We start from the raw sequence: 130,816 nt of genomic DNA on the forward strand, positions 1-130,816 counted from the left end.
GTGGGGGGTGTAGTCCTTCAAGTCCTGCCTCTTTGTCACTTCCCCAAATTCAGAGGTGTACTTGAAGTGTATCACTCACACTCAGATGAGGGAGACTGAGGATCTGCAAACCCTCTGTTCCCCGCTCCTAGAGAGCCCCCTTTCATGGCTCCCTTTCTGTGCTCTTATAAACACACAAAGGAATACTTGTCCTTGTAGTAGAGTTATCTTCACCAGCAATTTTTTCCTTTTCTATGTGTGTTTTTTTCTTATCACTGGTTGCCTTACACTGTGTTGCTTTATATATTGGAGTATTTTTGCAGGCTGGAGGACATCACCTAGAAATCACCTGCTGGTTTGATAGGTGTCTTGAAATACCTATGGAGGTATCCCAGTGTTGTTCACTGCTATTGCTGAAGATAGTTTATTAAATCCTGCATTTCAGCACTGATGAACTGAAGTAATCCACTTACTCGTATTTCCCTTACTTGTAAATTACATCAAGTAAACCTTCACAAGTGATTTCAGACAGCCCATTAAAAAAGTATTCTAGCACAAGAAGGATGTTTGCATGCAAGAAATCATAGAATCATTTAGGTTGGAAAAGACCTCTGAGATCATTGAGTCCACCTGTTAACCCAGCACTGCCGTCTTCACCATGAAACTGTGCCCCCAAGCGCCATACCCGCATGTTTTTTTGAACACTTCCAAGGATGGTGATTCCATCATTTCCCTGGGCAGCTTGTTTCAGTGCCTGACCACCCTTTCAGTAAAGAAATGTTTTCTAATATCAAATCTAAACCTCTCTTGGAGCAAATGAGATTTCATCAAAAGTAACACCTGGTTTAAATATATCATTGCTAACTTCAATATTTTTCCTTGCACTACCTGTTGGAACAATGAATCATGAAATGATGACCTCCTTGATTACTGCTTCACCAAAATAGCAATCACTTAGAAAGCCCAGCAGTTTGATGCATGACCTTCATTGTACCCACTGATACAGCTTATTTCCTGGGCCTCTGATTGCATCCTTGTGCGGATGGCAAGTGAGTAATTATTTGATTGGTATATTCAGAGAATCACACTGCTCTTGTAACATCATAAATTTGATATATTTAGTGACCACATTTTGTTTTTTTTTAACAGTTGTTGATATCTATGAGACATGCTCTTGTATGCCTCTGTGTGTGTATATATATATAATGAGATTTCTGATGTGCTGAGGACATGAAGGTTAAGCTATTACACTACCTGTCCTCATCTTCATAGTCTTATCTGATTGGTCAATTCCAGGTGAACATGACAAAGAGGAAGATGATATCAAATTCTTGTAAGTGCCAAGAACGTGGTAACTGAGGAATATGCTCTCTGTAGAAAAATCTACATGGAATATATCACTCTTACAAATACCTCCACTGCAGCCAGCACAACCAATGGAGTCTGAACTTTTCTTGATCATTAAGGTAAGCCAACCTCAAAGTTCATAGGAAAATAAGTTTTTTCATTGTAGGGATGTATGGGAACATCTGTATAATTAAAAATCTCACATCATAGTTGTCTCATAGTTAGCATTAAGCCAGACATTTGCAAATATATGGTGGACTTCATTCACCTCAATAACAGTAATTAGAGCCACATCTATCACAGAGCATCCTCTACTTATTCCAAATCTAGTACTGCAAACCACAGGCCTGTGCCAGTTCACATAGTTTAAATACCTGGGATGCCCTCAGCAGAAATACTTATTTTAGCTGCACTATGAACTCTTAGAAAAATCCTTCCTGGTATGTTTTTCTCATCGTTCAAAGAGCTTAGATATCCTAACTCCTATCGGCTCTCCTCCCAATCTCCTCAAATCTCCAAATGAAAACTTTCCTTTCTTCTAAAATTCTCTTTTCCCTCACTGATCAGGGAAGAAGCATTATCCATGCTCAGTAGCTAGTTAGCAGGGTGATAAATGACTTGACAGGATAAGCTTTCTCAAGACATGGCATAAATGGAAATAAGCCTTTGTTCTGAGGAAATCCCAATCCCTCCAAAAGGCAGCCTATCATCCACCCCCTGACTGTTCTATAGTCTCACACCATGCACTGTTCTCACACAGCCCAAAGCCTGCAATTTTCGTAGAAAACTAAGTGAATTGAGAAATGTAATAATACATTTGTCTTTCTGATTTAAAAATCCCTGGTTTTACTAGGCCAGCAACAGAAAATACACTGTTCCCCATAAATACATGCAGTGATAACAAACAATATTCTCTCTCTCCTATTTCTTCAAACTCCTGCTTCTCTTGCAAAGGATGTTTTTGGGAAGCTAGAACTGGAGAGTGTACTAAGTACCTTGCATCACTGCAGGTATTTTTTCATGCACTGACACAAGACCTACCAGGTATCAGGAGCTTTGCATGCTGGTTCTTTGCATATCTGTAATACTAATGCTATGAAAGCATCCAGTGATTTACAGTCATGAGTAGCATTCTGTGTATCCTAAAACACTGGTGCCTGCACCTCTGTGTCCTGCTTTGAGTTGAACTTGACTGTATTTTGTACTAGGGAGAATTGTTTCTTTGGTTTTGTTTTGTTTCAGGGCTTAGATTGCTCTGTGAATACAAATATCAGGGTCATTTTGTTCTTTGTTGCACAGAAGTCTTTTGGCACTTGTCTAGATGCAAATATAAACTGCTGATTTGAAAATACCAATACTATATTGCTCAGCTGCTTGGAGATTTCAGGCCACTACGTGGTGTACTTTGTCCTCTGTTAAATTTTTCCTCTCTTGTTAATGGATAGATGTGAAATGTCCTTATTCCGTACTAGCAGAAAGGCTGCGTCAACCAGTATGAGGAGCAGTAAAACATCTGCCTGCACTTCCCTGCCTTCTCCTTCCACTGTTGTGTTCCCCAAGATTTAGGTCAGTGCCCTGCCAGGCTCAGTTCTCTTCTCCTACACTTCAGCCCCCTATGACAGAGCATGTACACTCTGGCACCTTGCCCCAGTCAATTGGCACCTTTCTCTGCAGATCCTGCTGTCAGCCCACTGGCTTTTTAACTTCCTCAGGATGAGAATTTTTTTCCATCCTTGAACCTTGCATAAAATTGGTACTCCCCGTACAGCAGTTTTCATTGTCCAGACATAGCGAGTTTCATGTGGTCCTTTATTCTGCTGCCACTCCAGGAGATGTGTCAGGCGTTGGTACTGCATGTGTGCTGTACAGCTGGGTGACTAGAGCGTTAACAAGACTGTCCCTTTATGGAAATAACTGGAATTAGTTTCTGTGGTTTCTCAAATCATTTGGGTCATCTCTTGTTGTGTTCTGTATAATAAAGACCACAACATTTGTCAATATAAGTCTCATAAAGAGTACATTTCAAATAAACCTATAGCTTAGAATTAGAGATTTAAAATGATGGAGAGTCTCTTATTTAATAAATCCTTCAAATAACTAGTCATGCTGTGTTAAAAAAAAAAAAAAATTCAAAATGCCCGAACAACAAAGCCACTTTATTTTCTGTCTGAATTTGTCTAGTTTCAGCTTTTAGCCATAGCATTTGGTTAGGTTTTTACCTGCCAGCCATGTCTTCTCTCAGTGTATATACACACACAGCAAGCTTAAGTCGCCTCCTCATCATTTCGGATAATATAAGGCACACTTTAAGTCTTCAGCCTGTGTCATGGTGTTGTACCAACCACAGCAGAGCAACATAGCTGATTGTTTATTATTTTATTTAAGCCTGCAAGCAAACAGAGTTGGCTGTGAACTCTCTCCTTAAATTTGGATGGTGATGTGATGAAACCACCGTAGAATTATACAGTCTTTCATTAATTATTTAAAACAAATATGGCATTGACAATTGTTGAAGGCAATATTTTCATCCAGCTGTTTTGCACTGGGCTTGGGTGCTGTATAAACATTATCTGCTTTGATTTACATAAACACTTAGGAAAGCACCACCCTTACCAAGTAGAAAATGCATGTCTTCAGTGGAAATGTTTATATTCTCAGTGATGTAATCACTAGCATGCGTTTGCTCCATAATAATATTTAAAGGTCTGTGGCAGACTGCTGACCCTAATGAAAGTACATTTGAGTGTGCCTGAGGGACAGCCTGCCTGGACATGCTCAGGGGCAGAATAAGCTCCTTCCTCACACAACATGACACCAGACGCTCTTGAGTATTCGGGTGGCCTCTGATTTGCAGATGTGCGAAGGCACAGCCACCAGCTGTGCTTGGAGCTGTGTTTACAGGCTCACTGGAGAGCAAGACGACCGAGAGCAGCTGGGAAGCAGCCTGGGAAATAAAATGCAGACATGCTCTTGCAGGTGGACTGCAGAGCTGAGGTCCCTGGCCCCAAAGCATGAACACCACAACTCCCGTTCTGAGAAAGTTTGTACTTCACTACAAACTCTTTTTAGTTGGAGTAGATGTGCTCCTTGCCCTGAAGTTAAGTGTGTATATTCAACGTGCAGGGATAGTGTGTTCTATGTAGAAGTCAGCTCTGAAAGAAGCTTTTTTCTTAAGTACAGATTTTAAGTAAGATTTTTTTCTCAATATAGTATCTGTGACATAGCTGTGTTGACATAGTTGTGTTGCAGGGCTGGGATGGATCTTTAAATTCCTAGAACAGATAAAACAGCTGGTGAAAGCCTAATGCAAAGAAAATACACGACTTATATACTCTGTGCTTTTTCTTAGCACAGTCTCTATCACCACACAGTTTATGTAGTGTCATGGGTTTCAAAACTGAAAAATAAAATCTAAAAGTCAGTATGTTACTGTTCCCAGTACAGAGTTAATTATCTGTTTGGCAAAATATGTTGTAAGACAACTTTCTGGCAGGTACAGTGACTGTGTGTCTACAATCAGGACTTTGTCCATATAATTCAGGTACACTTCATGTAAAGAAAGAAATATTTGTGGTAAGAGGAGTACAGAACATATACAGCTAAGTACTGTATTAGGGTAGTAACAAGCATCTGGTGATAAAATCCCATGCACTGTCATTACTTTGATTGTTATTTGAATTGGTATTGATTTTATGTTCATTAATTTTAGGTGCCCAAGCTGCAAAACAGAACAAGGCTTGTGTTCAGTAATCCCATCTACAAACAAAGATTCTCTATGGATTTGCCCAATAATGGCCATTTTGAAAATATGGGCATCTCATCTATTCTCTCTCTGTTGCAACATTTGAAGATCCAAGTATCTCAGTCATGAAAACCATCTTTACTTTGTGAAATATGGATTCCTACACAGAGACATTTGCCTTGATTGATCATGTGCCTATGGCACATGTTACTACCAAAGTAAAAATCAAGTATTTCTGGTTTGGGTTAGTATAAATCAGCTTTTCCATATGGCTATAAGCTGCCGAAGGGTAAAATATGTTATAAATTATTTACTTGAATACTTTTGTAGCTAAAAGCCTGTACTTTGCTAATTCTGAAAAGCCATTAGGAAATTTCCAATCATTTCTTGATTTAATGCTAACTGAAAATATCTCATCCTCAGATTAGCACAGTAGGATGTCAAGGGTGAGAACATTTGTCCTGGACATCTGACATGAATCCCCGTTCCTTGTGCGAGACCCGGGTTTCACGGAAAGTACAGTTCCTTTCTTGTTGTCTTCAGAGAAAGTTCCCTTAGCTTTCTTAGCTCACTTCTAGGTGGTTTAAATACAGTAAGTTTTTTGTTTGGACTGAAACCTGCCGATAACCGCTGAAAAAATCTCATTCATCTTTTATATGTTAACATGTTTTACTTACCTAAAAATAAGTCTGTATGAGTTTGACATTTGAAAATTCTAGGATTTGGGAAGGGGGAAGGGAAGCTGTATTTCAAAACCAGAAAAACAGTTCAGGAAATTCCAGTCAGCTCCACTCCTTGGGCCTATGAGTCTACTTTAATTAGCACTTCCAGCTGGCCAGATTGTTGCTAAGAAAGTAGTTCTAGAGAGCTCGATTAGTAATGTCAAAAATGTTGATACCTCAGGCTTTGAGAACAAAACCAGCTTAAATGGAAGACTCCGTTAATTAGATAATGAGACATTCAGGACTAATCCCTTTACTGTGAAACCTGATAATACTTTCATCCACTATTCTGCTTTTACTAAAACATTTACATTCACCAAATTGTATGTTTTTTCCTCATCAGAGTTTACTTCCTTATAGCAGTTGACAAACAAGACATTACAATCTCAACTGGTGTTTAAAAGCCTTGCCGATTCTTTCCTTGAAAGGTTAATTTAAAATAAAGAAAATGGGCCACCTTATTCTCTCTTGGTAGTTCTGTAATAAAAGGTTGATTGTTCAAGCAGCAGCATTCAATTATTCTGTTTCTGATGCTATCTACATGTAAAAAAATCTAGCTAGACTTAGCTGGTCCCTGAAGGCTTTCCAGTTCTAGCCTTCAGTGCAAGGATGCAAAACAAAAAAATTAGAGCCTCACAATTAACATTCAAAATGTCAAGTATTATGTTGTCAAGTTAAAGAATGAAATTTGCTTCCAGGAATATCAGATACAGAAAAGCTTCTGGAGTGTTTACCCGTTTTTTAGTGCAACTCATTCTTTGAGTATGTTTGCTGGAGAAAAATAAGCTAACTGGGGAAGTCAGAGTGGCAGCCAGTGTTCAGAGAAATTGCCCACAAGTGCAGCCCTCCAGTTCTTGTTGAATTAATCATGATGCTAGACCTCTACAACAGACATTGAAAGCGTACAGTATATTAATATAGCTAAAGCAGAAAACAAGTGGTTCCATGTTTTTATTTTATTTTTTTTCTCTTCTACAGGAGCTGGGATCAACATATGTGTGGAGCAAAAGCAATGAAATTTAGTGCTCTGCTTCTGATGGTTGAAAGAAAACCAACACTGACCCTCAAGAGTTTAGGGAGCAAAATAAATAGTTTTAGAATTATGCATGAACATTACGACCACTGAATAACATCCTGGAAACATGGTGAGAATATACATCCAGTGTAAAATAAATCAGCTGTCAAAGGGAAAGCGATGTGAATGGCACAAACAACTTTTAAATTAGTGTTAATTTTGATAGTGGCATGAATTTTAGCCCCACATTTCCTTACTTTTACTTACTGATCTTCTAGGTGGAAAACTGTAAAGGCAGGAATCTCTCTAAGGGGAAAATCAAAGCTATTACAATGGATCCTCACAAACAGGGACATGGCAACAGGGGCATGGCAAAGTAGCTTTGGCATTGGAAAGAACCTTGGCAGTGCTGAACAATCAGATAAAGCACTTTTTACTTGCAAGCCAGTTGAAGCAGGCCTCCAAACAGACCAGTGCACAGGTGTGTTCTGTTCCTTTAAAATATCAACTCTTATTTAATAGGAAGGGATAAAATACAAGCACAAAAAATAAAGAGTGCTGTTACTGTCACAAAAAATATGGTTTTGCCAAAAAGTGTAAAATTCCTTGTTTCATGATTAAGAAGTTGTGCTCAATGGTTTGAGTGTGTGGTTTACTAATGGTCTTTTTTTCCTCACCAAAAAAAACAAAAAACAAAAAACCAAAGAACAAACAAACAAACAAAAAACCCCCCAAAAAACAAAACATAAAAAGATGCTATTTGTATATCTTATTGTGTTGAGTGACAGGCATTGTGTTCTGATGACCTGCAGTTCATGTTTGCAAAACTGCCACGTTTCTTCTGCTATCTTAAATAAAAAAGTCACCTGTTTCTAAAACATTTACATTGAAAGGCTTCACCAAATTGCATATTTTTTTCCTAATCAGAGTTTCTTTCTTTTCCTAGTCACAGTTTAGAGGGCATGAAGGCTCCATAGAGCCTGAGCCAAGATACACATTCCAAGAAGCCCATGGAGCCTGTATTGTGACACACTTACACTGTGTGCGGAGGCACAATAATGCACAAGAACGGTTCCTTTGGGTAATTCATGTTTCCTGTATTTCTGGGAGAAACTCTCACATACTCCTCCTCCTCCATCCCCAGCTGCTTCAATCCCTTGCTGAAAGGTAATACCACAAAATCCAGCCTTTGTTATCCAGTAGGAGAGCAGCAGTAAACAATTCAAGGACAATAGCCACCAGACATATGGAAAACACTTCATTTTTACTGAACGGCCACATGCAAATCCTTTGCTAATTAGAGTTTCTGAACGTTGAAAATAACTATAGCCTGCTTGCTTATTGTTGAAACCCCATGGTTATTGTGGAATGGAAGATCTCTTTAGAAGCTCTTAAAAGATCGAGAAATGTTTGGGTTTGTTTTTTTTTAAAGATGACGCTTCAGACTGGAGTACTGAAAAATACAGGTTAAGGAACAGCTCAACACTGCCGGGTAGTAGGTCAATAATGACTCCATACTTTATATTTCCAGTGACTTTTGCGACTTTTAAAAGTCTTTTGTGTTGTTTCAGTCTCTTGGTTATTAGTCAGACCCCAGCAAAACCCCCTTTCCCAGCTCTGAGAGGGCTGTGTTACCTCCTAGACTCTTGTTCCCTGCCCGCGGCACTTTGCGGTGATTCCTCTCCCGGCGATGGCAGCCGGTGGGGACGGCCACCTGCAGCAGCAGCACGGCTCCTGCCAGCGTTTGCTGCCCGTGGAGCCAGGGCTGACAGCCTGGAGGGACGATGCCGGCCGGCGCAAGGGGCTGGACCCCACAAACCGTGCTCGCCCATGGGGCTGTGGCACAGACAGCGGTGGCTCAGCTTAGCTCCTCGCTGCACTGGGAGCAGATGGGATCCCAAGTGTATAGAAGTCCGGGAGATCAGGAGATGGTTTTGAGACGGGACCTGCTTTGACCCTCGTTCCCTAGCGCTGGGGATGCCTCGTAGCAGCAGCGCCGGGTCCCGCCCCGGGGGCAGCGGCGGGAGAGCTGGGCGGTGTGCGGGGCGGGCGGCCCCGCTCCAGACCCGCCTCCCCGCCCGGGGCCGGCCGCCCAGCACCCTCCTCCTCCTCCCCCGAGCCCAGGCGGGGGCTGCCCGCGGCGCCGGGGCCACACAAAGCGGCGAGCGGCCGAGCCTCCGCGCTGCCTGTCCGGCGACAGCCGCGCCGGCCATGGAGCCGCCCGTGCCGCCTCAGGAGCAGCCGCCGCGCCCGCGCTCGCACACGGTCACCACCACCAGCAGCTCCTTCACCGCCAACCTGTCGGGCAGCTCCAGCACCCTCGCCTACGACAGAGAGTTCCTGCGCACCGTGCCCGGGCTCCTCATGGTGACCGAGATTGTGAGTGAGCCGGGGCGGGGGCGCGGAGGGGCAGGGGAGCCTGGGCCGGGCACTCGGCCGGCGCTGGGGTGAGGGGTTGGGGTGTTTGTCCCCTCAGCGCATCAACCCGGTGCGGCTGCCCACGGTCCGTGCCCGCGGGTGAAGCGCGGGGAGAGGACGAGCCCATGGAGGCAAGATCGGCTGTACAGCTGGGACACCAAAGTCCCGCCTGGAAACTATCGACAGCTGGAAAAGTAGCGCAGGGCACACGCGGTCTGTTCAGCCTCCCGTAGCGTCTGCGGTATCATCACGTCCCGTAGCGGAAAGACGAGTTTTGGCAGACCGGCAACTGAGCTCTGGAGACTTTTCTGTAACCACATTGGTTGTGTATGCTTTGCACTTTATAGCGCACGAATAGTCATGATGTGAGAGTTAATTAAACAACTTATCTTTGTTTCCTAGGTCAATTAAAAAAAACCATTTCCTTACGCTCTTAGTGCTTAGATACACCTGCGCAGAGTGGGAGATGAACTGACGCCTTTTGGGTTTGGTAGTGAATTTGGTTTTTGCAGGTAGTCCATAAGGTGCAAGTGAGCATAGAGAGGGCCAGGCGGTGCTAAATTCGGTCATTTGCCTTAGTGGTAGGTGGTGAAAGGCACAGTGCACAGCTCAGGGATCCCTCTGCGGGCCTGTGTGCCCTCAGTGTGTTGAGCAACAGATACTTAGCATCTCCTCTTAAAAATGTTGTGTTTAATTCCACTCATCTACACTATTAATAATTGAGGGTCTTAAAGAGTTTGCTACCCCAACTGACACCTAAAATCCTATGTCACGTTTTTGTTGTTTTTGAAGTTTCAAGGATTAACTTATCAGATCACATTTGTTTTCAAGGCTTGAAAACATCGTGCTTCACCAGAGCAGTGGAATGGCTGTTGGTTTTGCTGATTTCAAAGTTAAAATAACCGAAGTTAAAATAACCAGGCGAAGCTTCAGGCTGATGTATGATGTAGGACCTCTGGCAGAACAGTGCCATTGGAGAGAGGATGCATCCTGAGATGCCATATTGCTCTGTAGGCCAATAGTGATGAGGCTGTGAAGCCAGAGCCTGCTAGCAGCTGGTACTCTGTGTGCCAGTGTCCTTGGGAATTCTGTCGATCTCTAGTAGACAGGTTATTGTAGGCTTGTTTTGTCTGTTAAATACAGGAGATGCTTCACAGTCAAAGCTGTGGTAGATCTGTGAATAAACAAGTTTTTGAAAGAATAGCTGCTTTCTTTCCCACTCTTTTTCAGTTAGTAATTACAACAGAGTTATGTACCTTTCTTGTACTTTATCTGAAGAGCAATCCCACTGTAGATTGTTAGAGAGGTGCCCAAGGTTTTTCCGGAGCCCTGCTGGAATGTCATATATTCATCCTGGCTGTGAATGCTGGATCAGCTGTGCTCACGTTGAGCTGCATGGCCACAGGGCACGGACATGCTCTTGCTTACTCTTTGTTGGAAGTGTGCCTTCTAGTTGTGTTGACAGGTGATGGTGTGCAGCTTACCTTTCTAAACAGTGATGGTGCTTTTCAGGAGGATTTTGTTTCCTCTCAGCCATTCCTAACTCCTGGAATAATTGTAAAATGTGAAGATGAGCAGGCCAGCTGAAAGAACCTAATGGAAGTCTATAATGTAATTAACTTTTACTGATTTGTGATGGTGTATTTGAGAGAACAAAGTAGGATTCTGATATGAATTTCAAAGTTTTAGAATAGGTAGTGCCTTTAAGGAAATACTTCTAGTTCTTCACTTATTTTAAAGCCACTAGACTAGCTGTTTCTTCTGTGAAACTAAAGGAAAACCTATTAGTGAAGACAATCAGCCTGTTCTGATTGTTGTGCCTTGCCTGCACCGATTGACCCGTCAGGATATTTCTGACCCTCAGTACTGATCCCCTAGCTTATAGCGTGATCCTTCTGCTAAGGATTTGCAAACCTGTAAATAAGACCAGCATGTAATTCAGTCTCAGAAGTTTACAGCCTGGTAGATCTTTTCCAGTCTTAGCACTGAGCTCTAAAGGACAGCTGCTGTGGTAGGAGCATCCCTTTGCTTCTGGTGCCCCTTCTCTGGGACACCTGTGACATGGACAGGGAAAAAGACTTTTTTTAGTAATGTCTGCTGTCAGTGCAGCTACTTATCTGCCAGATCCCACGTCCATGTTAAAGCTGAGCTAGGGGCATTAAACAATGGTGCTAAATGCTCTGAGAGTTTGCACTGTGGGACTGCATAAATATTTGATTATTGCTGCTGTCAGTCAGCAATGTGCATGTAGCAAGAGGGGTACAGTCTGTGTCTCCTGACTCTGAAACTGGAGCTCTCTTCTCTGTGTAGGCAAAGGACAAATCCGTGTTATTCTTTGACCAAAGAGAATGGAAAAGCAGAAAGTTGCCTCATGAATTAAATATTCCAGCCCCTGAAATGAAGGATCTTGATCGGGTTTTGCTCCTGCTTCCCTAATTTGCGTACTGTGAAGATGAGTTAACTGCTGCGTGGATTCCATGTGTGCTGGTCACCAGCCTACATCTGCACTGAGACTATGGTTTAATGCCACAGTAAATTCAGCTGAACAGTTCCTACTAAGAGATTCTTTGTAGTCGTGCAAAGCACTAGTCTGCTATTAACTCAGTCTGCTGTTTCAAATTTGTTCAGAATGAGTTAGCTTTATAAAGACAGGTTTTATGATGGATCAGGTGTTATCTGTCCTTTATGTAGCTGCTTTAGAGCCTGTGTAAATGTGGAATGAGGCTGACTGTGCCTATTCAGCAGTAATAGAATTACATACCCAAACCTGGTTCAGCTTAATTCTGTAATGCCTTTTGGTCTAGCACTGCACACATCTAGCATGAATGAACTCAGAAATGCAGCCTGAAGTGTAGGCTAAATTACCTGGTGCTGACAGATTTCCATTGCCTTCGACCTGCCTCCATGACCAGAGCAGGTGCAAGGTTTCCTGCCACTCTCTTGGAAAGAACTGGGGTTAGTTTATTTCAGTGGAAAGAGCAAAATAGAAAATGCTATTACGTTTCTGAGAGGTCTTTGGAAATTGGCATAAAACATAACTTTTGGTGCATGGAAGGCTGTCCAAAGCACTTATATACAGAAGTGGTGCTTGCTGGACAGGGCAGGGACTTCTGACTCTGGAAACTTGAATTTTCTGGCTTTAGTTGGCCATTGACTACTGCAAGTTAATTTATCTGCATCTCTCTACCTTCTCAGACCGTCTCATCCATTCATAGAATATATGTACTTATCCTGTATGACGCACTGAGATCTGTTGGTGAAAAGTGGTATAGAAGATGTAAGTGGTGTTACAGAAAGTCTTTAAATGAGAAAATGAGATGTCAATTGCCTAGGTTGACACTGAAGTAAAAATACATCATATAAAATAATTGATACTGATTCCTGCAGTGTAGCACCACCAGTCCCCCTGGAGGATTTACAGTTTCAAAATGAGCAAGTATAGCAATTTCTAGAGATATCTTTTGAGTGTTTCTTTTCTGTAAAATGATGGCCCAGAAAAGCTACGTTTATCTTCCTGGGACTTTTATGGCCAAGAAAAATGATGGCTAGTGATACCTTCTCAGAGCTTTAAATCAGCTTCTCAAGTCAAGCATTATGGATCACTTTGGGAAAGTGGAGAGTTTTGTGGTTGCTATGGATGTAGTTATAAAAATATTTACTTTCTAGCAGGATGACATTGATCTCTTCAGATTGGTGCTTCACACCAGTGTATTGCTAGATGGAGTCTCTTGTAAAACTTGCACTACTGATTTTAAGGCTTGTGATGTCTGTTTGACCTTGACAAAAACAAATACTTATATAGCTTGGAAAGGTTTAGAAGGTTATTACTCTGCTGCTTCACATGAGATCTTGTGATGATGTAAATTTTAGTAATTTGTAATTGCAGTTGCATTTCTTTATGCTGTTCTATGCACATATTCTTTGAAATGCCCAGAATAAAATAGATACTTGAAATAGAAGCCTGATAGGAAGTTATTTACTTTATTAGCACCACATAAAATTGCAGTTCAAATATATGTTTCTGGACAATAAAAATAATTGTGATCACTGGTTCATTATTCTTCTTCAAATGTTAGACCTTCGAAGGTTTAATTCATGAAGGAAATATTGTTGACTTTTTTTATTCTAGTAGACTGACGACCCTCAGAATATTAAATAGGTATTGAAAGTTATGTCAGATCTAAGATATTGAGGCTTCCAAAACCAGAACAACTGGAAATGTGCGAGTGTTTGTTCAATAGACTTTTCACCTTTTTCCTGAGAGATGCATCAAACTCATCTACAGATATTCAAGTGTTAAATTAAGTCAGCAATAAAGTCATGAAAATGTTAAGAAAAATAGAAGTAATACAGGGGGGATGATCTACTGTGAGAAAGCTAAAATATAAAAATTGTACTTAAAGCTCTCCTTGCATTTAGCCTTTTCTTTTAGTCTTATGCCCTCTCTGACTGCAGTTTGAAGTTTTATGTATATATACCATCTGCCTCCTGCCCTCTCATTTCTTGGAATAGCTCAGAAGAATAGCTCAGAACCATGGAGGGAGTTCCAAAGAGCCCCTTTCCTCACTTGGGTAGCATCAAGACTTTCTTTTCTTTCAAGAGCAGCAGAGATTTTTTTCTTTTTTCTTATAATGCGATTTTTACTCCAGTCATAGCATGTCTGCTTGCAAGTTACTGAGAGCTCTGAGATACCTCCTGTCATGTTGAACAAATGCTTTGACTAGAGGAGATGTACACAAGCATGATCTTAATATTATTCACTTTGAATTACTGAATGGAAAAAACCAAATCCTGTGGTGACTAGTCAGTCACTTCATGTAGCAGCTTCATGTTCCTATGTATGAATAAGAAAACACACAATATAAAGTCTCAGCTCTCTCCTTTGGTCATGATCAGACAAAACTCCTGCTGAAGTCAGGTTTCAGTTCTGCTTTTCTTAGGTGCTGTTGTTCCACTGCAAACCCATAGCTGTTCTTAGTGTTCTGAATACACATATCTATATGATTTCCATCTTCCTCTAGGATCATACAGTTATTTAAAGTTCTGTTTCCTGTAAGGTCTTTGGTTTCCTGGACAAGATCAGAGTGTTTCCTTGGGAAGAGAGAACTGTTTGGGGGACACAAGAAAACAGAACCTTTTGAACGTGCTCCAAGTGATGATAGAAACAGTGTTAGGGCTGAAGTGGTAGGAGGATGAAAATGCCTCTTAAACTGAATGAAGATATTTTACCAAAGGTCAAAAATGTAAAATATTCTCAATACATCAGAGTGAAGGTACAATACGTATGAAATGTGATTATCTCTTCATGAGAAGAATGCTTTATAGTCTTACTTAAAGTAAGCTTTGTTGTTAGGTGCATAGTGAATATAATATAAATCCTTCCTCCTCCCCACCTCCCAAACTCTGGAATTTCTTTTTTCTCTTGTGCCTGCAAAAGTTCTTATGCACACAAACTTAATTTTAAATAATCTTTTTGGGGCTTCAGTGACCTGTGTCTGTATGATAGTAAAATGTGCAGTCCTCCCATTATTCCTAATGGAATAGGTGGAGCTTCCCAGGTGCTTAGCTTTAGTATGATGCTGTGGCTGGATGTGAGTCATGAGGGTAAATGCTGAGATGACCATCAGGGTCTGAGGACAAAGATCGATGATATAGTTGCAAAGAGACTGTGACTACATTCCTGAAAATTGCCTTTTTCCTGATATGCACAGGAGTCCCGAATCTCTGGGTAATCATACTGTGGGAAGACAGTGGTATTGCAAGATACCTGATGGTGCATTTTGTCCTAAAATGAATTCAGATCCTAGACTTGTCTGTGCCTCTTTTCTTTGTGGTTATTCATTTGTTGTTCAGTTGGGATTTTTTTTCTCCCGTTGTGTTATATTCTTTTTTTTTCTCTTTCTGCACTGTCATTCCTGCTTTCTGTTTGGAATTATTTATTATACACTGTTAAGACTGCACATTAGAGGATCTTGAAGTAGTGTATGCCTGTCTAAAAACCCCTACCTTCTATGCAGTGTATGATAAGAGATGTATTTGTTGGCAGTGGAGTAAGAATGTGAGCGGGCAAAGGACACAGAAAGAAGTTGTCTATGGGTCACACTAGATTCTTGCAAAACCATTAATGCCCCCAGGTTTCTGAGTCCATTAACAAAACGCTGCTTCTACAGCAAAAGCAGATGTGTTTCACTCCCTGCTCTTTGGATGGGAGCACTCCTGTGTACCTGGAGAGCCCCCGATGTGTCTGCTCTGTTCTGTGTGCTGAACCACCTGTGTAGCACCAACAGGCAGGTTGGAGAAGCCGTGCCTCAAAGATTCTTGTTAAAAATTGAATTCTCAAAACCACAGAAAAATTCTCTTGGGGAGTCTGAACCCTTCAGAATGGGCAGTGTGGAGGGAATGATGATGTATTTTTCCTGTTTGTTGGTTGCCTTCTCATTCAGCCTACTGTTCTTTCCTGTTCTCTTCTGGGAATAACAGTGCCATATATTTAGTTTATAATGGTCATGTAGGTAAATATGCATATATATATATACATGCATATATACACATATGTATATATATATATAGGTTTTAGCTTCATTTTATTTTGGATAAAGTACATATTGTATTGTGTGATATTTCTGCACTTTTCCCCCTTTGAATTCCAGAAAAACATGAGAAAGTGTGTCCTTGCAGAGGGAACCTAGCCCTTTTTTTCCTAGGGTCAAACAGCAAATAGCTTTTAGCATACATCAGACTTTTGACAAGGTAGTTCTGTTCCTGTGGCCTGAGTCAGTTCCCCATGGAAGGTGCTGGCACTATTTCACCTGCCTCTGAAAGGAGCAGATCAGGTATAAGGCTCTTAAAACTCCAGTGAAGGAGGGACTGAGTAAGGAAAGAATGAAGTCACTGCTTTCAGTGGCACCTGGGACTGGTCCAAGGGAAGTTTGGTGTTATGCTTATGTTAAATGACCTTAAAGAGGCTGAGCTCTTGATTCTACACGCATTAATACGGTATCCAGGCTTTGCCAGACCTCTTCACTGCACAGGCTTGGATCAGTCCTGGGCGTGACTGCATTTTATTCCAAGCTAGAGCACAATACTGAGTGTTTACACTGACCCTTTTTGCAAGATATGGGTGTGCAGATGACACTGGTGCAACCACAGGTTTGCTGAGAGAAAAATATTCAGAGCAAAACAAAACCAATTTCAACAAATTGGTATTGTTAGAGGCATGCAGTCCACGCAGTTTGTTCTGGGCAGCCACAGTGTTTCTGGTCTGATTTAAGATGTGCTAAAGTCAGATTTTGTAGAACTGAGACAAAGTAAGTAGGTGTGGTAGTTATTACTAAGGTGTCCATCTCTGGATATATCATAATCTAGTTATGAAGAATAAATAAATTGAAAACATCCTAAGTAGGACCCTGGAAAGAGGCCATGTGGGAAAAACAGCCTCTCTAATCATACTCTGGTAATTGCTTCTTGTGTAGCCTAATGTGCACAACTCGAAAGGAAATCTGTCAAGAACCTCTGCTTCATACCCAAAAATAAGAATGGTTTATATCATCAGTTTTAAATGTGGCTGCTGTGTCCAGGCCTGAATTTAAATATATTCAAGGTGACACTGTTTTTGCACAGATCCATTTATTTAGCCTTGAAATTGTGCAGCTGCTGACAGGCTCATCCTTTTTTTTCTTTTTGTCTTATTTTTTCCCGTCTGTCCCTTTAATATATATTTTAGCATATGTTCTCTACACTCAACAATAATGATATTCCAAAGGCTTCAGCTCCTGTGGAAGGTAATAGCTGAATGGGTCACCACAGTTTTGAGACAAGCATGAGGAAGCGTGGGTGAAACTTGAAAACGAAGACAGAGCACTGGCGGACAGGGGAAGAGGTAAAAAAAAAAAGCCTCTAACAAAAGGAAAACCTCTACAATGTATCTTTAAAATGACACTTCAGCTGATAACATCAGCTTTGGTTGTGCCCAGCCAGAGACAGCCACTGACAAGGATCAGGTGAGGAGTAGGTGGGTCTGTGGTGGATGCTTGTTAGTACTGCTGTGGGTTGGAAAGCATAAACAAATGTACAGTTGTCCTTTACAGGCTCAGGACACAACTGTGATACATGCTGGGGAGAGTGGTGCTATAATTCAATTTTTAGTGGGGGAAAAAAAGACCAAAGAAATTACAGCATTTGTGCTGATTTGGTTGTAGTTTAATTTGTAAACTGTGATGCACCTTGCTGTCAGGAACCCCATGTCCTGTTTCAAAGAGCTTGCATGTGTATAAGCACTTAATAAACAATAGAAAAAAACATTATTGTGTTATTAAGAAGCATTGGAAATTTAAAAGCATTAAAATTAGTTTCACCATGGCAGTGTTGGCTTCATACTGAGTTGTGTGCAGGTACTAGAATGCAGTCAAAGCCTGCTTGATTGTGTTATTTTTATCAAGAAACTTCTGTCATGGTCATTGCACAGAAGAGCTTTGCTAGGCGTGACTGGGATATTATGCACACAGCATTGGAGGAAGTCATGTTGTGAGTAAGGAAAGGGATTATTCAAAGGGAGAGGATGGTCTCCTGGCTAATTGCTTCCTTGGAAAATTTGATTTTTATCTTCTGCTTGCACCACAATGTTCCTATGGGATGCTAGACAAGGCAAGTAAGTCCTGCATTTCATTGTATTCACTCTACCCCTTGTTTTCTGAATCCCCAGCTTTGAGTCTGAGTTGCAGAAAAAACAATTATTCTTAGATGTGTCTGAAAGTCAGTAGGAGCTCTGTGTTCTAAAGATGCAAAATGCAGTGCCAGAATAAACACTGTGGGAAAAGAGTTTTCCAGAAATTTGGCAAGACTTAGCTTTTGACCCTAATTTTAGTGAGCTGTCTAAAATTGGGATAGCACACTGTCTCACAGAGATGTGTTCAATAGTTTATTGATTGACTTGTGGGACAATAGAGATAACACAGTGCTTTTTAAGAGCCCAAACAGATGCAAAGGTCTGAGTTGCAGTTCTGCAGGCCATGCAAGTAAACAGGCAGAAAGCAAAGTAGAGGAAGGCATTAGTTCTGAAGGAGGCTTTCCCTTCTGTTGCTGCATGCAGGTGGTGGTGTGGAGAAGGGAAAAGTATATGGTCAGAAAATTATAGACTATACCATAATGTATACTTAACTAAGGATAGAATTAAGATGTGTAAAGAACTCGTTTCTAGAAGTGCTGCATATTTAGCTGCAAGTATTTCAACATGTTTGCTTCTCTCTCGTCCACCCCTCTGCCTCTGTCCCAAGTCCTAATTTTCCATCTCTCTGCTGTGGTGGGTTTGGTTTTTGTTGTCTCCTCGCTTCATTTTTTCAAGCCCTCTTGTCCAGCACCTCAGGGCAACTTGCCAAAGGCCTGCTTTGCATGATTTTCATCTGCTCTTCTTCAGGCTTGATAGAGAAAATCAACATAGAAAATGCAGCTCCTACACTAAGAATTTGGCAAAATTTTGTTTTAAGAGAGGAGGTGTTGAGCAACTCAAAGAATAGGCTCTGCTCAGTATGAGACATCCATCTTTAATGGTTTCGTAAAGCTGTGGGTGGACAAAACTATGAAAAATACCATAGTATTTTAGACCAGTATTAGAAATACTGATAGCAATACAGTGATTTAGGAGGTTGTTGGTGAATATTGTGACTTGTTTAGTTCTTGCATTCATTCAGAAAGCAACTTTTTAAAGCAAAAGGCATAAAACAGGCTGGACAAAGCTGGATTTTTTGAGATCAACCACAATCTTGTGATCTCAGTGAAAGACGAAAAAGGCTGAAAAGCTCTTCAATATAAGAGATTCAGGATGCATGGAAAAGCAAGATCACTGCTGGAATTTCTGGTTGATGCTTCAAAGCCTCTCTATATGTGTAAGCCATATTCATTGGACTGTGCAATACAGTCACAACAGTTACTGTAGATTGCCAGTTGACCTCCAAGCTGAAAATATTTCCCCTTCCCCACACTATTACTAAGATATAGGACAGTACAAATCAATACATTAGTTAGTGTTCTTTTTTTTCTCCTAATGTATGGGAATGAGCTTGGATGCTGAATAAAATTCATATGTGACAGGAAGACAGTTGTCACTGGGAAACTACTATATTTAGTTTTGGAAAACCACTATCCTTATTTTACACTTTTGAGTACATTCTTATATTGCTGGGACTTAACTTTAAAAGGCAGTGTGCTAGAGGAAAGTAATGACCTACTTGAACAGATGGCTTCTCTTGTGGTGTGTTTTCTGATTGAAATACGAGCATCCATGTAAAGATGTATAAAACTAATCTTGAATATATGACACAGACCTGTGGAACTGTAATTTAGTGATGAAACTTGCCATGAGTGAAACTGTGATAAACAGTTTATATGTTACTAGGTACAATTTCATTGTTCCATTTAGTATATTGAAAGGATTTTCTGTTTAACTTGTCAGCAAAAATGGTAGGAGTCCTAGCTAGGAGAATGAGGTTTCCAAGCAATTTTTTCAAACTGGGGGTTTCTTCCTAGACTTTGGCAATCATGAAACGTGACCAGACGCTTGTGCAAAGGAACTTGACATTCTCTTTATGCAGTAACAGACAACTATCTAGCAAATGTTTGCCTGAAGTAAGCAAGTCAAGATAATGTGTTAAAGGTGAGATGGGGTCTCTTGTAAAGTGTTTTACCAGCTCAAGTTAAAATTAAACTGAGCACACGGTGATAAATGAGAAGGAATTCTCTAAGCTTGGTTACATCTAATTTTCGCTTTCTTATTAAGCTGTACAGTGGAATGCTAGTCTTGGGGGGGAAAAAAAGAAAAAACGCAAACCAAACAAAAAAATCCCTCTCCCCCAAAAACCTCCCAAAAAACCCCAACCCACTCTATACCATGAGTGAAGTAATTTTCACTCTAAAAACTGAGCTTCATTTCAAAACACCTCTTCAATTTAGGTTTCAGTTTAAAAAAATTTGAAAAGAATGCTTAATTTTGGCTTGTGTTGGTTGCTGTTTCTGTAGATTACAGATTACATGGACAATGTACACAAGCAAGAAGATGACCCTGGGAACTGGTGCAAATGCAGTCCGGATGAGTTGATGGGAACAAAATCAGATTAAGATCTAATGTACACAAACAATATTGTTATGAAGAGAAGGTTATAATGAATCAGTTATTGATGCTGTTGAAACCTGTTGTGAATTTCCCATTGACTTCAGCCATCCTGACGTATCTGCACACGAAATGAGAAGAACATGAAAGCCAACCTACCGTGAAGTGTGTGTGCTCTAATCAGCGCTGACATTGTTTGTCAGACTCCGAAGGAGCAGCAGCTCCTTTCCGAGAGCCGTTTCCTATGCCCTTGTTAGCGTTTGGTAAAGGGTGGCTCTGGTGTTGTTTCCGTTCAGCGCTGAAGAAAAGGGCATGCCCAGAAACTTTCCCCACTGCTCTCTTCTGCCAGGGCCATGGATTAGTGTTGTGATAAGAGATCACCTCCCTTAAGACCTTTCCAATACCTCTGTCTGGAGCACTCACTGTCAAATTAGATTCAGATTAGGAGGAGCCTAATTAACAACTTTTACCATTTTTGTGTTGACCCGTTGTGCTAAAATGTGGGAAAATAAAAGGCACAGTTAACCCACTTGGTACCAAGATTACCCCAAAAATTCCTAAAAGCCCTGTCGTGCTACCTGTTTCTTGTGCTTGTTTCTTTGGCTTGAACATCTAGCTGATAGATGATGAAAGGGGAAGCTGTTCAGATCCATTGCTTGGACATGTTCTTTTATAACCCAATTGTCTAATTTATATATTTCTTCAAAGTTCCCTATAGTCATGTATGCCACAGTACCAGGAGATACCTTATTTTGTGAGGAAACACTGATAATTTTTTTACATCCACATTGTGAGTCTATTAAATCCTATGTATCAAAACAGCTCAGCATCACAAGTATCAGTCTAAATGTGTTTATTCAATACAACAAATACGTTTGTCCCATAGCTGCCCTGCCTTATCACTGGATTATCAAACAATATATGCCTTTTCCTGTATCAAAGACAAATTGCTATGCGTGCTGTGTTCTTCCTTTTCCCTTTGTGTGAACTAGCAAAGCTCCCAGCTTGTGATGTCTTTCAGTGCCCTGATTCCTTTTTGGTTTCTTGGTTTTATGTGCTAAGACCTGTAATGTTGGCAGTAGGAAATTAAGCTACATGCCTCTGTTTGTGCACATTTCATCATAGTGAGTTGAATTTACAGTGAGTGTGCATGTGGGCATTTTGACATAGCAATAATCCATAGCTTGAAGAAAGGGGTATCTGCAAAGTACTACTTTTTTGGTACTACTTTATATGTATGTATAATTTTTTTAAGTTATTCTAAGATTTCCCTCTTTTTGATTTGAAATTAATAGTAATAATATCAGGCTTTGCAGGGAAGATGTACTAAGTATCTCTGACTGCATACAGACTTTTTGAACAAAAAGCTGCCATGTCATTATACAGGCTTTCCCTTCCCCCTCAGTGGGAAAGCAGGAACTTCTGAGAGGGCAGTAAATAGCTGAAATACTCAAAGAGCACTTGAACAAAAGGCTGGTAACACCTCTTTGTTGTATCTGCACTATTGTCATTCTAGGGAAGAAAATATTGAGCAGAAGAAGGCTGTGATCCCAATCTGAGGAAATAGAAAGGGGAAAAGGTGTGGAAGTTAGCTAAGTAAATATAATTTAGTTGATTGTGTATATTGGGATGCTATAATATAAACAGCACTACAGGAGAAGGCTTGGGTTTTTCAGAAGAACCATTTGGGTGGGAAGGGAAAGCTGTAAGCTTGCATAGTGATATGGAGGCTTTTTATTCAAAAAACTTGTGTGCAGTCCAAGATTTGTTTTTCCCCCAAAGCAAGTGCAGAGCACACCCTCAGTCTGCCTGTAACCCCTCAGTAACTTGGCTGTTGCTACCTTATCTAGAGCTCTCCTCCTCATAACCTTGGCATGTGTGCTGCATCACTTGCTGCTCATAAATCGCAGCTCTGATGCAGACAGCCTTTTACAAAGCCACTGCCTGCATTTTTAGATATTGGTACTTTGAGCTGCCTGCACCGACCCAGCAGCTGACCCAGTCACAGTTCCCCTCAGCTCAAGCTGTGACCTGAGCACAGCAGAGGTGGTTGACTCGTAAACTGGTGGTGGAGTCTGACAAGGATACTGCCCTCCATCTGTCTCCCTTTCTCATCAGCCAATGGTCAATGCTGTGGGAGACTAACAAGGCTGAGAGAAAAGCAAAAATTAATATCCTGGATGCTATTTAGGGATCCAGCTCCCACTACAAGGTTTGCCCAGGATGAGGTAGGAAGCCTGTGGCAGAGAAACAGATTTGGTTCATTCATGTGTCAGGCTGCCAACTTCAAGTGTGAGTTGTGCCAGAGCATCCCTTTTCAGTCAGAGGGACTGAAAAAATAATGCCACTGCTAAAAGTGCATCACATCAAGAGATATGAGTTACTGCAGGCTGTGGTAAGTGCAGTTCCAGGCTGTTCTGAAGGAGACCATCTCCATGTGCTCACCTGCAGTACTTCTACTTCTCCCCAAACATCATGCTTTTCTGGCACGCTTGGCAGATCTGAGATAACCAGGACTTTGTAGAGAACCTAACAGAGACAAGATGGGGAAGACTGATGTTAGCTGGTGCCCAAGGGAAAATGAACATTTGTAGGTAGCTGGACTTGACAGCTGAGACACCCGACCCAACTACAAACCCATCTCAGAGTCCTGTGCCACCACAGCTCTGCCTGGGCTGCTGGGCTCTGTCCCTGGGCTGCTCACCTGTGAGTTACAGCCAGACCCAGTCTTGTCCTCCTTTCTCACAGCTTAGTCTGTGCATGAAACTGTGCCCTGATGTCCTGTTCTGCTCACTCGGCTTCAGTAGTGCAGGGGATGAGTGGGGGTTGGATGGGATGGAGAGCAGGCAGTGCTATCTCAGTCCAGTAGTTTGATGCCATGCTGAGGAGATTTCTCTGAAATTTAGAACCAAGTTCAAGTTCTAGCCAGGGCTTGGGGGTTGTACCACCTTTCAGTCTAACAACATACTTGTCTCCCAGAGGAAACTGCCCTGCTGACAGAGGAGCTGGAAGGAGAATGTGTGGGAAATACATTTACACTAAGAGGTGTAATTGTACTAAACACTTTCAGGCATGTGAGATTCACTAATCCTAGTAATCCCTGTAGTTTGTAGCCGTTCTGACATCTGAGAGCTGTACTGGGAAATCAGATTTAGAGAAGAAATGGAGTCAAAAATTCTTGAAAACCCAAAATATATCAGCTGTATTGTGGGGACAGTGAAGCATGAGTGGATGCGGTGAGAGCAGCAGCTCTTGGCATTTCTGTGTTTATGCACAATACACAAGGCAAGCACAGAAGTTCTGGTTTCAGGCTGATAGCTCATAAATGCAGATAGCTGAAAAGGTCTCCATGCCTTGCTATTCACTGCAGTTCACATTCTAGCCTATGTGATACCACAAACCAGTGGTACCTCAAATACACTGAGCATTAGAGTGCAGTAATTGAGGAGCAGTTTTGTCTGCAGTCACCCTTGCAGGGCAGCAACCTCTGGCACAAAAGCAGAGCAAGCATCTGAGGGACATTAAATCATTTCTGTAAATATCACGTATTTAAATCTGGATAAGCCAATGGATTGAGGGTTTTGGTTTTTTTCCTTGATTGGAGACTTTTTTCTTGCACTAGAAGGCTGTCATTTGTCACCAGTTGTTCTGTTCTTTGTTTATATAAGGCCCATTGAAGCAGTTGGAGAACATTATACCCTGCCTCACACATAGGCATGTATGCTTAATTTATGGCTTTAGTAGTTTGAATTTCAAGTGTCAGGTATCCCACAGACCTTTTTACTTTGTTCTTTTATGCTGCATGCACTGCTTGAGTATTTATTATGGAGAACAGACAGGCTGTGGGAAGTCCTTCAGGCTTGTGGAATTTTTTCTTCAGAACCTTAAAAATAAAGTTATGGACCTGCAGAAAAAGGAGTTTTCTAAAAGCATGGTTGATGTGTAGGGTTGTTTTACTCGTTTGACCAACTAATTTTTTTCAATTTGGCATTTGTATTTTCACTTGCATGTAATTCTTCATCTTAAAGTTGCTTTAGTACCCTAAACATCTCTGCAAAGCATTAAATGTGATGAAATAGTGGTAACAAACCTTAAATAGGCCTCTGTTGAAAACTTAATTCTGGATTTGTTCTTGATTTCTTCAATGTCAACTCTTTCCGCTACTACCACAAAAATAATAGAGAGAAAGATAAAACAGAATTAAAGAACCCAATGTAGCTTGTTACCAGAAGCAATGCTAGTATTTATGATTATCTCTTGTTGGGTTGTGTCTTGTCAAGAATTTTGAATATGGCTCTTAGTTCAAAGTTGTCTTTGATATATTGGTGACAGATGGACATTTTGGAAAAGGACATGGCTTAAAACTGACTTCAGAAAAATTCAGATGAGGAGTGGGGCTGTGGTTTTTCACCAATGAAAGCAGTAGAAATTACAGCAGGTTTTTTTAGAGACAAGATTAATTTTATCATTGCATTGTCTATGCCAAGGTGTCATCTCTTTCCAAAAAGCGTGTTGTAAGTTGAAATCTTTATGCCATTGGCAACATGGCCAAAATGGTCCTTTCTGACAGTGAAGTCTTTGAACGCAAATGCCTCCAGAACAGCATATGCAAGTGTTAAATATTTATAGGCATGCAGTTCTGTGGTGTTATTGCAAAGTGTTCTCAGGAAAGAAAGCAATTTTGCCATAGAAGAAAAAGGATTTTTCACTGAGGTGCTTCTACAACATGTGGATCAGTCTTTGTAAAATCCTTAATCTTTACCTAAAAATGTGAATCATAGTCTTAGGGTTGGATTATTATACCTGAGACTCAATATAGAAGTAGTGAAGAGATACAATAAGCTTCTAAATAGGCAGACAACAATAGATCTGAATGCAGACTTCTTATCTCTTTATCATCTTATTTTCTCCTCTCTTGTTAGGCAAGGGGAATTGTTTCAACTTTTAATGACTAGAAGATTCTGTCTAACAGCAAGAAAAAATTTTGCATTGTACAAAATCAATTTTTGTGGTTTTCAGCTGTGGAAATTAAAAGATACTTTCAATCTAAAGTGTTTTTAAATTTAAAGTTTTTTTGAATGAGCAGTTGAGTGTTTCCTCCTGTTTAAATGGATGAAGAATGCAGCAATAGATTTTTATAGCAGATACTCCCTTTGAATTTTCCATTGCATCGTATCTGGCTTTATGACTTTGTATCTTAAGTATAAGGCAAAATAAAAGTTATTCCCAAAGAAGTAATACGTTTCCTATTTTAATGTAGCAGCTAAGACTTGTGAAACAATGCTCCATGCCCGCTAATTATAGGCATCTCTATTTACATGGCCTAAGAGGAAGATGGAGATGTAAAAATAGCAACAAAGAGCCAGTGACATTATTAATAAAGCAGCTGTATACAGCATTGTTCTCTTGAAGAATGTAGACACCATTTAAACAAAGTGAACTACATAAATAATCAGTCGTAATTCACGAGTAACCATTGTTAGTAATTCTCTTTTAAAAATAGCTCACCTTATTAATGTACAAGTGATGGCAAAATTACTTTTTTTTTGCGGGTGTGTATTTCGCATTCACACACACACCAAATGTTAAAAGTAACTTACAAAATCATTGCCACTTACTGAGAAGCTGGTATTTTTCTACCCTCGGGAACTGTATCCCTTCAGGGAAGGTGGGAAGAAGGAAGATAGTGCTGCAAAACTTCTTTCAAATGAAGAGTTTGTATGTGGATAGAAGAGGCAATATCAAGGTTGAGGAAGACTTTTCATGTATGTGATTTTATTAGATCAAAAAATCAAATAGTTCCTGCCATTATGCTCCGTTAACAAACAGTAGTAGTTGTAGTAGTAAAAAAAAAAAAAAAGAAAAAGTAAAATGAGATTACAGAGAGAGATTACTGCATTTTTTTCCCTGGTTTTTCTGTACAAGGACAATAATTTCCTCACAATGCACTTCCCAAAAGCAAGAAACAAACAGTGTATTCCATGAACACAGCAGGTTAAGCCTGCACATCTAATTTGTGTGTTTTATAAAGGAGAAATAGTATTCAAAACTCAAGGAGTGTACTGTGGTCTTCACCTCCAGAAATATGCCTCTACTACTTGGCTTGAAAGCCTGTGGTCCTTCTCAGGAAAACTCTCATGTGATTGTGAATCAGTCACTGCATTTGTGTAAAGGAAGAGGAATATGTTAAGCTTCTTGTCTGCCCCACCCAAGCTCCTGAGCTGGAAGGGGGCAACCCTATCCCAGAATTAAACTGCAGCTGCACTCTGGAAGCCCTTTCTGTCTTGAGAAGAGATGTGAAATTCATCATCAACTGACATTCTTGGTGAGTGTGAGGAAGCTTCTTCCTTTGTCCAAATCTAAGCTTTATGTGTCAAAACAAGAATTCAAAAAGCCTGCCAATGTGGTTTTTCTTTTTTTTTTATTAATTGCCTCAAAGAAGCACTGCAAGCTCTTTTAAGTCCTTCCACCAAGTAGCTGATGTTCGTGACTAATGTGAGCTCTCCAATCTACATGTAATTTTATAGTATAAAGATCTGAAATATAAATCAGTTAAATCATATGGCACTATATGAGTGTGATGATAGATCTCTTCACAAAACAACTCAGTAAATTGCCCCTGCATCTCATGTGGGTCACATAGGACTTACTTTTATTTCTCTACTGCCTGGATGGGGACAGGACTGTTTAGAGGACTAACTTGAGTGGTAATTCTCAAAGAGATCAGTTACAGCTTCTATTCAGAAGTCCGAAATGTATTAATATTTGAACATTAAATAAAAAATCATTCAGCCTTGTCGTTTCACCAATCTTGATTTATAAGCAGGCTTTTGAAAAGGAAACATTGCTGGAATATGGAATTTAGTCACTACTTTTAAGTCTGAAGGTGTTTGTACTTAAAGTTCTTCCTCTAAAAAGCCATCACCTCTAGAGGCTGCACAAAAACAGCCACTAGGAAGCAAAGAAATACATATCCTGTGCCTTGTGTGTCTCTGTGTGACTATTTTGCTTTGTAATTGTCTGCTTTAAAATTCATACTTGAAGGCGTGGTTAAATGAAAATTTGCTCAGAAAGTAACTGAAAAGGCAGATTATTTTGTATTTGATTCTAATGTGCTATTACTTTATATTCTCCTTTCTCTGCCGCTGAAGGGCAAAATGTAGCAGCGATTCCAGTGAGTAATTCCCAGCTCCATGATACTGCAGTGTTTGCTGTAGCAGTACCACTTCACAGTTTCCTGACAGGGCTGGAAGAAAGCAGTGAATTTGGAATCAACAAGCATTTCTGCACAATATCATGGTGATGTTTCTCTCTAGGAAATTCTAGGTGGTGGGAGAAACCACTGCCACGGGCAGACCTTGCTGAAGTGGAAGGAAAAGGGAGTGGCAGCAGCATTCCTTTCAGTAGCATCCCTCGGGATTGTTAGATAAGAGGCCAGGCAGTCTCCTCTCCTTGTGTTTAGATGCACTTGTCGACCTTTAGAGATTGAGCACTGTGGAGGTCATTGCCTTGCACTGTGACACAGCGTGCCCTTCCAGAGAGGTGAGTAAGTGCTGCTTAGGCCAGGCTGCTTGTCTCCAGTAGTGTTTTGTACCACCCCTCTTTATTGTTACATTACACTGTGGCCCTGATGGAGCCACTGATAGCAGTAACCAGTGTGGTCCCAGTCAGCTGCAGCAGCTCTGAGCTTGCAGGTCTTTCTCCTGGCTGCCCATCTCACTGTATTCTGCATCAAGGTACCTCTTTCAGACTATAGAATGTGATGGGCACAGACAAGGCTGTCTTCTCCTGCCTCTTTGTAGATGAAATGATGGGTAGCACTGTGATACCGAGTTAATGTGTGCATAGTGTACAGTAACCTATATAAATGACTGTGTGCACAGATCCCCAGGCAAAACACAAGACTGAGTTAGAATTCACAGGCATGGATAAGCAGTACTGTGCTCCTGAATGCAGCCCTCAAACTCCAGAGCATTTAATGTGGAAAGTGCCCTGGGACAAGGACCAATCTTTATGCTTTGTACACATTTTAATGGCCTGTTAATGATCAACCTCCACTCTACTGAGAAGATAAATTTCATGATGATATAATTCAAACCAGATTCTTCAGAGTTGCTTGAGATTATTTCTTGTAATTCTACTTTAGAAACAAATGATATATTGATGTGGCATATAATCATGTCATCCTATTAACACTTTTATATCTTCCAGTCCTTGATTGCCAAGGTTTTTTTGCAGGAAATGAAGGCAAGTTAAAACCAGAAGTAATGGTCAGTGGTCTGTTTAGCTCAGTCTCAAATAGTCACTGATACTGAAAACTTGGGGAGGAGTGTGAAAAACAGCATGTACTGCAAACTTTTCTTCTCTGTTATGGTTTTCTAACTTCTAGAAAACTGCACATTTAGGAATTTCCAGTGCTGAAGATTGCTGACTATCCTATCATGTATGTATATAATATATACAGACAGGGCTGACCCTGAATGTGTATGTTTCCTATGGCATTCTGAGACTTGGTTATGTACTGTGGGTTTTTTTTCTTTTTGATTTTGTTTTTAAAGACCATTTCATTCTGTTTGCTTTTCATATTTTTGTGTGATAATTTAGCAGGATGCTTCTTGTGTCGCAAGTCCCAATCTACTCCTCGCTCCCCCTTTCATGCCACCTGACATTCTGCAGACTTCTGTCATATCCTCCCTCAGTCTTCAACAGAAAATTGAATCTTTCTTTTTTCCAGCTTTGACTTTCTTTTCTTGTAGGACCTGTTGTCTGTGCCTTGAATAATCCAACTGAATCATTCTATCAGTGGAAGGGAGGAATGAGCAGAACATACTCAGTGTCTGGGTACACCACTGATTTATAAAGCACTCTGATATTTTCTCTTTGGTAGAAGTTTTTATTACTTTTATTTTTTTCTTAAGAGTTTCTAATCTTCCATTGTAACATTTTTGATGACATGAACAACATTTACAACCTGAACAAACTCTCATTTCTTATTTACTTCTGAATATCCTCTACTCTGCCTCTAGTTATTAATAGAACTTCCTGAGAAACTGTAAGAAATCTGTTGTAGTGATTTCATAATTTTGATGTGGTATGTCTGTGTTTTCCATAAAACATCTCTTGCTTTTTTAATATAAGCTACCTCCTTAAGTTTACTGTGTTACTGGTGTTAGCTCTGGTCTCACACATTCCATGCATATTTCTCAGGTGAAGCAACCTATAATATGCTGCTGGCATGGACAGCACAATTTCCTTACTGACTCCCACCCCTGAGTTACTTTTCTGGGATGCCAGATGCAGTGAGCTGGAGCACAGTATCACAGAAGACTCCTCATGCACGGACTGCAGTAGAGAGGGAGTGTCTTTGTGATTTACACCTTTTTAGTAGGTGGTAGATTACTGAGGTGACATGAAATTGGGTGTGCTGCTGCCCAGGTGCTGTTGTCTTCATGCTTGGGCATTGCCCATTCTGATCAGAAAAAAAAAGTTTCTCTGTTGCACGCCTCCCTCTCTCCACTCTTCCCAATGAGACTTTAGAGTTTCTTGGGCGCTCCTGAGTTCTGTCTCTGCCTCTCAGTGTGACTCCTTTTGGAAGTACAAGCTGATACCCTTATTTACACATGGTGTGGCCAATTCAGTGCATCCTCACTGCTTTGCTGGTTTGGATAATGAGCCTCATGATCTGAGCACCAGGACTGGACTTTCTTTACTGGCTCATACATGAGGAGGTCTGGTCCCCAGTTTTTTAGGCAGAGGTGCTCCTGGACTCTTTCTGGGGAGTTTGGAGTAGGTGTGGGAGGACTTCCCTGCTTTGTGGAGCTGTGGGAAAGGCAGCAGAGGTCTGTCAGCCCTTGAAGGGCTTTGTCTGAAGTCTCACTCCGGAATAGGTGTGTTCCCTATTGAATGAAGTGTCTGCCAGAAGGCTTTGACCCATTTCAGTCCTGGGTCAGGAGGTTTTCTGACATGTCATAGGATTTGGACTAAACTCTGGGGTAAGAGAGAAGACACACTTCGGAACATATTTTGGCACGTGTTGCTTCCAGCAGCTTTCTTTCTTAGGAAATCTATCCTAAACAACAACTCTGGGGGTGAGGGGTGGTTCTCTGAAGCAATGGTCGGTACTGCCACTATTTCAAGCCCATTTAACCTGTAGTGAGGGGTGTGTGCTGGTGCTGCCACAGAGCCAAGAGCATGACAAACATTTTGAAGACTGGTGGGAAGATTCAACACTGAGACTGGTCGCTTGAAAGTCATTAAACAGGTATTCAGACAATTTTTAGAAATTCTGGGAAAGTAGAAGAGACTGAATTTTGGACTTTTATTAGGCAGAAGTGTTTTCAAAGCCAGGAGAGACTTGAGATCTGTAGCTGCTGCTTAAGTTTGATGCTAAGGGTTGTGATCTGCAAATTATAAAATTGGTACGTCCGCTGTGACCACTGTCATGCTTCTGCGAGCACTGTGGATTTTAAATTTTTTTTCAAGTGAGGCAAAGCCCTGAAAAATCTAATGAGGAAGGGACAGTAGTGAGTGGCTGATGTCAGCTCATTGTGATGTTTGGTGTTTAAAAAAAATGTTTGAGACTGGGAAAGAGAAGCAGTGAGGTAAGGCAATGTATTGATTACATTATAGCAGAGTATATTCACATGGCCCTTGAAATTTCAAAGACATTTAAGTGAGGTTCTTATATCTCTAAAAACCATAGCTGAAATAGCTCATCTTTGCATCTTTACTCAGTGTAAATAGAAATATTTTACATTTGAATCTTTCAATTTAAAAACATGCTTATCACCTTTTCTCTGACTGCAACAGAAATAAGATTTTTATATTTTGTATTTTAGTCACACTCAAACTTGGAATTACCCTTGTGAAAGATTTGTATATATATACACATATACACATATTCCCACCTCTTCCCCTATATATATATATGTGTGTCTTGCTTATTTTGAGTGGTCCTTTTCGATTTGCAGGAGTTGCATTGTATGGAAATTGCCGTGATGTTACTGCTGGGCAAAGTGCTCCTTTCCTAAAGAAAAAAGAAGTGATTGTGCTCGCTCTAGTGGCAGAAGGCAGAACTATTTTATGTCACTTCATGGATGATGTATGAAAGCAGAAAAAATCTCATTTAAAGACACTTTTAAGTGCAGTGCAAACATTTACTCCATTTAGCCTGAGCTGGAAAAATATTTTTTTTTTAAATTATTCTGTATCTGTAAATAATCTGCAAATAAATCAGTAAATCTGTAAAATAAAACCAGGTGGAAATAATGCAATTGAATCTGCCTATTCCTATGACTAATTGTCCTGGACATGTTTTACAGGAACAGTAGAGGGAGAATTCTCTTTTTCTAACTCTTTTTTTCTTCTCCTTAAAAACCACACCAGCACCACCATCCTGAAATGTAGCCAAGGGAGAAAAGGATGGAGGTTGAGACATTGACAGGCTGCTCGTCTGCTGCTAAGGTAGCTCCTAACTTGTGATTTAGTGGTGAAATAATGATGTGCAATAATTTTGAACGGTCTCTCTGTCTTCTAGTCATAAATCTCCTTTGCTGGGAGGAGGAGGCACGATGCCTTGCTTTCTCCTTGCTGGATGTTGTCCATGTTTAGGTGTCTTTGCATACAGGAGGCAATTCGTGCTGCAAATGCACAGCTCTTCTCATATCCATCTGCCATCCTTTTCATCTGTGCCAGTGGCAACTCCATGTAAATCCTGCAGTGCTTATGGTTGCAGGAAGCATTTCTTGGATAAAGGATAGAAAAAGCTTCTGGTAAACATGCCAATTGGTTTTTTTTTTTCCCCAATAGATGAGCCTCGGGTTTTTTTTCCTGTCAGTTCTGCTACAATGAGACTTCTTTTATTGTGGACAGGATGTATACCCATTTTTAACTGTGTTACTGAGTTAACCACTCAGGAGAAATGCTGGAGAATTCCGAACCCTGGCATCACTGGAGAGGAGTTGTTACATCGTAGCCTTTTAAAATGCAGGTTGCAAGTAAAAATTTTATTTTGCAGTGTTTAAGCTGCTGTAAAAAGCAAAACTGGATACACAGATTCAAGCTCACATCTTATTGTATACCTGCTGACTTGTGACATGACACAAGATGTGTCTCATGTACTAACAACAAAGCCTTTTTTTTTTAAGTGACTAAATAATCCGATACTTTTGAAGTTCTCAACACTGCAGAAGAATTATGGCATTTATTTAAGGGTTTGAATATGCAATTAAGCATCTAATTTTAAACCTGCACACTCAATAATGTTGGAATTTGCTACCAAGTTACTTCCTTTTTATGGTATCTGCCAACTGCTGAAGTATGCATTAGTGCACTTGACATATTAATGTGTTTTAGTAATGGAGGTACCTGATCAAGCAGCAGCCAAATGACCACAGAATGAATGTCTGAGTTGAAATCAGAATCTGCCATAAACAACAGAAATCTGTTTGCCTTTATATTGCACTGAAATCCCTATTCCCATCTGACTTAAAAAACTGGACCTTGTTGGTGGAGCCCTTATAGTCTTAGGACCCCTCCCATCCATTACCACATGCATTATTTTCTTGTGCCTTCTTGATGCTTTTCCTTCCCCCTTTCTTGGGCTCATTTTTTTTTTCCAGGACAGTAGTATGTTCCTGTAATTGTAATTAATTATATTCTGACTTGCTTATAAATTGAAATAAAATATTTGGCTATTACTAATACACACTAGCCTACCTGGTCCTAATGAGATAGAGGCCTTTCCCTGTCCCTGGGAGGAGCTTTCTCCCTTGCCTTTGAGCTGACTGGAGCAGTGAAGGTGCTGTGCACCGTCTGTGCTTGCTGAATTACTGCAGGCACTACCCAGCTGTTGCTGATCTTGGCTTTCCAGTATTGCTGACCTATCAGTCACTCGCCAGATTCTGTAGGCTGGATGCTCATTGAGATGACATTTGAATCTAGTCCAGTTTTTCCCACAGGGGAGGTGTGATACCAAACCAGTGAGAGAAGTGGTATTCTCAGCTCCTGCAGATACAGGAGCATCACCCAGTTTGCACTGATCTGTTGAACAGCAAACCTGTCATGTAAGGGACAGTCAGAAAATTACGAGGCAGGTGTTTAACACCACAGAAGCAATCTCAGTATTTAATATGCTGAGAATACAGGCTAATCATGGAAGGCTTGTCTAGATGTCTGTATTCCTTTGGCTCCTGAGGTATTTTGCAGATGGTGATGGCCAGTGTGAACTTTAAATCAATTTATTGCGTATGTTTACATATGCAGCGAAACCATTTGCCATATCATTTAACTACACAGAGTGAATTGTTGACCATGAGCTGATCTGACCTTTTCAGATCTAATCAAGAAATCTGAAATATTATTTTAGCCTGTCAGCTCCAGTAATATGCTGTAAGAGTATCTAGATCTAGCTGAAAATGTCAAATGTGCTCTAATATGCAACCCATCAAAGTTACGATGCAGGAACCAGTTAAGAATATAAATCTGTAACATCTGTGGTGCATCTCAATTGCCTGGGTGAGTTGTTCTGCCATTGATACAAACTAACTGAAAACGTGGATTAAAAGTAATTCTTTGGAATACATGTGAGATGTACAGCCACCTAAATATTAAAATGATCTTGAAAGAGAGGTGATAACTCCAGGTTAGAATACTACTGAAAAAAACAGGGCCTCGCATGAATCCTGGTGCTCTAGGGAATGTCTTGTTAGCTTTAGTGTGTGGGAATGTAAGATTAGTGGTCTCATGTAACCTCAGATTTTTTCTTTCTAATTTTAATAATTTGCTGCTTGTGCAGATTTTGCTCTTTCAAATAATAATAATCCATTATATAAGCTGAGGTATCCATATAAATCTTATTGCATTTAGTAGTAAAAATTTTTCATAGGCTTGTGCATTTCATGAATAATCTACTTCTATATTTAAAAGTGTTCCAAAAGCCAACCCTTATAAGCAGGCTATTTAATAATGTTTAATTTCTTTTTCTTACCCTTGAAATTTCTATTCTTGGAATTTTTTAAGATACTCAGATCTAGGATAAATCTTTCTTTAATAATTCTTTATCAAGCACAAGATAATTGTTTATCAGTATAATTTCTGGATGATGAATTTAAATTTGGATTAAAGTGAATGGGTGTAATGAAAAACAACTTTGCATCCTAAGAAAATGGTATTTTGTTAGCTAAACAGTCTATCAAAATTATTTAGCCTTAAAACGCTTGTTACACTAAAATTGAGTTGTTTTTATCTGATTGAGGGCATTTCATGCAATTTGAGGTGCTATTAACTGAATTGCTACTATTAGTAAAATGTTGTTGGAAGTAGAATTGAAATGAACTATGAAGCATTGCTGAACCGATAACTTTGCATTACAAATTGTGTGTTTTAGAGGATCCACTGAATACTATTTGAACTGTTCTTACGAGGCAATGCTGCCCTCCCCTGGTATGCTGCGAAAAGCAGGAATTTTTATCCCCGTCTGAGCCAGTTCTAGAGCTTCCTGTTGAAGAGAAATTGGTGAATTGGTGAAAACGGTGGGGGAAATGCTCTTAAATAGACCATTATATGCTTTCTCTGTTAAGAGAGAAAGAAAACTCCAAACAAACCATAAAACAGACATTTGTGCAGTGCTCTTATGTATGCATGATGCAGCTGTAGATGAATGTACAAGTAATATACATTGAATCTACTGTCAATATACGGTGGAGGGCTGAATTAAGTTTGTGTGACAATTTGGAGGATGAACTAAAAACAAAATAAACAGATGCAAGGTAGTAGGAGGAACAATTACAAGAAACTTTTCTTTAACAGGATAATTTTGTCTTGTAAACATGAATGATAAATCTCTACACAATTACACATTATGTATGTGTTCAGTTCTGCAAAAGAGAAGTGAATGTGGCCATGGCCAGCAGCTTGCATGGGAATAGGATCGGCTCTTGTGCAAATGAAGCTGTAGCAAAGCCATAATATGATGTCAGGGTCTGTTGATTACAAAGATGTCACCACAAGCTCAGGAAGTCCCTTCACTACACAGTCCTGAGAGCTGAGGAGGGTGGTTCAAGGAAATATTACTGTTGCATGGTCTGTTCTTTAATGTATTTTCTCAGATGTCTGCTACTAGCTGCTGCTGGAGATAGAATAATGGGGTAGAAGGTTCTTTAGATTGTCTAGCTGTGGCTGTTATGTGTTAAATGTGTTGCTATTTGCTTTAATTTTGTAATCCTTCCATTTCTCACTGCTAGGCAATTTCACCAGATAGCAGAAACAGATAAGCCTTGTTGCAAGTACAGGAATTTTAGTTCCCACGTCTGAGTCTAAAAGTGTGTGGGGTAGGCTTTGCTGTTTGTTTGTTTGTTTATTTTAAGGTATAAAATATTACTTTCTTTTTATGGTTAAGATTTTTCTAATTGCTGGACAACTTGCAAACACACAACTTTTTTTTCCTGTGGCATATGACTTGACATTTGTTTTGCTTGCTCCTCATTCCTTTTAATGCATTGAGATTACCTAGCAGTGGAGAAAAGTGGAGAGAGTGTTAAAACCTCTGGTTCATGTATTTCTTTGTGTCTTAGATCTGAACAGATTGCCACATCAGGAGGGAGGTTTTTCCTGCAGACTGGTTTGCTTGAGGACTTTGCTTGAGTGTGAGTCATTGTCTACTACTTAGGGTCAAGTCACTTGGGAGATGTTTTAAGAACTGTGGAATATAATGACCTTCCCAATATGACTTGCTCTTCTCCAATTAGAGTTTTATGTTGTAGTGGTGTTGATAGGTTACAACAAGCTTTTACAGTAAGGTCTAGGAATTGTTCTGTGCCTGTGATGCCTGCCAAACCACAGAGCAGGTGTGAACCATTCTGAACTCGACTCCAGCTGCTAAGTTACCTTTGACTGTGGCAGATAGAACCTGAAGATCTCAGTGGTCTTCCACAAGCTGTTGTTTCTAAAGTGACTTTGCTGGCAGCAAAACAGCAGTATTTGCCTTCGTGCACATCAGCAAGTAAGCTACAATAATCAGTCCTTTTGGGAGTGAGCTGTAAAGCCACTGCAAGTACGGCTCCAAAGTAGTTAAAGGTTGAGCTAAATCAACAGATAAGATGCCTTTCCCTTTGTGACACCCTGCGACAGTAAAACCAGTTTTATCTGTTCTTTTTTGTTAGATCGGTGTTTTGCCAGTGCAGCATCCCAATTTATCTCATCGAAAGGTTCATGTGAACAGCAGTGGTGTCGCTCCTTGACCTCAAATGAATGTGTGAGATCTAGAACTGTGTAACAGTTCTCTTTTCTTCTCCCTAACTTTTGCAGGTATTGGGGCTGCTGGTGTGGACCCTGATTGCTGGAACAGAATACTTTCTATATCCAGCCTTCGGCTGGGTGATGTTTGTAGCTGTGTTTTACTGGGTTCTCACCGTCTTCTTTCTGATCATCTACATGACAATGACCTACACCAGGATCCCACAGGTGCCATGGACCATGGTGGTAAATATACCCATTCTTTGTTCTTTCAGGTTTGCTGGGTTTTGAAAAGAATAAAATACTTGTACATTCTACATGTATATTTAACCAACTCTACTTGCACTCTTTCCAGATTTTTCCCTAATTGCTGTGTGGCTGCATACCTTCAGTGTTTAACTTTCATACTACCCAGACACTTTCAAAACGCTTTTTCTATGATGTTTCACCATTTTGTACAGCGGTTGATGTAGTGACTTGACTTTTAATGTGTGTGTGACTGATACTTATGCACAGTGACCTCTTTTTCTCTCTGTAGTGGTTACATCCTATGAAGAATAAGTCTGTTGCTGCCTCTGAGCTAACAGGCCTGGCCATATGGCTTAAACAGCAGAAATCCCTACTGGAATCAACACCATGCATTAGAAGCAGGACTTGGGCTCTTAAAATATGAGTCTTCCTCTGCTAAAGTTAAAGCCTGGATAGTTTAGAGGTAGCAACACTCTGACAATCCAAATTTCTACTGTGAAAATGGTGCTGAAAATTGTATATATGTAAAATATGTACCATGTAATCCTTTGCTTTGAGCTCTAGAGTTAAAGCAAATCAGATAAACAGCTACTGTAATTACAGAAAAATTTCACAGGCACTTAAAATGCAGATCCAGTTTTTATGGTTTGAGCAAACCTGGCCAGCTCTAACTCTCAACAGTATATTTTTACCTTATTTGCATAACAGCCTGGTCTTCGGGGTAGTAGATCCTAACAGTCATTGTCATTTCAGCCAACTGGCTATTTGTGATCCATCTAAGAATCACTATAAATTTTATCTTTGCATTTGGTGGATACAGCGAGATACTCTTCTTTTTATTTTTTTTCCAAACAGCTAAATATTATTGACTAGAATTCTGTTATTTTTATGATGAAATGTATTTGACTTCTGTGGTGCTAACAGCTTGTTATCAGCTATATTGTGTATGTGACTAAAATTGAATACTAGAATACACTTCTCTTTTACTGTTCCCATTTACTGCTGCAATAAATAGCCAGCTATAGCAATTACTAATAAGAACAACCAGGATTATGTTCAGATAGCTTCTCTATTTTCAAGTTTCATAGCCAGCAATTACCATTAAGGCTGTAACACTGCTATAGAAATGTTGGATTATTTCAATTACAGCACTAATGTGTCTGGGTACATTTAAAGGTGTGGGGTTAGTTTTTTTTCCCCCCATTGCATTACATGTAAGTAAAGTACATTCAAAGGGAAAGCATCTTTGTATCCATTTGAATAAAGCTTTGGTCATTGCCCTTCTTTCATCAGTGGAATGATATTATGAGACAACAGCACATAAATGAGTTACCCCTGATCTATGTGGCAGACAAACTGGAATATTTGATTTGTTTCTGTTTCATATAGAGTGTATTTCTTACTCTGAGTTCCAAATACATTATAGATGTATATAAATGTAAGTCCAAAACATAGTCTTCCTTTATATAAAAAGGTCATATAAAGAGAAAATAAATACAAAATAAATAAAAGATACTTGCGTTACAGCTTGTTTTGCCCTAAGGTATTAAAAGAGCTTTTGGGAACAGCCCTTGAATTGGTCCTCTGCTGCTCCTGTATGGCCAAGAGGAACACTGAGCCTCTTTTCAGAGAGGTGCTTCTAAAATCTTTGTTGGAAAGAGCATGACACACACGTTATTGTGTGAGTTTACACCCACCTTTACCCTATTCTCTGAAGAATCCTGAATTTCAATATCTGCCAGTTATTGCTTTGTCTCCTTAGGCGACAGTTAGCTCAAACTGTTCCTATTGTATGCAGTATCCAAAATTACATCTGGACCTCTCTGTCATAAATTCACTTTTTGCAGGTTAAGCACATTACCAAATTGCTTAAGATGCAGTTACTTTTACTGCAAATTAACCCAAAAGATATGCTTCAAAACTGACTCTCCTTCATAGTGCAAGTTTTTTGCTAAAACAATCAATGGAAGCTTTTAAAATCTGGTGAATTTGAATTTAAGAAGCAGATGGTAATTTAGCATGAACCATTTGGTTTGAGTAATATATTGGCAGTAAAGGCCCAATCAGCTTGCACTGCATTCCATCTTCCCCAACAGTGTTATTTCCCAGAGCAGCACTTCTCAGAAATTATGTGCTTTTTTCTTTTCTACATGACAAGATATTGCAGGGATTTGTAGCTTTCTGGGGTAATTGAGTCTTTTTGGAATGGGAAATCTGAAAATAACAACGAATACTCTAGGTAATCAAATCAGGAGTTTCTAAATAAGTGCTTTACAGAAATTCACCTGAACCTGCCAATTGTTGGCATCTCATCCTAAAACTGACACTTTGATATTTTCTTGCTGTAATGCCCAGATAAAACAAGGGATGAGATCTGTGGATACAGATAGTACCTTTTACTAGACAAGCTGATATAGGTGAGATGAACCCCCACTCATTTGTAAGTGTGTGAATCAAACCTCAAGTGCCAGTCCTTGGGCTCCATCTGAGTGCTGAGGCACTGCCCAGCTCAGTTCCCTGTGGAAGGGTAAGAGGATATTTTCCACTGTTCCTTCTGAACTTCTCGAGCTGCAGCTTTTTTTAGATTTTGACAAAGTTGGTGAAAAGTGAATTAAATTGTGGGTAATTGGCATAAATTCCTAGCATCCACTGGGTCACACGGTGTGAATTAGTAAGTTGGAGCTGCACCAGTCTGGCAACATTTAGACAACTAGAGCAACAGAGTTAAAGGTTATATTTGTGTGACACTCTGAGTGCAAAACTCAGAACCTGAAGGGAGTTGATGATGTACAACATGAGGACCAGGCCAATATTGGGTTACCAGTTCCTGCAGTTGTAACTAGATGCAAAGCATGTCACAGGCATTCCACTTAAAAATGGCACCAAATTTGTATGCCTTAGACAAGTAGCAGAGTGGAGTTTGAGGGGATTTTTTTTTTTAATAAGAAGAAACTTCCATGACCAAGTAGTAAGAAAGTTAAGGACAAAGTAATACAATTGTATACTTAAAAAAAACCCCTCATACATTTTTCTCTTTCTTCATCTTAGACATCTGTTCTCTCTTCCTTTTCTGTTCTTTCTCACATGCAAAAACTAAACAAACCTTTTGTTTGCTCTCTGTAGTGTTATGTGAGGTCATTGTTACCTGCTTTGCTTCTTTCTTAGTAATAAATGTAAATACTCTGAGACATTTGCCTCTTGAAAGAGAAAATGCAGCATCTGCCATGGGTCTTGATGACTCATGTAGTCCATTCAGACTGTTCTCCTCCTTGGATTTACCTGTTTCTTTCTCCTCTTAAAAACAGGCAGAAGGGAAAGGTACTGACAGATGGAAGGATACAACTGAGAAAAAAAAAAGTCACTCTCTTTATCTCCTTCAGTAGTGTAGAAAACAAAGTTTTGGTAGCTTTATTAATATTCTCCATATGCCAGGAGTTGTTGATTCCTATCTTTGTGTAGATTAGAAATGTATTCGAAGTGCAGTTTCGTCTCGTTTCTTTTTGTTTGTTTGTTTTTTATCATATAGTGCCATATTCTTACTGCCTAACCCTTAGATTGTGGTAACCAAACTGAATCCTCATTTTCACTTTTGGAAAATCACAGCACACCAGCTTTAAGACTTTTCTGGATTTAGTGTGGTGGAGAGAACAGTTTGTCCAAAATATGGTTCAATGTTTATGGATCTTCAAAGCAGTTAAATTTTAGTCTTACGGACAGAAACGTGGAAGAATGCAAAAATAGTTAAGGATGACGTTTCTAGTGTACACTGCATATGTTCAGTGTATTTCAGAAGAGAGTTTTGTAATGTTGGAAAACAAATACCTGTGCATATTAATGATGTATGTTTGTCTTTTCAACAGGGTCTGTGTTTTAATGGAAGTGCCTTTGTTTTGTATCTCATTGCTGCCATTGTAGATGCATCTTCAGTTACCAAAGATCTGGACAATCACAACTACAACAGCTGGGCAGCTTCTTCAGTGAGTTAATTTCTTGTTTAAATCAGTTCTATGTCCAATAAAGTTGTAGCAAATGAATGCTCATTGGAAGTGTGGGTTGAAGTTGTGTTCTGCATTTGGAAAGGTGTTCTGCATTTTGGAAAGCTGCAGAGTGATACAGGTCACACACAAAAGTTCTAAGTAGCTGCAATATAGTTCATTGTTTTTAGAGGTGACTAGAAATTCCACCAGGAGATGACAGTCACATCAGAAAAGGCAGTGATGTTTTTAAGATCACACTGATTTCCTCCTCCCTTGCCCCCATTTATTACCAGCTCTCTGGCTGAGGTCAGAGCCTGCACCTCAGAGCGGACAAAAGAGATTGTGTGAGCATTGAGTCACCTCAATGTGCTTGGACAACTTGAAAAGCAGTTTAAACTAACTCAGCCAACTTTGCATATTTATGGGTAGGATGCACTCAGCTTTCTGTGGGCTCAGCCATTGTCCACATTACCCACGCAGCACCTTGGGGAAAGCCCTGGAATGCTATTGCTGTTCCACAATGATCTTCGTGTTATGGCTTCAACTTCTGATGGTCTTTGCTTTGAGTTGCAAGGGCAACGTGTGAAAAATTATGTAACATGATGAAACCACTAATTAGTCTGATATTACTATCTTAGGACTTAGATTTAGAAATCCAAAACAGTAAAAGTGGATGAAAAATAACTTAAAAACAAAACTAAAAAGGAACAGAAAAGAGCCTTGTCACCTTTTGAGTTAGGTGAATGCATTCACTAGCAAAGGTAAAGGAGTTGTAAAAGAACTTTTTTCATGTTGTGGCAACAGGAGTCAAATTCAATTGTATACAGGAACTCCACATTATTGAGTGTTCCCACGTCTGCAGTTGTCCTCCTGACTATTCACTAATCCTGTCTGAAGCTTATTTTATATGGCCATGAACACAGGAACTTGAACACCTGCTCTGCTTTTGTCCTGGGAATTGGATCATTAAATCCATGTCATTTCAGTGGTGTTCAGGGTCTTCTCCTCTTGGCAGTTTGTAACTACAGATCTGTTACTCAGCCACTGCAGCTGACAGGAACTTGCTTGCTACTAGATAAGCTTCCATGCTGATTCAGGTTTTATGCAAAATGTGTGAATGTTCAGTGTCTCATGGGAGGTTTGGATTCTCTTCTAATACTTCCTAATAATGTTTATCTAACACAGTGTCTAAATAAACTATTAAATGTGGATTCTTGCTTTCAAAATCCATTAAGGGTTTCATGGATAGAGGGATTTAGCAAATCTTCTATCCCCAACAGTCATTCTGTTAGAAAGATTTTAGATGGAGCTTTTATTTAATAAGAAACAAAATAATTGGAAAAAGAATAATGCTACAGTTTTTTATTGTGCTAAGATTTTACATCATCATCTGCAGTTTTTTGGTGTTACAGATTAAATTTGCATTAGATAATGCTCACCAAGAGCCCTCTGTTGAAAGGCTTATATTTACTGCCTGGATGAATGCTCAGCAGTGCCTACCCATGCCAGTGAAGGCATATAAGCCAGGAACAACTGTAAAATCATAAAATATTTTTAGGCTGGAAAGGACTTCTTGGAGGTCATCTGCTCCCACTCTCTCCACTCCTACAGCAGGGCTAACTGATATCAGGCTACCGGGGCCTTGTCCATTTGAATTTGAGTATTTCCAAATATGGCTATTCCACAATGTCTGTGTGCCTGTTTGATTACTCACAGTGCGATTTTTTTTTTTTTTCATTCCTAATATCTAACTGAAATTTCCTGTCCTGTAACTTGTGTTTGTTCCTTCTTGTCCTATCACTGGTCACCGCTTAGAAAAGTGGTGTTAATCTTATTTGCAACGAGAGCTTTACTTGATTCCATTACTTGCACAAAACATTCTGGTATTGTTGTTAAGACCATGTTGAATATTGTCTGTTTTGAACAACATGCAGTGATTAACAGGACTAGTGCTGAATTGGACTTTATCAGGACAAGTGAAATAAATCTAGCCTGCTATAGAAGGCTTATTCTGTTATCAATTTCTGACAAAGTAGTAATATGACAGTGGTTGCTGTCACTGAGTATTTCACTTTATTCATCAGTAGAGGACCTCTGTAATTAGTAACCTAATCAGCAGTGCTGTTTGAGAACAGGTCTGGGCCTGCATTTGAATCCAAGCTTTCTCTGTAAGCAAACATGCACTGTGAGCCGTGCTGAGGTACAGGTGGGCTGTAGGCAATATCTGGGACACAGCAGCAGGGCAGGAGTGTTAGCTTGAGCTCACATTGTCCCACAGACAATTCCTCAGCCTCTAAAAGTACCAAGTATTTAGACTGCTGGCAGTCCAATCTGTAAGATCCATACTGAGGCAGTATAATGAGGAATTTATTTAAAAAGTTGAAATGTCATGTTTTGTCTGCTCAGGCCCATATTTCTATGCACAGTTTACTTTTACACAGTGTTGGCTGTGATGGCTGCACAAGCACAAGGAAGTGAGAGAATGCCATTTCTGTCAGCTTGCTGTTTTCCTTTTTCCCAAGTCCCATAACTATTTTCTTTTCCTTTGAAATTATGGTGCTCTCAAATGTATTTATTTCCTAACCTATTTTTTTCTCTCTCTCAACAGTTCTTTGCCTTCGTGGTTACCTCCTGCTATGCTGGAAATACGTATTTTAGCTTTATATCCTGGCGATCACGAACTTTGCAGTAAATACTTGGTTAAAGTGAATTCTGTAGTGTAAAGTACCTTGAGGATTATTCACTTTTGATAAAAGCTTGAAAGAGGGGTCAGGTATTTTTGAACATTTCCCTTAGAATTTACACAATATAAACCGAGATCAAATGATTATTTATAATAATGCTGTCTTTAGAGACATTTTAACCTTTGTACTATATAATAAAATTTCATACTGCTTCTTTTAAAATTAACATGGTATTTTTCTAGACATGGTATAGTTGTTTCTACTAGACCTTTAATAAATCTTACTCAATGTGCCACGTTTGTAAATGTAACTTTTTAAATTTTACAAGTATGCTAGTGATACTGAATGCTACCAAAACCAAGATTGATGTTGTATCATTATTATGTATGAAAAGTGGTATTGTGCAGGAAAAACCAACTGAAAGTTTAAAAAATAAATAAATAAATTATCCAACTGTATATGTTTTGTAAACTGGGAGTAGAAGGTTGCTTTTTAAATTTCTTTTTCAGAGTATAAAAAATACTACCAAGAATTCTGATGGTCCTGTCAGTGTGCATATTCTAACAGCTTCTCACATCACGAGGTTGCTTTTGGAACCTGTTACTGTAGGTCTGAAGCATGTTTGTTGTGCCTAGAACACATTATCTTAACAAGTTTCTCAGATCCAACAGGCTCCAAAGCATGAGCCCAGACAACATCCCCTGAGTGCTCGGTGCTTAACCCACTGAGGGAATCACAAATCTCTGGCTAAAGGTAACACTTCTTGTTTCTCAGCAGACTGTGGTGGTTTGGGTTTTCTCCTCCTCACATTAGGCCATTAATCTCTCTTATTAAAATCTGGGCTTCTGAATCCTATTAAATGATATAAAGATTAAATTCACAGAAGAATTGTCAAGACACCAGTGCTACAAGCAAGGAATTTCCTCCCTCCTTTCCTGTCTACTGGCATCATCTGCGACTTGTTAGTTTAACAAATGAAGTTGGTACTCCTATTTAAATGACTTTGAATCCAGCAGAAGTATGACAGAATATGACTTTCAAAACAGATACCTTTGAAAATTACTTTCAAATACAAATTACCTAAGGATTTTTTTTCCAGGAATTACATGGTGAGTGAAAGGTTGTGATTATTTTATGATGTTATTTAAAGTTTTCCTCATTTAAAACTACTGGTGAACCTTTTGTTCTTAGATTATGAAGATTTGGACTCCCTTCTAGTCTTCAGAAGCTTATTTGATTGATAATATATGGTAGTAGAGAAACCTTATTACTTATGAAACCTTATTTCTCCTTGTAACTAAATGGTATGTGTTTACTTACATATGTGCCTTGCAGAAGATTTATCAGCAGATAGCTAATTCCCTGCTCGATCACATGGTTTTATTCTTGATTATCTGTCAGTCATGAGATTTCAGTGTAAGGGAAGCCAAGATATTATTTAGAAGCCTATACTTGTCTGCAAATTGCATTTGGCCTACACGGCATAGGTCAGACTGTCTGCTGCTTGCTAAATTTATCCAGTTGTGAGAAGGAAGAATGGCTACCAACTCTGCATTTTATCTACACAGATAAAATGTGTCATTAAAATCCCATATGCTCTTTTCCATCACTGGGGAAAAAAAAGAATCAAAGGCATTGAAATGATCCAAGTGCCAGCTGATAAAGTGTGACTAGAAATACAGCCAGAATTAAAATTTCATCAGTGATTTCTCATCAGTAAAAAAGCTTCAGTAGTAACAGAAATTCTTTCTCAATTGATATTTGATGTATCTATTTCAACTCCAAAGGACATCACTATGTTTGCAGAAACATTTTAAGGTTTTGTAGTAACTGCAATGGTCTGGTCTAAACTCATAACCCAGACCTCTTTTGTGGACAGAGGTAGTAAAAGGGAGTAGAGCTACGAGGAAGTTCTGTTTCATCAAGTTTACCTAAAATTGTCATGGCAACTGTGTGTTACATGTCAGAGTCAGCCCTTTAATGTAAGATAAAACCAGATAAGGAATTATTCTGGCAAAATATCTGAGCGCTCTCTGAATCCTCAGTGCTGGTCCTCAAGGGAAGATCTGCAGAATGACTTCCAAAGACAAATCTGTGAGCTGAATCCTTATTTCTGAATTTAAAAAAAACACACATACTGGGCAAAAATTTGCTTTGTACTTGGCATTGCTTTCTTTTTCCTTCACAAACCGTAACTTACCTGCCTTGCTCGTTCCTTTCAGAAAGACAATTATCTCACTTCACTCTTTCACATCTCTCTCATTTCTCACCTGTTGCCCAGCCCAGATACCAACTGTCTTATTTTTCAAATGTTTTGAATATCTAATTAAAATTGAAGGAATCAGCACAAGCTGAGCATTCCTTTTGGAATTTGCTCCTCCAATTTCAGGCCTGAAGAAAGGCATAAGCACACAAAAGGTTATCTTCCAGTTCACTAGTCTTAAATATTGATTTATAAACTATGAGTTGATGCATTTGTATATTCTATTATTGATAAAGAAGATAAGCTAGCTGTGGTTATCATATAACAATTAAAACAAGCTTTGTATCTGCTGTAGGTTAATAGTCATGAGATTGAAAGAAGCCTTTAAAGAACAATTGGTAAGTGATGAAGTCATTAGTAAAATTCCTAATACAGATACTTAGAAGAATAAACAAACTGCTAATCAACTCATAAAATGAAGGTATTTGACTTATAAATAACTTGTTTCAGACAAACAGTCTCTGAAAAATCTAAGTCACATACATAAGGGTACTTAAAATTAACTTATGGCCATTAATTTTCATATATTAAGGAGTTGTCAGTACCTTTTTTCATCATCATACACGATGCACTTAACAAGACAAAGTAAATAGCATGAGAACTGTAATAAAAACTTCAAATTCAGTAGAGTTAGATTGACCTTGTCCCAGTGCTTCAGAGAAGACGCCCATATTGCTGGGTAGAAAATATGTCTGTTATTCTACTTGTACTAATTTAAAGTTATTTCTGTTTCACTGGTCTGAACTCACATCAGCAGGGCCCCCGTCATACACGCACTTTCAAAAGAAATAAAGAACTAAAGAAGCTGAACCAGCAGGTAAAACCCCCATATTTCTAAGTAGGAAGTGAAGAAGTTACTGGAACCTTCCTCCACAGGGCTTATAGAAACCTATAGCCATGCATGCTTCTGAGTGGGAACTCAGTAAGGAGGAAAAAAAAAAAAAAAGCAGTTGTTTTAAAGTGGAACTTTTTTTTTTTTTTTTTAAATCAGCAGCTAGCATTTTAATGTTGTGGCAGCAGCCAGTGTTGTAGCTTTGATATCTAATGACATGAGATAAAATGTAGTGGGACAGGTAATGCCTTTTATTGCAACTACAAGCTGGCTTAATAGAAGTCTAGAACTACGTCCTGCTTAATCTAGTAAGGACCATTGCCCACACTGGCAAACACGTTTTGTTCAAGTAAATTGCTTACACTGGGGCCTTATGTGTGTTGGGGGTCATCTGGGTTTACGCGTCTTCCCTCTTAGGACAATTTTAGTAGCTGAAGGAACTTATTAAATACTAAATATGAACAGAATCTGCATCGTAACTGCAGAACGAAGCAGCAGGAGATGGGGTTGCTACTCCAGTGAGTACAAAAGTGGCATATGCCCAGCTCAGAGTCCCACTGTTACCTCACTTGTCAGAAAGCAGAACAAGTTATTTTTAAACCTGAGGAAATATATTAGCTTCCTTTGCTGCGTTTCGTTTGTATCGCTGTATGATTTGCTCCAAACACTGGGCCTGAGACATCTGGACAGTCATTACAGTTTTGCCTGTTGCTGCCCATGTAACGCAAATGGTTTTTATCTTTTAGGAAATCGAGAATCAGAGGACTGGGATGGGGGGTTGGCAAGGATGAATGCCGTGTGTGAAGACGCTGTTTGCAGCTGTACCTCCACAGCAAAGCACCGCAGTCGGTGCCGACACACTCTGAGGCGCTGCGGGGTTTGTCACTGTCCCCGCCAAGCTGCTCCCGCCCCGGCGGCCCGTGCGGAGCTCCCTCCCGCTGGCGTCCCGCTCCCTCTGGAAAGCCTCCCTGGGCCTGTGTCCATGTAACCCAGCTGCGCAGGCCGTCCCGAGCCCCGCTGCCCGCCTGGGTGCGGCGGCGTCTGCCCCGCGGCAGGGAAAGCCCCGCGGGTCCCCCCGGCCTCCCTCGGCCGCCGGGGCCGGGCGGGGGCCGGGCGGGAGCCGGGGCGGGCGGGGAAGCTCCGCGCTCCGCCCGGCCCTGCCAGCCCCGGGGCGCCGCCGCCGCCCGCCCCGCCCCGCCCCGTCCCATCCCATCCCCATCCCTATCCCGTCCCGTTCCCGGTGCCGGGCGAGGGCAGCGCGGACGCAGCCATGTCGCACGAGGCGCGAGTGATCCGCACCGGGGTGAGCAGCGGGGGCCCCGCGGCCCCGCCGCCCGTCACCGTCGCCTCCTCCTCGGCGGGCTCGGACGCGGAGCTCATGGACGGCGGCTATTTCCGCTCCTGCGCCGGCATGCTGAAGGTGGCCCAGATGGTAAGGGGCGAGCGGGGCGGAGGGCGCTGCCGGGGCTGCTGCCGGGGCCCCGGGAGCCCGCGGGAATCGCGCTCATCCCTGCCGGACGGTCCGGGAGAGCCGTCGGGTGGCGCTGGGGCCGCGGCTCCGAGCGGGTTTGGTCCCGCAGCTCTCGCAGCTCCCAACAGGACGGAAAGCCCACGTTCCCCTGCCGTCTGTCGGGGGCTGCCTTTGCCTCTTCCTAAAGCAGCGATGAGCACTTCTGAGCAGGCGGACGTGTGCGGGCCCAAAGCAGCAGTGTTAACTTTTTGCCATTAACAGCGGTGGCCCCGTGATGCGATGGCACATCGTGCTGCGGTGCAGCGCCTCGTTCCGTAGCGTGGGTTAGTTTTTAGGGGACAGCGGGGCCAAGTGGCAGTGCCCACTGCGATGTGGTCCAGGTGGGCACCGCAGCTGAGGCTGCAGCTCCAGATGGCTCCGTGCCCTGTCAGAGACCTCCAGCAGTGACCCAGTGACACAGGGAGGGATGTGGGAAATGTGTGGCTGAAATTCAGAAGCAGTCGATGGTGGAACGCTGCCAGGATTTCAGCTGATGCCTTAAGTCAGTGCATGAAATTCAGCTGCATGCAGATGTGGAGAAGATTAACAGATGGATAAGCTCTTTCTCATTTTTATGGCCCATAACTATCTGTGGAGTGATTTGTCAGCTTAATTACAGTAGTGGCAGTGATAATGCCCAGGAAAGAGCATGAAAGACACCATGTACAGATACTTCCACACGTACGTTTTCATCCTGCAAAAACTTGTGCCTTGACGGCGTTTTATCCTGGAACTGTTGCCTTCATCTTTCGTAAGCTCCCAGTGCCTTTTTTCCCCCTGCCTGTATTTGTCCAGTCATTTTTTTTAAAGTTGTGTAGGTTATTAGCACCCAGATTTCTAAGCTGACGTTTGAAGTTAGGATTCCTTATGTTTTAAGTTACTGAGTAGTAATATAAAATCCTCAAGTTTCTCTTTAAAAGCTGCCCAGATTTTTCCGTTTGTTATTAGCTGTCAACTGCCCTTAGAAATGACCCTCAGTAGCAAGAGGTGAAGTTGACCATGACTGGTCCTGGCTGTCTCCAGCTGCTGAGCATCTGCCCTGTGCTCCTGACACCTTGGAGCTGTCCCTCACGATGAATTCTGTGCAGCAGGAATTCAAAGAGTTGTCTGCTGCTTTCTTCTGGCTTGGGTTGTTCCCAAATCATTGAGTGGAATCTTTGCAGGAGACAAGTGAGCATGTGTCTACGTTACAACTGAACCTGTAGTCCTAAAACAGTAGACTTGTGCTCTGCTGATGAGATGAAAGTCTTTGCTTTCACCGTTGTAGAAAGAACAGTTCCTTTTATGGACTAGAAGTAACTAATCCTCTCTGCCTCCATCCTGCTGTGGTGTCTCTACAGCTCTGAGGTGTGACTCCTAAAGCCACCACAGCATGGTTATTTGTGCTGTAACGTCAGTTTCTGGTGCATGTATTAAGTGAGTGCATTCTTTACATGCTTTACATATTTTCATGTGCTGGATGTAAATCTAACTAATTTTATGTAATGCTTCACATACTTTGCATAAAGTCATATTTTATCAATGCTGTTCAATCTAAAATTCACCCAAATTTAAGCAAGTGGCTTTCTGTGGTGACTTTAACAGATGTTAAAATAATCTAAATTATTTTTCCTTTGCACTCTTTCAGCTTCACCTTCTTATATTTTTCTGCTTTTCATCTTGCCTGTAAACATCAGTAGGAGTTACCTCAGGTATTCAAGGAACTTTGGGCAAATGAACTTCTTGCAGTATCACATATCACAAATATCTTCTCAAATAATTCCATAAGAAAACCAATTGTTTATGTTGTAGCATGTAGAAATAACCATGATACATTAGTTTTAGATTTACTCCTGCATCCAATAAAATAGGGAGACCTAAATATTTTTACAATTCTCTTCTATCTCTTCTCAGACAATATTTATACCCACAGCTCTATTTGAGCATTCAGTTCTCCTAGTACAAAATGTTGGCAGTAACTTCTTTTGGTAAAGATTGCTTTATGCTAAATCTGTAAACATTCCTGCACTGGTGTGGCTGGTGGCTGTAATCTTACTGAGAAGGAGAACCCTTATGCTGGCAAAGGGCAAAGGCAAGGTCATTTGGGTTAGATAGATATTACTAAATTATATACTGGGTCTCTGAGTGGTTGTGGTTGTGAAGAGGAAACGTTAGAAGTTTTGTTCTCTTTCTTCCTCAGTCCTCTTTACCAAGAAATAGAGGATGTGATAGAGAGGAAGAAAAATATTTCATCATTTACTGTAATGCTTAGGGCTGTTTGTTCTGCTTGCAATCTAAAAAACCCCAAAGATTCGATGTATATGTGAGTGTGACATAAATCTAATAGATGACAACAACATAGAAGATAATGTTACAGCTGTTCTGCTGAAAGACAGAAGGACTGAAACTCAGGAATTTTGAAGAGATTGTGCATCCTGAATTGTTGCTAATTTTGAGTATTACCGGTGCTTTCTCTTGAAATTCTGGGTGCTGTGGTGTCTAGCATAGAATGAAATTAAGAAAAAGAAGGTATTTCTTGCCTGTAAGCCTACACAAATTCCTTTACTTTTTTTTTTGCTAGAGAATTTCTTTAACCTTGCAGAATGGTTATGGCTTTGAAAAGACAGTGTATTTTATGCATTGACTTCATGGCCTAGGGAGTAGTCCATAAATATGTTGAAAAATAAAATGGAAGAGAAAACATAGTTATGCAGACTTGTGTAATTTGTGTGGCAATAAGACAATTTGAAAGCTGCTATTCCATGTGGGACTATTACTAACCTTAAATGGCGCTCTTTTCAAAATCCAGTCTGAACTGACACTCTGATTTCAACAGGAAGTTACAAAATATTTCAACATCCAATGTACTCCAGCTTGTTTAACTTGATGTTGTTAATACAGCTTTTGCTTTTGCTTTCCTTTCCTTCTCTTTTTCTTGGTATTTGCTGTTTTGCCAAGATCTCTTAGGGATACATGCGGGATCCTGCTGTGGCCACCTTGATTCTGCAGCAGCAGTGTACTAAGCGTGTGTATCAGTGTGCACAATACACTTAGACCAGAGAAACTGACTTGAATGATTTGAGTTTTAGCCAGCTTCCCAAAACTGACACAGGTGGCACTCTTCAGCATGCGGCATGAGCTGGGCTGGTTTGGTTGAGGCACATTTGCTTTGTGTCCCTGCTTCTACTGCTGGCTTGTTTTATTGTAATCATTTGTGGGAGCTTCTGTGGCTTAGCTTGGCAAGTTCTCAGTGGATGTGTTCTTGAGAGTTTTTTGAGGCATCCTCTGCCATTAATGTCAGTGGTGTGAATGTGCATTTGTGTTGTCACCTGGGTGACTCAAGTGCCAGCGTTGATAGATTGAAACAAGTCCGCTTCCACTGAACTTGTCCTGGAGCCCTCATGTGCTTTTTATATTTTTACAGCTGAAGTCTGGAGGATGCCACCGACACTGTACTGGACGAGGTCCTGCTTTCAGCACAGCCCGTGTTAGACAGGGAGCCTGTGTGGGTGTCCCCTCTCTTTGGCACTGGGTAGGAGTGGTTGTGTCACCTGTCCAGAGTGGCTGGTGCAGAGCTTTGCGGGAGTGTGGCCACACAGACTGAAGAGAGACAAGGGGAGCTGAGAGCTCACATGCAGGAGAGCCATCAAGGCCCAGCACATGCCTGTGCAGGTCTTTCAGGCTTCTCAGACTGTTCTTGGACCACTCCTTTTTCCTGAGAGGTGCAGTGACCCATGGCTCCCTTTGCCTCTCTTTCACCTCCCCCAGGTTGGGCCAAGCTAACTTTGGTCACAGCTCAGACTGAAGGCCATTGTTCCCACAATGACACCACTGTTCCTGTTACAGATCTCTCAGAGTAAGCACAGCCTCAGAACACAGGGTGTTTTAGGCTAAAACCAGTGCTGATTCTGACAGCTCAATATGAGCCATCAGTTTCACAAGACAGAAAACCAAAAAAAAAATCGAAATTACGTTCTCAAGGCTGAAGAAAAGATTTACAAGCAATTGTAATGTAAAAAAGGATAAACTCAATAAAATTGACTTAACAACGTCATTTTAACTTGTTAAAAATGCTAAGGCAATAGCTAAAGCTTTTCTGCAGAGTATCTATTTAACTTCCAAAGTATGCCTTGACAAAAGCAATGACATACTTGACAAGTGAATGGCCAACAAGACAGTCTGTAATTCTGAGCAGCTTTGAAGTGTGCTGAAACCTCTCTGGGTTATTTGTATATTAACATATAGTTGCATAATAATATTCAAGAGAATATTCATTCATCTAACACTGAAGGCTAGAGAATGCTGGTAGTTAGGTTACTGGAGCCAAGTTCCATTTCTCAATGTGCTGTATTGTATCAGACAAATTTACTGGGGAGCTATATTTAGAAGAAGTTAAAATATGAAAAGAAAGAAAAATCTGTTGGTGCAGGAAAACAATTCCTAATAAAAATCATGGATGGAGGAAAAAAAATTCACAAAAGCTAGTGCTGCTTGGAATTATTTGAGAGCTACTCCATCTTTTAACTTGATCTTGAGACTGAAACATCTTTCTGTCCATGGAGGTGATTGAAGTAAAACATCTAATTCTGTGCAGCAGTGTGTCAGTGACATGATTTTGCCTCTGAGGTAATAAAGCTTCTCAGTCAGAAGAGAGGCATTCTGGTGATGTGCAGAGCTGCTAAAATTGTAAGCCTGTCTGTGAGTCCTGTATTAGACTGTGCTTTCTGGGGGATTGAGGAAAATCACCCCAAAAATGTGCAAGATAAACTCCTGGCTAAGCTATGAGACACATTTTCTGAGGAAAAGGTCAGAGCTGTTGTAGCTGCTCATTATTTTTGTTTTTCTGCTGGAAACTGCAGTAAAAGGACCTTGCTGGGCATGCTGAACAAAGAGAAAACAAAAAATTATCTTAGATGGCTCCAAAGTAAGCTGGAGCACTCGAGTAAGGAACGTCCAAGCTTAGTAATTAATCCCAGTAGGACTGGGAGGTCCTGTTATTTCCCCTCTGAGAACACCAAACCTGGCTGCCTCAGTCACTGCTGTTTTTTCCATGCCACTGCTCTGGGTGGCCATTTTTTTCTGGCCAGGTGTTTGCATAAGAGCTGGAAGGAAACACTGTGTTCTCTGCACATTAACCAAGGAATGCTCGCTGGTAGGCTGACACACTTTTATTTGATGAGGTGACGTTTCACAAGCAACACCATTTTAAGGATTTTTCCCCTTCAGTCTTGTCTCCATGGAGCTGTTCTCAGCTGCAGTGGTGCAGGTGTCCACCAGGTTACACAGTACCAGGGAACTAATGGAGCTTTACTTCAGCTCTCTGGTTTTCTTTTCCCATAAGTGTTTTTAGGGAACAGTGCAGCCATAGAGGCTGCTGTGGGCAAGAACAAGTGTCTGGCATGGAAGGGCAGGAAATACATAAGCTTGAAGTGGTTCCATGAGTTTCAAGCCACATCTGAGAATGTAGTCCTTTTGCTTTTTCTCTTGGGCAGGGGAAGGTTTTGTACCATCTGTTTTAATTTCTTTCTACCTCTTTCAGGAAAAGGAAATAAACTTGTAATTTTTCTGATGTCCAAACTGCTCTAGAAAGCTAAAAAAAAATGAACTCCAGTACATTTTGTAAAAAGGCAATTATAGTCATTATTAAACACTAGGATATCTCTGCTCTGAATGTATCAGTGAATGTTCTATTTGTTACTTATTAAAAGAGTCTTTCTGAAAGCTCAAACTTGGAGCCATCTTCCATTGCTTATTTGGTGCATCCATTAGGATTTGTTGCAGTACATTCATTTGTTGCAATGTCTGTGCATGTAGAGGTGATCCTTTCACCTCTGTAGAGGTGATTGAACAGGGGTCAACAAATAGATTTTCTGAAATAAAAAAAAAGATAAATGAAACAGAAATTTACCACATCACCTGAGATGTGTTTAGTATGCCTGAAAGAACAGAGTGAAGTATTGGCAGTGGTTTCCTGGCACATTTGTTTTATGGGAAGTTAAAAATCTTAGGTCAGATGGTGTCTGTGGATAATAAGATGTGGTGAAAAGCGTGGATTCTTACTGCTCTGTGACTTCCTTTTAAGATGTGCAAGAGCAGTGTGTTTGTTCCCTGTCCTCACTTTGTTTGGGGACGGTGTCCCTTTGAACGTCGTCCTCTCCTGCCACAGAGTGACAGAAACCAGTGGATCCCTCGTTTACAAGTCCAGTCTCCATCTGCTCAGAGCCTGTACATGACAAAGAGCATCCTTCACTGCGTTCCAGGACTGCAGGGGCTGGAACAATTTGTTGTGCCTCTCTGTGACCCAGTAGAAGCCATCAGTGAGAGAAGCACACCTGACCCTGAGGCTCTGTACCTGCTGTGCATTGTCCCCCAAAGCCAGACAGTGTTTCCTTCTATGAGTAAGTGTTTCCTCTGCTCCCCTCCCTGGGGAGTCCCTGTGAGGTGTTCACTCACTCCTGTGGCTGAGCTGTCCCCTTTGTGCTATTGTCACGTCATATGTGCTGTGGCCTCGTCCTCCTATTTTGTGGTGATATGTAAAGTATACAGCAGCCAGAAATTGCTGTTTTCTGTACACAGAGTTCAGACTCTCAAATCTGTGAATTCCCTTCACTCACCTGTGAGCTTCCTCTTCTTTGCATAACTGAGATTCTTAAAGGGGTCATTGTGGCTGAGACACCTCCCTGCACTGTGACGATGGCCATTTGATGAATGTAATGGCAAGGACAGATGTGCCTGGCTGGTCAAGGCTAGGTGTCTGCAGCTTTCAAAGCCAAAACAAACTTGGCTGCTGTTCCTGCAACAATAGCAGCAGCTGCAATGCTTAGGGCTTCCTCTTCTGCTCACAGCTTCCCTTAAGGAAAATGGAAGCGTGATGATGACAGAAGTGAGAAGCTGCTTCAGGGGGAATTTTCTTATAATATTTTTGGCAGTTTGTTGGTTGTTTCTTTTTTTCTTAGGAGTACCACTAATGAGTTCAAGACACAAATGCTGACAGCTGGGCAAGAAGTATGCTGTTAATGTGAGATGACCATCAGCAGCTCAGAACTGCAGACTTGGCCTATTTTCTTTGAGTCTGTAATCATGCTCTGCAAGAGCTCTTTTCTTTGTTTGGGAAAAGCACAGTCCCCCCTTGCTGCTTCTCACCTGCTGGCTTGTTGAGCCTTTTGGCAATTGCTTGAGTATCCAACCTCCTAGCAGACACAGGAGTGCTGTCCAAGCCTCCTGGAGAGAGGCCTATCAGTCTCCAGGTGCTCACTGAAAGCTGCAACAGTGCCACGGGGAAATCTCATCTATTCTCATTTTTCCCCCTCTTTCATCTGCCCTTCACTTCTCTGGCACCTTGCTAAGCATCGAGTATTTATACTTAGAAAAGGTGTGCAAAGACCCACCCTGATCCAGCAGCCAGGCTGTGATTATGCCAGTTCATCTGGGGATTGTCATGATATTTTCAGGAGCTCTCACCTGTGTTTTCCTGATGAAAATCACAATATGCCATTACAGCAGACAACATGGACTTCGGTGATGTAAATGAGTCCTCCTCTTATTCAAGGAGACCTTGCTCAAGGCTCCTTTCCATGGCTTAGCAAAGCCCCTGCTGGAGATGATAGGTGAGAACTTCTCAGCTGCTGTCTTTGTGACTGCCAGATGTCAGTGTGGTGATCTCTGAGGCAGGGAGAGATATGGCAGGTGTCAACTGAAGATCTGAATCAGTCAAGCACTAAATGCCTCAGACAGCGAGAAGGGGCTGTGTTGTGAGCAGCATCTGATGAGCAGATTGCTTGCTGAGGGTTGGCAGGCGGAGGCATGAGACATCACTGAGCGGTTCACATGGTATCCCTTGATCTCAGCAACAACTTCCAGGAAGATGAGATTGCTTTTTATTTTTTTCATGCATCTCATTTGATATCTTAACTAGAATGATCATCACCCTGGGGTGCTGGTTTTTGTGTTGTATGTTCCTATCTTAGTTTTAACTGGCTCTGTGCTGCTAGATATGTATTGGATATCCAGAAAATGGTGGAAACTTTGCCTCCTGTAAATACACACAATGTACCCATGGCTTCTAGCAGCCAGCCAGTCTGAACCAGGCTTGCTTGGCCAGCCAACATGGGCTCCTTCTCTGTAGGTGGTATTGCCATGCACGGTTTTGGTGGATCCATTTTTAGACAGCCATGAAATTCATCTGCAAAAGCTCTATAGCTGACAAGTATGGATTAAGCTCTTTCTATCTTGTATATCAATGGCAATATGGGACTTCACTGGCTTTTTAGTGGGCAAGCAATGCAAACAAGCCAAGCAATATATCTGAGAATGGTCCAGAGTGGCAGTCTCAGAGGTACCTGGTTCCTGCAAGCAGTTTATCTTCCCAGCCAACTAGAAGGAAGTATGGCAGGTGAGGTGGGCAGTCTCCTACAGTCGTTCTCCATTTACACAAACCTATTCACACTGTGGACTGTCTTCTCCTGTCATTCTGTCTGACTTTCAGGTTTACCAGATGGAGAGAACGGTTGATGTGGCTCTCCAGGAGGATCTAGATCTCTTGACTTGCAGGAGAGAGAAGTATCAGTCACAGCTTGCTATGCAATTTTTGACTCGGGAGAGATTTGGTTATACTAATTCCCCTCATTTTTGGTTGCTACCACCAGATACTGCAGTTTCTCCTAGGGGAGTGTGGACATTCAAGTCTCTTACAATGTTTTTTACGTCTTGTAGTCTTTTGATATGTGAATTAGAGACTCTCCCTACTATGCAAGGTAGGTAATCTTCTACAGTGGGGTGAACAGGAGCCACGTGCATATATGTTTTTTTGCAGCAATAAGGTAGTATTCTTCTAAATGGGCTCATTTGTGTGTGACACAGTTTCCCCACAAGCACCACAAGTGGGAGGAGGGCAGAGAGCAGAGGCTGAGTGATTGTATCTTTGCATCTACAGAAAAATAACACAGTTATGTAGAGGACGTGTCTCTGCTCTTACCTGAAAGAGCAGGCTCATCCATAATTTGGGGATTATTACTTGGTGAGAGAGACCACGGGAGTGGGTGGCCAGCTAGCTGTTACATGGGAGCTGTTGCCTGCACAGAGAATTAATTCCTTATTAATAAAAGAACAAGCTACAAAGTGCAAGGTTCTGCTGGCTTTGTTCACAGTAGTATTTTCAGTTGTTGCAGGTGTCACCTCTTTGAAAGTTAGAGGGAAAGCAGCTGTGTTTCCCAGAGTTGGAGCCTTGCTAGGGCCTTTGCTGTATTAAACATTCTGTTCCTATCCTTTGCAGACATGCTAGCAATCAGCTGTGCCATTAATAGTGTTTTGCAGTGGATTTTTTGTGTTTAGGAAATTGTTTGTAACTTGCATTATGCCACTTGTGCAATGTTACTCAGTTGCTGCAATACTTCGAGGGTCATGTGTGCAGCTCTTACGTAGATTGAAAAAACTTACTGATTGTGCTTTCACAGTTGGAATGTTTTAAATTTAAGTTGATTTTTAAACAAATTGGAGAGGAGAAGAAGAAGTAAAATTATGAGGTTGTGGGTAATAAGCTTTTCTTTTTTTAACTAATTCACTACCTGCTGATAGTATAGCATATTGTTTGCCATGTAAGTATGAAGTCCTCATCTTTCAGTAAATAACATGCAGGATTGTATGGTGCCTTTCAGTGTGTGCAGGCTGCTGTGGGATTGAGCAGGGAGCTAGTTCAGCTGGCATGGGTGGGATTGAAGTCCTGCATGCAGTGTGATCAGTGGCAGGCAGGATTTAATTGCAGCTAGTCTTTACAAAGAATTGCCTTTTTGATGATCATGGCTAACACCCTGCAACAAGGGCTCTTTAATAATGTCCTGCATATGCTGGTTCTGGGATTACCCCACACCCTTTTCTACCACTGAGGCCTGGGCCTGAGCAGATAGATAACTTCTTATTAATAGATGTAGAACACCACTTGCTTGTACTTAGGATTGTCCTCTTATCTGTGTTGTAGAGGGTCTGAATAAGATTATTTTGCCTTTTCTCACCCTCCCACCATTTTTATCTTCAATAAGTAGCCTGTGGATGGTGGTGCACAAGAGAAGTGACTTATCAGAGGCCAGGCAGCCTCCTTATTTTAGCAAAGCAGCCAGACAAGAAGGAAATCTGCCCAGACGCAGAGGCTGAAAGATGATTGTGCAACCAAAGACTGACTGCTTCACAGAACCATGCACTTGCAGGCAGCTGATTTCATCTGTCATTAATGAAGTTTCAAATGGATTGTGCCTTTTATCTTCTTTTTCTAGTCGGGCTTTACAGCTCACATTTCCAACACTGCCCTGGAAGAAGGAAATCTCGATTATAGCAGCAGTCAACATTGCTGCTTAAATTAGCTGAACCAGTCTTGCATGAACTGCAGTTGTAACCTTGGTCTGTGCTTTGCTCATCTTTCTGATTTGGGAAGCTGTTAAAAAATAATTTTACTCCATCCAGAAATATGTACTTAATAATACGTGGGTGTTGCCTCACTGTGTTGAGGTGTAACATTTGGAAATGCACAGCTGTAGTCAGTGACATTTCTCCGGAGCACAGTTATCCTGATTGGCTCTCGTAGGGATGGAAAATTCCATTTACTATCTTGGCTGGTGTCACAAGTTGGAAACTTTGACTTTTTTTCGTTCAAATACAAAAAGCATTTAGCTCTTATATTTTTTTTTAAAAGGCTGTGATGAAATTGCATGAGGGTCAGTGCTGTCCCTTGCTCCAAATCTGCAGACACAGTTTCTGTACAATTGCTTTCATTAAAACTTGGGTAAGTTTTAAGATAGTGGGAATCAAACAGGTTTTATTAATTTTATGAATAGTTCTCAGGGTCCTCCTCTTTTCAGATTCAGGAGGAAGGACATTAAAGCAATACAAAAGTTCATCAGTCCTCCAGCAAGTACAATGGATGAGAAAGAAAAGCACTTTTAAGTATTACCATCAGGAAACTGGTGAGCCAGAGCTGCTGCCTACAGTGTTTGTTCAGGTGCTACAGGTGTAGCACTATGCTGAATCCTGTCCCCTGACATTTTTCCCCTGAATGGTGCTAATTTTTGGTTAGCTAATTTCAATACATGCCCTGATGCAAGAGAGTGGGCAAGACAGTTAGGAAACATTAAAAGAGGGAATTGGGGTGCATTGTCGTGTATAGAGAGAACTTTGGATGGGAGAGAATGAGAGATACAAAAGGAGAAGAAATATGGACTGTGATGGAGGGAAAGAAGAGGAAAGGGGAATAAGGAGCAGGAAAAAAAGGTAAAGGAAACAGTGGAGACAAGAAGTTTTCTCTTATGGGAGGATATAGTAGAGGAGGAAAGTCAAGAAAAAATGCTCTGAGAAACACAAGGATGTGGTTGTCCATTGCATGGCAAAGTAGTTAAATAAAAAGATAACAGAGCTGGGTGGATCATACATGAGGAAATGTATGTCACGGTATTATGGTAAAACTTTGAGATAAGACTTAGAGTGTTTCTCTGTAACTGGGCACCTTGAGGCAATTTTTCTTCTTATTAACGTTATCTTTCCTCCTGGAGTTAGGTTAGCATTTCACATCTTATTTCTGTATACACAAAGAAAATTATTATCCAGAGCTTAAAGTTACATGGTAAGATAGCAGTTTCAGCCTGGCAATTCAGTACATCATCTTGGGATTTGTAAAAACCATAGTCTGTGTCTTTCTGCAATAAAGTGTTCTAATATTGTTCTTTGTACCACCACAGGAGCTAGACATCCAGATAAGGGGTAGGCCACATGCAGTGAGTTAACCCCAGCCAGCAGCCAAACACCCAGCCAGCCTCTCACTCACTGCCCTCCCCTGCAGGATGGGGAGAAAATAGAAGGAAGGCAAAAAGACCCATGGATCAAGGTAATAACAAGGAAATTACAAGGAAAGCAAAAGCTGCACACACAAGCAAAGCTGTAAATTCTTCCACTACTCCATTCAAGGCCAAGCTGGATAGGTGGTCTAGTTGAAGGTGTGTCTGCCCATGGCAGGGGGTTGGGAATAGATGGTCTTTAAGGTCTCTTCCAGCCCAAAACACCCTGTGAATCTATGATTCTATATGTAATGGTTGCTTGGGAAGAGAAATGCCATAACCTGAAATATTCCCCCTTAAACCTCCTTGTCTTGAGCTTTTATCACTGAGCACAACATCATATGGGCTGGAAAATCCCATTGCTCAGCTGGAGCCAGCTGTCACTGCCAATGTCTTTCCTACTTGTGAGCCTGCTTTGGGATGAGGGGAGGGAGAAGAGGGGCAGAGAGCCTTGTTGCTGTGTGAGCCCAGCTCAGCAGCAGCTGAAACGCTGATATATTATCAACACGTTTTAACCATAGAAAGCCCAGCTCCTGTGAGCTGCTGTGAAGGCAGCTTGTGTCACACCCACACCAGAACATCACCACTGTGCAGAGGCTTGCACAGCCACAGTGGGAAAGGATAAGCTGTGCTCCACAGTCACTGGCAGAGTAGTGATTGTGACTATTGCTGCACAGGGGTGACTGAAAATGTGCAGTACTGAACAATCAGGGATGGTTAAGAGGATGAATAAAGTAATCCTAGCATTAAAGATTAGCAAAGAGTTTATTTGCAATGTCTTGTGTGTGGCGTGCTGTTTGAATCACTGCTCACAGTCGATTATAAGTAAATAAATGACAGACAGGAAATAAATACCAATTTCCATTTTACAGTGAGCTAGGACTCTCATTTTTGTTTATCTTGTGTGCTGAGGTAGCAACTCAAAGCATCTCTCAGAAAGTGAACCTTTTCCTCCTTTTGCTTTGTGGTGTGGCTTTCTCTTTGGATGATTTGCACACCTGCTTGTCTGGTACATCTGTGATCTGTAGATTGTCCATTTGTGCTAAGGGGGAGCAGGGAGGAAAAGGATATGAGTATTTTGGTATGGTTTTTGGGGGATTTTGTCCTGTCTTTTTTTGTTTCTTTGCTTGTTGGGGTATTTTTAGTGAGCATTTTCATTCACTCTGTAAAGAAAAATAAGTCATCTTGCCCTAGACGTTTATTAGCAGTCCTCAATTTTTGCCTTTATTTTACATGTCTGAAGTGTTTTGAAGGTGCAAAACTTCAGCACAATGCATGTGAAGTCTTTATTAGTCCTCATTTGGTGGCTGGAGGAGCTGAAGTGGTGAAATACATGATTTACTGAAGTTCAGACAGAAATGGGGTTACAAAACTGGGGTCAGATTCAAGAGTCAGTGACTTACAGTTCCTCCCTTGTTGTGTCAGTGTTTGCCTGTGGAAATGGGCCTCTCATCTTCAAAACATTAGGCTTTCCTTTAAGAGTAGGTCTTGTCAGTATTGGAGATCATGCAGGATTTATGTTTGTGCAGGTAGCTGTGTCTGGGGAAAATTTAGTTCTCTCCAAATGTTACAGAAGAATTAGGTATTGGCAATAAAGCCAGAGCTTTATTTATGATATACATTATAGCAGGACAGTAGAAAAAGATCATACAAAGCACTTGCACAGAATGATTCCTGGGTTATAAAACTGTTCTGTGGTCAGATAAACTACAATCTTCTACCTTATGAGCAGAAAATGCATTGTGGTGCCAGCTGGCTTGTAGGTACATGCAGAGCAAAACAAGCCCTTTCCTTTGTTACCCCCAGGGCACTAGTGAAGAAAATTGTAATGTCTGGGCTGGTGGGCATGCACTTCTGCCTGCCCCTTCCTTGCAGCAGGTGATTCTCTATTAGAGAGCTTCTTGGAGAAGATCTATTAAGCTTCTTTGAACTTGCTGGCTTGGCCTGGGCTTTTCCATCCGTGCTGGTGCACTCCAGCACCGTGTGTGAGTGGGGGAGAGCCCAGCCCTTTAGTCCTGAGGGGCAGGCAGCTCTTGGGCAGTTTTACTGGTGGCCTCTGTGACGGTGACAGGACTGGAAGCCACAGGAGGACCCAGCCAGCAGAGAGGCTAAAGGTTGTTTGGCTGGCTAGCTCTGGATTTCAGCATCATGCCCAGCCCACTCCCATGTGGACAGGGTGTTTGGAGCCAAGCTTTCTCTGTAACCTAATTGAATTTGAAGGACTACAGCCACCCAAGAGTGAGCACGGAGAGTTAGAGTGGAATTCAAACCATCTGAAATCAGGAGTACAACAGCATCTGGGCCTAATGCCATGGGCCTTTTCTCCAGTATGCATTTGCCTTAGGAGTAATTGGAAGTTGTATCTTCTTCCTAATATAATTGCTTCTTCATACAAAGGGCATGATTCCTCACTTTTTGTTAAGAAGGTGTTGAATTTTCCTGCAGTGGAAGATTAATTTCCTTGAAGTCTTGATACACATTTTCCTTGTTTTTTACTGAGTGTAATAATGACCAGTGGACTTCAGATGCTCATTCTTTGTCAGGGACAAGAAGAAACAAGGAGGAAACCAAGTGAATTTTAAAAAGAAACAGCATTTCCAGGGAACACGTAAAGAAGCATTTTACAGCACAGGGAAGGAGACTGTATCCCTCATGTCCAGTCCTTCCCTATCTTCTCTAGCCTGGGAGGTACAAAGGGAAGTGTGCCTTTCTGAACAGATTGATGTAATATCCATGGGCAGGAAGGAAAATCCAGGGAATTACAGGTTTGTCAGCTTCACCTCAGTCCCTTGGAAGATGATGAAGAAAATCCTCTTAAAAAGCATTTCCAAACATGAAGGACAAGAAGGTGATCAGGAGTAGTCAACATGAATTTGCAAAGGGGAAATGACCAGCCTTACTGCTTTCTGTAATGAGGTGAGTAGCTTGGTGAACAAGGAAAGAGTGATGGATGTGGTTTACCTTGATCTTAGTAAGGTTTTAGTCTTCCCTAACGTCCTCACAGACAAGCTGCCAGGGTATGGATTAGATAATTGGGCAGTGAGATGGATTTAAAACTGAACAACCCAGCCCAGAGGGTTGTGATCAGTGGTACAAGGTCCAGTTGGAGGCCAGTCACTAGTGGTCCATGCTGGCGCTGGCAGTGTTCCACATCTTCATTAATCACCTGGATGATGATACAGAGTGCACTCCTGGAAAGTTTGTAGGTGATGAAAAACCTGGGGAGAGTGGTTCATGTGCCAGGGGTTTGTGCTGCCATGGAGAGGAAGAACCTTGGCAATCTGGACAGAGAAGAGTCTCATCAAGTTCAACCCAGAGAAATGCTAAGTCCTGTATCTGGAGACATGTGAGGGTAAGCCCCTGCACCAGTACAGGCTGGAGGTTGAAAAGCACTTCTCCAGAGAAGACCTTGGGATCCTGGGGGACAACATACTGACCATGAACCACCAATGTGCTTTTGTGGTGATGGTGGCCAACAGCTTCCTGGGGCACTTTAGGAAGAAAACCACATCAAGAAAGAAAAAATTTTGTTTCATTTTGTTGGTAGATCTGAGTTAACTTCAAATCAGAATGGAATTTAGGCTTGGTAAGGTATGTCAGTGCCATTCAAGAGGCAGCATTTTGCACAGTCACATTGCAGAGGATGCAGTCACCTAATCTTCAGCTCCAGGCAGGGAAGAGAATGCAGGTTCTGTAAAAGTGTTTCAGGCTCTGTTATGTCTTTTATGTCTTAAGTGCTGATTGCCTTTAGCTCACATTGACTTGACTGCAAGATAGTTCCATATATATATATCAGTGTCCCTTAATGTGCTTCATGACTCACTCCAAATATCTGTTCCAAAGGAGAGTCAAGAAGTAGATTAGTTTAAACCAATCGACTTCTATGAAACAGAGTAAATATGGAACTTTTTTTAAATCCAGAAATCCCTCCTTGAGGTTGATTGATGCATATCGTCTTTATTTTGCTTCTCAGAAACCAGAAAGCACTTAAATAATAGTGCCCTACCATGTGTCCCTCACCCCTTTTTGTAATGCAGGTCTGGAGCCCAGATGTATATTGTGGAGCACACTGAAATCTTCTGAGACTGACCATCACTTGACTTGTACTTCTGGTCACACTGGCTTGCTGGCTATGGGTTACATCTGTGTTGCTCTGATGACCTATGAAATGCTATATTGAAATGGAAATAGCAGTGCCCTGGATTTTTTTTTGTGCTTCCAGTTTTTATTTTCAGGGTGTATAAACCTGCTCCCCTGAGCACAGATGCATAAAGAACACTCCTAACATTTGATCACTTCAGTGCTTTGCCATTCATTTCTCTCTCTCTCTCTGCCACAAACTGACTTCTGAGATAGATGTTCGCCTGTATCCCAGACAGTTACATATTTATCACTTTATCACTCAGTTCTCTGGAAACCAGAATCCCAGGGGGAAAAAAGGTACAGTCATCACTCTGTATATCATGATAAACCAGTATCTGGTGAAAGAACTTCACAGAACTTCAATACTTGTCAGTTTCAAATAACAAGTGATACTGTGTGGCTCTATTACCTGCATTTGTTAGCCTTCTTTTTTCAACAGATGAGTTTTAAACTCTGACTGTACCTGCACACAATATAGTGTGGCAGATGTGGTACAGTTTTATATAAAGTTGTTGAGAGGGTCCCCTTTGCACCTGTCCTGTGAAACAGAATCATGTGCCTATGAACTGAGGATCCTCTTTAGAAATGGCAGGTAAATCTCATGTTGCAAGATTTATGCTAAGAAAGTAAATACTTGACAGAAATATCGCTTGCCATAAAGTGGTTTCTTCCAATCTATGTGCTGAGGCACATCTAAAATCAAAAAAGGGAGAATCTTTATTAATTGGATTTGGAGTTGTTGTAGTCATGAAGAACTGTTGAAATGGAAAGCATGTTTATTCAAATCCACAGTTCTACCCTGTTGGGTGTTGAGCAGATCCTTCATTGGTACCATGTATCTTCTTATTTCTGAGGATTATGACACCTCAGATGTATTTTCTGTCCTTGGATGACTCACATTCTTCTTTATGCTTCTCAATTTTTATACCTTTTAACTGAAAAGAAAATTACTGCTATGCTTCCATGAAACTGAAAGAACTGGGTTTAGCTTAAACTAAGGTTTTTTTCCAGTGCTTTTTATTATTTTGATGGTTGTTGTATTTCAAGAGTCCAGTCTTCCTTATCCTTTGTACACTGTAGAAAAACCTGCTAAAGTTAATTGTTCATGCATGAAATGAGCCGGTGGGCAGATTTAATATTTCTGTGAATTAAGGCTTCCTTCTTGATCTTTACAGTGTAATTGAAACTAGGAACTGATTTTTGTGAAGACACCTGAGTAAGGGAAACTTCTTCTGCCCTCATGAATGTTGTCCTCATCCCACCTTTATCCAAGAGCAAGACTCAGTGCTTGCTGTGACTTGTTGTTGAGTCTTCCTATAGAATAAAATTTCATTAAATTTAGTTTTAAATTATGGAAATAATAGTTGTGTCTCGCATCACTTAGAGTATTCTCCTAGACTGTAAGGTAAATGATCTCCTTCTGATTGTTCAGGTTATTCAGTGGCTAAGTCAGATGTCTCTGCTTAACTGACATTAAGGTTCAGAGAGGTGGGCATCACTTACAGGGTTAAAAGCAAATCCTTGGACTGCCACAGTAGAAGTAATGGAGCTGGACCAGGTCTGACAACAGCTTAGCCACTTGTATGGGAAAGAACCCAGAGCACTGACTGTTTTCTTTGAAGCCACCTTTTGGAGGTGGTTCACTGTCAAGACATTGATGTGGCTATTTGGATGGAATTTGGTGAAGGTGACAGGTCCTTGTGAAGTTTTTACATACAGACCTTTTGGTTGCCCTTGTACATGCATATATTTAGCCTGTCCACTTGGAAATGACCAGGTGAAACTTGGCTAACACTTAAGGAGAATCTAAGCTATGTTGTTTGGGCGTTGGGTTGTTGTTTTTTTTTCTCTTCTAATCTTAAGGAAATTATTCTGATAATTAATGCAGTTGGTTAGGAATTTGGAAGATGAGTATGCAGGAAAGGATGGTGCAGTCTTGAAGTGCTGGCTTCCTCAGATAGTTTTTTAATGTCTAGGAGAAACACTTAAAATGTGAATCATTACAGCTTCTGGCTGACTTGGGATGAACTAAAAATTACAGTGGCTGAAAGCATGCATTGACTGAGTCTGTAATAAAAAAATATTTTAGTATATTCCCTGTTGATTTATTTTGATCACCCAGGTTAGCCAGGCTGATGGAAGCAGCAAGATTAGTAAAATAAACAAGTAGCTTTGGATTAAAGAAAAAAAGGAAATTGCTTTTGTCTTTAGCAGGCCTACAGCTGAAAGAAGTTGTACAATAATGCTTTATAGCTTTATGTGGCAATGTTAACTTATAAAGGTCTTGGGGATGAGGTGAATTAAATCAGTTCCTCCAAATGTTTATATTATTTACTCTGATACTGCCTTACAGTCTGCTAATACTTCTGCTCTGTAGGTGGCAGAAAAGGAAGAGTAAAACTGTTAACTCCTCTGATTTTGCATGTGAGAAATGTCACTAAGTGAAAGTGAAGGTGCATTGTGTTAATGGACACCTCAATTTTCACAGCTTTCAGTGAACTCCTTCTGAAAGTCTCTGGGGTTCAGATGCTTCAGTCACTGGTGCAGCTCCAGCCATTCAGTTCCATTTCTCTGTTTGAGACCTCTTCTGTCGTACATAGAGACATCTTCCAGTGGAGTTCTTCAGGCTGAAACTGCTGCTTTCCTTCTGTCCATTGCCCCTTTCCCCAGTCCTAATAGTTACTTCAGCTCATTTATCAGCTAATTATAAAACCTTATTATCATGCTTGTTATTTTGTCCTCCATTTTGCTGGGACCATCCCACTTACATTAGATATTTGTCTTCTGTTTCTAAGTGCTATTTTTTTCTGTGCTTAAAATCATCTCCATGACCCTCTGAGCATCATAGTGAAAACCTTGAATGTGCCTTTCTTTTGTTTTACAGATCTCACTGCTGATTGGATTCATTAGCGTAAATAATTCTCCATGGACAGATTACAGTGCATACAGCTTCTTTCAGATTGTCACCATGTGCGACTTGGTTATGATTTTGTTCTTCTACATCATGCACATTTTCAGAGTCTACAGGAAGCTGACTTGTGTTAGCTGGCCACTCGCGGTAAGCCTGGGTTCTTCTCCTCTCCTGGGGATTGATGTCTCACTTTCTCAGTCCATTCCCTTGTGCTGTCTCACAAAAATAGGCTGTCTTTCACTCAATTCTTTTTTGCCTTATATCCAAATCCTTTTGTTGCTTGTATTCTGTTCAGCAGATTCTCTAACCGTAAGATTTCCAGCTGATTTGGATTTGATTCCGCCCTCCTTTACAGAGACATAAATGTAGATTTACTATGTGGAAGGCAATAATTTTATTAAGAGGCAACTGAAAGGAAGCTACTGATCATCAAGCCTTCAGCAGATGGGTCCTAGCTCAGGTCATTTATAGCAACTCAGGGATTGCTAAAGTACCAAATCATAGCATTACAATTCATGTACTACATCCTGTCCCAAAATAAAGTCTGTGAGTTCTATTTAAATCAGATGTGCCTCTTTATGGTATGGTTTTAGGTAACTTAAACAATAGTAAAAAATAGAAGCCTTGGTCTCACTGCCATAGCCTGGCCATTCTTGGGATATCCTGCAGGATGTTCCTGTCTCATTCCCGCATTTCCCATACACATCCATCTCTCATATTCTAGCAGAGAATCAACAGGCAGCACCAAAAATGTGAGACCTGAACTTCCTCAGTAGCTCTGGCTCAGGTCAGCTAACAGAAGAGTTCTGCATGCTAGTGTGGGATGATGGATTTTAACAACCTCTTAGAACATGCCTCCCTTACATATGTTAGTTCCACTGAAGAAGGACCAAAGGAGTAGGGAAAGCCAGCTGAAGAGATAAGAGAAGAATTTTGCAACCCAAGAATTGGTTGGGTGGTGGTTAATGGAAGCTATGTAAGTAATTTACAGATCTAAGATAACAGTTTGTCCATCCATCCACTTATAACCAGAGAGAAAATTTTAGTTTTCTTTTTAGCTGAAGAACATGGTTAGGCTATTTTTTTTTCAAACGTGTGCTGCCACTATCTGTTCCTAAAGGATTTATTTATCTAGAGATAATACAGATGCAGTGATTGAAATAAAGGAGTGAAGTAAACTAATAAATGACAGTTTTGCAGAGCAGCATTTAATGTGTGAATCGCTGTAATAGGACTAAGCTATTTTTGCCTCTGCATGGGCTGCTTTTGAGGTTTTTTTTGCTGTCTGTTTAATTATTCCTCGACATTCCAGAGTTTAAGGCACTGAAATTTGTGGCTGCTCAGCTTCAGAAAACTTCATAGGATGTGATGCTTGAACATTGCTGCTCTGTTACAAAACAAACAACCTCATTTTCAGTCACATTTAAGTATCTTTAAAACAGAAGAGGAAGACATGTGAGAGAGTCTGGGAAACTACAGCTAGCATTTGGATGAGTTTCCTGGCAGGATCTTTACATTGCAATCAGGGGCGTGATTTGCAGCCAGTAAAGCTGAAGTGGTTCAAGAGGTTGTTCATTGCTGGCAGCTTTTAAAGCTTGGAAGTATTTCTCCAGAGGGGCACTCTTCCGGCCCTGCCGGGGGTTGGTTCTCCACCTAATGTGGCCTTTGATGACTGCTGCAGCTTTGCCCATCCCTTGGATTCCTCTAAAGTAGTAGCCTGTGTATACTGCTTTATTTGATGTTTCTAAGGAGGCAATGGCATGTCCCATTTGCTTGCTGCGTCATGGGCTAGTCAGAGAAGCCTCCTTATGCATATAATTTATTCTGGCAAATGCAAGGGTTGAGATTTTGATTACCCGAAACAAGTTTATAAATTAGGAAAGGAACTTGTGGTCTCAGAGCCTACTTTACAGGAAAAATCCTCCTCAGCTCTTTTTAACACCTGAACAGAGTGAAACTGGTATGGTAGGCTGTTCATCTTCTGGGCTTTCCTTGGACAATTTCCTTCTGGGACTATATTCTATCTTCTGGTTTGAGACAGAATCTCTCCTTTGTATTTGCTTGGCTCATGCTGGTAGTGCAATGCAGATAAAGGAAGCAGATATCCACCTGTCCCACCCCACCATACACAAGAAACAACCCACGTTCAGTGTGCAAACACCTGTTCTGCTTGTCATAAGCTTTGTGAGGATTCAAAATCGAAATCCATAGATACCCCCTGCTTGTAACAAGGTAAAATGGACTCCTAGACTGATACTTATCACACCAGAGAAGAGTTTAAATGTGGTGCCTTGGTACTGTCTCAGAAAACCCCATGGCAGTATGTTTTAGTGCAGCTGTGCTTTCCGTGGCTTCCCTCCCTTCCCTGTGGTTTCCAGTCTCAGTTGATACAAGTTTTTAGTAAATGCAGCAGTAGATCCAGTGCTTACTTTTTAGATTATCAAAAGTAGGAGTGCTTGGGTTTCCACTTATGCCATTTCAAATAGGCTGGAGAAATATGTCCTTAATGCTCCTTCCTTCCTCCAGAACCATCTCTTAAAGCAAGGTGCATACTTGACACAATGAAGTAATGTACCATGCTGAATTGAAAGGATTGTATCCATACTCAGTAAGTAAATCCTATTCCAGTAATATTAGTCGGCCCAAACTACTCTTTTTTGAGCAGAAACTGAGGTTTGGTATAAAATCCACTCACAAGGTGAGTTGCTGGGTTTTGGTTTTTGCTTTGTTTTGCTTTGCTTTTTTTTTTTTTCCCTTTTGACTATGTTTTGTCCTCTGGGTTTGAGGGTTTGAGTCATCTCTGCCAACTTATTTTCCTTCTGAGACATATCAAAATGCTTTCCAGATAAGTTTCCCTTCTGATGCATGCTCTACTTATCTTTTCAGGAGTTTCTTCATTACTTAATTGGTACAATTCTGCTTCTCATTGGATCGATTGTAGCAGCAACCAAGAGTTACAATATAACTGGACTTGTGGCTGGAGCGGTAAGACTGTGTTTATTAGGCTTGACATTTTAAAAATTGCACTATATATTAAGTAGGACATTGGAAATCTATCACTTGTACCTCTGTTTTCTTACAGACTTGCCTTACTTGTGCCTTGGTTGGGTGAACGATCTTGTAGCTCATTTCAGTGAATGTTCTGTAACACAGTGCCAACAAAAACATTTTGTTGTAGGATGCTGGACTCACCAAACCAACTAAAGTTGATATTTGTCCTGCCAGAGCGTTGAAACCAAAGGCTTCTGCTTTAACTCATAGGAATTAATGTGTTTAGGTGAAGAATTAAGACAATTAACTTTTGACAAAAGACTGTTGTAGCAGCTGGAACTTACCTAAAGGATTTCAGCCCCTGTTTGGCTTTCAGCGCTTCCTGTTCAAGATAATTTCTCCTGAGCTAAAACCCACTGGGGCTCTGAGCTGACCTCTGGCAGGTGCTCTCTGCCTCTCTTAACTGGAAGGCTTTACAGAGAGAGGCATGACTTCCAAGTGTGGGTGACAGTATTTTTCACAGTAGCAGGACCTGAAATACAACTCCTCCAGAATAAAGAATTACTCTCAGAAACTTAGTCCTGATGATGCAAACAGACTAGCAGACCTACCTGTCTTGTTTATTTGGCAGACAGCAGGGAAAGACTTGTTTGAATGGGGCAGTAAAAGAGCAGCAGAGGTGCTACAAACAGTCTTTTCTTTGTTGCAGAATTCTAGTGAGAAGTTTAGAAGCTGACACTCCAAGTTGCTGTCCATCTTTTTCTCCCTCCTTGTGTATGACTTTCAGTCTATCTTTCAGTTTTGACAAGACATAAGCTGCTATTATACTACAGGAACTTTGGGGTTTTTTAGTCTTTTGGCAGAAAGGAGTAAAAAAACTTGGGGTTTTTTGGGTCTGTTAATCCCATAAAATGTGTAGCTGAATATACAAAAGTGCACATACATGCATGGACTGTGTGTCATCTAATGCTCCATAAATATTTGTGGTTTGTTTGTTTTCTCATCCAGACTTTCGGGTTCCTGGCTACAATACTTTGTGTTATAAGCATGTGGTCATCCTACAAGGTTTCGTGCATCACACAGTCAACAAGTAAGTATCAGGCTTAGTAACTGCCAGAATGCTTCCCAAAATGAATATTTATATTTTCTGGCACAGGGCTGTGTCTACCTGGAAGGATTTATTAATGCCCTGGTTGTTGTGACTCAAAATTACTCAAAAAGCAATAATTCCCAATTTTCTGTCATCACAGATGTTATCACAGCTACTGTCAGCTGTTAACAAATAACTACAAGAGCAAAATAATTTGCTTCTAGCAAATAGTGAACATAGCAACACTTTCTTTTCTCCCTCCCCCACCCCTTACCAAAAGGTTTCCAGTGTGTTGCTTAATAAATGGGATGAATTTTTTTGTGGCAACACAAGTGACACTGTGTTTCTTCTCAAAGACGCATCTGTGTGAATCCATCACCTGTGCAAGACGTCTGCCTTACAAAACAGGATACCAAAGAGGAGCGTCCACTACTGAGGAGAGAGCCGTGGGTATTTTGTTACTAGCCTGGACAAGCTGGTAGCCTTTGGAAGATCTACTTGAATGCCTATGCAAAACAATGTTGTGAACCAAAGTTTATTTGCTCCCCCCACCTTCCCCCACCCAAAGAAGTTTATAATGGAGAACCTGCTTGTTTCAGAGAAAGACAACTTCTGTCTCTCAAGCTGGGCTGTGGCCATTTCCAGCTATTTGCAATAAGTGTATTATAAGGGTCTCATTTGGACAGTCATTTGGTTCTCCTTTCAGAGGGATGGAAAAGTTCCTTCCGATTTCCTCCATCTGTTTACACAAGGGAAAGCCTCCAAATTCCTACCTGATTTTTAACTTCCAAGGATTCTATATTTAACAAAGGAACAGTTACAAACTAATTTGTGCCTGGATAAGCTGACCCAAGCCTTTGTTACCTCTTTCTGTCAGAACTGTGGACTTTTTCTAACGTCAGTTCAGCCAGCATCAAAAATTATGAACTGCAGCATGAAAACATCACTGCCAACACTTCCTCCTAGCCCCAACAGTACGCGATGAAATCGGGGATTTTCTCCATGAGTTTTTAGCAATCAAAGATTATTCTTAAAAAATTCCCTTGCCAAATACAGGAAAATATGTACCCAAGGACATACATTTAATATTTTATGGGGTCTCTTTTTTTCTCCTTTTCATAGTAAGTCCACTTCTATAGAAAATTTCTATGCATTTGCTATAAATTATTTGCTTTGTAATCTAACAATGTTTATGGAAAGCCCATTGTGAATGGAGCAATATGCTTCTTTCTCTCTCTTACATGTGGTTTTGTCACTTCCTCTGCCTCAGCTGGAGTCTGTGCTCCTGGGGATTCTGCCCAGAGCCTGGACAGACAGAACAGTTCCATTTTGTCCAACCTGGTATCATCATGAAATTCTATGTAACTTCAGTGCTGAGACAATGCCTTCTTGGCACCTTTGCCTTTCCTTTGGGAATCTATCTCTGGTGAGCTGGGAATTCTTTGCAAGAAAAAAGGAAGCGGGGGCCTCTCTTCCTCCTTGGTGCTTCTCCTTTCATGCTTAGCTGTGAAACAGAACTTGGTTTATTCTGTCAAGATAACTGCATGATGGTGCAGCAGAAGTTGGTTTTATACAGTTTACCAGGGAAAACAGTCTGGAAAAAAAGCATTTTCTGGCCTGCTATATATTTTTCTATTTGTCTGAAATTCTGTATCAATACTGCTAAGTAATTTAATGGTTCTCTCAAAAAATTCTTTTTGTGCCTCATGGCATGTCAACATATATTGCTATTTGTTGCCACCTTTTTTTTTTCCATCCTAATACATTTGTCTTTACTTAGAATTTATTTTTAACTCTGACAACAGAAAATTGACCAACTGCTAAAGTGTCAAAAATTTTGAGTAAGTAAATGAAAATAACTGATCAGGTAACTTGAAGAGGTAAGAATCCCCCTCCTCATGGTGCACAGTTTCTGTGATTCTTTTTGCTATTCCTTTTCAAAAGTGCCCTATTTAGAGCAACACAGAGCAGGAAACAATTTGAAAGCACAAAATTCTGTATTTACTGGATGAAGGTACATACATTCACTCCAAGATAAAGTGCTTCAACATTAATACAGAAGTTTATTCAAACAAACCATATAACAGGCAGGTATATTGTTACTAATTTCATATTGGCTCTTTCTTATTTTTCTACAACATTCAACTTCTGCCCCCTACCTTCAGATGATGTGTTTTGTGCTTAGTCAAGAATGAGCATTTTTTTTTCTTTTTAACAACCAGAACTGAGTGTGGCTCAAAGGCTCTCTGGCTTAAGAGAAGAAACATTCTTCTCAGCTGGGACTGCATTGTCAGCAGTGTCAGTGATAGCTCAGCCTTCCTTGTGCTGCCAGCACAGGACCAATCAAATGGCCTTATGTGACAAGGGACTTCGTTCTGGGCACTTTAAGTGAAAATACCTGCAGAAGGTAATCACACACACACACCTGTGTGTGTGTGTGTGTGTGTGTATGTGTCAAATTTTTTGCAACAAGGGTGCTTGATCACCAGGACTGACGTTACAGTTTTTGGAAAACAGCGCTCTGAGTTTAATTTGGACTGATATGACAGATGTTTAAGGATACAAGTTCTCCTGTTCCCCTAGAAGAAAAAGACTGTGTTATTTCTCCTTCATGTCCTGAGGTATCACTTCAGATTGACATCAGGAACCTTCCTACAAGCTTTAAGCCCACTTGACAATCCTGTGGCAAGCCAGTGTTCTGCTGCAGACAGTGTGAATGCAGCTGAGACCTCAGTGCTGCAGTGGCAGTGGGGAGAAGCACCTGCTAAGGACTGGGGCTGGAGCCTGAGCTTGCTCTGCAGAAAAGGCTGCTTCCACTTTCTCCTGGAACCATGCCCTATCTCCTGGCACTATACTAGCTTTTTTTTTCAGCCTCTCACGTCACTCTGTCACCTGTCACCATATGGAGAAAAAAAGTCAAGGGGAATTTCATGCAGTCTAACAACCAAAGAATTTCTGAACTATGTTCTGTGATCATCCAAAGAATATGTTTTGCTGTAAGTGCACTTGCTTATACTGGATCAAGATATGTAAATTACCAGTTCCTTTTTGGTTTTTGTGCCTACTGACAGGGCTAAAATATTCCTGCAGCTTTGGCTGTTGTGACAGTGCTGGGTCCATAGACCTACCAGATGCTCCTAATCAGGATGCTCTCAGGCTGGAAGACTGACATCTCTGCTGCCAAAGTTTCTTTGCTTTCCCCAAATCTTCCTTGTGAAGCTTGTCAACCAAGAAAAGCACAGATTTCTGTTATCACCAGCTCCACCGGGGGGTCGTTGAATGACAGCTCCGTCTGGCAGGGAATTCGACACCTCTCTGCTGTACCTCTGCCAGCAAAAGTGTTTTAAGTTTCCTTCAGTGTCAACCTGGTTCTGAAAGCGCCATCTGTCTGCAACTTTGTCAAATACGGGATTCCAGCTGTTTTAGAAATAAACTCTGTTAGCTATTTGGGTGATGTGGAGAATCAGACTGTTGTCCTGGTCATTTTTTTCCTTCCTCTACAACACAGTGGGTTTCTCTCAGGGGAGTATCAGAATACATCCTGTAACTGGAGGACAATAGGTAAGAGCTAAAACCTGTTCCCTGCTGTTGTATTTGGATGTGCTGGTTTCCAGCTATCCCACCCAAAATTTGTCTGTCCTCTTCAGCTACAATATGAGTGTAGTTTATCCTTTGAGCTAACACAGAATTTGGGATTCAGTTTTTACTGAAAAATTATAATGTAAATGTTGGGAGAAGAAAATTGGTAGTACAAACTGTTTCATACTGTGAAAAAAAGCGAAACCTTGTGTTTGAGCTCTGGGTGCTTGAGGTAAGTTAAAGAGTGAATAGTGCTTTTGTAGGTAGAAACCGGGAAAATGAGAAGGGGAAATGAAACATTTTCAAAAAGAGGACGAGTGGCTTCCACGGTGCCGGATGAAGACACTGCAGGTTATGTGACCAGCATAACTTACACAGTTCTGTTGCTGAGAACTGGTTGCACTGTTTGGAAACAGCTCTCTATGTGGGGTTTAAAGGGGGTAGCAGGACACCAGGATAATGATAACTTGTAAGGAAGTGTGTGTATGGGGGTGCAGTGTTGAGTGCTGCTCCATGGAAGAGGACTAGGAACTCACTAGGACAAAAAGGAGCAGGAGAGAAGGAAGATCAGGTGCAAAAATCAGTAGAAAACTTATGAGGGGAGGAACTAATGTGAATGCCGTATGCACTAACAGAAGTGGTGGCAGATACTAACAGTTTGTGGCGGTGATGGTTATTAAAGGGCAGATCTGCCTGGAGTGACAGAGAAGTCTCTTTACTGCTTGCCTGCACTTTATACCCTTTTCTGGGATTTTCCTGTTCTGCTAAAGCTGTGGGGGGATGCACGAGACCTGACCACAGCCTGTGGAATGTGGCATCATGTTGCCATATGCTCTGCCCTGTTTAGTTTAAAATTGCTGTGGGCTCCACTGTGCTTAGAGACAGCCTGGAGCCACATGGTGCTGCTGAGGCTGTGTGCTGGCCAGGAGCCTTGGCCATCCCCACAGCTTGGGCAAAGTATGGACCTGCTTTTAGACTGCCATCAGAAAGCTGAGGAAAGCTGGATTGATGTATCACTGGACGCTGCTGGGCATCCTGGAGGTGCTGCTGGTTGTGAGCCAGGGACAAGTGGGTACCAGAGAAAGGGAGGCCCACATGCTGTTCTTTCTGCCTGCAGAGATTTACACCCAGGTGGCAAGAGACAGCCCTCACCACAAAGCTCTAGGGTGTTCTTAAGCAACCCACCTGTTTGGGCTGTTTCAAGTTTCACACTGGAGCAAGTGCCAGAGCCAGTGCCATGCCCTTGGCTTACCTCTCGCTCCTCTGCAGACACACAGGGCTGCACACTTTGGACGCCATCCTGTTGGGAAAAGGTGGCTCTTGGTTCCAGTCCCAGGGCTCGTTTAATCCTGCTACATGGGAGCAGGTTAGAAAGTGGGATTAGTGCTTGTTATCCTCCTCTCCTGGAGAAGGATAATTACTTTTTTCCAGCACAACGGCAGCTGGAAAACAGGAAAAGAATCATGTCCTTTCTAGAAGTCACTGATTACCCATAGCAGGATACTCCAGAGTTTATTTCTGTTCTGCCTGTCCCTGAGCCCAGTCCATCAGCCTCAGCTGGTCCCCTGGGTCAGCAGGCTGGTTTCTCACAGGCAATATGACAAGTGCACATTGGTGTTTGTTACTAGGGACTGATCAACACACAGCGAGTTCCCACCATCCCAGAACTTGCATTAAAAAAAAAAAAGGCCATATTTCTAATTAACTGATGATTTATCCTCTTGTTATCTCATATCTGCACTGTTCTACTGTGTAAATGACTTGCCGATTTATTAAGGATCAAACAAGCTCTCATCACCTGCCTGAACCAGTCCCCCTGCCTTGGGGCAGTTAGCAAAAAAAAAAAAAAAATCTGTCTGCTTTTTGCCCTTAACCAAACCTCTGCCAGAGCTGTGCTAACAGTGAAGGTGAAGCTGTCTGGCCATGCCCAGAAGCAGCACTTCACAGGTAGGAAGACTGAAAGTTAGTGGGGAAAAAAAAAAAAGGGAAGAAGAAAACAATAATTAAAAGAGTTGCAGCATCACAGGAGTTTCCTGCCTCAGGGATGAGGCGGCTGCCAAGATGAGCTTTCAGTTTTACAGAGAAGCAGAATTTAGATACCAAAATCCTTGGCATTGTTCTGGCTTAGTGCTGTGAAAGCTTGGCTTTAAGATTCCAGTGGCGAATAGTCAAAGGCCCAATCTAACTGTGGCTGCTTGTAATGTGTTGCAGGAGACAGTAGTATGATAGGGAGGGCTCATGGAAAGGCTGTGAGGGACCTTGGCTTTTTGTGTGGTGATGGTGAGGAATGAGGGCAGAGCTAAAAGAGAAAGTGCAGATGAAGGAGCTAAAATCAAGGGGTCACTACAGAGTAGCAGCACTACCTTATCTTTCCTGAGCGAACAGCTCAGAACAGTGCTGTTCCTTGGATTAATATTTTTATGTCGCTTCCTGAGCATAACACCGCCTCCAGCAGCACCTGGTTTTTCCATATTGTTGAACTACAGCATTACAGAAAGGCACATTAGTATTTTCAAAAGCAGTTTTGTCACTGGGATTTACCCTGGCTCTCAGGTGAGACGTGTGTTTGAGTAAAAGTATGTCCTTCAGAGCACTAGCCAGTCATAAAGGCCTGAACGTTTGAAAGAGAAAAAAAGGATTAGAGCATAGATAAATTTGCTTAAATTAAAATTAATTTTTGATAATCCTGACTTGGACTGAGTTGAATTCAGAGTGCCCAAGATAGTATAAATTTCATTTATTGCTCTTCAGATGCTTGCAGACCTAGAACAAGAGCAAGACACAAAGCAACCATTCAAAAGGAATAAACTGCAACCTCTAAAGCCTAAGCCAAAGAGCAGCAGTCCTGGCCTCCTCACGGTGACAAGAAGTGCTGCCTGCAGTGTGATGTAACCCAGGAATGCCCAAGTGTCCTGGTGCCAACACTTGGTGCTGCAAAGCTCCCAGGTTATTCTGCCTGGCCCTGCAATGATTTCAGCTCTGCATGGTGCACAGAGGCACTGTCACATCTGTCACTTCAGAGCCATCCTCCCAGGGGACTTCAGACAGCTGGAGCCATGCAAAGGCAAGCAGGCAACTGTGCAGCAAGCCAAGAACCTGGGAAAGAGGGAATAGCACAGAGGAAAAGGAGCAGGCTGAGTGCTCTGTGCTTTCATGTGTGGGTATATGTAGAAAAAAATCCTGTATGGGGGTGAAGGAAGCACCTGCGTGTTTCTGTGGGCACTGAAGGGGCTCCCAGAAAGACAAGAACACAGCAGCTCTTGAGGCAGAGCTGGCATGTGTGTGAATGACGTGGCAGCTACACAGGGTGGTGGCATTCCTCCCCGAAGAGGGGAGTATCCCCAGGCCACTAATGGAGAGTCATTGCTAAATTAAGTATGTCTGAAGCACTTGTTCTTTTCTTACATGTTTGCACTTGTGTAGGAAGAGCAACACAGACAGGCAATCTCTTAGCACAGGAGGAATTGTAACAAGAAGGAATTGGAATGTGGGGAAGAAAACTCCACAGGCATATAACCCTTTGACATACAAGGTCAGACTAGGAAATTAGAGACAGCACTCATTCTGGACTACTTTTACAGCTCAAAGACAGTAAATATCATTGTCCCAGGAAAAAGCACAGTGTATCTTGGAGACCATTTGCATGGGATTAGCCTTAATAGCCACTCTCCCCTGCACATGTGATGAATGAAGAGAAGGGCAAGAGTGAATCATAGAAGTGAGTCAAAGTGCAGGAGTTACCCTTCCCCTCTGATTCACCCTCTAGATGTGCCTCTTCCTCCATCAGCTACCAGGGCAGCTTGGTCTCTCAGCTGGAACATCTCAGGGTAGTGCTGAGGAGACACTGCTTTTACCTTCCCATGTACTGCTGGGGCAACACTCACCTTTTAATTCTAGCACTTTTATCTCAGCACATAACAGAGGTGGGGCTGTAGCTGGGTGGATGGGAAGGGATCAGGCTAGGGGTTTAATACCATCTCAAAGCCTGTAGCTAGCCAAAAGCAGCCATTTGCAGCTTCCTTCTATTACATCTGCAAGGCAGCTGCGCTCCCCTCCTCCCCCTGCCAGCACACACACAATTACACTAACACAACTTTCCTTTATTATCGTTATTGGGGGTTATATGAGGTGGACTGGTGCTGGGGGCTCTGTACCACCACTAGTATGAATTACAGTTCTGCTGGTGTAACAGCTCCTTTTACATCAGAAGTGCTTTGTCTGTCCAGCATAGTCTGTTATTGCTACTTCTATAAATCACTCTTAACATAAAGCTTAATGATCTGCATCCCCCTTTTCCATGAACCCCTGCCAAACAAGAGCACAATGCTGCAGCTGTAGCTATTAAGCTATATGGTGGCAGCAAAGCACTCCATTAATACCTCATGCTCAGCACTTTGTGATGCATGAGAGCCGAATAATTATGCCCTTGTAACCCTCAAATAAGAGGCACAATTGCCAGAAACAAGCGTTTACAATTAAAAAAAAAAAAAACTGTATCAAGTCAAGGACAACATTGGTTCATTCATAAAACAAGCCTTTCTGAGCAAAAGGACGATGAGGCAGAAACCAGCCTTACATTAACGAGCCAGTTGTTTCTAGAGCTGTATTGTACCCTCTCAGAAAGGCCTCCACAGCCTCTTTATCCCAGCTGTTTTGAGAAACTATCAGGCAGAGATTTAGCCAAAGCCTTTGTTGCTATGAGTTGCACTGACAGGGAGGTTTAGTTGAGGTTTGAGGTACAGGAATGGGAAGCAGGACTTTAGGAATGTGAGTATCAAAACCCAGTGCTCTGAAGCATTTGAAACTGAGCAGGCAGGCAAAGGACACTGAAAATGGATGTTAATGAAAATAGGAGTGATGAGTCTGTGCCCCTTGATGCTCACATCAGGATAGCAGCTCCACACCTTTGGTTAGTAGAGTGCAGAGACGACAGAAAATTAAGTAACTGTCTTTCCTCACCTAGAGCTCAGCATGAGCAGGGATTTCAGAACCGTGTCTGCACTGATATTTCTGGGAGAGGAACAGCTGGTGCAAAGGAAGTAGTTAAAAGGAGGGCTGTAGTGCAGACAGACTTGCATTATTTTGAGCAACGTTGCTTCATTCTCTAAGTAAGGGTAGAGCATATGGTAACAGAAAACTTGTCATCCTTTTTGTCTTACCATGTTATGCTTCCTGTAAGTCCAAGTGAGAACTGAAAAGAGAGCTCTGACACGTACCCCAAGCTTAGCACTGCAGAGTAGTGCCTGCCTCTGTGCAGCACATCTAGCAGTGCATACCTGACTGGGGATTTGCTGTCCCCATCTGGCTGCATATACATCATGCTGCAGAAGAATGTGCTTGTGCTGTCACCTCCTCATGAAGCCTGACTCTCACCTCAGGACTTGCCAACTTCAAAACAGCCGAGTCTGGTTTATTTTCCCACCAATAATTCAGCCAAGAGATAATAGGTCATAAGAAACAAACAAGTGATCAGGGCACGTGGGCTGGTCAAAGCAAGTTTCACTGGGATGCCTGGAGAGGACTGGAATTGCAAGAAGTCCCGTCTGGCATGCTTTACAGCTATGGTTGCCAACATTTCTGTTTATGGGCCTTGATTTTTTCCAAGCATGCACAATTTGCATTTTTGGATAACAAGCTTCCCTCATTTAACTTCTCAAGAGTCCAGGAAATGCACAGGTACGCCTCACTCCATTCCTCTCCCGCCTGTGATCCACAGACCTTTCATTGAAAACCAGAGCATAGTACAGACCACAAAGTTCTCCAAGACTGCAGTGCAGTGTTTTAAGTGCAGGTGTTGTCATGCTGCTGAAGCTCGACTTGAATTTTTAAAAACATTTATTGGCAGGTTACAAAACACAAATAATGCGAGTAAAACCCTTTCAAACTGCTCAGGCAAAGTATCTCCTTGAGACAATACTGATGAGATTATATTGCCAAAAATCCTTCAAGCTACATATTGAGAAATAAGAAAATTAATGGAAAGAATATCCCTAAAACGCATAGTTCAATTTATAGCCAGACTAGCAACAGAGGGACACGGGGGCTTCAATCTCACTGGAAATACAGGTGGGAAGAGGATGGAGTCCTTCAGACCAAAGGATCATCTTTGCCCTCTTGTGGACAACCTTCCCTCCTGCAGCTTCTCGGCAGGTTCCTGTGCAGGCGGCAGCAACAATGCAAAATACATTTCTGCTCTTCCCTGTGCTTCCTTGCACAGGCTAAGAATAGCCATTCCGAATCCAAGGGACAGCCACACCCAAAGCCCAGCCAAGCGGTGACCCTTGCTTGGCTCCTGCAGGACAGCAGCTGTGTGAGAGAGCAGGTGGCTGGATCTGCTCCTCGCTGTACGGAGAAAAGCCATCCCAAAGCAAGGAAACACATCTGTGCCTTGACGGACGGATGGACAGACAGAGTGAGCAGGTGTTGCCTGTGCACTCACAAAGGAAAGCTGCATGCTACGAGCCCATATTTTGCCCTGCTGCACTACATTCTGGTCATTTACAATGAACCAACTTGGATTACACTCCTGAGAAGGGGGTTGTCACGATTATAGCAATAACATGACTTAAACTGTACAGTCATGCTCCAAATTATTAAATCTAGTATTTCTGAGTTATTTTCTTATGGTGTAAAATCCACCACTGACGTACCTTTCTAATACAGCATTTTGCCTTGATTGTTTTCCTGCATCTAGGTAATTTAAAGCATTTGAGACCTTTTTCCCTTTTGATTCCTTATGATTACACTCATCTCTGGCAACTTCATCAAAGAGACAATTTCATCTTTAAAATTATTTCATCTTTTCGTGTTACAAAATAAAGAAAAGCATACTGTGGCATTCCAGTTTCTATGCCAACAATGTGTACAAGATGACCACAGGATAATAAGTAATCTCTAGGACTATGAGACAAAAAAGTGCTCCCCTGTCAAAAAGCAAAACATGCAGGTTTGATTCCTTTTCCTCACCCTCACTGCTGACAATCAGCCAAACGATTTTTTAAAGATCAAGCGACTCTCCCTCAACCGAGGAAGTCAGTGACCTGCATTTTTCTACACCAGAATAAATTATTTGCTCTCAACACATTTGCTAGGTTGTGCTCCTTCCTTTAGCAAGTCTGCTCCTTTATTTTTTTCAGTTCCAGGCAATCAAGACCACGGGAAGCAGCACCTGGATTATGCTCCTCACAGTAATTTATCATATGTAAAGGCTACTGCAAACTACTTTGGCTGGGCCCTGTGGTCAGGAGCAATACTAACCTTATCAGATCTTTTTTCCTGGGAACTTCCAGTGAGAATATGCAGCCAGTTGGACCCTCTTCTCCAAGAACAGGCAAACACAATGCAAGCTCTTTCCTCCAAACCAGGAACAAAGAATGATGTTATTTCCTATGGCTGGCTTTGTGAGAACTGCATAGCAGCACCAAATCATAGCAAAAACAAGAAACATTTATTTACCAAACCTTTATTTTAAAAAATGATTACAAAATATTTTATAAAGTTCCTTAGATCAAGAAAATGTAACACATTAAAAAAGATCACAGGTTTAGAATGATAAAAAATATTTAGGCGTTTAAAAATTATTTAGATGGAAAGTCAAGGCAACACTGGAAACAAAACTATAAAATTATTACTTTATATATAATTAATGTATTATCACCCTGCTTTAATAATAATTAAAAATCACTTAAATTCTTAATGGTATTAAAAGTGATATATAGCTCTGTCCAGCATAAAATTTAATATCCAAAGAGCTGCTTATGTTTACAGCAATAGATTAAAAAAGATATGAATTTCCATCTTAAAGGCACTATCAGCATCTTGATTGGCTGCAATTTTATAGAACCTTTGAAAAATTTACTAAGAATTTCCCCTCTCTGTAGAAAGCTTGGTATTTTATTGCACAAATTTGAACAAGGATCACCAAGACAGCCATTATGCAAAAACATCTTGTGCTGAACTCTGAGAATTGCATGAGATTGCTCACTGCTCTTTCAGGTTGGAAGGTGCAAAGGTAGAACTCACCTGTAACAGACCCTTCCCTGCTCTTCTGAAGCACAGGATACAGACAGTAAGGCACAATTCCTTCCCATACTCAGAACCAAAGGGCACCAGTACCACTGTGATTTTAATGTGGGCTAAACACCAAACACAAAAATTAACATTGACAATCTACACAATGCCCAGTACAGATCTTCAGAGCAGAAGCTCACAGCCAGACAAATCCTCACATATCCTGAAAAATCCTCTCCACCGATTCTCAAGGCACTGCAAAACAGCCTTGGAAGTGGCTGCAGAGCCTTTAAGGCTGCAGAGCCTTAAGCTTGACAGGTTCAGCTGGAAAACACCAAAGCTGAGTGTCCGAGCAGGGCTCCAACACCACTGCCAAGCACTGTGGTGAAGAATGGAGGAGACAGTCCCCAGATAGATGTACTGGGCCAGCTACTTCTTTCCAACAGGCTTTACTACTAGTTATGATGTACAGAGACATTCACTTTGCCAACAGAAGAAATTTGAGGCAGTTGTATCTAACAGCACTTCTGCCAGAGCTCCCATCACTCTCCTGAACAATCCCTAATCCACTTAAGCGAAAATCAACCACCTTAATGGAAGCAATTTAAATAGGTGGTTTAAATAGGGTTGGCTGATTTCATCAGAAGCAGGCTGGGAAACAAGCAAAGGGCTTTGCTGACAGAGCACGAGGGATAAGAGACATCCAGCCATACACACAGAGCTCCTGCAGAACCAGACATTTAATCCAATTCCAAGAGCATTCTCTAGGATCAGTCTAATTAAGAAACAGACATTTAAAGCCAGCACCTGACACTAGAGGCATCAAAGGGGCATGTCAAGACTGCTCAGTCACTGCAGCAAGGAAGCCTCTCCCCCATGTAGACTGGGAGGGCAGAGGAGCTAGGAGTGATAAGGAAAGCTAGGATATAGGAAGCTAATAAAACAGTTAAAAAAATAACCTCACAGAAACAGAAAACAGGGCACACACATGCAAATCTGCTTCTCAACTATTTTAAAACAGAGCAAAAACACCTTATAAGGTGCAAGGATTAACAGCACCATCATGCATGTTAGCCAACAATTGGTTTGGAAGCAACATTTTAGACAACTGCCTTAAACCTATAATCATTATGTGACTTGCTCCTAGTATTTAACTCGTACGTGACAGACTATTGCCAGGTAAACTGCCAAGGCCGGGAGATGACTTTACAAATCCCTTTCTGTATCTCCAGAAACAGACATCAGTAACACATCACTTAGGTGGGGAAAAGCCTATAGAAAAAGCAATCAAAATCCAGACCTCAATTAACTTATCTTCAGGCTGAGAAAAATAACAGGAAAAATTACCTCAAGATAAAAGTCCATTCACGGTGCTGCATTGCTTAATAAATACTTAGTAGCACAGTGTTGCTCTTACACTATATTTACAGCTACCAATTACAGATGAAGATTTAAAGACTACAGACATTTTGGTGTGGAAAAAAATTCAGTAGGACTCTGGGCAATAAAAAGAAACCAAAACAAGACTGTTGGAATGTTACTTATATGGGCACAGTCCCCCAGAATAAGACACTGCAGATCATAGAGGAGATATTTCTCAGTACGGGTATTTTGTATCACCAGTAACACCGCTTGTAAACCAAACATCTCTAATCTACCCAGTTATCAGAGACAGCTACAGCAAGTGCTGACTGAAATTGAGTTTTAGTGCAGACACAAATAAATACAAGACAAAAAAAAAAAAAAAAAAAGAAAAAGCCAGTCCAAAGAGCATTTCTTCTTTACAACACAGAAAATTCTATGAAGTAAAGTATCTCTTCTATGCATAGCTCTAAAACGAAGCTATGGCTTTAACTTGGTGCTTCACACCACCTAGCAAAATTTTACATCCTCCAAGCAAAGTGTAGTGTTAGGCTTAAGACTCAGGCCAAAGAGAGAGAGAACATCACAAACTCACACTCATCAGAAAGTGGCAATGGAAAAAAAAACCCAACTTTGACTTGCTATTACCCTCATTTGTCTTAAAACAGCTTCCTCTTCCTTTCCCAAATACAGGTCAGACAGTTTCTGGAGGGCTTGTTCTCAATGCTGCCACAACATTTTACGGGACGGGAACATGCCAAATTGGGACATCTATGAAATGCAGTTATCACCTGGGAGACACGGCAAATGTCTTAAGCACTCAGACAAGAACTGTTTTTGCATAATCAGCTTTTTCTCATTTGCTGTGGTATTTTGGAACACCTCCTGGCTTACAGTAATTTTCTCTGCTTTTGAAAGCTTTCCTCTTAAGAGAGGCGTAGCAGTCTTGCTTTTACCTCAGACATCAGAAAAATGCTTTTTCAGCACTTCATTTCTTTTACAGCCATCAACATCTGGTCTGACACATCCATCACTTGTCTGATACATGTCCCATCAGTACTGTTCCTTGCAGTCCTACAGACTGTTGCTTGCAAAACAAATCAAGGGGACAAGTGCTTATTTACCTGTTTGCCAACTGAGCTAGTCAGGAGCAAGGAGTCTCAAGCTACTGCCATGTTTATAAACACAGAAAATGGTAAGGTTCAAAACCATTCTGGCAAAACTTAATATTATCTATACATAAACAAGCTGCATATGGTATTAACCTTGCAAGTAATATTTACCAGGGTAGAACCAACGTGCTGTAAGGTTTTTCCCGTTGATATTCAGATTGTTACTTCTGGGGTTGCTTCATGTAAATATTTATTCTTTATCTCACTCCTCTCACTGCTGGCTTTTCAAGTTTCTTCCTGCAACTGTTACAGCTTTCAAAACCACCTGAAAGAAGATTCTGGCATACAAGTCCAAACTCTGACAATCATGGAGTGCAAAACTGTCTCCTTAATATACCATTTACATTACCTTCCCCATAAGCTCCCTACCGTCACTATATCATTAAACTGATCTCCACAGACAGAACTGAGACATAGGAGTAGCAAAAACAACCCAAAACACCTTATTTAAGCATAAATATTCCCATAATATTCCAGTTAAGTATCCCTTTTACATTCAGTTTGACCAGGAAGTACAAAAATAAATTCTGCTGTGCTAATTTATAGCTCACAACAGAAACATCTGGTCCATTTAACCAGGAAATAACTTTAGGTTATAGCTAGGAATTTATGCCTCAGACATTAACCTTTATTAGCCATCTCTGTCAAAATCAAATCAGCACACTGCTGTCCTGAAGTGATTCTGTTTAGACCCAAAGTTTTTTAGTGCCTGTCATCCCAACAGGTGGCAGGACCAGTTTCCTTAGAACATGATGCTCCAGATGCCATTACCTGACCCAAGAATCCATAAAAATTTGTGATGAGCAATGTGTACAAAATCAATTAGAACAAAGAAACAGAAGTGGTTACCTACAGTGCACTGAAAGTTAATTTTAGTTTGCTCCAATTAAAAAAAAAAAAAAAAAGATAAAAAATGAAAATTTCAGGAAGTTAGCTTCATTTATTCAATGGCTGATTTTCTGTGGTCCTCCGAGTGTTACCAGGATTTTCAGAGCGTTCACTGATGAGTTTTTGTTTTCGCTTGAGAAAGAGCTCTATACCAAATTCAGCTACAAATGCAAAAGTTGCAAAAAATCCAAATACCTGTGAAAGTGACAGAAATAGGTGATTTTAAAATGCATAAACAGTAATAGTATCCAACTATTGGATACTATCTAACGTTGTTTGGAAAGATTTGCTGTACCATTTTATATACATTAATAACGTTTATATATTAAGATTAGAGTCCTCCTTAAATCGATAGTTCAATTTAAATTAGACAGATCAGAAATCATAATTCTAGCACATTCATTGCTGAAGTTTTTTTTTACAGTTTTCATTCTTTTAATCAAGTGTGGACCTTCTACTGTGTTCTAATCAACCTTTAATAGTAAAAGTATATTAGTTTCATTGCCAAAATCAGCTATTAAAATAGCATAGCATATAGCAGACTATCTATCCAAGAGAAAGCTGCTGATTAATGAGAGTAAATGAAGAAGAATAGCATCTGCAAGGTGAAGGAAGAGAAGATCTGCAGAGCCTGGGTCAGCAAGGGAGAATGAAATGACATTTTGTGAACATCATTTCATTACTAGTCATGGCAAGATGAGAAATGGGAAAGAGAAGGCAGCTTTTTTCAAATAAGGCAAGAAACATATGCATTATTCTAACTCTACCTAAATTTTACACAACTGGTTTGGCCCAAAGTAATTTGACATTAATAAGTATTAAATCACAGTAGTTTTTACTTTTCCTACACCAGAAAAAAAAGCAAAGGTGAAACTTGATTTATGCTCAAACTACTAGGTCTAAATATATCTACACCATGTAAGATGACTATACCAAAAGTGTGTATCTCTAATAGCTGATGCTGCCCATGGAAGGGAATTATCTTGCTTTCACTTCCAAATAATTTTTTCTCGTTCAAGAATTTGATCTTTTAAACTCATATGTTCACAATTCCAAGCTTACTCAAAAGAAGTACTCAAATGACTAGGGAATTATGACATCTACAGCATCCCAAAAGTCCCTTCAGTGCCTTGCCCTGAGCCTCCTCAGTGTTCCCTGGGAGAAAAATGCCCAGTTGTTCTACTATTTCTGTCATTGAGGAAGCTGCTGCTCTTATTGCAGCAAGTCAGTGTTGTCCACATGTGCTCTGTAAAAGCAAAAGACAGGATTTCTTGATGTCTTTGTGAGGGGGTGACATTATGAAAGGACAATTGAGGAAAAACAGAAATTTCAGAAGTAGGATATCAAAGAACTGGGCAAGCTTCAAGAGATGACAATGTTGAACAGCAGAGATGACAGGAAATAATACAAATTTGAGGCAGCAGGGAAAAGGTGGGGAGCTGCAAGTGCACACAGAGCTTTCCAGTAATCCTGAGGAATGCCAGCTCTTTGGATTTCCTATGGTAAGATTCTGGAAGGTCTGAAATAGCTAATTCCTCCTAAAACATCACAATGCACTGAGTTCTATTCCCTGCCCAGTTTCTTCTCTGCAAATTGAGTGAAGTTTAAAGGGCAGAGAAATTAACATACCAGATAAATACAAAGTAAATCTTGCCATTTTAAGACTTACACATGCAGCACTTTCAACAGCAGAGCCAGAGCACGTTGCAGAAAATACTATTGATGCTAGCAGAAACGAGGCACCTATGACTGGCACAGCCCAAAAATTCTGCAAATATATATTAAAAAATATATGCAATTTAATTGGTTAAATAGGTTACCTAAAAAGAACAAACATCATAACAACAGCTGAATTAAATTGCCTGTGAATTCGTTTTGATTTTTGATGCTAATAGAAGCTTCAGAAAATACATTTTACAACTACATTCCAAATGACATTCAACATTATCAGCTATTTAAACAGCATTATCAGCTATTTAAAGGAGTCTGCCCAGTTTTTGTATTTTTTAAGTATTTAATTTCACCTAACGTTTCTTCACAATCAAATTTAAGCTCAGGACAACCATGGTGGCTTTATTCCTTACGTGAAACATTTGGGAAATTAGAACACTGTACTTAGATGTGCTCATTCAAACCTTTTACTACACTCCCTTATCTGTACCCTCACATAAAGACCCTACTGTTTGCTCTGAAGGCAAATAGGAAGGGACATTTGTGAGATGGAATAATGTTCCTACTAACTCAACAGAGCTACTTTCTTGCACTGCTGGATCTTCTGAAGTATAAAGCCATAAACTGTAATGAGTTACGATTATTGCCAAAAAGGAGGTACTCTACACCCAGTAGGAAAACAGAGAAGGTAAACTGATAAATTGCAAGCATCAGGCTAGCAGTAAACTGTATTCCATATACATACATACACGTGATGGCTATGCTGTAGTATTAGTAGCATTAATGTGGAAAGACTTTTCCACACAAGTCCTAAGATCCTGCAGGTAGCCAACTTTGAAAAAGATGTCAATATAAACTGTCCAAGTTGGCTCATATAAGATAATTTAATCTACCTTTTACATGGAGAAGAAAATGAGATTCATTTTGCATTAGTCTTTTTACTCCACAGCAGACTTTATGCACCTAGAATAAATGGTTTGCTTAAAACCAAAAAGTTTTCTTACCATTTTCTGCACTTTATCTTCCCCCAGTGATTTATATAAATCAGTGCAATACACACACAGAATCAGGAGGCTCAAAAGAAAGGCACTGCAACTTATGAATTCAAAGAAGTAAAGTCCACCACAAAAGCTGCAATCGTCCACAATTTCTTCACAAACAACGGCCACTAAAGAGAAAATCTGCAAACAAATAACATGCTTGAGCTGGATTAAATTTTTAACATCTTCAACAAACAGACATCTCTGATAAGAAGATTAATAAAGCTAGAAGTGACAAAAATTCTCAATCTACAAAGAGTTTAGTGAAGTTCTGCACTATTTTCTTACAGACAGAAATAATTATACAATGACATGGTTCACACTTGGCTGTTAAAGGTGGTTGATAAAAAATACACTCAGGTAAACTGAACACAGAGGCAAACAGAGGCTTCTTGATTAGAAAGACAAGATTCCTGTTTTGTGGTTTTGTGCAACTTCCAGTTAGAAGCAGACGAGGCAGTGTGGAGAACACGTCCTGCAAAAATGCTACTGCTTACTACATGCAGCTGCACTCAGTTCTGAATGTATTTGGGTGCAGGGCAGTGGGGGAAACTGGACAGCACTGACACATTCAGCTATCTCCCTGCAAGTTCACAGCTGATGTTACCTCACTTGATGGAACTTCACAGAAAGTCCACGAACCCGACATTCACATGCTTGTGACCCAGTAATGACGGAAGCTCAACTGTTCTTGTAGGAACCAAAACCTCAGACTATGTTCAAGCTAGGTTGGACAATGTTTAATCTACGCAGAGGTTTATCTTCATCTTCCTGCCACAGTGTCTTTTGAGAAAAGAACGTGACTTAGTTCCTGTACAGTCACCATATCCCTGCTCCTGGATTTTCTACTAGTTTATTGTACCAGAAAGAATATTTCTTTATTCAACTGTTGACTTATTTTGGCGACTTCATGCTAATTTCCTTCACCCCATAAACTTGGCATAGCGTTATAGAGCCCCATAGTAAGGAGTTCACCAAATTAAAACAAAGCCAGGAGTAAGAATCAGACTGGGTCATAAAACTGAGACTGATATGAGAATAACAATCATATTTTTAGTAAGAGTATGTGGGCAATGAAGAGGATGATAATTCTTTGTTTAAAAAAAATCTAAATTTAAGATTCAGAATTGTTCTTGGAAAATAACCACTAGTCTTCAATTTCAGTTTTCTCACAGTAAAAACAAGAACAATTTAGCAATAGGAAGCGTAAATTCCCCTAAGTCAGGTCTCAGAAGAGCACTTCAGAGAATCGTGTTTTGGAAATGCAACAATATAAAGTAAACAGGAGCTCAGAAAGGGGACAAATGGGAGCTGGGTAACTTCAGTATTACTATCAGGCCTCCACATGCTTCCTTTCTCTCCCACAGTGGCTGGCAACACAAACTTCTCAGCAGCCCTTGCACCTAAACCAATAAACTACAATGTCAGTCCAGGAACGTTTTAAACTCTGACTTCCCAGTTTTTATGGTTTGGGTTTTTGTTATTTTTTTCATTTCTAAACATGTGCTTATAGCTGCATCCAATGACTTTCAATTTCACATTTTTCACAGGCTGAGATAGCACTGTACATGAAAATGTCTCTCTTTTTATAAGCACTGGAAACTGAATGCCATCATTTTCACTTGGGCTGAAACAGAACAGAAAGAAAATAAACCTGTCCTTAAAAGAAAGTATATGTCCAGATAACCATAATATGATCCAAATAACTGAAAAAAGCTTCTTCACTGAGTGTACAAACAAGTTGAAAAAATCCCACTCAGTTACAAAAGGTTCAGTGCCAAATAACTGAGATTTAGCAAGTAGAATCCTGTGTGGGACTTGTCCAAGTCAATATTCAATTTCTTTATTAATAAAAGTTGAGTAATAAAATAGAGTACATAAATTTAAAAAGAAGTTGGCTTGAAGAACTTTTGAGTAAGTGCTTTGATTAAGTTAATGTATTTATAAGATGCCAGAGAGCTCTGCTTGGGTTTCTTCTTTCAACTTGCTCTTTGATATCACTATCAGGAAAAATGGGGATTCCTCTGTTGTACTACTGCCACAAAAAAAAAATAGTTTTAAACACCAAAAGCATTGTTGGAAAAGCAGTTGTTTTGAAATTATTTTATTTTGTTATTAGTCCTGTCTGTATGTCTTGTCTGTGCACCAGAATTTAAACATCTTCGTCTGTCTCTTACCAGCAAGAAATTATTCATTGACACTGACATTAGGGTTGGAAGTTCCTAAACAAATGTCAATTTTGTAAAGAAGATTTAACAAGTGAATTGCTACAAAAGAATTTAACAAGCGAATTGCTACAGAAATAAAAATGAACTTGCCAACAAGCCTGTGAAGATGCTCGGCAGTGGGCTTCCCAGTACAAAATCTTCTCCTTCAGATAGGTGCACATATTAATTCCCTATTAAGTCTGCACAATTTGGGCTACTACAGAACATGAACAGCTCAAAAGGAGGTGATTTTTAAGCCTGAATTACAATTTTCCTTTCCAGCTAGGGAATTTTGACTAAAGTTAAATAATAGTTGATGGCAACTTGTCGTGATTTAAGTAATAATTAGTTTCTACCTCAGTCTTGGCACAATACACACTGTGCCATTTACCTTTGTGCAGAATTTGAACCAGTCGTGGACTAACTAAAACACCCCACCTATTAAAAAAACAAAACTAAATAAAACAACAGCATCCTAGAAACCTATGCAATAACATACCTCCCAGCATGCTTTTGGCACTCACATTTGTGACTTTTGGCAGTCACATTTTCCTTGTTTCATTTACTCAAAAGAACTGGCTAAGGTTATAGTGTATGACGTTATTCATCTGAAGAAAAGTATTTCTTAGGTCTAGAAGCCAGTTTTTTGCAGGTGATTTCAGAGTATTTTATAAAAAACCTTTGATCACCTCTACAATGAGCAGAGCTCACTTTCTGATTGCAACACCCTGTTTAGCAGTCCACACAAGCAATTATCAGGGCACAAACCCAGTAACAACCACTACTGTAACACAAGGCCAATATATGTTAATGACCTGGCATTTCCAAAAATCAACACTTTCCCAGAATGGGAACCTTCTTGCTGCAGAGACTGAGGCTTCCATCTTCAGGACTTTCTGGGGCTTGTTTAAAGTGTTTTGACTGAGACCTCAAGACCTGTGCATTTTGACAAAGGTCACAAAAAATGAGGGAAAAATGTTGGAAATTAAGAGGGTGAACAACTATAACTCCATTTTCTTTTTCCTCTCACTGACAAATGGGTGCAGGCCATAAACTGCTACTTATTTAAGAACATGTCAAGCAGCTATTCATCCTGTTTAGGATAATGATTATTCTTCTTTTTTTTCTACTTAGAAAGCACTTTAAATAATTAAACAGTTTAAGGCTTAAGACCCACCATCAATAAATTTGCCTACATAATCACTTATTTTATTTTAATCAATGAACCTGCTTATATAAACATTCTGCTTGTCATGGAACAGAACTCAGCAGATCTTGCTTTAATGATCTCCAGTAGATGAATTAAAAGTTTATGTTCCATTATATTTATTTAAAGCATTCTTGGGTGTGATTTTTTTAAACACTCTTAGAAAACTTGGCAGTGTTACCACTTTATGAATGGTAAAGAGTATTGCATTTCTGGTTGAGGGTTTTGACTGTGTGTGAGATGAAGCTTAAAACCTAAATGTCCTCTTTTCTGCAATGGTGAAGTAATGAGAAAGGGCTGGAAATCACCTACAATTCCCATAAGCATGACACATCTGACTAAAAAGCCACTGTGTTGGCTGCAAAACGCACGCTGACATACATTTGCAGTGAGCTGCCCTTTACCACCATGGGTTTCACTCATTCCCTGCCAGTACATGGAAGTGATGCTCCTCACATCCTTATCAGCAGTCACATCGGTACCTTTTGGAAGAGCCCATCACCAAACAGTGAACAGGACCTTACACCAGGAGCCCAACCACTTGATTCAGGAGTAGCACCATATAATAAAAAAGCCAGCAGAAAATAAGCCTTTTATTTCTTGGTGGGCCCAGGGCTACCTGACATCAAGTGATGTCTCATGCAGTGGGCCACTGTTAGTACAGGTTTCTGGTGCAATTTTTCACAAACCACGGGAGAAATAGGCTCCTTAATTTTAGGATGGACAGCACAGACTGTCAGACTTAGAACGGGCTGCAGGAGCAGCAAGAGAGGAAGGTCTGGAGCTCATGACCCAGCACTGCCTTTCCCAGTTCTACTGCCCTATGGTGAGGTTCAACCAAAGGCTTCTTCCTCCTATTTTCTTCCAGTCCGGGCCCCAGAAGAAAGCCCTAAATGTCCTGTGAGGCTTCCCTCTGATTTAGAGCCAGGGCGGGTGGTGTTTAAGGAGCAGGCAGCTGGACCACGGCGGCTGCAGGACCGAGCCTCGGGCACACGACGCCGGCACCATCCCATGTCCGCACCCACTGCTGCAGCTCGGACGCCAAGAAGGAGCACTCCCACCACTTCCCCACCATAAACCACTTTGAACCTGCATTATAAGGCACCTTTATGCCAGCTTTCCACCTGAGTCTGTACAACTTCAGTCACCCCATATCACGTCCTAAGTCAGGACACCTTCCCGGCGGAGCCAGCCCTTTCCGACCGGCAGAATCCATTCCCTCGAAGCCTGTGCGCGGCCATCTCCCGAGCCTGCGCTGGATCACCCAGGAGTTTAATTTTTAAGCGGCGGGGGACCGTCCTGAAGCCGAAGGTCATCACAACACGCTCGTTTCCATCCCAGAGCGGGGTACCCCCGCCCCGCCGGGCTCAGCCCCGGGATACTCTCGGTCTCTCCCCTCTCCCCGGTCCCGGGCAGTCATCCTGCCAGGGATGCTCCCTCCGCGCCAGGCCCGGCACGTCCCGCACCGCGAGGGGAGGAGGGCACTCACCGCCTGCACCACCTTGACCGGCAGCCGCCATCCCCACAGGCGCCGCAGGGTGAAGCCGAAGGGCCGGCGGCGGGGCGCCTTCACCTCCGGTTCCGTGGTCTTGTTGTAGACGCCGCCGTTCTCCATGGCCGGGCCAGGCCGCCAGCTCTCAGCTGGGAAAAACTGAAAGCAAAAGGGCGGCGGTGGGGCGGGAGCGGGAAGGGCGGGAGGCAGGCCCGGGGTGTGGCGGTTAGCCGGGCCGTTGGTCCCGGCGGGACAAAGGCGCTCCCCCTGGCGGCCGCGGGCGGGAGCGGCCCTGAGGGACGTGAGGGACCGCGGGGCCGCCTCAGGCCCGGTCTGGGCTCAGCTCGCTAACCGGGGCTTGGTAAGTAAGATGTACAAGATTATTCACTTGTCACACGAGATTGCGATATCAGAAAGGGGTTTTAAGGCAAAGCTTTCCCTGCTTACATTCACATAATCAATTAGGTTGGAAAAGCCCTCTGAGATCATCGAGTCCAGCCTGTGACCAAACACCAGCACGTGAACCAGACCATGGCACTGAGTGGCACGTCCAGTGTTGCCTTAAACACCTCCAGGAACAGTGACTCCACCACCTCCCTGGGCAGCCCATTCCAGTGTCTAATTACTCTTTCTGTGAAGAAATTCCTCCTAATATCCAATCTAAACCTCCCCTGGTACCACTTGAGGCTATGTCCTCTTGTCCTGTCATGAGTTGTCTGAGAGAAGATCACGACCCCCACCTGGCTACAACCTCCTCTCAGGCAGTCCTAGAGACCAGTAAGGTCACCCCTGAACCTCCTTTTCTCCAGGCTAAACAACCCCAGCTCCCTTGGCCCCTCCTCACAGGATTCGTGCTCCAGACCCTTCTGCAGCTCTGCTGCCCTTCTCTGGACTCGCTCCAGCACTCCAATGTCCTTCCTGAATGGAGAGCTCAGAACTGGACACAGCACTCGAGGTGTAGCCTCACCACTGCTGAGCTCAGGAGAAGAATCACTGTCTTTGAAGACATTCCTTGTTGTCAATAAGAGAAAAAATTCATATCCCCAAGCCTCTTCTAATATACTTCCACACCTTTGCCCAGATCAGCTTCCAAAAGAAACTGTAGTTTTTGTTGCCTATTAAGAGTAGATTGAACCATTAATATGTAAGCAAAGGTGTGCTGTGTTTGCTTATATACTATTGATGTATTACCCACAGAGCAATTATGGTCCTTCATGGTCAAGTTCAGTTATACTTGTTTAATTTCAAGGAAATGGAAGATTGCAACAGGTTGAAAAAGAGACTTACTTGCTTAATGTTAGCTGTATAGGAGCAGATTCCCTGCTTAGGGAACAGATCAGGCTGTTTGGACACTGCTTCTCTTTGGGAACTGCACAGTGCAGTGGGAGAGTGTGTGCTACAGAGCCCCGTGAGGCTGGGGCTACTTTTAGCTCTGCCAGAACACCCTCTGAACTGGGCAGATGCAGAAGTATGGGCCAGACCAAAGCAGCTGGGCCACGCTCCCTGCTGAGTGTGTACCAGCAGGCCACGTGCCTGACTTCTCCCGGTAAGGAAACACAGTCCAGGGGACTACACAGTGCCCCTAGGCAGGATCATACAGACCTGTCTCTGCCATAAACAATATTTGGCTGCAGGAATTGGCTTGGGAGGTGAAAGAGTAGGACAAGTCCTGTGATTCCCAAGGTGTGGGCGTTTCTGCTAAAACAAATGAGGTATCACCATGGGTGTGCCCTAGCTTCTGCCTGGGATTGGGATAAATTTTACACGGCTCTGTTGGCAGCATCCCAGACTACAGGACTGAGCAGGTAGGTGTAGCCAGGAACATTTGCTGTTACCACTTATAAGTTCCCAGTGTCTTCACTACCTTTTTTCACACTAGTACCCTATAAATTAGATTACATTACAGAGGCTGGCATCTCTCTTCTGAAGAAAATTTCCTTCTCGTTTTCTTTTCTTCCTTGATAATATTTCACAACTGGCTGAATAATTCCAAAGCCACAAAGCATGTGTCTAGGTTATACAGTGGTCTGACAGAGACAGACTTAACTGAGATAGAAGCAGCTGTCAGGTCTTCTAAGGAGCTCAGTAGCATCTAAGGCTATTTTGTAGCCCTTCCCCTTCGAGTCTTTAGAATGCCTTCATGAAGCATTGCTAGATTATGAATACAGATGTTAGTACTGAAGACAACTGTCTTGAGGACAGACTGCTTTTCAAGGAGTCACAGAAACACAAAAGAAGATTAGAAAAGACAAAATAGATGGTGACCTCTTTCCAGTTTCTACTGCCTTTAAGCTGGTTTTCCTGTTCAGGCCCTCTCCAGGAAATACAGATCAATGATGCATGAATGATAAAGGCTGCCTTGCCATTTAAAGTCTAACTTATTGAGGCCAATTTATTTATTTGTTTATAAGAGACTCAGGAAAAGTGAAATGACAGCAAAGCTAGGGACCTGTAAGGTCATGTGACAGAAGGAATGAAAACTGAACAATAGCATAGGAGTTGTTATCTTTAAAATATTTAAAGCACTACATTATGCTGCTCTTCACAGAGATACAGCAGGTTTTCTTCACCTTTTTTATCACACTAACTTTCCAGTACAGTATTTTTCCTTTAAGGAGGGAATTAAAACAACAGTTACTGTAGGTAACAATAGGGTTTAATGCACATAACAGTAACTGGCTGACTGTGATGTGATGGAAATCCCATTCCAGATATACAGCTATTAATTCCTTTTGGTTATGTGCTACACCTGACAGTTTTCCAGAAAAAGAAGTCTTTCTTACCCTGCCACAGCCTCTGCCACAATGGCAGGAACAGAGCTAAAGGCAGGACATGGTGGCAGAGAAGCAACCCCACGGTTAGATGCTGAGCTATGGTAACATCTTCAGTCAGCCAGGCACAGAGAGGGACATCAGAGGAAGCAGATTAGTGGTGAGTGACCTAGTTTTCTCCCTCATTACATCTCCTCCAAGACACCCTCCATAGTGACCAAAAAGCAATACCAATGGAGAAAGCACCCCCGCTAGAGGAGATTGCAGTGTACACAGTATAGCTGTGTGACAGTGTCTGCTTCTTGCCACTACATTGCAATACTTTGAAAACCTGTGAACTGGAGTTCCTTGAAGCAATTGAGTAAATGCCAGCGACTGCAGTAAGGGGCCACAGCTGCATCGCTGTTTTCCTCAAGTGAGCCCCAGTGGCTCTTTGGCACTCTCTATGTGCTGTGTTACAATGTGACACTAAAGCCTGAGTCCCTCACCCTCGGAATTGGCAGCACTGGCCTCACTAATTCATGTTCTCCTTTTCCCATTTTCATAAGTGCAGTTACGGGGTTTTTTGCTTTTCTTGCCAGAAGGCAAGGGAGAAGGAAGTAGAGGAATGGGAAAGCAGCTTGGAAGCCCAAATCACTGAAGGAGACAGACTTAGTTTCATTGGAAGAGTGATGAGGAAGAGGAAGAAGTGTGTGTTACTGCACAATTCAGGGAGCTCCACTGAAGACAGCCTGTCTGAAGCACATCTCTGCTTCATTTTTTGTTCTCACATGGGCATCTCAACATCTTCTGTTCAAGACCATCCCCACGTATTATATGAAGTAAATACAAGATGATTAGCTAGCAAATGAAATATTCCAAGTACTGCAATAATAAGCTCAGAAAAGACTTGAATGTGTTGCATCTGCTAAACTTTCTTTAGCTCTCGAGGCTCTATTTTTTGCTCAGTATTGCAACTGAACTTCACAAAATGTGACACCACACTAAACAGGCTCAAATGTGTGATTTTTAAACAGCTGAAGATGAAGAATTAGCATTTTTAACAGTTATTACCAAGCATCCCTTATGGCATTAGAGATGAAATCCCCACACTTCCCAAATGCAAGCTCAGGCCAACTCTTCTCAGTGGTTTTTTTTGCATGCATCTGCATGGCACAGAGAAGCATTAAGCCATGACGTATTTGACAGGCAACAGTTCTGCTGCTGCAGGTGTCTCACTGCAAACTGTTTGCTCCCCAAGGTGAGACTGCAGCCCAACAGATAGCAATTCTTGCATTTCAGAAGTATCACTAGAAATTTAAGGTTTATATAGTAGCTAGTCCATAAAACCTAAAAGCCATGTGCACATTTCAGAGATTGTAATTTTCACCTGAAAAATATGACCTGCCTGGAAATGAAGTGGACATTTACTCAAAAAATTCAAGCTTAAAATTTGCAGAGCAGCTTTATTTGAACCAGTATACTCAAAATAACTGATGTGGGAACAGGGTAGAGAAGAAGGAAGAGAAGATTTACAAAATTCCCCTGAAACAGTTTTCTTTCAGTCTAATCAGCAACTTGTCTACATTGAACTAGCCCTGAAAGTCTAAAGGAATTTAGTTGATTTATATTGTAGCATTTTTCCAGAGTTCATACTGAAAAGTATTTTTAAAGTATTATTAAAATTGTACCCTGTAGTTCTTGTATTACTTCTTTCCTTTCTGTATCTTATGTGCTAGTCTGAAACTTTGTACCCAACAGCACTAAAGGCACAGAAGAGTGATTGAGAGCAAAATTAATATAATTCCTGTTGTTACTCTTTTAAAAATTGGGGTAATCCCAAACCTAACCCATTCCCAGCCTAGAGCAAGGAAGTATTCTACCCAAATTAGCTTCAGTATTTTTCCCAATTTATTTAGATTCGTGCTTGACTTGATGGTGAAAGAACAGGAGCAGGGTTTACTGGCACTACCCTTTGTGGAAAGGGTCATCTGTCACAGAGACTAGCTTTGCATGATAGTTGTGGTAAATCCCATCTTAATTGTCTAGTGTCTCCGAAACAATAGTTGGGGGAACTACAGCTCAAGAGGACAAAGCAATCAGGAGCCTTGGTCTCATTAGAGGAAAACAAGAAGCCAAAGATATCAGGTTACACAGAAATATTCTCAGATATTTTCCTTTACGGTAAATTTTCCCCCCAAACAGGATGAGCACGCTGCAGATAGGAAGTGACAGCAGCATTAAGAGAATTTGAAGGAGACAAGCAGGCTACTTTAGTCTTTTAGAATTAAAAGGCATGGTAGGTGACAGTCTTTGTGTAAATAAGCATTTGTAAATAGTAATTTAAAAATCAAAACAACCAAAAAACTCCAAAGCTAGGAGGGTTTATGGAAAAACACATTTAGAAGCTTCAAATACACAGAAGTGACGTGTGTTTTAAGAAGTGAAATTATAATGAGTCATTTGTAAGGTTTTCCCCTGTCCCAGCCTCCCCAAATAAGGGCTTAATAGCTATTAATGTGTAGGTATAAAAGCTATTAATGCACTATGTGGCCAATTTTCCAGATTCATAAAGGGTTTTGTGCTTTGACAGATGCTCAAATGAACTAACTTAGAGACTGCAGGAGTTGTCTTTTAAAAATATGGACAGTATCCACTAGTTTAAAGTGTTGCCCTAAAATCCAGTTTCACCTTAATGACACATACTATTGCAGTTGTGTGGGAACGGGTCCTGCTTTCATCATCAGAGAATCCTTTCTCTCAAGCACGTTCCAAATTCAGTTTCAAGTTTACATGAAGTACCTAGACAACTGTTCTGATACTGATGCGTGCAATGCATCCATAAGTAGGTGCCTATTTTTTTTCTTCCCAACAATTTATTCTATACAGCTGCTCATGAGCAGGTAATGCATTTCCCCATGTGTCACCTTTACTGAATTGTTGACATAAGCAAAATTTTAAGGACTGCAGTTAAATTCATAGTTAAGAATATCCACTGAATATCTCAGTCCACAGTTCAATCTTCTATTTTAAACAAGTGTGTTTAACTTGAGGCAGTTAAGTGCACAACAAAATGTATACTGTCCTTAAATAAATTTAGGTTATTTTGAAAATATGGAAGTAACTGAGGTCAAGGGAAGTCATCCTGCCTCTCTACTCAGCCCTAGTGAGGCCACACCTGGAGTGCTGTGTCCAGTTTTGGGCTCCTCAGGACAAAGACATGTAACTCCTGGATCAGAGCCCATGGAGGAGAACAAAAATGATTAAGGGATGGGAGCATGTCACAGGGAAAGGCTGAGGGAGCTGGGCCTGTTCAGCCCCCAGAAGAGATGACTGAGAGGGACCTCATCACTGTCTGCCAGTAGCTAAAGCAGAGGTGCCAATGGAGCCGGGCTCTTCTTGGGGGTGCCCAGCAATAGGGCAAGAGGCAACAGCCAGAAACTGATGCACAGGAAGCTCCACTGGAATGCGAGGAAGAACTTCTTTACTGTGTGGATCACCATGCACTGGAACAGGTTGCCCAGAGAGGTTGTGGAGTGCCCCTCACTGGAGATACTCAAGAACTCTCTGGACACAACAATCCTGTGCCATGTGCTCTGGGATGGCCCTGCTCTGGCCCAGCAGGGAGGCTGGACCAGGTGACCCCACTGTGGTTCCTTCCAACCTGACCCATTCTGTGAATTCGCTAGAACCACTGCAGAATGCAGGAATGGTGGAAGAAGAGTACCACCATGTTCAAAATAGAGATTTCTAACTAATTAGAGAAATTAATATAAGACCGATTTAAAAAAAAAAAAAACTAGAAACCTGAAATCATTGAAGTATCTTGGCAATCATTTGATCAGGATATACCTTTTACATTTTCTAGTCTGAGGCTGTAAGTAGAAAGTAAGCAAATTTCACAGAGGAAAAAAAGATGTTCAGCATTTGTGTACTGAAAGCTTAAGTGAAGTCCTACCCTTGGTCAACTACTACTTAGACAACACACTGCAGCCAGCAGCAGGATCCTTAGTCTAACGAGTGTGCTTTGAAAACATTGCAGCACAAACCACCCAAGTCCAATAAGCTAGTTTCACTCCTAGGAATAAACACTGCAGACTTATCCCCTTCCTTCCAGAAACAATGTTTTAAGGAAGTTTAAATATCTGCTAGTGATGCTATCAACCAAGAGGTAAAAATACAAAAGCATGTTTAAGATATTTTACACTACATCCTTAGATGTAACTGTAAACAAACAAGAACACCATGGCTTCAATGAAAGTTATTTAAATTTGAATGCAGAGAATACTTTATTAACTGATTACAGTTTTGATGACCAATTTTAAACCATAAGTAGTGTGGGAAACATAGTGGGGGACATTAAGGCTGAGCCATATATATATAGACAAATCTGGATACTGATATTCTGTACAATTAACCTCTGCTTTTTTCTTTATACATATTGTCTGCATTTAATCAGAGGAAAAAACAAAAAACAACCCTGGCCACTAATTTAGTCTTATACCTGGAATGAAAATTTGCATGGGTTTTTGAACACAGTGTAAATTTGAGTAGAGATGAGATAGATTTTTTTTTTTTAAACCATATTTCCAAAGAAGTGTTTAAGTATATCTGGAGTTTGTTGCTCTTACAGATTTGTGCAATTATTTTTCTTTTTCAAAAACTAGCAGTAGTTCTCTCACGTAGAGGTTAATCTATTTAAGATAGTATTAAACTTACCTAATGGATTGGGAAATCAATATAAATTAAGTGCCTCTGGTGTGTATCAGTTTTCCTGCTCTAAGCAACCCCTATCACTTGAGTGCACATACTTGCAATTTTACAGAATTACACTGACTTTTCAACAAAACCCAGAAAGAAATTAATTTACTGTTTTTGCCCTGTGAGCAGTGTTCCTACACAATGTGATAACCATTTTCCATCTGTACAGCTCCCTTTTGTAAAGTTGGGCAACACATATAAAAGAAAGACAGACATCAACGGTTTGTGTTCTGAAAGATATTTCAGTTCTTTAGTTCCAGTCACTGAAGGAAGAGGCAGAGGCAAGTTTGAATTATCCCAGAAAACTGAACAATTGGTTTTATTTGGTGTCTTCAAGATGCTTCACCTTCTGTGGGAGATGTAGATGATGTAGGAGATACCATTTCAGGTTTTCGTGAAATTCTGTCCAATTCTGCCTGAACATCTGTTAAAACTGGCTTCTGACCTACAAAATAAATGTGTATCATTCAGTCATGTTTATGAAAAACCTATAGTAACTTCAATTCGTAAATCAGACAAATCCTAGTAACTGTTACTGCACTCATTGGGTGCAAAATTAAGGCATAAGGCCAAAACCCAAAAGAAACTGAAAGGAAACAGCAGAGACAAAGTCATACCCTTCTGTATTTCCAAAGAGTTAAAATATAAAACACAGAAGACTATTAAGACTAACAGTTATGACTACTTGTATACAATTTTCTGTATAACTTTTATTTGAAATAATACTGAACGTAAAAATCAAGGGTTTCACCAAGCCCAGCAAAGTCAGTTTTGTGTACTTGGTCATCCTAAACCTGACACCACTGCTCACACAGACCTGCAGATGGCAAATCCCTTTCTCTCCTCACCCACTTATCTCCTTCCTAACTTGGAATGGCACAAACATTTGTGCAGCCACACTCTAATCTAATTCAAGCTCAAAACATACCATTTCCCCCCACCCTTTTAACTCCTACTCCTCAGTCTAGGAGTAGAGTTTGTATATTCTGTATATAGAACAATATGTTCTATAGCAATGGAGGAGAAAACATGGGAAAAGGCAGTGCAGTATTAGGACTCCAACACTATGACAAGTGTGCACAGCATCTGTAAAAGAATGTTCTGGACACATGTGCAGTTGTAGCAGTGTCCCAGCATCCTTTCTGAAGATGCAAGTTAACAGGAACTATCCATAAAGGTAATTTTGGCCAGATGTACTTTGCTGCTCTTCAAATCATTTAACAAAAGATAATACTGTATTAGAATCAAAGCAGCTAATGTTTCAGCTAATAAACAGAGGAACTTCCCAAAGCTGCTGAGGAAAAAGTATTTCTCAGATCCCAAACTACTCTTAACAGAGAGTTTTCAGATTTGAAGTGTGAGTGCCACAGATATTACTAAATACAAGACACCAAACACTGAGGAAGGCGAAGAGGCCACATCTAAGCTGAATTTATTAGTGCTTATGGTAATTCCTCAAAAACCTAGTCCTTTCTGTTGTTAAACCGGCTAAAACCCTATGCATCACTTCTTGCATAACAGGAAGTTTCTGAAAACTGTTTTGCTCCTTAATTAAATTCTGTCCTTGAAGTTTCTGCCACAGCCCCAAATAGAACACTTTTCTGGAGCGCTGCCTCTGTTTGCCTGGCATCATTCAAACCTGCTACCAGCCACTCCCCACAGGATTTTTCAGTGGGTGCTCTCTGTGCCTCATATTGCATCAGCTGCATTTGTTTGAACAATCTCCATATGGTGTTCAAACTGGCACTGCTGACTTGGCCTACACCACCTTAGGAAGCACTCAAACTTAACTTAGACAACTGAGTTTTGCACTTAGAAAAGGGAAGTGTGCACAGGTGAAAAAAATTCAGGGTTCGTCTACACAAAATGTTAGTGGGAAGTGTGAAGTACCAATGAAACACCAGGATTCTCCCCCAAGTGCAGCATTATTAACAACCTCTGGAGAAGCAGGGAGGGAAGCTGTCTGTGTACACATGCTCTTAAGTAATACAGAAACATTTAAAATTGGAATAATGCCAGTATAGCACTGCATCTAGCTTTAGTACAGTCACTATTAAACATTTCTAGATTAATAATTATTATTAATCACCTCATATATAAACAGCTGTCACAAGAAAACACTTAAATATTTTTACAGGCTGTCACCAAACTCCAAGTGCTCATCACATCAGAGCTAAAACACTAGTGAAAGAAAATTTAAAGCTATTTTAATACTGGCAGTATTGTCAAAAAGAATCAACTTGAAATACAATTCTAACCTATTTAAATAAGCCTAGAAGAGGCTTATGGCATAAACCATTTCATTGGGATGATGGAAACACAGGGAAAAAACAAGGAACTCATGCAGACAAGATTCATGCTTAAACAACTACATGAAGATTTTTTCTTTGCTCCTCTGAAAGCCACAAAAAGGCAATATTAAAGTGCTGTGGAAACAAAATCAAAAAGCCATATAGAATACAAAAGTATATATATAACATTCAGTTAAATATAGTAGTGTTCATACTTCTGATAAACTATTCTAACAGGAACAATCCATCACTCAATTTAGATTGAGTCAATCTTTTGTCATTAATCATACCTGACTTTTTTGCTGATGGTGGTAAGTTGCTGCCAGCACCTCCAGTGCCACCTCCTCCTGGACTGCCACCAACACCACCAGGGCCACCAGGAGAACCAGTTTTCTTGCTCAGGAGACTATTGAAGAAGTTAGCCAGGACTCCTTCAGATGTAGCTCCAGCTACAAGGGGAAAAAGGAAAGAAAAACCACAACACAAAACCAACACAGATTTTCTAAGTAAATAATGATTTAGTGTGTTAATAAATCTAAATAAGCACATTAAAGCAGGCAAGCAATGCAATTATTTTTACTTTTTCCAGTTGCATTTGTGCCCTCATAAGAAAAGGTACCTTTCATATTGGGATCGATTTTTTTTGACCCAGTGGGGATAGGTGTAACACTGGCAACATTCGATGTGACAGATCTATTTGGTGTCCTAGGAGATCCCCCAGGAACTCTTGGTGAGGCATCCTATTGAAAAAAAAACCAACAAAAACCAAAAAACAACAAGCCAACAAACCCAAAGTGTAAGAATAGATTAAATGAAGTATTTTGTTACTTCTCACAGCTCCTAAGCTTTTGTACTTTAAATGTAGTATCTCGTGCAACTGAAATGACACAGGATTAGATTTTGCTGATTGTGTACAAGATTTTTCACTCATAGAATATTGTTAAAACTATTAACTTTAGTGTAACTAAAGCTCAAGAGAAGGTTTTAATTTCATCCCCATGAGAGACCTGAAAACCCATCTGTTACTCAGTAGTGCCTCTGACCATAAGTGCATTCTAACATATGGAAAGGAAAGCTAGGACCTTTAGCCCTTGCTGTCAATACAAGCTGTTGTGGCTCTCTGTGGAATGTCATAATTTTAGAGCACTATGAGTCTTTAAATACTATGTAGTAGTTTAAAACAATTAGATCCAACAATATTTGACAGTGCAGATAAAAGCAACCCTCTAAATATATAAAAGTTAATGATTTTCATGTGATGGTATTTAAAATTTTTGTTACTAACCACTGGCCTTCCTGCAGCAGTAGGTGGTTGTTTCGCCAACTGTGACTGCAAAAAACCAAACATACACATGAAGTGTTAGATATTACATTGAAGAAGAATACAACCCCAAACTTGTATTGGCAATGTTGTTAAATGAAACTCTTGATGCTTGTTTTATAATCAGAAAATTACCTGCTGCTTCATAAGAAACACTTGGTCATCCTCTGCTACAATTTCTTTTTCATGAACAAACTGCAATACAAAAACATTAGCATAAATTTGACTAAAACAAAGAAAAAGGTTGTTTTTTTATCTGCTGGTGAATATGACCAAAGCATTCAATAATGAAGTATCTGTATAAAATACTATGATTGCTGCACATCACATTTTCCATATTTAAGACTGCTGCCTCATGATTGCATTTAGGCCAAGTTAAGTAGAAGTGAAATAGAATTATCGTTAACTCCTTTGACCTCTTAGGCATAAAGCTGTAGAAATATTTGTACAAAGACCCACAAAAGTTCATTTACCTGTTCAGAAAAAAGGAAATAAGTAAATGGCTAAAAGGCACATTCAGGGGTCTCAGGATCAGTAAGAAACATTAATGGATGCACACACTCTGCATCATGCCCATGTCTCTGTTAATTTACAGAGGCCTCACCTCAGTATTACTTTACAGGTAACTATGTCACACAGGACGCTTCACCTGTGCTGCATCACACTGGTGGAGGAACTGGACACAGACATCTCAGAGCCCAGTTCTATCAGTTGCATCAAATCGCAAGCACTCTCCTTCCAAATAAGCTCATCAAAAATTCTGCCCAAGCAAGCACGGCAAATATCAGTATGAAAGTTTATAACCTAGGCCTGAAGTTTATAAGCATGCAAAAGGAGATATTGTACAGTTATATTTTCCTTGGATATCTATTTAACATGTCTTGATATTTTCCCTAAAGATTTCAGAAAGGACATAGTATTAGTTTTCTCCACTAAAATAATTCCCACTTGAAAATAAGATCAGTCATAAAACTGTAGCTTTGTTAGAAAAAAGCCATAGAAATATTTGCCTTCAATAAACTCTAAGTGCATGGGAGTCCAGTGCTACAGGCATTTTGTTCAACAGGCTCATATATGGTTTACAGGTCATTCTGTCAAGGCCTTTTGTTAGATAGTACAAGGGAAAATATGAAAATACACTGAATATATGTAGAAGCTGTTTGCACATGTTTATTTTTGATTTTACACCGTCTCAAGCTTTCTTATTTTAAATACTCTAAAAGAAAGCATTATGAAGTTATAAACAACTCAGAGCAAAATGAAATGTTCTTAAAAAAACAACTCAACCTGAGAAACAGGTAAATCATATTTAGGATTTTTGAATTTTTTCAATATCAAATATGTCTTAAAAGCAAAACAAGTGTATTTGCAGTCTTGAACAACATAACAGTGGCAGAAAAAAGGTGTAAGCTGAAGAGAGACAGAACAAAAACATAGTGATCTTTTTTGTTAATTAAAGAGCAACTTTAAGAACAAAATAAGAACACAACCCCCCTTCCCCCCCCATGGTACATCACACTTTCACTAAACTGGAAGCATAGCCTCAATAAAAGAGAAAAAAACTGACAGGCAAATAAATAGCAAAGCAGTTAAATGTGAAGACATCTCAGTGTACCTTTCTGACTGGTGGTTTTGTTATGATATCTTCAAAATTGTCATCTGCTTTTAGTGTCTGGAAGTTCTCATGCAATATTCCTATCTTCTTGTCATTATCCCAACCTGCAGGACTAGAGAAAGGATTATTTGGCTTAAAATTCTGTTGCTACTTTAGGCTATTCTTGCATGCACTCCTGAACTGCACATAACTGAGAGCCAGGAAAGCTGTCCCAGTGCCCATTCTCCTATGCAAGCTGGTTATTGATCAATACAAGTAGGTAGAGACTGGTTCACCATAACAGAAAAGAGAAAATCTCAGGCTTAACATTTCCCTTTGCAGTAGTGAGTGTTTGTAATCTTCATCCACCTGCACTCACCAAATTCCAACTCATGAGAACATGGAACTTTAAAAAGCATAAACCAAAAAAAGGCTCTAAATGCTGTTTTACAGTAATGCACAGATTCATTTTGTAGTCACACACACACACAATAGTGCAGATAACTTACATAAATACTGCATCTTTTTCCACAACAACAGCTGGAACGTTGAAAGGAAATCCGTACAACTTCTGGACTATATATTTATACACTAAATCAATGTTTTTGTTTTCTTTTACTGAAGTGTAAATAAGTGCTGCCCCATCTGAATAAACAAGTTAAAGAAAACTTAGTTTAGTGGCTAGTAAAAGAAACTAAAATAACCTTTAAACTATCAAAAAACAGCTACTTTGTAGAATTTTGAAAGGGAATACAAAACCAAAGCAAAACAAGTCAAATAACTTCCAACAGTTCATTCTGAAATAAGCTAGTAATTTAAATCAATCTTTCCTTTTTTTATGCATTTGTTTTAGGCCAACTCAGCTACTGATTTTCAAGTAAAGGCTCTTCTCACTTTCAAAGCCCCCCAGTACCAATGGTTTCACTACAATGCCTTTAAAACAGTCTTCTGCTTTTAGTGAACAAAAATTTTCATGCCATATCCTTGTATCTTCTCATTATTCCACTCTGCAATCACTGCAGCACTAACACTAGCAGCTTCAAAAATGCCAAAGATTCTTCCACTTTCCCATCTGGGCTTTTTTAATTACAGGAATGAACTCTTATATTATACAGTGATCTGCTTTTCAAGGAAATGAAGGCAAATAAGTTTACTATATATCAATTACTAAAATACCAAGAGAGTGCTTAGTATTCTAGCGTTGTTCAGTATCAAATTAACACATTTTATGGACGGGATTAATAAAAGAGTAATTTTTACTTCGGGATTATAAAAATACCAAATTCCCTTATTTATTTCCACACGCCTGCAATAAGAAAGTTATATAACGGGGTCTGATTCCTATTCTGTGAAATTCAGAATGGAATTTCAAGTTGAACTTGGCATATGCAATCATGGAGGCTAATCCCTACTATTTTATATTCTTCCACCACACACAAGAGTTACCACATAATTCCATTTTGAAAAATTAGGTCTTGGAAGCACCATTTCAACTGAGGTCTCTGACTCTTGAACTAAATTTTCTATTTGTCACCTGCTGTGCCTCCAATAGCATTTAACCTTCCCTTTACCACAGCACAAATGATGACACAATGTAGGCATGTTACTGGCATATAAAATCTAGATCTCAGCATGTCTCTCTGACTAAACAACACTAGACAGTATTTTATACACTTCTAAAAAAACGAAGTTTAAAAAGAATAATAGCACAGGAACAGCTTCTGTACATTGTCTCTGTACTGATACAGTCAGTGGACCTTGCCTACAGCGATTCACACTTCTTTCCTTCCCTCCTAACCTCATCCTGTGGAATTACTGAACATGGAGGAGACTGCATATTTGGGACAAAATTAGTAACATGCCTTACGTGCATCTCGAGCAAGACCATACTTAAATGAATTATCTTGCTGTTATTTTAAAGAGCTTATCAGCTAAGATGTGCTGGTCTGAGAACTGATTTCCTAAATATGGAAATGGAGGTAATAAGGAAATTCATGGTAAGGAGACATGCTAGAAAATCTTTTAGCTTTGTAAAAAAAACCAAAAAACAAGAAAACAGAAAAGTTTAATTCAATGTTGCCCATTGGGGTAGCTGAAGCAGACTGCAAGCTACAGTAAAAGAGTTGCATCCTTCTTTGGTACAGACACAAATATTCTTTTAAGCTTGTCATAATTAATACAAACACTTGAGTAATTATATCATCTTTATGATGTGTTAAAGGATACATTGTAAGCAAAACCGTCTGATATGTGACTGAATGAAGTCGAAGTGTTCATCTCTGTAGTCATGCTCTTTTTCCAGAACACTGATGGCATCACACTGTCAAAATAAACACAAAATTAATATACTGCTTTCAGTCATCTGCAAATATAGCAGTGCTGCTACACATCCAGATCACAAGGGGAAAGGGAGATGGAGTGGGGTGGGGTAGTGCAGAGGAAAACAAAAACCTGCTAAGATAGTTTAGAAGTAAAACTGAATCTTTTTGGTTTATAATGTATAACTTGACGTACATGTACTGGAGTCAGCACAACTTGAGAGTTCAAGTGACTGGAGCTTTTCATTCACCCTCCCTCCCCACTCCAGTGCACTCCTCACTCAAAATCTCTGTTGTAAACTTACCACTAAATACCACCATTTTTTACCAATTTTTTTTTTTTTTTTTTTTTTTTTACACACTGTGGCATTAAAAGACAGTGTTTTTAATCCAGGTACTAACTAGCTCTTTGCAAAGGGAGGCAAAAGCAAGGAATATGGAAGCAGAAAAAGAAAAAAAGGTGTGGGGTGGAGAAAAGAATAGAAGGAAACTAGCAGGTGGGGAAAAAAAAAAAAAACACTGTTCAAATGAGAGGGTTAGCCTTCCAGCATATGCATCAAAAGGTTTATGCCTTCCCTAGGGGACAGCAGAGGCTGCAGATGCAGTATGCTTAATGCCAATGAGAACTGAGGAGCCAGGGGGAAAAAAAAAACAACAAAACGAGATAAAAAATAGCCACAGAAGAAACACACCATTGTTTTCTTTAATATGGTTACCTATCTAACAGAAATCAAAAGAGATCACATAAACACCCTAAGAACTGAGAAAAGTTAGAAGTGCAGCACTTCACTAACTACAGCTCTCAAAGAAGTTCATCTTCAGAAAAATGTCAGAAATATTATAAAACTTTCACAATTTTCAGAATACAGAGGACTCTGGAAATCAAGGGGAATTCTAATTGCTTATTGTCTAGCTCATTTCTGTGAACAAAACCAGGTCTGAGGTATTTCTCAATGCCTTGAAAACTAGAAAAACTAAAGGAAAACCTAATTCCAAAATAACATTAAATAATGGGTTCCAGAAGATAATCAAGCTTCAATATGAAACACTAAAGAGTTCTCAAGTGAGGTATTCAGAATAACTTAATAACCATGTGCTTCCCACCCCAATCCACAATTGACAGAGTTATTTCAATAAAATATGCAAAAAACCTAAAACGTGAAACAAACCTTTGTACAAACTACTACTACTGGAATGCCTAAGTTACATGTTAGTGTATCTGCACCCAGGGGTAAAATCACACTGTCATCTTTGTCTTCCTGTAATGAAGTATTTCTTCTCTGTGGAGAAGCTGGAAAATCCTCGCCTGGTTCTATATACTCCTGGAAGTCTCTTACCACTGAAAGTAAAAAAAGTTACATTAAAACATCAGCTGCTTTATTATTTCAACAATGATTTCCACTGCCATTGATCTCTAGCACTGTTGATTGTATACTTCCGTATCTTGGTGTTGAAAAAACAGAGCATGCACCTAGTCCTGGCTACTGTTGGCTCTGTGCAGCACAAGGGAGAGCTAGCAAGCCTGAGATCTCCTGGATCAGCAGCCAGAAGAACATGATCAGATAAAACCGCCCATAAGGACGACATGAATTTTTTCTCATCATTGTGAGGCAGTTGCTACTAAGGATTACTGTTTGATGTGCTTCCTAAAGGACATAAGTTTCCTTCCATTCTTCTTGGCAAAGTTAATGAACAGTTTGTCAGAATAAACAGAATTAAGCCTCACACAAACTGCTTAGTTGCTACTGTATATCAGGTTTTACCTACAGACCCTTTGTCCATACTTCACACTCTGTACAGTGACTCAGCAGTAGTACAAACAAAATAATAGAAAACATAAACATCAGTTTAAACTAGCTTTATAATTAGTTAATAGCATATTAAACATTTGGTATGCTTTAAAATTGTCAGGTATTACTTGAAAATGTAGCAAGCAGGGTAAGTTATACTCTTTCTTTTTTTCTAATTCTCTTTGCAAGTCCTTGTCATGTTCTGCTGCACACGCCCAAGCCTCTAATTACAGTCACTTACTATTCCTACAGTCAGCGATGCAATATGAGGCACAAAATGTCTGCAATTTTTCACATCACATGTCCTGCTCCACACAGCAGAAACAAGGCTCTGCCAAACCAAACCACTGCCTACTATTCCATGAGAAGCACATCCTGATTCAGCACCAGAAGTTAGGCAGCAAGGCAGCTCAGCTGCATCATGCACAGTGAACTACCCCAGAATATCTTCACTTCTGTGTTAATCCACTGCTACCTTCACTCAACTGACTGAAGCCCTCTGAGTTCATACCTAGAAAAGCATCTGTGCAATTAACAAAGCAAGACTTATTTCAATGCCCTAGAGGAAAAATTATATTAGGTCAAGATTATTCAATTTTTCAGCAGATCTTGAAGTCCACAATAACAAAAGGCACATGCACAGGTTACCATCTCAAACTGTCAATCCAGGCTCTAATTTAGGGAATGCTCCTAATTCAAGTCTGGTCCAAAGAGCTTCTGAGATTAACTGAATATATCTCAAACCCAGAGTTCTCACCACAATATGCCACTCTACAGTGTCTCTCCTGTATAGTATCCTGTCCTAGGATAATTGCATAAATCCTCCACTGGATTCCTAAGATTCCCAATGTGTCATCATAACATACTAATCTTTATGTAAGTAGAGAAAGCAGTAAAAAGGAGGATTAATTTAGTATATCACAGCTCCAAAGCTGTGGAATACTATCTCAGGTCTTCCTTAGAAACACAATTTCATTAAATACAGATTAATTCAGAGAAGAGGAAGAGCTATTTCAGCCCTTCACACACAGCTGCTATGTATCCCCAAATGCCTTTCTATACCAGTTCTAGTCCTCCACGGTCTGTCTTCAAGTGGAATTAAGCTTCTAGAACTGAAGACAAACACAGCAGCATGCCTCCAGAAAACTACACACACAAATCCTCAGTAGATTTCAGTCCTGGTAGCAAGTTAAATCAGCTCTCAGGAACACTGAGCCTGACACAAGAATCTAGTGGCATCCCATAGCCAAAAGTCAGTCAAACGTTGCCTCCTCGTTTTGGCGGTGTCAAGCTCCTGCCCGCCTAGCAATGCATGAAGTCACTTCACAACAGGATCAAAACAAAAACCAGCTTCCAGTCACATCTGGACTGTGTCCAGGGCCTCTGTTATAACCAATGTTCAGACAACTTATATCTGTAAGAATTAGACCAGATGATAGAAAACCAAAACAGACAAAACTAATTGGGGTAGCATTTTTTTCTTGACTCATTTTATGGCTTACATTTTCTGGATTTTGCAGAGCTTCTCCATCCTGTTCACTCAGTCCGTAAAGAACCAAAACTATCAGCTATACACCTTTGATAGATACTGTATCCACAATTTCAGCCAGCAAAATCCTATCCTGAATGTTAAGAGGGGATGTTTAATACACACACACTAACATCCAAAATCAAACCAACCAAAAAAAAACATCCAAGAGAGCTCAGCTCCTCCCACCTAAACAACTTCTTGTTGAAGATCTGATTCTCAAGGATAGTACTTCCATGGTAAAAGAATCTCTCTCTTAAAGGGACAAACAAAACAACTAATATTCCCCATACCTCATTCCAGAGTATCCACAACTGTCACCTTACATTCCACTTCAACACAGCACAGCTACAGCCTTCATTTCTAAATTAGCATAAGGACTCATTGCTTAAGAATGTATCAGTTAGAGAGCCACTTCAGACTTTAAAAGAAAGTTGAATCATGTAATTTGATCTCAACACTCAGCTTTCTCAAATCTCTTCCTACCCTAAGGGAAATGCAAAGGATTGCTCAAAAGTAATGTGGAGCTATAACGTGAGTTGAGCCAGCCAGTTTAAGAAACCCTGAAAAATCTTTGTGTTCTGTATGTTTAAAACTAAAAAGACAAGACTGACATAGCAATGAACACCTAGCTCTGTTAACATCAATAAAACTCTACAAGTGGAAAGGGGCCAGACATGGCCATGCTGCCATGAATCCTCTCAAAATTTACACTTTTGGTAGGCACAGAACAGGTCCTAGATTCTCTAACTAGCAAACTACAGGAACAGTTAAGAACCTGATGTAGTGATCTGCCTTTAAATAAATAAATGAAAAATTGAATGGTTAGAATTTTTTTTTTTTTGCTTGGTGAATTTTATCTAGAAAAATATATAAAAAGCAAGACTAATTTCAGCTGTGTTCATTCTGGAAGTTTTTTCCCCCCTACATTGTTATTCTGTTAGAAAGAAGTACTACTATTGTTCACATAGCTGCTTGAGACTTATCTGAAACTAGTCTTGCTTGGTAAGTTCTAATTTTAAATAACACTTCCAAAGAATGAAAAAGACTGCAATGGAGAGATTAAATGGTGCAGAAAGCATTAAGCGTATTTAAATGGATTCCCATGTATTTGCAGAATACTCACACTTTTGCTCCATTTCTTTCATTTCTTCAGGAGGAATTTTTAACTTGTCAATATGTTCTCTTACAACACTTGCCCATTTTTGTAAAGAATCCAGTGCAGTCCAAGGTCTAGACATGTCTACTACCAACATAACTAGAGTGTCCTTTAGAGAGCTTGCCTCCATTGCAAATTTAAGAAGACCTTTGTGATACAGGTCACCATCCAAAATCCATACATTACATCTTGTTTGGTCTACAAAAAAAAAAAAAAAAAAGAAAAAGCATTTAATGAGATTTACTTGAAACACACCACTGTATAATGGCTATTGAATGTTCTTTGGACATGTAAAATACAAGGAAGAAAGCAGATGATATTTTCTCAGTCCATTGAACACATATTATGACACAGCAATCTGCAGCTAGTGGGGAGACAAGCTCCTCCTCTTTCAAACCGTGGTGTTTAATGGCTGATAACTGAAGATCTTAAATACATTATCTGAAAGGGAGGATCCAGAGAAAGCAGTCAACATGTCCAAAATTGTTGTTCACCATTTTTTAGTAGGTAAATGTTTTCTTCAACATGCAACTTAGAAGAGAAAAACCAGGTGAACTCGGTCATCTTTTTGCAGCTGTTGGCCTGCTCAGCTCTCAAGGACTCCCCTTTAAAACTCCATCTGGCATGCCTGGATAACTCTTAGAGTATAGAATGTACCCCAGCCACTCAAAAAACCTGAAGAACTGTACGTTTTTAATGATTGAGTTTGACCGTTTAACAGACTGTTACTCTTCCAATTTGCAAAAGCACAATCACCATACAGATAGACCATCCTATTGCTTTTCTTTTCAAAAAATATCACAGTACTACAAACTCACAAACACTTGTGCAGTAAAAGAAGAGACGCTGATTCAAAATTATTTGGCTTAATGTACTTACATTTCCTTTCAGGTAAATTTTTATTGCTTGTTACAGAAGTACTGAGGAAGATATTTAAAGCAAACTCCCAATCTTCTTAAGTCTTGCTCCAAACCATCTTTGAGACCAATACCCAGACATGAATGTCAGGAAAGGCCAACTTCTTCTAGCTCTCCTTCAACATGTTTGGGATTTTTTTTATAGCATAAACAAGAGTTCTCATTTTTCTCCAAAGCTTCCAGTATATCCTTATTCATGTCCCATAACTCCAGGTACTGGGATATTAAACAGGATCTTAAACACTTTTTCCTTTCTAGCTATACCCTCACTCAAGTTTTTGGGTTTTCTTGTTTATTTTTTAAATCTCCTTTAGCATTGTGCACAATTTCCTACCCCTCAGTCGATGGCAGTAGTCTTGCAGATTGTGTGACAAAGGATTCTCTGCAGGTTCAGGACAATACTTGCTACAACAATTGAAATGGAAGATAGAAGCTTGGACATCTACCTTCTCCTCTAGGCCTGAGAAACACACATCTATTAAGAATGTTGCAGCTAAGTCTGCATCTCTGGTCCTTTCTTTTTAGCTGTTTCTTTTGACAGGTTCCTCTCCTCCTCTACCACTTACGTGGTCATTCCTGGTATCTACCGAAGAAATTACACAAACTTCCTTATGATACAAAACACTTCTGGCATAAGCTGGATTCCCACACACTATAAAGACAGAAAATATCCCACTGTCATTTCAAATATCACACTACTGAACCATTGCTTTCAGATTGGTTTAAGGTATTGTTACAAATACAGACTCACCATCTCGGTCTTCATCATGCACATTTAAATACAAGTACTCCATTCCTCTTCCTTTTTTGTACTCCTCTATTCCTTGAATTTTTCCTATTAAGCTAGTTTTACCTGCTCCATCTTCACCTGGAGAGACAGAAGTAAGATACCACTCAGTCTTTAATCACGGTTACATATTAAAAACCTGGGGCAATAAGAGAACCATATCCTAACAGGATAACTAAGCTCATTGGAGTTCTGAAATACAGCAGGTTTTGCCCAAATTATCCATCTGTTCTACGTGTCCCAACTATGCTACCTGAAATAGGATCTTATACTAATCATTAAAAGGATATGCTAAGGAGTAGTTAAACACCTCAAACAATTTCAGTCTTTCAACTACAACCAAAGTAGTAACAAGGTTTTTCTAATGTAGAGTTTAATTCACAGTAAGCTCCTCTGACAGTTCAGAACTCTCTAATTTCAAACAGCACACTGAAGAAGGCAAATCTGTTACCTCAGCTTTTATGAATCTTTTTTTTTAAAGTATTTTCTCTGTTACAGGTCTCAACAAACCTTAAAAAGAAGTGACAAATAGTAAGCCCACTGCCTTACAATACATGTGTGTGTATTTGGATAGCACAGAGACAAGCCTGCAATCCAGACCCATTCACTCTTATTCTCTCCCCTCCAAAGGGAGCTTGGATAACCTCTGAACCTTACAGCATACACACAATGTAAACACCTCAACTACACCCAGAGACCCCTCTAGAAAAACTTAATTTGTAGTCATAGGTCTCAGTGTTGGAAAACTTCATGTGCATTTTTTCCAGTTCAAAGAGTAATCAAGCTGAATTTGGAAACAAAGTAGGGGTTTGCCAGTTTGTTTTTTTCTCTAATTTGTAGAATGATGAGTATGTAACACACTATAAAATTCTTGAAACGCACTCATAACTTATAAAATTCAAGTTAATTCCAGATCCCTAAGCAGCGCTTGATCAATTTTGTGTCAAACAGAACATTTTTCCCCAAGTCCCTCCTCTAGAGGGTAAGTAAACACTTTTAATCACATAACAAAGACACGAGTTCAAGGGCAGTAATTTCCACTGCTAAACATAATGACGTTTTCCCTTTAAAGAGAACTGACTGATCTTATAGATGTCACTACAGCTACATAACTAACTAACATAACACTAACTATAACCACTGTAAAGAATAGATATGATACTTTGATAGACTTTTGAATTTGCTTAACGTATCATCCCCAAGATTGCCACACAAAGTCTTTAATTTAGAGGATAGGTTTATTTTCATATTTCGCTAACACTGGAAAACATAAGACTGCTTACTCTATGGTGCTGTGGGTGCTGTGGGGATTTTACTCAATGCAATGAATGTATTTTAAGTGAAATATATTTTGAGAAAGAGAGAGAAATAAGACCAGAACTGAAGTTTGAAGTCTAGTTAAGTATAGACAAATTAAATGAAAAATGAAGTTGTATCCCTTTAACTTTTCCACAATTTAAGGGTTCATTTGTGAGCTCCTGAATTAAATCAAGATGTACTTGAGCAAACAATTACAGATAGTTTTAAATCACCATTGGAAAGCAGTGCTATTTTCTAGTCATATTTCAAGCTTTTCCTCTTTTAAAAATCTCTCTTAAATAATTCTGATGAAGCGAAGAGTTCAAGCTTCATCACCATAGATGAATAACAATTCCTTCTCTGCCCTCACCTCTGTCTTTATCCAAACTTCTTAAAATTGTCATCTACAAATAACTGAGAAGACTTTAATAGCTGCTGCTCTGACATGTTATGAAGCTGCTTTAACTTCTGCCAACAATCTCTGCATGATTCATTGTGTTATTTTGCCTTTCTGAATTAGCAGCTTCAATTAATGCGTGCCAGCAGAAGGTTCAACAGGTAAGACAAATCAAAATTTTTTATTCCCTTTAATGAGGGGTTGCACTTAAAAGTTTTCTGAGTTTCTCAGAACAGTTATTTCTAGCTAAGCTCTTTTGCATACTAGAGTGATTCACACAGGTGACAATAAAGATTTCAACTTGCTTGAATTTGGGGAACTTTACTGTCTCCTGTGTGTATCTACCAGTTCTAAAAGTAGCTGGAACAAGTCTAAAAAAAATCACCTGAGGTTATAAAAAGTTTTGCACCTGATAAAAGACACACCTAAATAGTCCAAACTAAAACATATAAATGCTAATATCTAGACAACTATTGTTACAAAGTGCTCGTGCTAAGCAATACAGGCAAACTTGAAATACATTTCCCACAAGCCCTTTACTTGTCATGGCTCTATTATGTCATTTCCTCTCCAATCCCGTATTTCCAAATGCCTAAAATAAACTGGAGTTCAATACTGTTAAATTAATACCATATGGCAAAGTAAGAACTGGAATTTTGTTTTCCCCTCTACACTGAAAGAAATTTTACCAGTACAGCACAAGACAAATTGATTTGATGTAAAATTAGCACTTCTGAACACATATGCACACACAGCAGTAATTTTAGCCTTCCATCACAGAACTACTTGAATTTAATCTGTTCTATCAGGAAGCCTGTCTATTCTCTTGTCCTCAGCAAATATTCACCCATTTCAAAACATCAAGATCGGGCAGGTGGATCACTGACACACATAACAGTGCTGAACAAGTTACTGCATGAAGAGAGCAGCACTCATCTTTCACAAGGGAAAGCCAGAATGATGCATCAGTGAAGTCTGAAGTTAGTAATACACAAACCAACTAGTTTACAAACAGGATGATCCACTTGCAATGATTCAAAATAGCTGCCTAGCCAAATGTGCCCTACCCCACAGGAGATCCAGAGTTCTTGACATATTTAAGCCAAATTAGAGTCAGTATTATTTAAAAAGCCGTGAGGAAGTAAAACTAGGACCGTTAATTATGACACAAGGACTTTCTCCTTTTTGCACAGACAACTGATCATAAAGGTGAGGAAAAGATAACTGTCTTGGCCAAGAGAACACTGAATCATAACAGAATAGTTTGGGTTGGAAGTGACCTTCAAAAGTCAGCTAGTCCAACCCGACACTAGTGAAACCCAACATGCTAAAACTTGAGGTTTCATCTACTTCTACTTTCTATGCACAGCACGTTGCATATACTTTTTAAAATCCTAACAACAGCAAATGTATTTGTATCCTTGTTATTATTTTTTCCCAACTTAGACTTCAATAAAAAACATTTGAAAGGTCAACATACTTTGAATATACTGAGTTATGAGAGGAAAGAGCAGCAGCAGATTTTTGCTTTCTAACTACTCTTCAGCAAGAATATCAAAACAGAAAATCTTAAACCAGTGTTTATCTAAAACTCCTAGGTAGTTTTTAGGAATCTCGTTATCAAATTAATCCTAAGTGCTAACTTTTAAAACTTCTCGAAACTCAAACGTTTTATTGTAATGCCTTTACTATTCACAGAATCTTCTCTCCCCCTCAGAGGAGAGGGAAATACATGTGAGAAAATAAAATTCGATTAGCTGTTGGAGGTTTGATTGATAATGCACAACATACTAATATAATTAATATTAATTGCTACCTGGGACATACATAGAAGTATATATGTTTAGAAAAAATGTCAATCACAATACATATATACTCATATATGGCTTTTCAAATTACCAATCTCAACACATTTAATATATTTACCTTTTTTGTTTGTTTCTGGATATTTCTAAAGTATATGAAAAAGTAATGCTGCTTAGTTTCAGACAAACAGAAAATTTCACATTCTCTGGGCTCAAACATCACTGTGTATTAATATTATGGAACATTTTTTTTCAAGTGCTACTGAAGCAAAATAGAAAACAGAGCCTTATGCACCTTCAAGAATAATTACCATCATCCTCCATTTCATTTCAGAATTTTGGAAAATCCTACAGCTTCTTTATTTTTAACTGTGGGATTAATTAAATTAACAACTGACTTCCATACATAAGCTCACAGAGCAAAATATTTCTGACATAGCATTTTTGACATAGCATTTCAAAGTAGAATAAAAATCAGGTAGATTTTGCATCCTTCTCTTGCAAATGACATAAAAAGGCCTCCTTTCCCAGAGTAAGTACTAAAGAATAAAAATTCTCCATTATACCAAATTTCACTCACACATTAATACAACAGGGAGGAAGCAGAAGTGATGTTTCTAGCAAGCGGTGCTATGCACCAAAGCTGAACACAAGTAAAAGAAAAACAACAGATTTAATTTTGCACAAAAGTTGGGCTAGGAAGCAGCTGAAACAAAGCCAAACCAATCTGCTTACACACAGTATTTCACTGTCTTGGTAACAAAATGGCAAGTCTTATACTCAACAAACGCTGATGCATTTTTACCCACACACTGCTACTACTTCATTCCTCTGATGAACTCCAGCCTGGGGTTGCGAAAGCTCCTCTGTCCAAGGTGCTACTCTGTTCACAGAACAGATCTTGAAAACATCCTTCTTGCTGCTGCTCCAAATATATAGGAAACCGTAACAACAGAAACCCTTCCCAGTGTCCTCTCTTCTCACTACTCCAGGCAAAAAGCATGTTTACTGAGCAGGAAATCAAGTATCACTAACTGTTTTGCCACAATACAGAATTTAGCAGAATGCTCCCCCCGAGACAGGAAAGGTGGGCAATGAGGTGAATGAATCTCCTGTGTGTGCAGGCAAAAGGCACTTATTTATGTCCTGCTGCACCAACTGTTCAGCCATAAACTATTACATTTGAGAGGACTTAGGCTCTCTGTTACATAACTTCTTCAAACTTTCAATCAACATTTTCAAATTAAAAATATTTACTACACATGCTATTTCCCCATTTCTTTCAGTTTAGCAAATGAAAACAGAAGTAGAATTTGTCTGGTCCTATAACCAGACATTTCTTATTTGTGACAGAAATCTGTACATGGAAGAGAAATCAATGTGTTATCTCCAGAACAGACATAAGCTTTGACTGTCTGTTTAAATTGTCTCTCCATTGTAAAGTGTCCAGTGTGTTTAAAATATGTCAAGGCAAAGAAGCAAGAAATGAACATTTCTTTTGTATCATCAGTATTGGTAGCCTGCCCCTCTTCAATCCAGGAGTGTGATTTTTTTTAACAGCTCTTTGAAAAACCCTGGATGCCTTACTTGTTTGTAGTCTATAACCCTAGTGGTTCCTTGAAGGAAGTTTTTTGTTTGCATTTTAAACCCAGCAATTAAAATTCAGCTTGATATGGGAATTCTACAGCTCATCTCTAAAAAACATGTTCAAACAAGGCCAAACAAAACTAGAAATAATGGACCCAATTAGCATCTTCTGTGCACCCCACATCCCCAAGCATACTTTTGTGAATCAGCTTTATACTTTTTACAATGCAAAAGACAGCTTCTGAGTAGAAAAATACAGAACATCCAATATCTGTAGAATAAAATATTCAATATTTTCATTAATAGAAAAAAAATCTATCTTGCTTAAATATGATAGAACAAAGCCATCAAGTCTAAATTTGAGTTATTGAATGGGGCTAAGATGTCTTCCCAGAATCCCAGAGCAATCTCTGTTCCACATCACGTGGAATGCCTGAATCCCAACACAGTGGTGTAGAGACATAATGATCTTCCTACTAGAACCAAGCATATGTGCACTACAGCTATTTTCGAGATAAAATACTTGTCACAAGCTAATAACTGCCTTTTCTACAGCTGCATATTAGTGAAAGAGGCTTGTTTACACATTCTACACTAATTGAAGAATGCCTTTTACAGAACAAGACCAAAATAATCAGAGTAAGCCAAATTTAGTTTGCTTTCAGAGAATTAAAAAACAAAATTCATGATGCTGTTGAGAGCCTTCTCTACAATCTCTCAAACCAACATGGAAGTTCACAATAAGTAGGCCATAATAAGCTGACAAATAACTTGTCACTAAATTTTCATTTGCTCATTGAATAAAAATTGTCTCCTTCTCCAAGTTTATTTTACTCTGCCAGATAAGTCTTTTCCCTCACATATGTTTCACTCAGTATATGTGTGGCACTGAAAAATTACAAAACTTTTCTGAGAAGCACCTTAATTGCACTTCAGCCTTTCAGCATGACAGAAAGGAGACTGCAGACAACTCTTGCAGCAAGTCTTTTGCCATGTCCTGCACCACAAGAATATGGCCTGACTGGAAACAGGTACAGCAGTAACAGTGTTACCTCTGCCTGGGGAGACCCACAGCCAAAGAAGGGAAATATTGCAGAGAATTCTATAGTGACTATAAACAGCATCCATTCCTAACTCAGTCCTTCTCCTTTAACATAACAGGAAGTTGTCTAGAGTATCCAGGTTCCCTACCAAAATAGAATAATCCCATATTACTATCCACGAGACACCTTTATTGGTATTCTTCCCACTAACCCTTCCTGGAAAACACAGACGCACAATTCCCTTCACTGTTCTTCACCTTTGGAGCTATTTCTGAGATAGATTCAGTAACCAGCATCACCTCTGACACTGAGGAGACAAACTAAAATAAATGTAATTCAAGAATTTCAGAGCTTTCCATGGTGTTCTAAGTTACTTCTATTACAGAGCATCCTTGTAATTCCGGATTTTTGGAAGGGTATTATAGCAGGAAGGACACAACAAAGAAGAACTACTTAATTCTAAAAAAATGTAGCTACAAAACAAGCAATTAGAATTTTATCTAGGTCAATGCCCCATCAAAACAATTGACACTTTAGAAGCATAACTCTGCTGACCTAAACACAATTTGACTACATTTGCAAGGCTTTCATTGCCTGCAGAAGGTGAATCAGTTGCAAGAAGAGGACAAAAATAAACCCTCTGAGTTAACTTCTGCAGTACTGCGGAATTTAAAATATTTGAGATTAATAATATGCACAGTATGAACAAAACAAGCAATATTTTATCAGTTGCAATGATTAAATGATAATAATGAAGCTGTCAGCTTTTGGAAAAGGAAAAAATAAAAGAAAAACTGATTTTCACAGTGTTGACTACAAATTTAAGTAAGCAGATTTTATCCTCACGAAAATTTGCTGTATTAAAACTTAATTTTCAAGTTCTTTATATTCCACAGGTCCACTAGAAGAAAGCAGCAAGCTAAACCTGCTCTTGAAGATATACTGGGAATGGCTGTTATTGCAGAAAATGGTACACACAGAAAAGTGTGTACACATGTACACACAGAAAAGTGTACCTGTAAATTAGCTGTGGATTGTGCTTCTTTCCAAGCATCCTCACAGCTACTGGAGAGGAGCAGAGCTCCAAGATTCAAACAAACAGACCTAGCCCTGGGAAGCGAGATGCCTGGGGTAAAGAGGAAATGTGGACAAGAGGCAACTGAACTTTTACTGTCCACTAAACTCAAAGCTTTTATCATCAAGTCGAGTAAAATGTATAAAAAACCCAAGCCCACTAGGAGTCAGCAGAAGCATAATTGTGCAATAAAGACACAGAGAGTCAGGCATTGGAGTGTCACTGGATGGTTTGACATAGTCAAAATTGTAGGCAAAGAATATAGTGTGCTTCAGGGACAGAGGAATGTATGAAACACAAAGCCAGATAGAAAACAACTATTCAATTCACTTGCCAGCTGGGAGCCTGTGTTCTGGTGCATCCTGGAATGACTTTGAACATTACTGCTTGAATGCATGCAGCAGGTTATTGGACAAACTATTAGTTCAGGTCTCTGAATCCAAGCCTTCGTACATTCTACAGCACTATGAATTCCATACATAATCTGCAATGATGAGTTGTCAGCTGCTCCCCTCTACTCCACTTGCTAATGGAAGAGAAAGGGAATGAACATGAGAGCTCCCAGTTATAAGCATCAGTTTTCTCATCACAAAAACCATTTCCTGTGATCAACTACCTTTATTACACAAGGGAGCAAAAGACAGTCCAGGAGAAGAAGAAAAGAGAGAAAAAAATGAAGCAAGAGCAACAAAAACCACACTGCTTTGGCTATGTGCAAAGAGTAGCTAGAAACATCAATGAGTGCACTCCACTTCTTTAAGAAAGCACGGACATTTTGCATTTTCTGCTGGTATAGTTTGCTAAATGAGGTAGCTATGGCCACTATGGCAAAACTACCTAGGAATCAGAGCATAAGGGACTTACAGTAAAGTTTAGAAAAGCTTGCACTTTTATTATTTGTTCAAACAAGAACAGATAAGTTTTCAAGCCACATGTGGTGCCAATCAGAGTTTAAAGAAAAACAGTTATTGAAAAAATGTCCGCAAGTGAAGCAACTTTTGGAGAAGTAAAACTGCAAGTCAATTAATTTTGGGCTGATTTTGAGCAAATGATTAGCAACATTATTAGTTAACCTTCACAAAACTATGTGTCATATCTAGAGATTAACATTTGGCATTCCAGTCTCCTTTAGTTAGATAACTCCAACTGCTTTCCAGGTTCTTAAAAATGAGATGTTAACAAAGCTAAAAAAAATACACTGAAATAGCAGAATTAGCATGCCAGACAGAGGTTTCCAGAACAACTAGGCATACAACTATACACACTATCTGAAAAATAAAAATGCTGCAGGCAAATTAGAAAACCTGTCCTAGGAAACAAAAGAGCACAGTGGGTTTTTCCAGTTGGTTTTTCAGGGTGGGGCCATGAGATGTTGGAGGTTTAAGGGATTTTTTTAAAATGCAGTTTGTATTGAAAATAAGTACTCATTTGTTATTATAAATCATATTTCATCTGGCAAGTTTTGACCAATATGACTGTTTATACAGTAAGTATTCACCTGCCACAAACTGACTGAAAACCATCAAGATGCTAGTCAGCTTTACACCTTTTGCTTAAAAGTACTGCAAGTATAAAGAAACTGAAAAGAATCATATCAGAGCATGAATTTCATGCTCTGTATTAGTAACAAAACTTAGTGCAAAACTATCTAAAGGAACAAAGCTTAAACATAGAGGAAATGTTTGATAATAGAGTAACTGTAAACACAGCTCAAGAATCCAAACACATAGAAGTTCACATACTGAATCCATCCAATACGGAATACATAAGACCTCTCCTTTTCCTGTGCCAGTGTGCTTCAGGTGCAGCATCATGACTTTCAAGTGAACAACAAAGATTAGGTATTCTCGTTAAAAACAAGGCCATGGTCCTCACTGGCCAGTCCTCAGATCTGATATTCTTTTTCCTAAATACATGCCAAATTTGGGGCTTTTTTACCCCCTGTTGGATCAAGACCTTCCAGAAAACACAATTTCTAAGCAAGAATTAAAATTTCTTCTATAAATCTGTACATTTAAAAAAAAAAGCATCAGTCAAATAAAGGAAAAAAGCTATTACATTAAGTCATTCCATAAGCTCTACATAAATGGCAAGAAAGAAAATTTATATACAACAAGTTGTATAGCACAAACTAAATGAGCATTTGAAAACAATCTATGATATCCTTTCTAGCTCTGAAGGAAGCAGTCTCCAGCTACTGAGCACTAAGGATTAACTGACTACGAAGAGAGAGGAAAAACAAACAGTATAATCTTCTTGACAAGGATCACAGCTTGAAGAAGAATCTTCCAACTTCAGCAAGGACAATCATCCAATTTAGGTTCAAAGTGTCACATAAAAATCTGTCAATCGTTATGAAATATTTCCTTTGTTTAATATCACTGCAACTTCCAATCTCAATATCCTACTTAATTACATAACATACAAAGCAACAAATTAAAGGGTGGTAAGCCTTGTAAGAGCTTCAGAAGACCATGCCAGCATCCTCACAGTCTTCTCATTCTCAGTCAGTTTTAAGTAACCACTCAGCTTATCAAAACAGGAAAAGAAGGATCACAGTGATTGCTTTAGGATTACAGAGAGAGGAAAAAAAGCCTAACTTGAAGAAACCTCAAGAGAGTACAAGCCACAAGACTACACGGAATCATAGTGTGCACAGAGTCTACAAGAATGTCTTTACTGAATTTTAACCCTGTTTCCAAGTATTAACACGGTTCTTTCTGGGGACAGGGAGGTTGGCAAAAGTAGTGGAAGAAGCAGCTACTTATAAATCCATACACCTGGACTCATTATGTTGCCTACTAGCAATAGTATTTAATAGTCTTTCAGGAAAACAAAACAAAATAACAAAAAACACACCCCACTAATAATAATACTAATAATTATTCATACACATGCACTTGAGAGCATCCATTTCTCTCTCTCCTCCACGAAGCTTTTAATTTTGACGTATCATTTTTCTTCATGAATTGCAGCCGGGTGTCTCATTACCGCCCTATCAAAGTCCCTTTCCGTACCTCTCACCTTGCCGAGGGCCAGGCTGGACTAAGGCCCTGGGTGGAGATCCCGGGGCGGCAGCGCTGCCGCTGGTGCCGCCACGCTGGGTGCGAGTGGGCAGGGCAGGGCAGAGCCCGCACGCCCGTACGGCCCTCCCCGGGCCCTCCCCGCCCTCCGGCCCGCAGGCAGCGCCGTCATTGATGCCGCTCGGGCCACGGAAGCGGTTTTTGTGTCCGCATGACACACCGCAAAGCGCTGGCAAGCGGCACCGCCGGCTGCGGCGAGGGAGGGCTCGGGAGCCGCACGCCCCCCAAGTCAAGGCTCACGGGGGAGAGAGACAATAACAGCTCCCCTTCCAAGGCATCTCCGCCTAGGGAGCCAGGCTGGGGGAAGGACAGTAAGGGGATATGGCGAGGTACCTACGATGAGGGGCGTATCTAAAGCATCTGTGGACAATCCCCAAAATGAAGCAAAGCCACGCAAGGGAGGAAGAGGGAGGGTTAGTTAAGACAGCGCCTTGTCACCCATCAGGCCCCCTTCCCTTGGGGCGCTGAACAAGGGGAGCTCCAGACGCCCAAGAGAGGGCTCAGGAGCCAGCGTGTGTGCGGCGGGGATGGGAAAAGGATCGGGATGCTTTCCTCAGTCAGTGCGCGGAGGGGAAGGCAGAGGGATCAGGATGTTTTCCTCACCCAGCAGGAGGACGTTCTTCCCCGAAGGCAGCTTAGAGCGGGAGCGCGTGGACACCTCGCTGAGGATGCAGGACCTGGCGCGGAGAGACGACAGCGCTTAGGAAGGGTCTCCCGCTTCCTCCCGGTCCCCACCCTCGCCATCTCCCGGGGAAGGGGGGGCTACGGCATGAGAGGCGGGGGGCAGGGCAGGAGCTGCCACTGCCAAGGGGAGGTGCCCCCCCAGCTCAGTGACTAAGAGGCACTGAGCACCAGCGGGGGCGGGGGGATTATCCGGCCCCCTTCCCCTCGCCCCCCTCAGGGCATCGAGGCGCTCCGAGGGCGGCGGCCAGCGCGCCCGGGTCCGCGGGGCGGGGCGGGCACTCACCAGAGGTTCTGCCCATCGTCCTCATCGCCGCCCGCCCGCAGCTCCGCGTTGTTGTTGTTGGCCGTGGCCGTAGAAGCAGCGGAGGAAGCAGAGGAAAAGCTGGCAGCCGAGCCGAGTCCGGAAGAAGAAGAGGAGCCGAAGGAGCCAGCTCTCCCCACCGCCGCCGCCATCTTCGCTGCTGCCTCCTCCTCCCTCCCCTGCCCCGCCGCCTCCCCGGGACGCGGAGCGGGCGGCGGCGCCGCGGTGCCGGCGGGGACCCGGATGTTGGGGGGGCGTGGGCGGGGCCGGGGCGGGGGCAGCGGCGCTCCGGCCTCTCCCCTCGGCCTCTCCCTTCGGCGCAGCAGCGAGCGGCTCTCGGCCCGGCTGCCCTCAGCCCTGCTCCTAGCGCTAGGTTTGCCGCGGGCCGGGGGCTGCGCTGTGCCGCTGGCTCCCCGGGCAGCCCCAGCCCTGCAGGAAGCACCTCGCATCCAAGAGAAGTAAGTGCGGCTCAAGGGCAAGACGTGGCTTTTTGGGAGGACAGGTGGTCATCCTCTCCAAGAGGCCTCGTTACGTGCTCTTCTCTCACGAGTATCGCTTGAGAATTGGGAAAAGATGGGTCATATCATCATCATTTGAACAGCTCGACTAAGGCTAGAAGTCCCAGAAGAAGCAAGCAAGCGTGCCAACCCTCTCTTTATATGTTTCCTAGGTTAACACAAGAATGGCGGTAAATTCTGTAAAAGTTCAGTGGGGGAGTTTTGTCCCTTTAGGGGAATTCAGGGAAAACCTAAGGCAGAGGATGTTTCCTTGTGTCCCCCCTTTTAAACAAAGGATGCAATTTCCCAGAGACTGGGTATACGGAAAGGTATTGGCTGTATTAGTGACTTAGGCGTGCCAGCAATTTGTACTTTTATTTTTCTTGCTTCTGTGTTGATTTTATTTTTCCCGGAAAACACTGATTTTAAGTAGTATTTTGAAACGGGGGGGAAAAAAAAATCTGTTTTTCCTAGCCATGTCTTTCTCTCAGTGGCTTTCTGTTGCTCTGCAATCCAAAATACAGATGTTTCTTTCACGTGTTTGTTGTTTTGGTAGGGATCAGCTGTTGTAATGTGTAGGTCACCATTCGTGAAAATGTATTTCTTTCAGGTATAAAATACATGAAATGACGGTAGCCATATGCTGAATTGGAGGTATCTGCCACAATAAATGCACAGCTATTGATCAGAAGTATTCTGTCATGGACAGAATGTAGGTGCAGAAGACTGGCAAAGTTTTGATGTTGCATTATCCAGTACACAGGGACCACTGAATAGAGGAATGCTGCTGAAAAGCTGCCAAGAAAAAACTTTTTCTTCATGATGCTGCAAGGCCTCCTTATGGCCTGCTGTGAACTGCTGTCTTCACTTGGTATCTCTGGTTTTCATCACTGTTGGGTCAACTACTTAAATCAAAAAAGTACAGAAAAATTGATTACTGAAATGGCTGAATAACAGTGCTAATTTAATGAGCTGAATCAGTTTGTGGAAAGTCTTTGACAATCGGCAGAGCCAATACAAAGGGTGTGGAGCAGAACTGACCAGAGTCAGGGAAGAAGAAGGGTGAAGTTTGAATTTGGAAAGGGTGGGATGGGAATGCCTTTTCAGTGACAGTAAAGAGATCAGCTCAGCTGCAGGTTGACTTCATGTTCTAAGAGAAGGGAGAAAGACACAAAGAACCCCAACAGATTCTGGAACACATTTCCTAGCAGAAACAACTTCTGAGAGTCCAAACTTCAGCTACCTACTTCAATCCAAAGGGATTGAAAGGGATAATATTGTTTTTAATATAATATTAGAAATGGATTGCTGTTTATCCTGGTGTGTGGTTTTTAGATTTTTGTCAAACTTTATTAAAAGGGAGAAAATCACTGAAATTTGATGAATTAGCTTTAAACACCTCACTTACAGAGACACTGAAAGTAAGGAGAGTTTTAAACTACTTCGTGTTGCTTGTTGTTTTAAATTATGTTCCTTATAATATTGTTCATATGTGAACTATATTCAATTTAGATATGTAAATAATATAACCCTAGGACTTTTTTGAAATTAGAACGTAGATGACAGAAGTAATATTTAAATATGTTAAAGTAGCAGAAAATAAAAGGCTACAAGGAAGAATGATAATAAAAGCTTGCTTTTTGTGCTGTCCTAGGAACATATTGATGTTGAGAAAAGATTGTGCAATTTTCCTGTTTTTTCACTGTTACAGAGGTTAATATTGCTGTCTGGAAAAAAAAAATCTGGTAATTATAAAAATACCAAGGATTATTCACAGTGAGAGACCACCTCTTTTCCTTCTCTCCTCCTCCTTCCTCTGGCATCCATTCATTCTGGAGTCTTTTTAAGGTGGCTTTCACTGCCTCATCCTCTTGTCATGGAGGATTTTGCTGTGTACCTGTTAAGGAATCCGTATAGTTAAAATTCCCTGAGGAGTCACTTACCAGATTGTCACACATGAAGTTTTGATGATGGGTTGTGTAATGTGTTTTCTACCTTTGGCAGAAGGCATTTCCCCCCCATTCTGCCTCCTCTCCATTGTATTTCTGTCTCCGGAGCTGCAGAGGAGAAAGTGAAAATGGAAATGCTTGGTCATCGTGCTCTCAGGTTAGGTTACAGAAAAATCAGGATGGAAGCAAAAATGTTGAGAGAATCAAGCCTTCATCAACTGCAGTGTGCTGATAGAGTATCCCAATTAAATTATTCATAGAGTTGGCTGTACAGCATGACAGGAAGAGGAAATTTAGGAAAGCTATAATGAAGCAACCATAGAAAAGCAGGGGTGAAATCAGTCCTTTCCTACCCTGTGAAATAAGTTTGTCTGCCAAAATGATCTTGTGAATGTATAGGAAAAACCCCTCCAGTAGCATTTACCAAAATGTAGCTGTGAACAGGAACAGATGTTAATGATGCCTGGCAAACATTAAAGCCTCATTTTCTCCTACCTCACCCAACCTGTAGCTATTCAGCCAAGGATGTTAAATAGAAGGTCTTCCCTACCTACCATCAAGTTGTAAGTTTGGAAGTTAAAGTGAAGTTTTTGCTTTGATACTATATTATACTCAGTGGCTGTTACACTTGCAGAGGTAGGTATGACTACACAATACAAAGGTAATGAAGAAACAGGTCTGTCAACTATGATGAGAAATAACATTTTTTCAGCTCATGATTGTTACAACGGTTCTAACTGGAAACAGCTCTGCCAACAGCTTAACTACACACACGCACAAGAATAAACTGCAGCAGCATCTCCCTGATGAAATAATGTTATTTCCTAATACAGGCAAGCTCTCCATCCCCTGTGAGCTGCCCTGGGGTGATGCCAAAAGAGCAGACCCTGGGAGGGAGACAGCTGTGCTGTGCTGACCAAGGAGGCACCAACAGGGAAAGACATCTCCTGTGCACAGCTGGCTGGTGATAGTGGGAGTGGAGTCTTGGTTTCTCTCAAATTCTGTGCCTTTTCACTTTCTGGTGTGTTTTGACTATGCTGTATTTGTTTTTAACAGGGGGCCTCCTTGTTGCCTGTCTCTCTTCACATAAAAACTTTTGTCTGAGTTAGCAATGTATGAAATTCAAAAAGTAATGGTCCAGCTTCCCTGTCTACATCTATTGTCAGTGGCCAAATACTATAAAATTGGTTGCAAGTTTAGAAGGTATTTTTTTCATAAGCCTATGGAAATGAATTGTTATAGTTCAATTACATTTAAAAGATCCATTTTGGGTTCTTAGAGAGACTTTTTGCCTTTAAGGCAAAACCAGCTTCTAAGCAATACTGACCTTGTTGTTGAAATCAAAATTACGGAGGTCACTGTGCTCAATACATACTTGTAGTTTGCTGTGGAAAAAGCTTGCCTTTGAAAAGGCAGCAATGGTGAAGCAGAATATATAAAATTTCCAAAAAGATGTTTTGTTGCCTTTGAGTGTAATGTATTCAGAAGTATAAATCTAAGACTTTAAAGGAAAGACAGGGTGATTTGTCATTATTTGCTGATTGGAATTTGAGGGCAGTTAATATTCAGAAAGCATTCATGAAGTTGGTAATGGTTTTTGAAAGTGGCTTTTTTGTAGTATTAACAGCCAGTCATCTGAAACTTGAAAGTGAATTACTGATCTTGTTTACAACATTCAAGTTATTCTGTCAAGAAATGAAGAAAATACTGTATGACTTACCTGAATAGTTGCAATAGCACAATTTGCAAATGGACTACTTCAGCGCAGAATTAATATTTCAATCTGTATGCTGAAATTTGTTAATATAAACTGTGTCAATAAGAATAACAAACCTGTCTCAGGAGCCTTACTCGGATTAATCCTAAGAAATACTAGACTCTGACCAGTTCTGTGATCACATTTCTGTTTTTCATTTGACCAAGTATAAATCTTGTTATTAATCCAGTTATGATTTGTGCTGGTTGGTAATATAAGCTCTGCAGAGTGTGTGGCTATATACCACTTGCTTCTATATTTATTTTCTACATGCTGCGCTGTAAATTTTTAGAAATGGTCAGAAGTAGCTTGCTGTGAAGCAGTATATTATGGTCTGCTGCAAAGGGAGACAAAAACTGTTTTATTTCACATAGGCAATGTTTGACTTCTTGAATCTAAATTTTTTACCAGAGCATCTTAAACATATGTTCAGGTGCATCCTTTACTTGGAATCAGTCGGATTTAAAATGTGCTTTACATGTCTCACTGATGAT

The 130,816-nt window shown here is 40.6% G+C and overlaps 4 protein-coding genes and 1 long non-coding RNA gene across 6 annotated transcripts; 3 read left to right on the plus strand and 2 right to left on the minus strand.

The window, feature by feature from the left end:
• Positions 1-700: 700 nt before the first annotated feature.
• Positions 701-7,448, plus strand: LOC148225171 (uncharacterized). Its single transcript, XR_015803611.1, has 2 exons — positions 701-1,445; positions 5,492-7,448. It is a non-coding gene; the product is annotated as an uncharacterized LOC148225171 (long non-coding RNA).
• Positions 7,449-9,016: 1,568 nt separating this feature from the next.
• CMTM8 (CKLF like MARVEL transmembrane domain containing 8) lies at positions 9,017-43,925 on the plus strand. The gene is made up of 4 exons (XM_014884073.2): positions 9,017-9,184; positions 36,630-36,803; positions 40,667-40,783; positions 43,392-43,925. Exons 1-4 carry the CDS (start codon positions 9,017-9,019, stop codon positions 43,473-43,475), a joined length of 543 nt encoding a protein of 180 aa, XP_014739559.1. The 3' UTR covers positions 43,476-43,925.
• A 3,846-nt stretch (positions 43,926-47,771) lies between these two features.
• On the plus strand, positions 47,772-74,468 carry CMTM7 (CKLF like MARVEL transmembrane domain containing 7). Its single transcript, XM_014884066.2, has 5 exons — positions 47,772-47,994; positions 66,895-67,068; positions 69,808-69,906; positions 70,921-71,002; positions 71,359-74,468. Exons 1-5 carry the CDS (start codon positions 47,833-47,835, stop codon positions 71,370-71,372), a joined length of 531 nt encoding a protein of 176 aa, XP_014739552.1. The 5' UTR covers positions 47,772-47,832; the 3' UTR covers positions 71,373-74,468.
• A 5,930-nt stretch (positions 74,469-80,398) lies between these two features.
• CMTM6 (CKLF like MARVEL transmembrane domain containing 6) lies at positions 80,399-93,792 on the minus strand. Of its 2 annotated transcripts, XR_015803613.1 has the most exons (5): positions 93,628-93,792; positions 88,689-88,865; positions 87,683-87,781; positions 81,839-86,208; positions 80,399-80,735 (listed from the first exon to the last, which is right to left on the minus strand). XR_015803613.1 is itself a non-coding variant. In XM_014884072.2 (4 exons), the coding sequence occupies exons 1-4, from the start codon at positions 93,751-93,753 to the stop codon at positions 86,062-86,064; spliced, it is 549 nt and encodes a 182-aa protein (XP_014739558.1). In that variant the 5' UTR covers positions 93,754-93,792; the 3' UTR covers positions 80,399-86,061. The 2 variants fall into 2 exon arrangements, 1 of the variants encoding a protein (XP_014739558.1); XM_014884072.2 differs by having other exon boundaries at positions 80,399-86,208.
• A 6,852-nt stretch (positions 93,793-100,644) lies between these two features.
• DYNC1LI1 (dynein cytoplasmic 1 light intermediate chain 1) lies at positions 100,645-126,284 on the minus strand. Its single transcript, XM_014884063.2, has 13 exons — positions 126,103-126,284; positions 125,739-125,812; positions 114,811-114,927; positions 113,110-113,340; positions 109,835-110,004; positions 108,574-108,667; positions 106,857-106,992; positions 106,369-106,480; positions 104,889-104,948; positions 104,718-104,762; positions 104,052-104,172; positions 103,723-103,881; positions 100,645-101,586 (listed from the first exon to the last, which is right to left on the minus strand). The coding sequence occupies exons 1-13, from the start codon at positions 126,270-126,272 to the stop codon at positions 101,474-101,476; spliced, it is 1,602 nt and encodes a 533-aa protein (XP_014739549.1). The 5' UTR covers positions 126,273-126,284; the 3' UTR covers positions 100,645-101,473.
• Positions 126,285-130,816: the final 4,532 nt, after the last annotated feature.

This window comes from Sturnus vulgaris, chromosome 1 (assembly GCF_052056855.1).
Source record: "Sturnus vulgaris isolate bStuVul1 chromosome 1, bStuVul1.hap1, whole genome shotgun sequence".
In the NCBI taxonomy this organism is placed as follows: Eukaryota; Metazoa; Chordata; class Aves; order Passeriformes; family Sturnidae; genus Sturnus; species Sturnus vulgaris.

Excerpts from the sequence above, each read along its gene's own strand:
- CMTM8 (XM_014884073.2), top strand. The coding sequence starts at position 9,017 with ATGGAGCCGCCCGTGCCGCCTCAGGAGCAGCCGCCGCGCCCGCGCTCG. Across the intron at positions 9,185-36,629 it reads TCCTCATGGTGACCGAGATT|GTATTGGGGCTGCTGGTGTG; the intron begins GTGAGTGAGCCG and ends TAACTTTTGCAG. Across the intron at positions 36,804-40,666 it reads AGGTGCCATGGACCATGGTG|GGTCTGTGTTTTAATGGAAG; the intron begins GTAAATATACCC and ends TCTTTTCAACAG.
- CMTM7 (XM_014884066.2), top strand. The coding sequence starts at position 47,833 with ATGTCGCACGAGGCGCGAGTGATCCGCACCGGGGTGAGCAGCGGGGGC. Across the intron at positions 47,995-66,894 it reads TGCTGAAGGTGGCCCAGATG|ATCTCACTGCTGATTGGATT; the intron begins GTAAGGGGCGAG and ends TTTGTTTTACAG. Across the intron at positions 69,907-70,920 it reads CTGGACTTGTGGCTGGAGCG|ACTTTCGGGTTCCTGGCTAC; the intron begins GTAAGACTGTGT and ends TTTCTCATCCAG.
- CMTM6 (XM_014884072.2), bottom strand. The coding sequence starts at position 93,753 with ATGGAGAACGGCGGCGTCTACAACAAGACCACGGAACCGGAGGTGAAG. Across the intron at positions 87,782-88,688 it reads AAGATAAAGTGCAGAAAATG|AATTTTTGGGCTGTGCCAGT; the intron begins GTAAGAAAACTT and ends ATATATTTGCAG. Across the intron at positions 86,209-87,682 it reads CTGTTGAAAGTGCTGCATGT|GTATTTGGATTTTTTGCAAC; the intron begins GTAAGTCTTAAA and ends TCACTTTCACAG.
- DYNC1LI1 (XM_014884063.2), bottom strand. The coding sequence starts at position 126,272 with ATGGCGGCGGCGGTGGGGAGAGCTGGCTCCTTCGGCTCCTCTTCTTCT. Across the intron at positions 110,005-113,109 it reads GAAAGAAATGGAGCAAAAGT|TGGTAAGAGACTTCCAGGAG; the intron begins GTGAGTATTCTG and ends TTTTACTTTCAG. Across the intron at positions 104,763-104,888 it reads TGTTTCTTATGAAGCAGCAG|TCACAGTTGGCGAAACAACC; the intron begins GTAATTTTCTGA and ends GGTTTTTTGCAG.